The 144,179-nt window shown below is 45.2% G+C and overlaps 2 protein-coding genes across 3 annotated transcripts; one reads left to right on the forward strand and one right to left on the reverse strand.

Moving 5' to 3' along the window:
* The first annotated feature begins 1,526 nt into the window (after positions 1 to 1,526).
* LOC137524999 (polypeptide N-acetylgalactosaminyltransferase 3-like) lies at positions 1,527 to 97,337 on the forward strand. Of its 2 annotated transcripts, none has more exons than XM_068245614.1 (11): positions 1,527 to 1,729; positions 43,557 to 44,141; positions 46,230 to 46,402; positions 58,394 to 58,543; positions 62,970 to 63,204; positions 66,018 to 66,135; positions 67,669 to 67,869; positions 73,672 to 73,803; positions 77,135 to 77,239; positions 84,060 to 84,212; positions 89,198 to 97,337. In XM_068245614.1, exons 2-11 carry the CDS (start codon positions 43,648 to 43,650, stop codon positions 89,318 to 89,320), a joined length of 1,884 nt encoding a protein of 627 aa, XP_068101715.1. In that variant the 5' UTR covers positions 1,527 to 1,729; positions 43,557 to 43,647; the 3' UTR covers positions 89,321 to 97,337. The 2 variants fall into 2 exon arrangements, with proteins under 2 accessions (XP_068101715.1, XP_068101716.1); XM_068245615.1 differs by lacking the exon at positions 1,527 to 1,729 and adding an exon at positions 31,662 to 31,827.
* A 25,947-nt stretch (positions 97,338 to 123,284) lies between these two features.
* LOC137526166 (uncharacterized) lies at positions 123,285 to 125,645 on the reverse strand. Its single transcript, XM_068247385.1, has 5 exons — positions 125,012 to 125,645; positions 124,843 to 124,901; positions 124,632 to 124,717; positions 124,266 to 124,428; positions 123,285 to 123,737 (listed from the first exon to the last, which is right to left on the reverse strand). The coding sequence occupies exons 1-5, from the start codon at positions 125,643 to 125,645 to the stop codon at positions 123,558 to 123,560; spliced, it is 1,122 nt and encodes a 373-aa protein (XP_068103486.1). The 3' UTR covers positions 123,285 to 123,557.
* Between the last annotated feature and the right edge of the window lie 18,534 nt (positions 125,646 to 144,179).

A 144,179-nucleotide genomic window follows, 5' to 3' on the forward strand; every position in this document is an offset into this window, starting at 1 on the left:
AAATTCAAAATAGGCATACACAAGTCATACTTACCTTCCATGTAGTCTACTCCTCAGTGTCTTTCTCCTGCCCTGCGTCCTATTTGTTCACTATGATCAAGGGAATTTTCCGTCCTCCATTTTAAAAATGGCCATTACCCCATAACAGCTTCCTGGTCAGCACACTGTTAAACTGTAACATCGCCCACTTGAGCCATAGGGAAACATGGACATTGCCTGGTACATCCGTTTTCCTCTCAGCTATAACTGACAGCAACTGATATTTTACTGACAGCAACTGATATATTTCAGATCTGACAAAATATTGTCAGAACTGGATGGGATTATTGTCAGAAGAAAATGGTGAGCTTCTGAGAGGAACTGATGGCAAGGTAACTCTGTAATTTTCATTTGAAGTTACCTCATGTGTTTATTTTAAATATTTTTACTCAGTACAGGTTCTCTTTAACCTCTTCCCGTCCGCGTAACGCCAATTTTCGTGAATGCGGCAGCAGCCCCAGGACCGCTCCACGCCAATTGGCGTGCAGTCCTGGGGCGGGGTTTTGCAGGAGATCGCACATGCCGATGCAAGCACATCTCCGCTTGAATGACGCTCCACACTGTCATCAGTCTTGCAGCGGCGATCGCAGCTAGGAGACTGTTAGACAGAGAAACCGCCGTCTATTTACTCTGTACTGTGATGCGATCTACGGCAGCGCTGTACTAGGGACAGCCGACGGCTGTCCCCCTGGGCGGCAATTGAGCGAGGTTGAAGCCTATGACATCTGATCACGCTCTTTGGCTGGCAGGGGGAGGGAGGGTTAAAAAAAGAAAACAAAAAATAGGGAAATGTATTGTTCAAAACAAAAAGTTGTAAAACAGAAAAAAAAACCACATCCTGGGAGCGATCATAGCCCACCAACAGAAAGGGGGGGTGTTAAGCCATAGGGAACCATAGATATCACTTTGCACATCAGTTGTCCTTTCACTTATAACTGACAGCAACTGATATTGAACTGACAAAAACTGATACAGTTCAGCAGTTCAGTTCTGACAAACTGTTCGGAATCCTTGTTAGAAGAAAATGGTGAGCTTCTGAGAGGAAGTGACAGCGAGGTAAGTAAATATTTGCAGGTACATCATGTTTTTTTTTTTTTAAATAATGTTACTCGGGTCAGGTTCACTTTAAGGTGAAAGGAACTTACAGAACAGCTTATGAAGAAATGATTTTGAATCACAAGATTCTTGTTTTTTTTTTTTTTTTTTAATATATTTTCTGTTTTCCTAAGGGGGTGGGTGGCCAGAGATGGGATCCTGTGTTCCTCCAGCAGTACTGTGGCTCCATCAGTCAGAGGTTGTAATCATGTCATGCATTCCTCCTCCATGCAGCCCAGCAGCAGGCTGTGTATCAGCGGGGAGATGAGCAGCACAATGACATGGAGGTCTGATGGAAGCTGGCTCCTCCTCTCTGCCCACCTGCTCCAGTGTGACAGGTAAGGGCGTTGGGCAGGTGAGAGGGAGCCGCGCATGCGCACTGGGGGCTCCGGCTTGGCTACGTTGCAGCCTTATCTCACCTGGGTCCAGCAAAGCGGAAGTGGCATCTTGCAGCTCTTCTAGTGGCCTGTCATTGTCACCGGAGACAGCTTCCATCCGCCACCCGGGTCCTCCTTCTCCATCACCTGCCTCCCCGGCCAGGATCCCGGCACCCGAGACTGCAGGAGGAGCTGCTGCCTCCCCATCACTGATCAGCGTGAGTAACCAAACTTTCCAAACTTAACTCCAACTTCTCAGCGTCATCCAGTCCAGCGCCTCTCACTGCCGACCAGACACTCTCACTGCCATCTAGTCCAGAGCAGCTCCTCTCACTCATCCAGATCACACACACCAGACACTCTCACTGCAATCCAGTCCAGCGCAGCGCCTCTCACTGCCGACCAGACACTCTCACTGCCATCCACATCACACACCAGAGACTCTCACTGCCATCCAGCCCAGAGACTCTCACTGCTATCCAGCCCAGAGACTGTCACTGCCATCCAGCCCAGACACTGTCACTGCCATCCAGCCCAGACACTGTCACTGCCATCCAGCCCAGACACTGTCACTGCCATCCAGCCCAGACACTGTCACTGCCATCCAGCCCAGACACTGTCACTGCCATCCAGCCCAGACACTGTCACTGCCATCCAGCCCAGACACTGTCACTGCCATCCAGCCCAGACACTGTCACTGCCATCCAGCCCAGACACTGTCACTGCCATCTAGCCCAGACACTGTCACTGCCACTGCCACCCAGCCCTGACACTGTCACTGCCACCCAGCCCTGACACTGTCACTGCCACCCAGCCCTGACACTGTCACTGCCACCCAGCCCTGACACTGTCACTGCCACCCAGCCCTGACACTGTCACTGCCACCCAGCCCTGACACTGTCACTGCCACCCAGCCCTGACACTGTCACTGCCACCCAGCCCTGACACTGTCACTGCCACCCAGCCCTGACACTGTCACTGCCACCCAGCCCTGTCACTGTCACTGCCACCCAGCCCTGACACTGTCACTGCCACCCAGCCCTGACACTGTCACTGCCACCCAGCCCTGACACTGTCACTGCCACCCAGCCCTGACACTGTCACTGCCACCCAGCCCTGACACTGTCACTGCCACCCAGCCCTGACACTGTCACTGCCACCCAGCCCTGACACTGTCACTGCCACCCAGCCCAGACACTCTCTCACTGCCACCCAGCCGTGACACTCTCTCACTGCCACCCAGCCGTGACACTCTCTCACTGCCACCCAGCCGTGACACTCTCTCACTGCCACCCAGCCGTGACACTCTCTCACTGCCACCCAGCCGTGACACTCTCTCACTGCCACCCAGCCCTGACACTCTCTCACTGCCACCCAGCCCTGACACTCTCTCACTGCCACCCAGCCCTGACACTCTCTCACTGCCACCCAGCCCTGACACTCTCTCACTGCCACCCAGCCCTGACACTCTCTCACTGCCACCCAGCCCTGACACTGTCACTGCCACCCAGCCCTGACACTGTCACTGCCACCCAGCCCTGACACTGTCACTGCCACCCAGCCCTGACACTGTCACTGCCACCCAGCCCTGACACTGTCACTGCCACCCAGCCCTGACACTGTCACTGCCACCCAGCCCTGACACTGTCACTGCCACCCAGCCCTGACACTGTCACTGCCACCCAGCCCTGACACTCTCTCACTGCCATCCACATCACACACCAGACACTCTAACTGCCATGCAGCTCTGACACTCACACACTTTCTCATTGCTTCTCTTATTGCTATCCAGCCCAAACACTCTCTCACTGCCACCCAGCCGTGACACTCTCTCACTGCCACCCAGCCCTGACACTCTCTCACTGCCACCCAGCCCTGACACTCTCTCACTGCCACCCAGCCCTGACACTCTCTCACTGCCACCCAGCCCTGACACTCTCTCACTGCCACCCAGCCCTGACACTGTCACTGCCACCCAGCCCTGTCACTGCCACCCAGCCCTGACACTGTCACTGCCACCCAGCCCTGACACTGTCACTGCCACCCAGCCCTGACACTGTCACTGCCACCCAGCCCTGACACTGTCACTGCCACCCAGCATTGACACTGTCACTGCCACCCAGCCCTGACACTGTCACTGCCACCCAGCCCTGACACTGTCACTGCCACCCAGCCCTGACACTGTCACTGCCACCCAGCCCTGACACTGTCACTGCCACCCAGCCCAGACACTGTCACTGCCACCCAGCCCAGACACTGTCACTGCCACCCAGCCCAGACACTGTCACTGCCACCCAGCCCAGACACTGTCACTGCCATCCAGCCCAGACACTGTCACTGCCATCCAGCCCAGACACTCTCACTGCCACCCAGCCCAGACACTGTCACTGCCATCCAGCCCTGACACTCTCTCACTGCCACCCAGCCCAGACACTCTCTCACTGCCATCCACATCACACACCAGACACTCTCACTGCCATGCAGCTCTGACACTCACACACTTTCTCGTTGCTACTCTTATTGCTATCCAGCCCAGACACTCTCTCACTGCCATCCATATAATCAGTGTCATCCAAACACTCTCACCGCTATCCAGTTCAGACACACTCACTGTCTTCCAGAAACTCTCACTCCTATCCAGTCCTGACACTATCAGGCCTCATTCACACTACAGAACGCATGCACGAATGTGTTTATGTGCAAGCGTTCCCATCAGACAGAATGCACATTGTGGTGCGTTAAAGCGCAGGCATCAGCAGCCACAACACAATATAACCCATCAGGAAACCGTGTGCGTCGTGCAATAAAATGTTCCCAGAGGTGTTGTGTCGCAATGTATGGGGACGCAAAGATGTACTGTGAATTACATGAAAGTTTATGGACTTTCATGTTGCCATGTGGATTGAACAGTATGTGCAGTGCGTTACAACTGGCAGCACATGGTGTAAATGAGCCCTAATGCCTGGTACACACCATGCAATTTCTCTCCAGATAGAAGATGGTCCCATAGATCATTTTCGACAGCTCCGATCTGATTTCCAAACACTTCTGATTGATTTTCCAATCGAACAGAAAAATGATCATAAATCAGATCGGACCTGTCAAAAATTATCTATTAGACCATCTTCTGGTGAGAAATTGCATGGTGTGTGTGTACCAGGCATTATGCCTAGTACATGGTGCAATTTTCCGTCAGATTGACAGTTTAATCGATTATTTACAGCAGGTCCAATCTGATTTCCGATCGATTTTGTATAGAAGTGATTGAAAAATCAGACTGGACCTGTCAGAAATAATCATTTGGACCATCAATCTGATCGATTCCATGCACTCTCACTGTCATCCGAACACTCTCACTTCTGTCCAGTCCATGCACTCTCACTGTCATCCGAACACTCTCACTTCTGTCCAGTCCATGCACTCTCACTGTCATCCGAACACTCTCACTTCTGTCCAGTCCATGCACTCTCACTGTCATCCGAACACTCTCACTTCTGTCCAGTCCATGCACTCTCACTGTCATCCGAACACTCTCACTTCTGTCCAGTCCATGCACTCTCACTGTCATCCGAACACTCTCACTTCTGTCCAGTCCATGCACTCTCACTGTCATCCGAACACTCTCACTTCTGTCCAGTCCATGCACTCTCACTGTCATCCGAACACTCTCACTTCTGTCCAGTCCATGCACTCTCACTGTCATCCGAACACTCTTACTTCTGTCCAGTCCATGCACTCTCTCTCTCACCATCAATGTATGCTTTTCTTTGCTCTGGCTTGTCCTTGCTGACCTGGGTCAGATCATCACATCAGCAACATTGTAACTTTTGTAACAATGTAACTTTGAGTTGTTCTTTCCTTCCCATTAGTGACATAGTTTCTGCCTGCACTTGTGTAATTTCCTCTTGGTTCCCCTTAGGGTGCCCATACATGGTACAATTTTTCATTTTTTTTCGATTAGATAAATTGGTCCAATTATTCCATTAGATCGAATATAAAGATTTTTCCAGCATATCCAATCTGATTTTTCTCGAAAAAACGGGATAATCGTTCGAATTTCTTGATCGAAAAAAAAATAAAATATTTTAAACTTTCATTCGATTCGATCATTTAGATCGAATGAACGGGATAATCGGACGTTTTTATTGTACCATGTATGGCCACCATTAGTGGTACAATAATTTCCTCAGATGTGACAGTTTGATCAGATTTGCAGTATCGTAAGTAAGGCAATTATCGTCTGTTTACATAAACCGGCCAAATAGGGGACTTTCTCTCTTTAGATATGATTGTAAAAATCAGCCACAAATTTTCTCCACATACTATGTTTCTGCTGTACAATTCGATCGTAAAAATCTGATTGAATGATTGCATCTGAGGAACATATTGTATTATTAATGGCCACCTTATCTCTCTAAATAGTACATGTGATTTTTGCAGTGGTACTACAGATTGGAACAGACCATGTACAGGGCTAATAGTGTGTTAGAAATTATTGGTACCTTTTTTTACATTTGCCAGCTGTGTCTATCCCCAGAATGGGACTGTAATTTTCAGAACTGAACTGTGATGTCCAATCCCAGATTAAAGTTACTCTTCTCATATTTCAGGATTTGTTAAAGTAACTGGCTTACTACTGAGTTTAAATTGATTTTTTTTGAACTGTTGATAGTGTACTGGGTAAAGTGGACCGGAACTCTTGCACAGGACAGAAAGAAAACAAAGAGAAATGCACCCTGTATGTATTTAGAGAGTTTAGCCTGTCTAATTCCCCCTCATATGTTTCTAATCACAAGTTGTAATTTGATCTCTCCCCTATGTCACATGACTGCCATGGCAGATACGCTTATTTGAAATCACATGATGTTAACAATAGGTCTGCTTCCATGAATGCATGCAGTAGAAACAGTGTGTATTGCAGGATTTGTATCAGCTGTAACAAAGATGTTTTTTTCTTTAAAGGTTATTATGCTGTTGCTTATCTTTTAGAGCAGAGTAGAAGTTCTGAGTTCAGGTTCGCTTTAAAGGACAGTTGAAGTGAAACGTGTATGGAGGTTGCCATATTTATTTTCCAGTTGCCTGGCAGCCCTGCTGGTCTATTTGGCTGCAGTAGTGTCTGAATAAAACCAGAAACAAGCATGCAGCTAATTTAGTCAAATCTGACAATGTTAGAAATGCCTGATTGGCTGCATGCTTGTTCAGGGGCTATGGCTAAAAGTATGAGAGGCAGAGGGTCAGCAGGACCGCCAGGCAACTAGTATTGCTTAAAAGGAAATAAATATGTCGGCCTCCATATCCCTCTTACTTAAATTGTCCTTTAAGGGTTTTACCCCTGACACTGGAGACCAAAGTTCAAATCTCCACGCTTCCTGTTCAGTAAGCCAGCTCCGTCGTTTTCACGTGAGAAATGTTCACCTCCCATTTATTAGCCTATAACTTTATCACTACTTATCACAATGAACTGATCTATATCTTGTTTTTTCCGCCACCAATTAGGCTTTCTTTGGGGGGTACATTTTGCTAAGAGCCACTTTACTGTAAATGCATTTTAACAGGAAGAATAAGAAAAAAATGGAAAAATTCATTATTTCTCAGTTTTCAGCCATTCTAATTTTAAAATAATACATGCCTCCATAATTAAAACTCACGTATTGTATTTGCCCATATGTCCCGGTTATTACACCATTAAAATTATGTCCCTATCACAATGTAAGGCGACAATATTTTATTTGGTAATAAAGGTGCATTTTTTCCATTTTGCATCTACCATATCACTATTTACAAGTTTTAAAATAAAAATAAAAAAATAGAAATATTTCATCTTTACATTGATATTTAAAAAGTTTAGACCCTTAGGTAAATATTTACATGTTGTTTTTTTTTATTGTAATGGTTTTTTTTTTTTTTATAGTAAACATTTTATTTGGGTAGTTTTGGGAGGGTGGGAGGTAAACAATAGATTTATAATGTAAATGTGTGTTAATTTGTATTTTTTTTTTTAGTTTCAGTTGTAGTATTACTTGAGTTGAGTTTGTTTACATGTCGTCACTCTAAGCGTAACACACGCTTAGAGCGACGCATGGGGGAGGTGACAGCCAGAAAAAGCACAGCTTCTGAGAGAAGCTGTCGCTGTTCCAGCGGGGGAGAGCAATCAGTGATCGGGCACCATCGGGCAGCACAGTGGCGTAGTGGTTAGCTCTCTCGCCTTGCCGCGCTGGGTCCCTGGTTCGAATCCCAGCCAGGGCACTATCTGCAAAGAGTTTGTATGTTCTCTCCGTGTCTGCGTGGGTTTCCTCCGGGCACTCCGGTTTCCTCCCACATTCCAAAAACATACAGATAAGTTAATTGGCTCCCCCTAAAAAAATTGGCCCTAGACTACAGTACTTACACTACATAATATAGACATATGGCAATGGTAGGGATTAGATTGTGAGCTCCTTTGAGGGACAGTTAGTGACAAGATATATATATACACACACACACACACACACACACACACACACACACACACACACACACACACACACACACACACACACACACACACACACACACACACACACACACACACACACACACACACACACACACTGTACAGCGCTGCGTAATATGTCGGCGCTATATAAATACTAAATAATAGTAATAATAGACCGATTCACTGATTGCCTGGCTAACGAACCGCGGGCCGGGAGCGCGCGTGCACGCGCGCGATCGGCCGCAGGAGCGCGCGGTAGCGCGCATGGTTCCTGGACGTAGTTTCTACGTCCAGGAACCAAAATAGGTTAATATCTATTTCCCCTCATACTATATGGAGGTTATAACATTAGTCAGTGATTAGCCAATCGTAATTGAGGTGAGTTCCAGAAGCTTTAGGATCAGCAGGGCAGCCATGCAACTGGTATTGTTTAAAAGGAAATGAATATGGCAGCCTCCATATCCCCCTCAGGTCAGGTGTCCTTTTATAGGGTATATGTTGAAAGCATTAAATAATGACAGCTGCATTTGGGGAGTGAGGCTAAAGGCTCATACACACAGCAGACCATAGTCTTTGGAAAATGAAAGATCACAGACCAATTTTACCCTCTTCCATGTAGTATGAGAGCCATACCTACACAGTCTATTCTATGGAGCTGAACTCCCCATCAGACAGAAATCTTTGCAAAATGCTGCACACAAAGATGCTGTACACATGCAAACAGATCAGTATCTGCAAAAGATCTTTTCCTGCAAAAGATCCGTTCCTGCAAAATGCATTCATAGTCTATGAGATCTGCAGATCATCATACACACCTTGTTTAACAGACATTTATCTGCAGATCAGATCCACCAGGATGGATTTTCAGATCTGCAGATGATTGTCAGTTAAACAAGGTGCGTATTAGGATCTGCAGATATCATAGACTATGAATGCACTTTGCAGGAACAGATCTTTGGCAGGAACAGATCTTTTGCAGCTACTGATCTTTTGTGTCTGTACAGCATCTTTGTGTGCAGCATCTTGCAAAGATTTTTTTCTGATGTGGAGTTCAGCTCCATAGAAAAGACTGTGTAGAGTATGGCTCTCATGCTACATGAAGGGTGGTAAGATTGGTCTGTGATCTTTCATTTTCCAAAGACTATAGTCTGATGTGTGTATGAGCCTTTACGTTTGGTCCAATCCCAAAAAAGGGCTACTGTAGCACAGATTACTGTAACCCCTGTTAAAGGCTGTGTGACTGAGGTTACAGAACACATAAGGCATCTGAGCTTGCTTTATATGGGGCTGGTTAGCTACAGACCAGTCAGAGTGCCCATGCTTGCCTCTGCCCACTGCCTCAGGTGTCTACAATGGGCATGTGAGAATAAGAACTGGACCACAAAGCTAAGGATGCTCCATTCTCCAAGTGGCGCTCCACACTCTGCTCCCTCCTCCTGACACTTCCTGTTTCACAGTGGAAGTCCCAGCTGTGAAGCAGGAAGTGTCCGGGGGATGAAGTGCTGCAGCAAGAGGAACATCATCCAGGTAAATTAACCCTCCCTGTAGCAGCCTGCTCCTCGTACATGTTTCACATCTCACAAAACTTTGCCTACCCAACATGGAGCAGAGGAACCTTCTGGTGGTGGTCTAGTCTGACAAATCATGTTTTCTATTAGATCAAATTTCCTTATACCTCAATTCAATGGGATGTCCTTGAAAAAACATATCAAATTTTGACTACAGGTATATTTTTAAGTCCTGTTGCCTTGTAGCAATCAGGACAGAAAAATGTAACTGTAGTCAAAATTCTCCTTGCCATAAAAACCTTTACAGTCTGCTATTTCATAAAGTTACTGAAAGTGTGACTAGAGTGGGTTCATAGACTGTGTTTCGCCTCGCTGGGAAGCTTATTAGTTACATGCTGCATGTTTATCATTACTTTGGAAGCTCCCCTACTTATTATTTGAAAACTAAGATCATGTTCACACTGCAGCAAAAAATGCTGGATTTACCGGAATGGAGTTAAATGGGTGGTAAGTGCATCCTATGCTATGTATGGGATACATTTACACTGTCAAACGGAATGTAAGTGCAGGATGCAATCACTGGACCGCAGATGCAAAGGCCCGATCTGCTGCACCCAATGGGTTTGCATGAAAACCAATGGGAACCTGGGCAGATAGGACTGTTGACATTTCCTCTTGGTTGAAAATCAATAGTCTCCTGCTTTGTGTAGTTGATTAGTTATGTAACAAGGTGGCAGTATTCCAAAAAGAGTACTGTTCCTATGGTTGCTAAAAAAAGAGCTCTCCTAATCCCACCCATTCCCCACCTCTTACACACTCCTTACCCGCCTCCATGCTGTCTGTCTCTCACTCCTGAACAAATTCAATAGGAGCGTGCACAGGCATATGCCACAGTGGAATGGGACTATGAGATGAAGAGTAGGCGGAGAGACTCAGGACGGGGTACGTAATGCAGTCATATGTTTATTTACTTAGGTAGTGTTCAGGTCAGTTGTCCTTTTAATAGTACAGATTTTTTTTCTTTACTATTAGGACTGCAGCAAAATACTTTTATGCTACTAAGCAGAAAAGCGTTTGTTATTGGTTTCCGTGACTGCAAATGACGCTATAAGTTACACCCAGCGTTTCGGAAATTGACAGTAAATGCATTGAGATGAACCCAACGCTAAATGGTGTGGACCCGGCTCTTGAATATATTGAGAAGAATAGAGCTGGGTACATAACATAGCAATAATAAACATTGCCAATTTGAACACCAGCAGCAAATGATCTGCCAAACATCGACAAAGTTGCTGTATTAGATGGTTTCACATGGTAAAGCGGACCTGAACTTAGAACTTCCTCTCTGCACTAAAAAAAATGAGCAACAGCATAATAACCTTTAAAGAAAAACATTGCTTTGTTACAGCTCATACAAATCCTGCAATAAATCTGCAGTTTGTCGACTTTCTGCTTTAATGGAAACAGACATAGGGTTAAAGTGGATCTGGAATCTTGCACAGGGCAGAAAGAAAACATAGAGAAATGCACCCTGTATGTATTTAAAGAGTTTATCCTGTCTAATTGATGCACTAGACAATACGTTTCATGGCAACAGCCACTTCCTCAGGTCAATAACAGTGCCTGATAGGAGATCTCTTGGCGCCCGGATACTCTAACAAAATGACTATCAGGCACTGTTATTGATCCAAGGAAGCGGCTGTTGCCGTGAAATGCATTGTCTAGTGCATCATTAAATCTGACTTTTTATCTTGAACCTCTACTGGTTTTTATCCAAAATGGGACTGTTGTGAAAATCTTAATTTAAAACGCATACAAATAAGAAGTACATTTCTCCCAGAGAAAAATGATCTATCAATGACTTCTCTCCTATGTTGCTGTCACTTACAGTAAGTAGTAGAAATCTCACATTACCGACAGGATTTGGGCTAGTCCATCTCTCCATAGGGGATTCTCAGCATGGCCTTTATTCTTTATAAAGACATTCCCTGAAAATGATTAACACAAAGATGCTGACCAGCCTCCCTGCTCACTGCACACTATTTTGGCAGTTGGACGGAGTAACTGCCATTCATTAACTGCTTTTAAAAATAAAGAAAACCCTGAGAACCTTTCTATGAGAAGATGGGCTAGTCTAAAATCTGTCAGTAATGTCAGATTTCTACTACTTACTGTAAGTGACAGCAACATAGGGGAATCATTTATGGCTCATTTTACTCTGGTAGAAATTTACTTATTATTTGTATGTTTTTTTAAATTTTAAGATTTTTGCGACAGTTCCTCTTTAAAGGGACAATTAAGTCAAACAAAAAAAATGAGTTTTACTCACCTGGGGCTTCCAATAGCCCCCTGCAGCTGTCCGGTGCCCTCGCCGTCTCCCTCTGATCCTGCTGGCCCCGCCGGCAGCCATTTCCTGTTTCGGTGACAGGAGCTGACAGGCTGGGGACGCGAGTGATTCTTCGCGTTCCTGGCCACAATAGCGCCATCTATGCTGCTATAACATATATCATATACCATATAGCAGCATAGAGGGTGCTAATGTATCTGGTAACGTGAAAAATCACTCGCTTCCCCAGCCTGTCAGCTCCTGTCACCGAAACAGGAAGTGGCTGCCGGCAGGGCCACGAGGATTGGAGGGAGACGGCGAGGGCACCGGACAGCTGCAGGGGGCTATTGGAAGCCCCAGGTGAATAAAGCTAATTTTTTTGTTTGACTTAAGTGTCCCTTTAAGGTAGCACAACTTCATGCTAATATATTGTTGGATACTACCATATATAGTCATCTACACTGGAATATACCACATCCTTTTTTCCCCCGGGCGCCTCCAAACCCTATCTTAGAGTATTATTAGTACCTCCTATTTTATAGGTGAGATATTAGTCGAGTTATTTCGTCACAAAAAATCACCTTTTTGGAGCAGCGTCCACCTAGAAGCTGAAAGATTTCTCCACATGCGAAAACGAGTGGTTGCCTCTCTTAGCAACCCACTCTTGTGAGTGTAACCTCTACTCATTTTTGTACACCACCTCGATCTACTAACACTATTGCACCAGATTGGGCTCCCGGATCTCTCTGTGTTTTTTTTCCTCTCACAATCCTACAGCCTGTCTAATTTCCCCTTTTCTGTGACTAATCCCAACTGTAATGTGATCACTCATCTGTGACAGCTAGCTGCCTCGGCAGAGCAGCTAATTTGTACCACATGTTAACCCTTTGTCTGCTTACATGAAAGCAGGAAGTAGACAAACTGCAGATTTGTTGCAGGATTTGTATATGCTGTGGAAAAAAAGTTTTTTTTTCTTTAAAGGTTATTATGCTGTTGCTTATCTTTTAGAGCAGAGAGGTTGTTCTAAGTTCAGGTGCGCTTTAAAGGCTGCCCTGCTCGCAGTTTGTGCTTTTTCCAGAAACTGCCCATGAAGCTGTCAGTATTGCGATCACCAGAGAGAGTGTGAAGTATCCTGCACTCCGCTGTGACCGTAATGTGAGTGTTTCCAGCACGACATCGCTGTGCTCAGGAATCACTGTAGCAGCCTGTGAGTTGTGTATGTGAGGGGAAATGGTGTGAGCCAGAGTAACCGTCTGCCTATGATGTAACTGGCCTGTCTCAATATTAGGAAACCATGTCCGTGTTGGTGCCGGTGCCTCCTGTCACTTGTGTTCTTTTCCATTTAGTTCATTTCTGACGCTGCAGCTTAAGTGTATTATTTTTGCAAGGGTGTAACGCCATAGCTGAGTCACTGTGGAATCAGAGGTATCATGTCGATTTATTTTGTAATTGTGCTGACTATAGGTTTATTCAGTAACCAGAATGATAATAATCAGAGCAGCTGTCTATAATTCATGTACAGAAAATCCTTGTTACCACATGAAGCGTTTGCAGGCTGTAACTTCCACATGTTCACAAACACCTCTAATGATTCACTTCAGGACAGAGGGTGCAGCCACGCCATAGGCTTCGCAGTGACTGGATCTGCATGCTTTCCTGAAATGTTGCATTATGGGTATCGGGGTACTTATGTATTAGCCTGTCAGCCGAACAGCTGATTTGATGGCAGCTGCTATTAGTAGAGGAGAGAACGTGATCAGAAGAGCGCAAACCTCTTCTCAGCCCTGACCCCTCCGCTGCCTGACACTGACCCCTCCGCTGCCTGACACTGACCCCTCCGCTGCCTGACACTGACCCCTCCGCTGCCTGACACTGACCCCTCCGCTGCCTGACACTGACCCCTCCGCTGCCTGACACTGACCCCTCCGCTGCCTGACACTGACCCCTCCGCTGCCTGACACTGACCCCTCCGCTGCCTGACACTGACCCCTCCGCTGCCTGACACTGACCCCTCCGCTGCCTGGCACTGACCCCTCCGCTGCCTGACACTGACCCCTCCGCTGCCTGACACTGACCCCTCCGCTGCCTGACACTGACCCCTCCGCTGCCTGACACTGACCCCTCCGCTGCCTGACACTGACCCCTCCGCTGCCTGACACTGACCCCTCCGCTGCCTGACACTGACCCCTCCGCTGCCTGACACTGACCCCTCCGCTGCCTGACACTGACCCCTCCGCTGCCTGACACTGACCCCTCCGCTGCCTGACACTGACCCCTCCGCTGCCTGACACTGACCCCTCCGCTGCCTGACACTGACCCCTCCGCTGCCTGACACTGACCCCTCCGCTGCCTGACACTGACCCCTCCGCTGCCTAACACTACTAACCTTCCATCTCCTCTACCTAACCCTGACCTCTTCTCTGCCTAACACTAACCACCTTATCCGCTGCCTAATCAGCAGTTAGGTAAGCAGGCTAATATATAAGTACTTGATTTTGGACCCCTGGAACCAGTAACCTGTGTGCCTCATGTTCCTCCCCCAGGACAGTACATGCTGCTCCACAAGTCACAAACTAAAGTAGAAAAAAAACAATTATAACTCATTTGTACACATACATATAAGATGTATGTACAGTGTTCCTGTATTTTCTTGAACAATCCCTGAACATCAGCAGCACAATCCAAGTGTCAGAATAGCGGCCTGTACAGGTCCTTGCCAGAGAAGATTTGTGAATAGGGCCAGTTATACATCTATTCTTTTGCATTGCGATCGGGATGCAATGCTTCTGCCGCATCCCACCGCAACTCAAAAATGACAAACTAATGACCCTGCGGCAGAATGTGCCGACAACGTCGTATGCATAGCACCCCCCCCCCCCCCCCCACACACACACACACACTGATTTATTCTCTGCTGGGCAGTAAGTCACTGGGATTCCCGTGGATTCACGCATGCGCACCACAGCGCGCCACTGTCCGTCGTTTACACTACATGTGTTGCCCGTAGACTTGCATAACCCCCATCACTGTGCATTAAACGCAGTGCTTGCAGTAACATGCTGTTGCACTTGCCTCCAATCGTTTGCTTACGGCGCACCGCAAGGGACAGCAATAAGTGTGAAAGTCTCTATATTGCTTTTGTGGCCCCTTGCGGCATAATAGGGTAACACAACACAGGTTTACCTGGCTAGTGTAAAGGGGCTTTAAAGAAAACCTGAACTGAAAATTAAAAGCCAAATAAACATACACAAGTCATACTTACCTCCTGTGTAGTCTACTCCTCAATCTATTTTTCCTCTCCTGCCTCCTGTCGATCAACTGTGATCAATGGAATTCTCCGTCCTCCATTTTGAAAATGGCTATTACCCCGTAACAGCTTCCTGGTCAGCACACTGTTAAACTGTAACATCGCCCACTTGAGCCATAGGACAACATGGACACATCAGTTCTCCTCTCAGCTGTAACTGACAGCAACTGATATATAACTGACAGCAACTGATATATTTCAGTTCTGACAAAATGTTGTCAGAACTGGAAGGAATCACTGTAAGAAGAAAATGGTGAGCTTCTGAGAGGTACTGATGGCAAGGTAACTATGTAATGTTCATTTGAAGTTACCTCATGTGTTTATTTTAAATAATTTTACTCAGTACAGGTTCTCTTTAAGGAATCCCTGAGCACCCCCCATGCAAAATTGGAGTGGTCCAAAGAGATAAGAGATCAGATTATAATACTGTAAACAAAAGCTATGTAGCGAAAAAGTATTTTACAGTGCATTTTAAGGCTCATACACACATGCAACTTTTTCGTCCAACTGTCGTCCAAACTTAGTCTGTTGGACGTGTGAACGTGTCACAAGCGTCTGATAACAGGCTGTTTGCCCAATCCAACAGGTGGATCAACTCCCGTGACAGTTGGGCTGATATCGTGCTGTTGGCAACATGTGTACAAGTTGACTTGTTTTGAATGCAGCTATATTGTGCAGTCCATCATTCACTTGCGTGCAAATGAGTTGGTTGTTCAGTTGATTGGTGTACGGAAAATACAAGTCGTACAATCGTTTGGTCATGCAGTTGTTCATTTTGTCAAGTTGGCCGTGCGGAATAATTGCAAGTGTACGAGACTTTACTCAAACAAACGTACATGTTATCTGCTTTTCATCACCGTGAACAGTGGACCTGAACTCTTGCACTGGATAGGAAAACCTATAGAAATGCACTTTGTTTGTATTTAGAGTTTGGCCTGTCTAATTCTCACTCATCTGTGACTAATCTCAAGTTGTAATTTGATCTTTCAGCTGTCATAGCAGAAAGCTCATTTGTAAATACAGGATGTTAACCATATGGGCTAGTGCACATACAAATCTCTATTGCAATTGCTAGTGCTTAGCTATTTGCGATAGCGATTTTTGTGAATAGATTTTTGGAGCGTTTTTGCTCATTCATTCAAGCTGAATGCTAAAAAAAGCTACATGCAGCAGGGTTGCGATTTTTTTTAAAATAGAAAAATCTCAATGCTGCTGTGGGAACACCCTCATAGAGTTTCAGTAGCCAAGCTCTTTTGAAAGCGCTGGCAATCTGAAAAGCGCTCAGAAGCGCTCTTGATGTGCACCAGCCCTAAGTCTGCTTCCATGAAAGCAGGAAGTATACACTGCAGATTTATTGCAGGATTTATATCAGCTGTAACAAAGAAATGTTTTTCTGTAAAGGTGGCTTTGCTGTTGCTTATCTTTAAAAGCTGAGATGAAGTTCTAAGTTCAGGTCCACTTTAGAGGAGCTGTCAGCCATACTATAACGAAAAAAACCTCACCTATATAAGTAGATAAATTATTTGCTCTACTTACATAACATATGTATTGCACTGTCCACATTTTTACATAGAAAAAAAAGAGAAAATCCTTCTTAGGATTCTAACTGTGTCTATCTTGAAGCCAATCCCAATGTCATTTCCTCCCTTACTCTCCTCTGCCTGATTGTGTATGCATTGCCCACCCTCTTCACACACTCCCACCCAGCTTTGCAATAGAAAGTGAATTGTTTAAGCATGAGAAATATTGGCCAATCAGAGACGAACAAAACAACAACCCAGCATGCCCTGCAACTTCCTTTGTACCAAAAGAGTCAGGTAAACTAGGGAATGCTCATTAATCAACAAGAAAAGTAATAGTGATTTTTTTTTTTTTCAATTTTTTATTTATTTATTTTTTACTTCTGGATTACCTGGTTAGCATCCTTATTACTTGTTTACCAGATAAAAATAAAGAATTGATGTTATGCCCGACAGTTACACTTTAAGAAGGCAATATTGTATTTTGCAGCATATTTAGTAGGGAGCTGAAACCTTCCTGATTGGCCCTCTACACATAATCCTGCTGGTTCTGATGCACTTCCATAACTTAGAGTATTCTGCCTGCATAATTGCTAGAAAACTGGATTTCAGTAATGGGAAGTGTGATCAGGGGCCGTGGGTTTGTGTGTCGTGTACTGTTGTACTGAATAAATAATAGTTGAATCATTTTAGCTGTTGTCCTTAGCAGTAAATGCTGCCATTGTTAGCAGTCAGCTGCAGGACACATCAGCGATAGGCTCACAATGGGACTGCGTTCAAGCTTGAAAATAGCAGCTTTGCTGTAGCTCTTCCCGGCCGCCCTGCGATCCTCGCCTTCCTTTCTGCTTCGCGCTGAAAGAATGACGGCCGGCATGTGATTGTTACGGGTATGTACCTTGCTGCTCCCACTGACTGCCATGAAATTAGGGAATCCTAAAGAAATGCAGGTTTGAATCCTTTAAAGGAAACAGGAGGTGAAAATAAACTAATGAGATAAACAATTATTTCTCTCCTCCTCTTCCTAAAAATGACTTTTTTTTTTTTTTTATGTACCACAAATCTACTTTTTACGTTTTTACAGTTTCATCGTCTCTGCTCAATGACACATGCATTGAAGTATGACAGAGCTAAAATATATAAATTAGTGGGAGCTACTGACTCTTTATATCTCTTTCCTGCTTTCAGAAGCCATTTTTTAAGGTTACTGTTGCACTATAATCTGACCAGTTCCCGACCTGAAAAGAAACAGTCACTTGCATACCTGATTTTTAACTCTTTCAGGCAGAGAAAAGAAAAAGGAAGGCAGCATAGTGATTTGTGTGCTTGGAACTATACATACCCATGTCTATCTCATCATGTCACATGTCACCTCGGGTATCCTTTAAGTTGTAAAGCCAGCGCTGTTACAGAAGAACTTTATATGGTGGCATTGGATTGTTTTCTGAATATGAATAATGTTTAATTTTTAATATTTAGCATCTGTCATTTCCTTTGTAGAACTAACTCATGCAATGAATGCTTATATTTGAATACGTATTTGAGATAGGAGTGGAAAAACAGGGTGAACCCAAGAGGAGCTTTAGGTCCAGAATCAAATACTTACCTAAAAAGAGGGAAGTCTCCATATCCTCCAGAGGCTTCCCACGCCATCCTCCAGACCTCCGTCGCTGCCCAGGACTCTTGAATGTTTATTGCACAGTGGCGGCTGTACTCACCCAGGTGCAGTATGGCCACACTTGCGCTTGAAGAGGAGTGTGGTTGCAAGCTTGAAAATCAAATATCCCACAAGCTTCTGTCTGATCGTGCTTAGCAATGGTGGACTGAAGGATGGCGTGGGAAGCACCTTCAGGATCCAGAGGCTTCCCTCTTCTTAGGAATTTTTTATTTTTTTTATAATTTTTCACCCCGCGTTCAAGTTTAAAGTGTACCTGAGGTCCGCTCAGGGCCATTTTGGGGAGCAGGCGGGGTCGCAGCATGAGAGTGCATAGCCACACATCGGCGGGGAGGTGGGGACAGTCGTCCCCCTCCCACCCCCACCACCTCAGGCTCTCCCCTCACTCAGCGCACTCCCCTCCTGCAATTATCAGCGGCAGTGGGCGGCGGCAAGAACACATACCTCTATCCACCGCGGAGGTCCAATCTCTAAGTGCCTTACGCTACTTCCTGTTTAAACAGGAAGTAGCACCAGATACTTAGAGATCGGAAGCTCCGGTGCGTGGAACGCATGGAGTTATGTGTTCCTGCCACCGCCTGCTGCTACCGATAATTGCAGGTGGGCTGAGGGGTGAGCCTAAGGTGAGGGGGGGGGGGGACTGTCCACCCACTCCTCTGATGTGCGGCCATGCTCTCTCTTCATGCTGCGACCCCTCCTGCCCCCCAAAATGGCCCTGAGCGACCCCCCCCCCCCACGGGAGCAGGGGCCGCAGCCCCTATTGTTACGCCCCTGCATACCCCGGGCTTCTTCCAGCCACCTTCTGCCCCTCACTGTCTTCCCAGGGTGCCTTATTCCTCTGCTAGGCCCGGTAACTTCACCATTCACCGCAGTCCAGTCCTGCACACTGTACTGACTAGCAGAATTACTGGTCCACCTAGCAGAGTATACAGGCAGGCCTGGGAAGATGGTGAGGGACAATGGGATGCCTGACCATACATAAACATGAACTTTAATGACATCTCATAGGCTTTAATAGGAAGTTTCCCCACCCTATAAAGCTACAACTCCTCTGGGAAGGCTTTCCGCAAGGTTTTGGAGCGTGTTTATGGGAATATGTGACCATTCTTCCATAAGAGCATTTGGAGGTCAGGCACTGCTGTTGGACGAGAAGGCCTGTTCTAATTTATCTCAGAAGGGTTCTGTTGGGTTGAGGTCAGGGCTGTGTAAACACCAGTCCATTTCCTCAACACCACACTTGGTCATCCAGGGCTTTATGGACTTTGCTATGTGCTCTGGTGTGCAGTCACGTCTGGACAGGAAGGGGTCATCCCCAAACTGTTTCTATAAAGGTCTGCATCAGAGCTAGGAAATTGTCAGTTTTTACAAGGAAGTCCCCAGTGATTGCTTTGATTTTTCTTGATGAGCTAAATATTTCTAGCTTAAAGGACAACTGTAGCGAGAAGAATGCGGAGGCTAACCACCCTTGCGTTGTATTGATTGCGCCAGGGTGGCGGCGCAGCAGTATTTTTTTTTTTTTTTTAAATCACGTAGGCATCCCTGCGGCATCCCTCCCACCCCTCCGATCGCCGACTTCATCGACGTTGTGACGTTACACGGAGTCCCAATCCACTCCTCAGCGCTGCCTGGCTCTGATTGGCCAGGCTGCGCAAGAGGTCTCGCGGGGGGCTGCTGTTACGCGGCGCATCGGTGGCGAGCGCCAATCGTCCCCAACACGCAGCTAGCAAAGTGCTAGCTGCGTGCTTTAAAAAAAATTACGCAAATCGGCCCACCAGGGCCTGAGCGGTGCCCTGCGGCGGTTATGGATGAGCTGAGCTCGTCCATACCGCCAAGGAGGTTAAACAATACCAGTTGCCTGGCTGTCCCGCTTATCTGTTTGGCTGCAGAATTGTCTGAATAACACCAGAAACCATCATGCAACTAATCTTGTCAGATATGAAAATAATGTCAGAAACACCTGATATTCTGCATGCTTGTTCAGGGTCTATGGCTAAAAGTATTAGAGACACAGGATCAGCAGGACAGCCAGGCAACTAGTATTGTTTAACCACTTCAGGACCACAGTCTTTTCGCCCCTTAAAGAGAACCCGAGGTATGTTTAAAGAATGTTATCTGCATACAGAGGCTGGATCTGCCTATACAGCCCAGCCTCTGTTGCTATCCCAAACCCCACTAAGGTCCCCCTGCACTCTGCAATCCCCCATAAATCACAGCCGTGCTGTGAGGCTGTGTTTACATCTGTAGTGTCAGTCTCAGCTGCTCCCCCGCCTCCTGCATAGCTCCGGTCCCTGCCCCCGTCCCTTCCCTCCAATCAGCAGGGAGGGAAGGGATGCAGGCGGGGACTGGAGTTCTGCAGGAGGCGGGGAGAGCAGCAGACTGACACTATAGAGATAAACACAGCCAGCTCTGACAAGCTGTTTGTCAGCAGCGTGGCTGTGATTTATGAGGGATTGCAGAGTGCAGGGGGACCTTAGGGGGGTTTGGGATAGCAACAGAGGCTGGGCTGTATAGGCAGATCCAGCCTCTGTATGCAGATAATATTCTTCAAACCCACCTCGGGTTCTCTTTAAGGACCAGAGCCTTTTTCTCCATTCAGACCACTGCAGCTTTCACGGTTTATTGCTCGGTCATACAACCTACCACCTAAATGAATTTTACCTCCTTTTCTTGTCACTAATACAGCTTTCTTTTGCTGCTATTTGATTGCTGCTGCGAGTTTTAGTTTTTATTATATTCATCAAAAAAGACATGAATTTTGGCAAAAAAATGACTTTTTTAACTTGCTGTGCTGACATTTTTCAAATAAAGTAAAATTTCCTATACATTTGAGCACGAAAGTTATTCTGCTACATGTCTTTGATAAAAAAAAAACCATTCAGTGTATATTTATTGGATTGGGTAAAAGTTATAGCGTTTACAAACTATGGTGCCAAAAGTGAATTTTCCCATTTTCAAGCATCTCTGACTTTTCTGCGCACCTGTCAGGTTTCATGAGGGGCTAAAATTCCAGGATAGTACAAATACCCCCCAAATGACCCCATTTTGGAAAGAAGACATCCCAAAGTATTCAGTGAGAGGCATGGTGAGTTCATAGAAGATTTTATTTTTTGTCACAAGTTAGCGGAAAATGACACTTTCTGACAAAAAAAAGAAAAAGAAAAAGTTTCCATTTCTTCTAACTTGCGACAAAAAAAAATGAAATCTGCCACGGACTCACTATGCTCCTCTCTGAATACCTTGAAGTGTCTACTTTCCAAAATGTGGTCATTTGTGGGGTGTGTTCACTGTCCTGGCATTTTGGAGGGTGCCTAATTGTAAGCACCCCTGTAAAGCCTAAAGATGCTCATTGGACTTTTGGCCCCTTAGCGCAGTTAGGCTGCAAAAAAGTGCCACACGTGGTATTGCCGTACTCAGGAGAAGTAGTTAAATGTGTTTTGGGGTGTATTTTTACACATACCCATGCTGGGTGGGAGAAATATCTCCGTAAATGACAATTGTTTTATTTTTTTTACACACAATTGTCTATTTATAGAGATATTTCTCCCACTCAGCATGGGTATGTGGAAAAATACACCCCAAAACACATTATACTACTTCTCCTGAGTACGGTGATACCACATGTGTGGCACTTTTTTGCACCCTAACTGCGCTAAGGGGCCCAAAGTTCAATGAGTACCTTTAGGATTTCACAGGTCATTTTGAGAAATTTCGTTTCAAGACTACTCCTCACGCTTTAGGGCCCCTAAAATGCCAGGACAGTATAGGAACCCCACAAATTACCCCATTTTAGAAAGAAGACACCCCAAGGTATTCCGTTAGGAGGATGGTGAGTTCATAGAAGATTTTTTTTTTTTGTCACAAGTTAGCGGAAATTGATTTTAATAGTTTTTTTTTCACAAAGTGTCATTTTCCGCTAACTTGTGACAAAAAATAAAATCTTCTATGAACTCACCATACTCCTAACGGAATACCTTGGGGTGTCTTCTTTCTAAAATGGGGTCATTTGTGGGGTTCCTATACTGCCCTGGCATTTTAGGGGCCCTAAACCGTGAGGAGTAGTCTTGAAACCAAATGTCGCAAAATGACCTGTGAAATCCTAAAGGTACTCATTGGACTTTGGGCCTCTTAGCGCACTTAGGGTGCAAAAACGTGCCACACATGTGGTACCGCCGTACTCAGGAGAAGTAGTATAATGTGTTTTGGGGTGTATTTTTACACATACCCATGCTGGGTGGGAGAAATATCTCTGTAAATGACAATTGTTTGATTTTTTTTTACACACAATTGTCCTTTTACAGAGATATTTCTCCCACCCAGCATGGGTATGTGTAAAAATACACCCCAAAACACAATATACTACTTCTTCTGAGTACGGCGATACCACATGTGACACTTTTTTGCAACCTAGGTGCGCTAAGGGGCCTAACGTCCTATTCACAGGTCATTTTGAGACATTTGGATTCTAGACTACTGCTCACGGTTTAGGGCCCCTAAAATGCCAGGGCAGTATAGGAACCCCACAAGTGACCCCATTTTAGAAAGAAGACACCCCAAGGTATTCTGTTAGGAGTATGGTGAGTTCATAGAAGATTTTTTTTTTTGTCACAAGTTAGCGGAAAATGACACTTTGTGAAAAAAAAAACAATACATATCAATTTCCGCTAACTTGTGACAAAAAATAAAATCTTCTATGAACTCATCATACACCTAACAGAATACCTTGGGGTGTCTTCTTTCTAAAATGGGGTCACTTGTGGGGTTCCTATACTGCCCTGGCATTTTAGGGGCCCTAAACCGTGAGGAGTAGTCTTGAACCCAAATGTCTCAAAATGACCTGTGAAATCCTAAAGGTACTCATTGGACTTTGGGCCCCTTAGCACAGTTAGGCTGCAAAAAAGTGTCACACATGTGGTATCGCCGTACTCAGAAGAAGTAGTATAATGTGTTTTGTGGTGTATTTTTACATATAACCATGCTGGGTGGGAGAAATATCTCTGTAAATGACACATTTTTGATTTTTTTTTACACACAATTGTCCATTTACAGAGAGATTTCTCCCACCCAGCATGGGTATGTGTAAAAATACACCACAAAACACATTATACTACTTCTCCTGAGTATGGCGATACGACATGTGTGACACTTTTTTGCAGCCTAGGTGCGCTAAGGGGCCCAACGTCCTATTCACAGGTCATTTTGAGGCATTTGTTTTCTAGACTACTCCTCACGGTTTAGGGCCCCTAAAATGCCAGGGCAGTATAGGAACCCCACAAGTGACCCCATTTTAGAAAGAAGACACCCCAAGGTATTCCGTTAGCGGTATGGTGAGTTCATAGAAGATTTTATTTTTTGTCACAAGTTAGTGAAAAATGACACTTTGTGAAAAAAACAATAAAAATCCAATTTCCACTAACTTTTGACAAAAAATAAAATCTTCTATGAACTCATCATACACCTAACAGAATACCTTGGGGTGTCTTCTTTCTAAAATGGGGTCACTTGTGGGGTTCCTATACTGCCCTGGCATTTTACGGGCCCAAAACTGTGAGTAGTCTGGAAACCAAATTTCTCAAAATGACTGATCAGGGGTATAAGCATCTGCACATTTTGATGACAGGTGGTCTATGAGGGGGCAAATTTTGTGGAACCGGTCATAAGCAGGGTGGCCTCTTAGATGACAGGATGTTTTGGGCCTGATCTGATGGATAGGAGTGCTAGGGGGGTGACAGGAGGTGATTGATGGGTGTCTCAGGGGGCGGTTAGAGGGGAAAATAGATGCAATCAATGCACTGGGGAGGTGATCGGAAGGGGGTCTGAGGGGGATCTGAGGGTTTGGCCGAGTGATCAGGAGCCCACACGGGGCAAATTAGGGCCTGATCTGATGGGTAGGTGTGCTAGGGGGTGACAGGAGGTGATTGATGGGTGTCTCAAGGTGTGATTAGAGGGGGAAAATAGATGCAAGCAATGCACTAGCGAGGTGATCAGGGCTGGGGTCTGAGGACGTTCTGAGGTGTGGGCGGGTGATTGGGTGCCCGCAAGGGGCAGATTAGGGTCTAATCTGATGGGTAACAGTGACAGGTGGTAATAGGGGGTGATTGATGGGTAATTAGTGGGTGTTTAGAGGAGAGAATAGATGTAAACGATGGATTTGGGAGGTGATCTGATGTCGGATCTGCGGGCGATCTATTGGTGTGGGTGGGTGATCAGATTGCCCGCAAGGGGCAGGTTAGGGGCTGATTGATGGGTGGCAGTGACAGGGGGTGATTGATGGGTGGCAGTGACGGGGTGATTGATAGGTGATTGACAGGTGATCAGTGGGTTATTACAGGGAATAAAAGATGTAAATATTGCACTGGCGAATTGATAAAGGGGGGTCTGAGGGCAATCTGAGCGTGTGGGCGGGTGATTGGGTGCCCGCAAGGGGTAGATTAGGGTCTAATCTGATGGGTAACAGTGACAGGTGGTGATAGGGGGTGATTGATGGGTGATTGATGGGTAATTAGTGGGTGTTTAGAGGAGAGAAGAGATGTAAACACTGCACTTGGGAGGTGATCTGATGTCGGATCTGCGGGCGATCTATTGGTGTGGGTGGGTGATCAGATTGCCCGCAAGGGGCAGGTTAGGGGCTGATTGATGGGTAGCAGTGACAGGGGGTGATTGACGGGTGATTGACGGGTGATTGACGGGTGATTGACAGGTGATCAGGGGGGATAGATGCATACAGTACACGGGGGGAGGGGGTCTGGGGGGGGGGGGGGTCTGGGGAGAATCTGAGGGGTGGGGGGTGATCAGGAGGGGGCAGTGGGCAGGGGGGGGATAAAAAAAAAAAATAGCGTTGACAGATAGTGACAGGGAGTGATTGATGGGTGATTAGGGGGGTGACTGGGTGCAAACAGTGGTCTGGGGGGTGGGCAGGGGGGGGGGGTCTGAGGGGAGCTGTGGGCGATCAGGGGGCAGGGGGGGGGGGAAATCAGTGTGCTTTGGTGCAGACTAGGGTGGCTGCAGCCTGCCCTGGTGGTCCCTCGGACACTGGGACCACCAGGGCAGGAGGCAGCCAGTATAATAGGCTTTGTATACATTACAAAGCCTATTATACTATGTACATGCGGCGATCCGGGTGCTAGTAACCCGCCGGCGCTTCCGAACGGCCGGCGGGTTACTACGAGCGGTGGGCGGAGCCAGTCCCGGGCGGCTGATCGCGTCACGAATGACGCGATCGCCGCATAGCCACTCCCGCAGCCGCCCCCGCCGATGGGCGTATTGCGGTCGTTTGGGCCCAGTCTTTGCCGCCGCCCATCGGCTGGGGGCGGTCCTCAAGTGGTTAAAAGGAAATAAATATGGCAGCCTCCATATCTCTCTCGCTTCAGTTGTCCTTTAAAAATCAACTGTGCAGCCGTTCTTGCTTGTAGCTGCACACCTATCCATACAGGCGTAGCTATGAATCGCCCGCCAAGAGATTTGGGTGCAGGATAAAGCCGATAAACTTGCTAACCCTGCTCCTGCACAAGTCCAGGCGGCCATGGATCGTGGGGGAAAGATGTCATTCGGCTTCCAGCTATTACTGGCGGCCGGATTACAGCGTTTTATTAGTAATTTGTGCACCGTCTTTTGACGGCACCCAAATTACACAGCGGGGTGCCGCTTTAGCTGTAATTCAAATTACGGCCTATGGTGGCGCCAGCTGTGCCCAAATCAGCGCGCGTCCATAAAGACCTCTAACCGATAATGCTGAGTAGGGTCCCTTTTAGACTTTGGTTCGCTTGGCTCCTCCTTCCTTTAATGCAGGGATGCTGGATAATGCCACCTGGGACCTATCGTTCTTTATTCTTTGGGTGTCAATCAGTCACCCCACTCATTCCAATCCAGGGGGGAGAAGTGAGCTGCAGAATTTAGTGAGCACATCTGGTCTAGGACTGTGTATTCTGCCACCACTTGCTCCTTTGTATTATATTCACTTTATCACTTGGACTATTATAATTTGCTGCCACTATTTTTGGTTTTAATTGAGCTTTAAAAGTGTAAGTCTACCTATTATCATTTTGGACTTCACTATAGTCCAGCCACCAATGTTCCTCCTACACTACATGATGGCTTTTCTGCACAGCAGAATCTTCGTCTGCGAGATGCAATCCTGTAAATTAAGGGCGGGGCTTCCAATGCCCCGCCCACAGAATAATTTTAAGACACACATACCGGTAATTGGTCTGACTTGATTTGTCTGCATCGGTTTGTTGGCTGTTGGGGTTAGCACAGAAATAAGATCACAGGAAATGCTCTGATCACAACTGCTTTATAACATTCATCTTCACACTGAAAGACTTCACATACCTGCAACAAGTCTGGGCAAACCTGCACGATTAATATAATCATTCAGTTTTTCATTGAAGAATCTACCATATGCACACTTCAAATACACATTCCACAGATTACACTGCAAAATATGAAAAGCCTTTGATAGATTCCGAGTGTTAAACAACCTGTTTGATCCTTATTCTGAAGTTTTGTCATCATACAAATCTCCAGTCTTGTCAGTACGTGATTTTGACAATAGAGGAAACCCTGAGAATCCCCCATGAGGAGAGGGACTATTCCAAAACCAGAAAGATTTGTCAGATTTTCACTACCTACTATATGTAAGAAACAGAGACATAGGAAAAAAATTATAGTGCATTCTACTCTTATATGTATGGATTTAAAGGAAACCTTGAGTGACATGCGATAGACATGCATAGCACATAAATATGCTGTGATGCTTTTCTTCTTTCTTTGCCTGAAAGAGGTAATATTCAGCTATGCAACTGACAGTTTTTCTTGAAACGGGACCCAGTCGGAGTACTGATAAAGAATTACAGCCATAAAATACTTTGCTCTAGGAAGCCCAGTTTTCTGCCAGGAGAGGATAGATAAAAAAGGTCAATAGTTCATATATTTGAGCACTCATACACACAGAGACATTCAGCTGAAAAACGATAATAAATCCCCCCCCCCCCCCCCCCCCCCGACATAACCTGAAACTGTGGGATATCTAAAAATAATTTTAGGAGTAAGAGGATAGATACAATTGTTTGTATTTCTTAACTTTGTTTTCACTTAAAGGACCACTATTGCAAAAATCTTCAAATTTAAAACATATATATAAACACATACAAATAAGAAGTATGTTTCATCCAGAGTAAAATGAGCCATAAATTACTTTACGTGACAGCAACATAGGAGAAAAGTAAGTCATCAAAATCTGACATTACAGACAGGTTTTGGGCTAGTCCATTTCTCCATAGGGAATTCTCAGCATGGCCTTTATTCTTTATAAAGACACCCCCTGAAAAAGATTTATACAAAGCCTCCCTGCTCGCCGTACACTTTTTATTTTTTTTTTATTTTGGCAGTTGGATGAAGCAACTGCCATTCACTAAGTGCTTTTTAAAATAATGAAATCCCATGAGGATATGGGCTAGTCCAAAACCTGTCGGTTCTGTCAGATTTCTATGACTTAATGTAAGTGACAGCAACATAGCAGAAAAGTAATTTATGGCTCATTTTTTACTCCGGTAGAAATGCACTACTTATCTGTATATGTTTACATATATTTTACATTTTAAGATTTTCGCGATAGTGGTCCTTTAAGTATCACTTTAAAATTGTACCCTCCTTCCAAACCCCCGCCCCCCCCTCCAATTTTTTTTTCCTGGTAGTTGGATTATTTAAAGTACAGTAATTCTACTGTATAAGTTATACATTGCTTTCAGGTGATTCATCGTTCGCATCTCGCTAGCCAGGAAATCGCTCATCTGCCTTATGCCTTAGATGGGAAAAATAAACATTGAGTGAAAAGGGTTTTCACCTGGGAGAAAAAAATACAGGTCAATATTTTTGGTGACATCAGTTTGCTGCAAGGTGACTCCTACAGGAAAAAAATGACACGTTTCTTCGTTCTTAGAATGAACTGAAGACACAAAAAATCATGTTTTCTAACTCCGGTGTTATTGAAAGTCTTTATTGTACATTTAGGTTTGAGAACAGCGGCTCAGTCAATGGAGTGGCTTATACACCACACACAGACGTCTGCTGGGAATTCTCCTGTCCATCGCTATAGCAGCCACTACCTTTAGGGATAATATTGCATAATGTGTTTTTTTTTTTTTTTTTTTTTTTTTGTGTGTGTGTCTACAATATTAGCATTTTACTGAAACATGCATGTTGGAAACGTGACTGTATCCTACCTGAGACACACTGCAGAGCGCTTTGCTAACCATTCACATTAAAAAAAGAACCGCTTCCACTAACTTGAAAATCGCAGCAATTACAATTTTCTACAAGTAAATGGGAGCGTTTTTCTTTTTTGTTTTTTTTTGTTTTGTTTCTGTAATGCACCTTATAATTAAATACACCTTACAATGTTGTATATGTTGAAATTGCTTAGATGTAGAAATCATGATAATTTACCCTACACCATTCAACCCCCCCCCCCCCCCCCCCCCCAAAAGTCAGAAAAATCCACTCTGATCTACCTTTTATATAACAAAACAAAACAACAACAAAAACAAATCTGGGAGATTCTATCAGATCGGACAAGGAAAAAGCTTTTGATTTTTATGTACAACCTGTAGTGTTTTTTTTTTTTTTTTTGTAATATAACAAAGTGCCATAATTTATTGTATTGCCTGTGGCTCTTTCACAGTGGGACGTTAAAGTCACACGTTAGAAAACATTTTAATGCAGAGTAACGCACAGCAATTCAAAGTCTGTGCGACATTCACAGTTCACACGTTGCGTTAAAGTGTAACGTGTAACGTTATTAGAAAGTGCTGCATGCTGTGCGTTTAGCAATGAATCTGCTGCTTTACTTGTGTTGCACATGCTCAGTAATGTGTTTTTTTTTTTTTTTACCGTTTTTTTCATAGTAAATACATTTTGTAACGTGCGACTTTAACGTCGCACTGTGAAAGTGTATATGCGTTGCGTTAGGGCCGCGTTGTGTGACCTTAACATTGCATCAAACGCAACATCCTACTGTGTAAGTAGCCTAAGGCTAGGTTCACCGTGGGAGGTTGCATTGTGTTCCCTGTTCAACAGAAACACAACAAAAAAGTCGTACCGCTCATTACTGCCGCATTATGTTGCATACAGTAGGTACAGTGTAGCATGCAGGTAAAGAGAAGTATGCTTCCCTGTACCTGTTAATGTGTGTTTAGAGGTTACGCCTGCATGCCGTGCGTTACCATAACACAATACATTACACCGCGATGTGAATGTCGCATAGACTTATCATTGCAGTGCAGTAAGCAACGTTAAAGACTTTATAACCCGTGACCATAACGGCCCACTGTGAACCTAGCCTAAAGGTGGCCACACACCATACAATCAAATGATCCAATTTTACGGTGATTTGATAAAAAAAAAATTATCGGTTGCACAGAAAAATTCAAAGCTTTTTTTATTTATTTTATTTTATTATTATTCGTTTAAGAAATCTGAATTTCACGTTTTTATTCAATAATTGGTGATTAGGAGAGTTGGATTTTTCTGATCAATTCATATGAAAATTAAATTGTGTAGTGTAGATTGACAATTACTTAATGTTCAGACACAAGCAAGTTTTCAATAATTTTTTTTCATAATTGGGGAAAAAATTAGCATATGTGTTGAAAATTGGTCAGATTTTTGAAGTGTTACAATCAGAAAAATGATTGCAATTATTGAATTGAACAGATTTAAAGAATTGTATGGTGTGTTGCCACCTATAAAGTAATATTTATTTTTTGTCATAGTGTTGACATGATACAGTAAATATGGAAACCTCCTTTTTCGGACTTTAAAACAAATGCTAAATTTTGTAGCTGATTATCTGCCAATAACAGTCTCTGAGGCTAAGTTCACAGTGGGACGTTAAAGTCGCGCGTTAAAACAGCATTTAACGCAGAATAACTCACTGCAATGAAAAATCAATGCCCTGTTCACAGTGCACACGTTGCGTTGGTGCCTAACGCTGCACGTTAAGTAAAAGTACTGCATGCAGTGCGTTATACACGTTATTAGCTGCGTTGGACTGTTTGCACATGCTCAGTAATAACTTGGAAGCATACTTTTCATTGCCTGTATTTTTTACTGTATCTGCTGTATGCGACGGTAACGCTGCGTTGCCACTTTTTGGACGCGTTGAGTTGTAAGCTTGCGGTGCGACTTTAACGTGGCATCAAAACCCAACGTCCCACTGTGAATCTAGCCTGAACCATTCTTCTGAGATGAGCAGTATGAGTTAGCAGTTCTGACTCTCAACTATTTTCTTGTTTCAGGTGAGTAAGGCCCGGTGCACACCAAAACCCGCTAGCAGATCCGCAAAATGCTAGCAGATTTTTAAATGCTTTCTCTTATTTTTCTTTAGCGTTTCACCTAGCATTTTGCAGTTTTGGGAAGCATTTTTGGTGTAGTAGATTTCATATATTATTGCAGTAAAGCTGTTCCTGAACAGCTTCTGTAACAAAAACGCCTGCAAAACCGCTCTGATCTGCAGTTTTTCAGAACGGTTTGCGTTTTTCCTATACTTGGAGGCAGAAACGCCTCCGCAATCCAAAAAACGCCTCACCCCGGGAGTATGCGTTTCAGCAAAATGCCTCCCGCTCTGGTGTGAACCACCCCATTGAGATACATTGACCAAGCGGATCCGCAGCCGCAAGCGGCTGCAAAAACGCCAAAAAACCCGCTCGGTGTGCACCAGCCCTATCTCAGAGTATACTTACCAGAAATGGCTGCTCACATAGGTGTTGATTTATCAAAACTGGAGCAAAAAGGGAGCATCTGCCCCGAGCAACCAATCAGCTTTCAGCTGTTAAAGGGGCACTATGGCGAAAAATGTTAAAATATGTGCAAACATACAAATAAGTACACTTTTTCCAGAGTAAAATGAGCTATAAATGACTTTTCTCCTATGTTGCTGTCACTTACACTATGTAGTAGAAATCTGACAGAAGCGACAGGTTTTGGACTAGTTCATCTCTTCATACCGGATTCTCAGGGATTTATTTATTTTCAAAAGTACTATGGGCCCATTTCCACTAGTGCCGTGCATGGCTGGGAGACGCGCAGCGGGACTTCCTCGTCTGCAGGAACGCTGACGAATCCCATAATCCGTGCCATGCACGGAAACTAATGGCAATGTTGGCCGAATCGCTAAGGTAAGCGATTTGGCCGGTGACGCCATTGTTTCCTATGGCAGAGTTTCCCCACGCGATTTGCTTGCGGGGAAACTACGGATTCAGCCTGGTTTCCGCATTAGTGGAAACGGGCCCTTAGTGAAAGGCAGTTGCTCTTTCCAACTGCCAAAACACTCTGTGGGGAGCAGGGAAGCTGGCCAGTATCCTTGTTTAAATCCTTTTTCGGGAATATCTTTATAAAGAATAAAAGCCTTGCTGAGAATCCCCTATGAAGAATAAAAGCCTTGCTGAGAATCCCCTATGAAGAGATGGGCTAGTCCAAAACCTGTCACTTCTGTCAGATTTCTACTGCCTACTGTAAGTGACAGTATTATAGGAGAAAAGTAATTTATGGCTCATTTTACTCTGGAAAAAATGCACTTCTTATTTGTATATGTTTGCACATATTTTAAATTAGTTTTTCACTGTAGTGCCCCTTTAAATCCTCTTTAGGGAATATCTTTATAGAGAATAAAAGCCTTGCTGAGAATGCCCCTATGGAGATATGGACTAGTCCAAAACCTGTCACTTCTGTCAGATTTCTACTACAGCAACATAGGAGAAAAGTAATTTATGGCTCATTTTACTCTGAATAAAACGTACTTCTTATTTGTATATGTTTGCACATATTTTACATTATACAATTTTTCGCCATAGCGCCCCTTTAAGCAGGCTTCTGATTGGTGGTTTTAGGCAAATGCTCCAGTTTTGCAGCACTGTTGTCGGTAACTCAGCCTCATAGCCAGTCCTCTCACAGGAGGTGTTTCTGTTGTAGCCAAGCGTTGTGTAGCAACTTTAGGAAATGCACAACCTGTCAGATTTGAGTATTTAGGAGGTGACATGTTTAAACAAGCAGGGTTGATTTTTAGCTCATCCTATGGGTGTGGGGCTCTCACTACTCCTGCCTCACAGAAAAATCCTGAAATGTCACACTGATGTCTCCCAAACCCAACCTGTCTAGGAAAAAAAATGTGCTTGATAATTTTAAATGGATGTAAAGCTGTAGTGAGTGGTAGGTAATAAGTACTTGTCTGCTGTCTTTTGTGACCAGGTTTCCCATGATTGCTGTACATTGGCCTCGGAAGTCTTGCCTGCTGTTTTCATATTTGTGGTCTGTAGAGTTTGGGAATTTTTTTTTAATTTTTTTTTGTTTTTTGAATCTCTCAATGGTGGGAACATAAGCACTGGAAGTTTGTGTTCTGCATTTTTATTTCCTCTGTGTATGTCAGAATGACAGGTGGTTCCTATGCAATATTTATTACTGTGGTGATTTACAACTTAAAGGGGAACTTCAGCCTAAACAAGCATACTGTCATTAAGTTACATTAGTTATGTTAATTAAAATAGATAGGTAATATAATCTCTTACCCACCCTGTTTTAAAAGAAAAGGCAAATGTTTGGGATTTCGTGGGGGCAGCCATCTTTTTCATGGGGGCAGCCATCTTTTTGGTTGAAAGGAGGTGACAGGGAGCATGAGATACAGTTTCAACTGTCCTGTGTCCTGATCACCCCTCCCAGCTGAGCGTGCTAGGCTTCAAATGTCAAAGTCAGATGCTGTGAAGCTGTTATGGGTCGTTCACAGTACGGGCATTTTCTGACCTTTTTTCAAGCGCAGGCGATTTTTTTTTTTTAAATCGCCCACAAAGTGCTTGCGCAATAAATCTCTGAGAAGGTTCATATCAGTGCGGTTCGTGCGCTGTCTGTTCAGCAAAGTGGTGCCTGTACGCTAAACGCTCACAAAAGCGATTGCTTTCACGTTTTTTAGAATAAATACATTGTATTTTTCTCCGGGTCAAAGAGTGCACTTCCTGACTTGCATCAGGGAGTGAATCTCAAAACCGCTCTGGCAAAGCGCTTAGAAAAGCGCTTTTTTAAAAAACACAGTCAGCAGTGGAGCGCCGGGAGACGAAAAAAAAAACGCACATAAAAATGCAAAACCCTTGCGTTTGCTTTTTTCAGGTGTGAATGAGGCCTTAAAGAAACACCAAGCCTTTTCAGTGCTGCTGAGTAGATTTTTAGTCTGGAGGTTTACTTTAGATTAAGATCATTGGTTGCTATTGGCAATAAGCACAAACGCTTCCCAGCCATGAGGCTCGCACCCTGGGTCAGGGTTTTATCTCATTCACAACCCCCCCAATACTTGGCTAATAATTGGTATGGGTGTGAAGATCCTGATGGCCACACTTGTGGCGAGTGGTGTGAGCATTAAAGGGGAACTGAAGTGAGGTATATGGAGGCTGCCATGTTTATTTCCTTTTTTGCGATACCAGTTGCCTGGCAGCCCTGCTGATCCTCTGCCTCTAATACTATTAGCCATAGCCCCTGAACAAGCATGCAGCAGATCAGGTGTTTCAGACTTTAAAGTTGGATCTGACAAGACTAGCTGCATGCTTGTTTCTGGTATTATTCAGATACTACTGCAGAGAAATAGACTAGCAGGGCTGCCAGGCAACTGGTATTGATTAAAAGGAAATAAATATGGCAGCCTCCGTATACCTCTTACTTCAGTTCCCCTTTAAGGGGCCTCATCAATGTTTTGTTGGGGAGCCCCATGATTTGTGGTCCTGCCCCTGGGTGTGGGCAGTGTAACATGTGCACTGGGGCACATTGCTCTGTTGCTACACCACTGCTGCTGGCCTTCAACAGTTTCAAATATGTTTTTACCTTTTTTATGGTTTGATATTTGCATAAGGGATTGGCCAAACATACACATTTTAGGGCTCAGACACATTATAAATGCTTTTCTGAGCACTTTTTGTCCTCCAGAGCTTACTGAGAGCTGTTTAAAAAACACTCCCATTGACTTACATTAAAATCGCGTTAAAATCGTGCCATGGGAGCATTTTTAAAAAGCCCTTAGGGGGCTATTCACACTTGCTAAACGCAAAATGCTAGCGCTTTTGCTAGCATGTTGCTCAGGCGATTTTAATTTATTTGTTCAAATCGAAAAAATCGGCATTCACACTTGGCGTTTAAAACGCGATTGCCGGGAAATCGTCTGTAAATGGTGCAAACTACACGTTTGCATTTGGCGATTTGCGTTAATCGCCGGCGATTAACGTAAATCGCCCAAGTGAGAACGGGCCCATAGGGTATTATTGCACTAGCGCTTTAAAAAGCTCTAGCGCTTGCGTGTTTTGCCGAAATCGCCTGCAAAACACTCTAGTGTGAATGGGCCCTAAGTGTGAATCAGTTGCTTGCCATTGCCATCATTCATTTCATTAAAGGGCAGCTGAGGTCAGTGGGATATGGAGGCTGCCATATTTATTTTCTTTTATACAATGGAAATTGCCTGGTACAGATTCAATTAACTTTTCTTTTACTCTTGAGTTACCTCCTAGGAAATCATCTTTTTTTTATATTCTCTTTAAAATTTTAAGCATTTATCAATTGAAAAAAGTGCGTATAAATACTAGTGAAAAAGTACCATCAAAATTATTTTGAGTATTTTTTTGTTTGCTGGTGCTGTAAAAGGCATTTTATTGACAAGCTTGGAAATATCACCTAGGAGAAAACATTAATTGCATATGGGCCATTAACTGCTACTCTTTCTTGTCGTATATATTTCTGATTGTGATACAGAGGCTCTCCTGGCTGAGACCAGGACCTCTCCACACCTCTGCTGTTTTTAGTAGTCCCAGCTCCCAAAGACTAGGGTTTGGCTGGCTGTCCACTATTAGACCTTGTGAGCAAATCTTATGGTAGCTCAGGACATGAGGGTCTTGAGGAGAGTAGTGGCAATTACCCATAGCTCGCATCTTTTCCCAATGGGAAAAAGGAAGACTGAATATTAAGGCATGAACACTCATTAATTCAGCCATCTATCAGTATTAAAGAGAGTCTGAAGCGAGAATAAATCTCGCTTCAGACCTCATAGTCAGCAGGGGCATGTGTGCTCCTGCTAAAACGCAGCTATCCCGTGGCTAAACGGGGGTCCCTTCACCCCCCCCGAAATCCCCTCCGAGCAGCGCCTCCCCTCTTCCGGATTAAGGCAGGGCTAACCGCCGCAGCCCTGCCTCACGCGCGTCTGTCAGCGCGTATCTCCGCCTCTCCTCCGCCCCTCTCAGTCTTCCTTCGCTGAGAGAGGCGGGGGAGAGGCGGCGATGCACCGCTGATAGACGGCGCTGAGAGGCAGGGCTGCAGCCATTAGCCCTGCCTCAAGAGCAGCAAAATCTGCGACCAAGTTGGTCGTAGATTTTGCAGGGGGGGGGGGGGGGGGGGGTTGGGGGGTCAGGGACCCTCGTTTAGCCGCGGGATAGCAGCATTTTAGCAGGGGCACACATGCCCCTGCTGACTATGAAACAAGAAGCGAGATTTATTCTCGCTTCAGTGTCTCTTTAAGTAGAGTTAATAAGTATAAGTCAGTATTTCATGCCTCGTCAGATGCTACGATGATAATGGAATACTAGGAAAACGCCCTGCTGACACCCTGCATGTCACGATAATCTAATGCTTGTGCCATTTAAATAATACCAATATTTGTACTAGAGATGTTTCTCTTTATAGAAGGGTCAGGACAGGATTTGGTTTAGTAAAGAGACTTGCTCCTCCAATAGGAGACACAGTTGGGATGTATGAATAGGGGTGCACACACATCCAATGCGTGAGAGCCTGCCTACACAATCTATTCATAGTATTTAAAATCTGTTGGCCAGCATACTACATGGAACAGGTAAAATTGGGCAACCATTGGACAATCAAAATTAGATGTGTACACACCCTAAAGCCTGGTACACACTTTCAACTTTGATTGGCCAATCACTGAACAATTTTACCATTGCCATGTAGTATGAGGGACAACAGATTTTGAATACTATGAGCAGATTGTGTAGGTAAACTGTTAGGGCCAGTGCACACCAAAAAGCGCTAGCGTAATCGCAAATGCTCAGCGCTTTTTGAACAGAGTAACCAATCAGCTCGAGGTGACACAAACCACTAGGAATGTGTAGGGGGATAAAAGAGACCAAAAAGCCCTCCTACTAAAAAACAATGCTTGGTGAAATTTGCCTTCTTAAAACAGAAGGAAACTTGCAATAATTCGGCTTTTAAGTGAACATTTGTGGTTACCCACAATGCACCACTACTGATTATGCAAATTATCTCTATGCCCCTGTAAACCAGGCTAGCATCCTGAACTGCTGGTGTATAGCAAGCCTATAGCTTTACATTTTACACAGCCACATCAACCCCACATGTAGACAGCCTGTTTTTGACTTTTGGTCCTCATCAGTGCATGGCAGGGATTGATATGGCTGTATGGTATAGGGCTTGGACCAGTACAACCAGTACAATAAGAGTAACCAAGCATAACACATTAGCGCTTTTTAAAGTGTTTTTTAAAGTGATTCTATGCATGTGCCTAGCGATTTTATTAATTTTTTTTTAACCTCCCTGGCGGTCTATTAAAACCGCCAGGACGCGCCGCAGCACTTAATTTTTGTTTTAAATCATGTAGCTAGCCTAGCGTTAGGTACATGATAGCTGCTGTGCAGCGGCATCCCCCACCCCTTCCGATCGCCTCAGAACGAGATTTCCTGTTTGGCTTCCCCCGTCGCCATGGCGACGAGCAGGATGACATCATGGCGTCGGAGGGAGTCCCAATCCACCCCATAGCGCGGCCTGGCGCTGATTGGCCAGGCTGCGCAAGGGGTCCGGGGGGGTACCTCTAACGTGACAGGTAGCGTCGACGATCGGCTTGTACACGCAGCTAGCAAAGTGCTAGCTGCGTGTAACAAAGCAAAAATTGAGCAAATCGGCCCACCAGGCGTCATAGTGCCCATTTAATATGTTTTGCACTGTACAGTACACTGTTATCTCCTCATGTCACATGTCGCCTCGGGTACACTTGAAAATAAGTTGCTCTGATTAAGTGTGTGGTTCTCATTTTTTACTTAGACTTTTTTTTGGTACTTATTTTTTTTTAGATACCGCAGAAAGGTGTTGGCATTGATACACCTGACTGGAAGATATCTAGTAATCCCACTCACAGACTGACAGTAGGGAGTGAGTTTCCAGGTGTAACAAGTGCCACTGGTGCCCACCTGTGGTGACCCATGTTTATGACCTATATAAACCAGGTTTGCAAACCTTTGGCTTTTGTCAAATTGCCTTCTTTTTTATAGACTTTAGACCAGGCATGGGCAAACTTGGCCCTCCAGCTGTTAAGGAACTACAAGTCCCACAATGCATTGCAGGAGTCTGACAGCCACAGTCATGACTCATAAAGGCAAATGCATTGTGGGACTTGTAGTTCCATAACAGCTGGAGGGCCGAGTTTGCCCATGCCTGCTTTAGACTACTTTAAGACTTTACTTTGGTATATGGATAGGTTGCTTTCCCATTATTGGTGTTGGAATTCAACACTAAAGAGGAAGCATCAGTCATGTGAAATGCATTGAGACTTGCAATTTAGTAAACACCTTACCTTAAAACCTCCCTCAACCTGCTGGGCGGTCTGGACGAGCTCAGCTCGTCCAGTACCGCCGGAGCCTGACGCTCAGGCCCTGCTGGGCCGATTTGGCTCAAATAAAAAGCAGCACACGCAGCCAGCACTTTGCCAGCCGCGTGTGCTACCTGATCGCCGCTGCAGCGCGGCGATCCGCCGCATGCAGCGGCAAAAGAGGGTCCCCCAGCCGCCTGAGCTCAGCGTAGCCGGAACAAAAAGTTCCGTCCAGTGCTAAGGGCTGGATCGGAGGCGGCTGACGTCAGGACGTCGGCTGACGTCCATGACGTCACTCCGCTCGTCGCCATGGCGACGAGGTAAGCGAAACACGGAAGGCCGCTCATTGCGGCCTTCCGTGTTACTTCTGGTCGCCGGAGGCGATCAGAAGAACGCATCCGGAGCGCCCTCTAGTGGGCTTTCATGCAGCCAACTTTCAGTTGGCTGCATGAAATAGTTTTTTTTTTTATTAAAAGAAAACCCTCCCGCAGCCTCCCTGGCGATCTTAATAGAACGCCAGGGAGGTTAACCCAATCATTTTCAAAAACCAAAAAATCATCAATCAATTAAAATCAAGCACTTTATTGTCAATGTGTAACACAATAAAATTACTTTTCATGACAGCCCCACGGTGCATTTAGGGAACATCGTGATACTAACAAACATAGAAATAGAGAAATTATACAAGTATGCCAGGTAGTACAAATATTTAAACAATTTGTACGCAGTGTTAATTATTTCAGGGAGGATTCAGAGTTTATCAAGTTTATGACAGAAGGGAAAAAGCTGTTTTTCAGTCTGTTTGTGTGTATGCGGATTGATCTAAAACGTTTACCTGATGGAAGGAGCTCAAGCAAGGCATTTCCAGGGTGAGTGTTGTCCTTGATAATGTTTTTGGCCTTTCTCATACAGGGAGTCTTATACAAGAGTTCCAGTGATGGTAGTTCCGTGCCGATAATAGCTCCTGCTGTTTTAACAACTCGCTGCAGGGCTGCTCTAGTTGCCTTCGTGCAGCTGCTGTACCAGGCCGTCATACAGTTGGTCAAAACACTTTCTATAGGGCATCTGTAGAAATTAACCAGCAGCTTCTGTGGGAGGTTAGCGCTCCTTCGTTTTCTCAAAAAGCCGACGTTGTCGCTTGCCAGTTACAGCTTAAGCATTTTCAGCCCAGGACATGTTCATTGTGATGGTGACTCCCAAAAACTTAACATGTACCAGAGATAAAAATAATGAAAGATTTGATACTTACCTAGGGCTTCCTCCAGCCCCATAAGCTCGCCTTAGTCCCACGCCGTCCTCCCATGGTCTGCCATTCGGCCGCAATCCGCTCCGGTAACAGCTCAGTCGCGTCCAGTCTTGGCCTTCTGTGCATGCAGAAGCCCCGGTTAAGTTTCAAATCGTTCACCTTCATTATTTTCATCTCTGGGTCACTTGAAAGCTGGAAACTCTCTTAACAGCTTCTGCATGGATCATTATCAGTACGGTAGTTCTAAAGTCCAGAATAACTCCTTTGGTCTTTTTGTATTTAAAAAACAGGTTGTTAGTGTCACACCATGAAGTCAGGTTCCTAACTTCTTCTCAGTATGAATACAAAAGACAGAACATTTTCAAAAACTATATTGTTCTAATTTAAAAAAACAACGAAAAACTTGGCTTAGACATGCAAACTATTTATCAGGAGCTCAAATTATTGCTTTGGGCACCCATTAGCCGATATTTGTATTGTTGCCTATGGCGCCCAAATCGTCCATTAGCTGCAGGCACCCACATTTCCTGCTTCCATCTCAGATAGCCTGGATTCGGCACAACCCGGTGATTTGTACGCAGAGCAGCTGTGCCTGAGAGCGAGGATCTGTGTTATACAACCACACCTGTTTATCCAACATACTCCCTCTGTACATAATGACCTCTAACTGTCGCGCAGCTTATATTTTCCAGTGTACACATTCAAATGCTGCATAATTTTTGTGAATCACTCCATCATTTGTTTTAATGATTGTGGAAAAGTAAACTATAAAGAAATGGCAACCCATGCAGTTTCTCTAACTTTAATTGAAGGTCACCTGAGCTGAGAAGGATATGGAGGCTGCCATATTTATTTTCTTTCAAGCAATACCAGTTGCCTGGCAGTCCTGCTGATCCTCTGCCTCTAATACTTATATCCATAGACACAGGGCTGTGGAGTCGGTACAAAAATGATCCAACTCCTCAGTTTATGAGACCACTGACTCAGACTACAGGTACCCAAAATTTCTCCGACTCCAACTCCTTTAATCTAACTTTTACTAAGGCTACGGATTTGGTTCAAAAATCCTCTGACTCCGACTTCTCAACTTTGACCCCACAGCCTTGCATAGACACTGAGCAAGCATACAGCACTTCAGGTGCTCTGACTGAAGGTTGACTGGATTAGCTGCATGCTTGTTTCAGGTTTGTGAATCAGACACTCGTGATGCATGATCAGCTGGGCTGCAAAGCAACTGGTATTGTTGAAAGGTAAATAAATATGGCAGCCTCCATATACCTCTCAGTTCAGAAGTCCTTCAAAGTGGACCTGAACTCTTGCACAGGACAGAAGGAAAACCTAGAGAAATGCACCCTGTATGTATTTAAATAGTTTAGTCTGTCTAATCTTCCCCCCCCCCCCTCATCTGGGAATAATCACAACTGTCATTTGATCTCTCAGCTGTGTCAGCTGGCTGCCTCGGCACTTCAGCTAATTCGTAAAACCAGGATGTTAACAATATGTCTGCTTCCATGAAAGCAGGAAGTAAACACACTGCAGATTTATTGCAGGATTTGTATCAGCTGTAATAAAGAAATGTGTTTCTTTAAAGTAAACCAGACCTCTAAAAATGGCAAAAATTGATACTTACGCGGGGCTTCTTCCAGCCACATAATCACTTCTGAGTCCCTCAGCGTCCTCCCGCGGTCTGCCGTTCAGTCGTGTCAGTCCGAGTCTACTGAGCATGAAGACCCAGACTGGACAGGGGCATGTTTTAAAGTGTCCCTCTTCCTCATCTTGAAAAGTTGGGAGGTATGATTAATCACTCCCACCTTATTGATTTCTGGTTTTGGGAGGTGGGGTGTAATGCATTACTTGCTAGATCAAGCTGTTATCAACCCAGTAGTTTAAATATAAGTTAAACTCCAAAAATTAGACTATCGAGTAATTCAACATAAAAGGTGAAACTAATATATGAAATAGAAACCCATTTGCAGGCATTTTGGATTAGAGTCTGAGGGCCAGTGCACATCAAAAACCACTAGCGTAAAAGCAAACATTAGTGCTTTTTGAAGTGATTTTTTTTTTTAAGGTGATTCTAGGCATGTGCCTAGCGAGTTTCTAAGCATGCCTAGCGTTTTTTTTAAGCGTTTTTGGTGTAGCGTTTTTTATATTTTGTTACAGTAGGGCTGTAATGTAACAGCTTCTGCAACAAAAACGCTTGGAAAATCGCTCTGATCTAGCGCTTTTCAGAGTATTTTCCACTTTCCTATACTTAACATTGAGGCTGAGCCGTCTCAGAAATCAGCAAAAATGCTGCAGGACCTGCATTTGGGGAAAAAACAAATCGCTCTGGTGTGCTCCAGCCCATTGAAATACATTAGCCAAGAGCTTTTCAACGCACAAGCGTTTTTAAAAACGCTCAGAACTGCTCTTGGGGTGCACCAGCCCTTACACTTTGAGCCTGATGTATTGACCATTTTCACAATATTCTAATCATCTGAGATTTTGATTTTCGGGGTTTCATAAGCTGTAAGCCAAAATCATCAAAATTATAACAAATAACTGCTTGAAATATCTTGCTTTGCATGTAATGAGAGCAGAATGCTGCTGCCAGATTGCTAACAAACCAGCCTCGCCACTGTCACATTACACCGATCCTTTGCTCACTGCACTGGCTACCAGTAGAATGGAGAATACTCTTCAAGATTGGAATGCTGATATTCAAATCACTGCACAAATTGGGCCCTGGATACATGAAGGACTTGCTGAAGCTGCTTCACACCTCTCACAACCTCAGATCAGCAGGTTCCATTAACTTGGTGACTCCCAGAGTGCACATCAAAACCTTTGGAGACAGAGCTTTCTGTCATGCTGTCCCTACTCTTTGAAACTCCCTACCATACCCAGTAAAGACAGCCCCATCCCTGGAGTTACCGTATAGTCCGGCGTATAAGACGACCCCCCAACTCTTGCAGTTAAATTATGGAGTTTGGGATATACTCGCCGTATAAGACTACCCCTCTTCCAACGCACACCAAATTAAAATAAAAATTAAAAAATCATGTACTGGTGCTGTGTATGAACAGATACTGGTGCTGTACTGTATGCGTTACCCAGTATATAACAGTGTATAGTCAATTGACTTGTTGCATTGGTCAACTCTCCTTAAAGAGTAACTGTTAGCCCCCAAAGTGAAATTTAAATCTGTACAGCAATGTTTTATTTAGTATTAAAGTGATCAAAAAAGCCAATGAGTTCTGCAAAAATCAATATAATTTTGCTACTATGTAGCCTTTTGCCCACGCTAACGACGCAAAGCCGCATATCAGATACTGATGACGAGCATGCAGAGCATGCCTATGTTTGCCCTCTCCCCCCCCCCCAGGACCAGGTGCCGATCTATTTGCACCACAAACAGCTGACCGCTCTGACACGGAGACAGAGCGGCAGCACTTCCAGCGGGAGCACCGCAGAGCAGCCGCCGCCGAGTCACATGTGAGAAAATCACATGTGAGAGATGCACGGCGGCGGCTGCTCTGCGGTGCTCCCGCTGGAAGTGCTGCCGCTCTCTCTCCATGTCAGAGCGGTCAGCTGTTTGTGGTGCAAATAGATCGGCACCTGGTCCTGGGGGGGAGAGGGGGGTCGGGCAAACATAGGCATGCTCTGCATGCTCGTCATCAGTATCTGATATGCGGCTTTGCGTCGTTAGCGTGGGCAAAAGGCTACATAGTAGCAAAATTATATTGATTTTTGCAGAACTCATTGGCTTTTTTGATCACTGTAATACTAAATAAAACATTGCTGTACAGATTTAAATTTCACTTTGGGGGCTAACAGTTACTCTTTAAGTAGACTGGTCAGCTCTCCTTGTCTACCTGTTTATCAGAGCGGTATGGAAGAATAGATTGCGCTCCGTCAGCAGGGAGATCTGAGAGGCGGTAACAGGATAGGGTGTATCACCCGGCATCAATGACACCCGGCGTATAAGACGACCCCCAACTTTTCAGAAGATTTTGAAGGGTTAAAAAGTAGTCTTATATGCAGGAATATACAGTATTCAAATCCAGACTGAAAAGCCACCTGTTTAGCCTGGTATTTCTGGACTTCTTCCTCTGTACCACGAGTTACCAACCAACCAATTATTGGTCTCAGCCATGCTTATGCGCTTTGAGTCCTACGGGAGAAAAGCACTTTACAAATGTTATTTGTTGTTGTTGTTGTATTTCACATTAGTTTCACTTTTTAAATTGAATTACTGAAATAAATGAAGTTTTGTACAATATGAACATTTTTAGTTTCACCTGTATATATAGTTCTGAAAGGTTTATACACACCATGTTTAATGTTCCTTTTTATAACTAAATAACTTTGTTTTTCAGGTCCTGAAAGATGACGGTAAAAGTAATGGAACACTTGCTTTCTCCGTAGATGAAGTTTGCGCCTTGTTGAGTGACCAGTGCAAAGACAAACATGACAAACTTTAAAAGGCTGGTCCTAGGCAAGCGCTTCTTGCACTGGAAACTGGGCGCGGCCACGCTGATTTTTATGGGTTTTGTGTTTTTAATACAAAAGGAAGTGGTAGACCGCGAGATGGATGAGCTTTCGGCACAAGGTGGTGGGAGAAAGAAAAAGATGCTGGACATGGTGATTGAAGCGGTAAATAATTTCAAAGACTCCGTGCCAAAAATGCAGATTAATGCACCAGAGAGGCAACTGGAAGACGAAGGACAGAAACGGTGTTTACCAGGATATTACACCGCAGCAGAACTTAAGCCTTACCTTGAGCGGCCACCTCAGGACCCCAATGCACCAGGGGCTGCTGGGAAACCATTTAAAATGGGCAAACTTACCCCTGAGGAGGAGGAAGAAAGGGAACGAGGAGACAAGAAACATTGTTTTAATGTCTTTGCCAGTGACAGAATATCACTGCATCGGGACCTGGGACCAGACACAAGGCCTCCTGAGTATGTTTAGTCTACGTCTCATGTTACGTCATTTGTCTAAGAAGCACCTCAGCCCTAAGGATACAGGTCATAGTGCAAAATATTTTCACACTTAAAGGATACATGAAACAAGAGGAGAGGAAAGGAAAACTTAACTTACCTGGGGCTTCCAGTTTCCAGAAGTCTGTGTCTTGTGTTAAAGTTCTGCTCTGCTTCAGGCTGCCGCTAGCCCCTCCGTAAGATCCTGACCTGTGGCTGGGTCATGGTCTTCTGCGCAAAAAAACACTTGAACTGCGCAAGCTCACTGCCGTGGGAGCATGATCACGAGAGGCGTGCGGCACAAATGAACATGTGCAGAAGACCAAAACCCAACTGTGGTTCGGGACCTTGCGGAGGGTCTAGCGGTGGCCTAACTTTATTGTGGGACACAAAGACTCCTAAAGGCTGGAAGCAGCCCCAGATAAGTAAAGATTTTCCTTCCTCTTTTTGCCTTATGTATCCTTTATACAAGGTCTCTGGAATGTAATTGGCTAGGAATGAGAAGTCCGATTCAGCGGAATTTCAAATGTTTTGCATCCGAGTTCAGTATTATAAATCAGACCTTATGAGGGGGAAAAGCAAAGCATGGAACTGTAGCTGTCCTCAAATAGTCATAAAAAAGAAATGTACAGTATACTCCTATTTTTATAGCAGCTGCCTATAATACAGGTTCAGTGTTGACATTTTGGCACCAGAACATTTGAGTTCAGAGATTGTAGTGCTGCCACAATAACCCTATTATAACAATTAAAACTTATCCTCACCCTACCCCAACACTAATTTTACTTCACACCAACCCTACCTCAATATTATACCTGCCCTCAGACTGACCTACCCTGACACTAATCCTACCATCATATTAATCCTACCACAACATTAATCCTACCTTGCAATTTATCCTACTCCATAATCGTCTCACCCTCATACTGACCTAACCTTGACATTAACCGTACCATCGCTCTGACCCTATTCCAGCACTAATCCCACCCTGCAATTTATCCTACTCCATAATAGTCTCACGGTCTCACCCTCACACTGTACTAACCATGACACTAATCGTACCATCACCTTGACCCTATTCCAGCATCAATCCTTCCCTCACACTCGCCCTACTGACATAATACTATACCTAGTCAATAACCGCAAGTCTAGTGGCTAAACCAGGCATATTTCCCTGTACTGCAGGTTTAGTAATCAGAGTGAGCAGCTCCTGCCCCCAGTGCTTTAACTGTCCCTCAGAGGAGCTCACAATCTAACCCCTCCCATAGTCAGTTACCATCTTTTTGTTCCTATTGTAGTCTAAGGCCAATTTCTGTATGTTTTTTTTTGTAATGTGAGAAGAAACTTTAACACAGGGGGTCATACAAACTCCATGCAGATAGTGTCCTAGCCCCGATTTGAACAATTGGTGACTTTATTTGTGCTGTTTCAGTCTACATAAACATGTAATATTATGATCATTTTAAAGGGAACCTGAAGCGAGAGGTACATGGAGGCTGCCATATTTATTTCCTTTGAAGCAATACCAGTTGCCTGGCCCTCCTGCTGATCCTCTGCCTCTAATACTTTTAGCCATAGACCCTGAACAAGCCTGCAGCTGATCAAGTGTTTCTGACATTATTGTCAGATCTGACAAGATTAGCTGCATGCTTGTTTCTGATATGATTCAGACACTACTGCACTACTACTACTAGATTACTACTAGTTCAGCATGACAGCCAGGCAACTAGTATTTTTTAAAAGGAAATATAGCAGCCTCCATATCCCTCTTGCTTCAGTTGTCCTTTAATTTGTGTAAATAATGGCTTTTAGGCTTGAGGCACACAGCAGAGCGCTTTTTGATCAGTCAGCCCTGCACTTGCAAGAAAAATGCTCTCATTGACTTTCATAAAAATCACAGTAAAATCTTAGCAATTTTTTTGAAAAACCATGGCGATCTTGCTGCGATCTTTATGCCAGTCAATGGGATTTTTTTTTTTTTAAATGCAAATGCAGTGCTGATGGATCAAAAATCGCCCTGCAGTGTGCTTCAGGCCTTGCCCTGATGAGAAACACTTTAATGTTTTTCAGATGTATTGAACAGAAGTTTAAGCGCTGCCCAGCACTGCCTACAACCAGCATCATCATTGTCTTCCACAACGAGGCGTGGTCCACCCTGCTGCGCACCGTATACAGCGTCATGTATACATCACCTGCCATTGTCCTCAAGGAGATCATTATGGTGGATGATGCCAGTACAGATGGTAAGCTGAGGAAACATAGTAATTGTACTTCGCAGATAGACGTGCAGTTGTATCCAGCCCCTGCATTACTGAGACTTGACTTTACAAAAGGAAAGCTGCGATGTGATAACTTTGGAGTGTCATAGAGACACAGCACTTTACTTCCCATAAGGAAACATGTCATGGGAAGGGTATGGGAAACAGAAGTTTGCTTTCTTAAAGGATACCCGAAGTGACATGAGATAGACATGTGTATGTACAGTGCCTAGCACACAAATAACTATGCTGTTCCTTTTTTTTTCTTTCTCTACCTGAAAGCGTTAAATATCATATATGTAAGTGGCTGACTCAGTTCTGACTCAGACAGGAAGTGACTACAGTGTGACCCTCACCAATAAGAAATTCCAGCTATAAAACACTTTCCTAGCAGAAAATGGCTTCTGAATGCAAGAAAGTGATAAAAACAGGAATTTCTTATCAGTGAGGGTCACTCTGTAGTCACTTCCTGTCTGAGTCAGAACTGAGTCAGCCACTTACACAGGGCCGGATTTGCACTGTTTACCGCCCAAGGCCACTGTCACCAGCCACCACACTTCAGGATAGGTAGCCAGATTACCCCTTCCCTCTAGTATAGTTAACCTGCTGACCCCTCCCCCCCTCTAGTATATGTAGCCAAATTACTCCTCCCACCTTTGCCTCCAGTATAGGTAGCCTGATGACTCCCTTAATCCCTCTTTTTCCCACTCCCCCTTTTAAGTATAGGTAGCCAGCTCACCTTGACACCGCAGCAGCCATCAGTTTGACTCATTTCTCAGCTCGTCTCCTGTGCCGAAGCTTCTTCTACCACTCTGTCTCCAATACTGCCTAAGTCCATAGCCGCCACAATGCAAACGTGGACAGAGAGCAAGGTGGCTGCTGGCAGCAGAGTACCATGGTCAGGATTTTCCCTGCATTGCAGCATTTGCAAGCTTGTTTAGCCTGCTGTTTTGTTGCCCTTGCTCCTGTGATGCCCTAGGCCATGGCCTAGGAGGCCTTGGCCTAAATCCGGCCCTGCACTTACATACCTGATATTTAACTCGTTCAGGCAGAGAAAGAAAAAAAGAAACACAGAATAAGTTATTTGTGTGCTAGGCACTGTACATACACATGTCTATCTCATCATGTCACTTCGGGTATCCTTTTAAACAGAAGGTATTTGCGATTTATTCAGGTTGGAGTGAGCATATGATGTCTCCCACGATGCATCACTGCTGAATATGCAAATTGGCCCTGTGATGTCCCTGTAAGCTAGCCACACCCCCAGCACTGCTGGAATGCAATGATCATCCTTTTAATTGTACAGAGCCACGGTAACTCAACATGCATACAGACTGTTTCTAATTGGTTAATCCTCATCAGTGCATGGCATGGATGAATGTGGCTCTATGGGGTAGGGCTTGCAACACCCAAAGTTACAGATTGCCCAGATTGCTGAGTAAACCAGAACTCCTAGGAGGGGGAACCTCTAGGAGGGACTGTAAGGGATCAAAAAGCCTCCTTACTAAAATGCTATGCAAAACAGACGTTTGCCTTCTTTAAATCAGTCTCCTAGAAGTCCTGGTTCACTATGAGCTGGGTAATCTATGATTATGGGAAGGACACCCATAGTTAAACAGCAACAAAAAAACAATATTGCCTGTCTGATCAGTGGCTTAGCAATAAAGAATACTGACGTTCAGCCATACTAGTGTCTGCATAGGGCCCCCTCCAGTTGCTGCTTGTGCCCTTTATTGATGCTGTAGTGGTAATGGCCATCTCTCTATTAACTAGTGTCAGAAAAGGATTAAGATGAAATGGGGACCAAGGCAAGGTACTAGTCTTGCTTCCTCCTATAGTCTTTTTGGTAAGTCGAGGCGGGAGAGTGATCAGAGAAAGTGACATCTGGGCCCCTTGGTGCCCACTAGGCTCAGGCGGTTGTCTAAGCTGCCTAGTGGATGATCCTGCTCTGACTAGTGGTTAGTTAGTAAGCGTACAGGTTTCTTTTGACATTATTGACCTCACCTTTAACAACCTGCAGTGCTGGATTCATTTTGGGTGACTGGTAATGTAGTTGCTGTAGGGAGGTATTTCGTTTTTGGTGAAGAGGAAACTGGACCCCTCAGACTTTAGTTAAATTGTGGTGTGACTGTAAAATCACATTAAATTGCACTGAATGGTAGTCACACAAAAACTCAGCCTACAGTGTGTTCTCCATTCAATAAGAATCATATTGCGACATGATTTTGTATTAAAAATATATATGTGTGTGTGTGTGTGTGTGTGTGTGTGTGTGTGTGTGTGTGTGTGTGTGTGTGTGTGTGTGTGTGTGTGTGTGTGTGTGTGCAGAATTATTAGGCAAATGAGTATTTTGACCACATCATCCTCTTTATGCATGTTGTCTTACTCCAAGCTGTATAGGCTCAAAAGCCTACTACCAATTAAGCATATTACGTGATGTGCATCTCTGTAATGAGAAGGGGTGTGGTCTAATGACATCAACACCCTATATCAGGTGTGCATAATTATTAGACAACTTCCTTTCCTTTGGCAAAATGGGTCAAAAGAAGGACTCGACAGGCTCAGAAAAGTCAAAAATAGTGAGATATCTTGCAGAGGGATGCAGCACTCTTGAAATTGCAAAGCTTCTGAAGCGTGATCATCGAACAATCAAGCGTTTTATTCAAAATAGTCAACAGGGTCGCAAGAAGCATGTGGAAAAATAAAGGCGCAAAATAACTGTCCATGAACTGAGAAAAGTCAAGCGTGCAGCTGCCAAGATGCCTCTTGCCACCAGTTTGGCCATATTTCAGAGCTGCAACATCACTGGAGTGCCCAAAAGCACAAGGTGTGCAATACTCAGAGACATGGACAAGGTAAGAAAGGCTGAAAGACGACCACCACTGAACAAGACACACAAGCTGAAATGTCAAGACTGGGCCAAGAAATATCTCAAGACTGATTTTTCTAAGGTTTTATGGACTGAAGAAATGAGAGTGAGTCTTGATGGGCCAGATGGATGGGCCCGTGGCTGGATTGGTAAAGGGCAGAGAGCTCCAGTCCGACTCAGACGCCAGCAAGGTGGAGGTGGAGTACTGGTTTGGGCTGGTATCATCAAAGATGAGCTTGTGGGGCCTTTTCGGGTTGAGGATGGAGTCGAGCTCAACTTCCAGCCCTACTGCCAGTTTCTGGAAGACACCTTCTTCAAGCAGTGGTACAGGAAGAAGTCTGCATCCTTCAAGAAAAACAGGATTTTCATGCAGGACAATGCTCCATCACACGCGTCCAAGTACTCCACAGCGTGGCTGGCAAGAAAGGGTATAAAAGAAGAAAAACTAATGACATGGCCTCCTTCTTCACAAGATCTGAACCCCATTGAGAACCTGTGGTCCATCATAAAATGTGAGATTTACAAGGAGGGAAAACAGTACACCTCTCTGAACAGTGTCTGGGAGACTGTGGTTGCTGCTGCATGCAATGTTGATGGTGGCTTTGAAGAAGGTAGGTAGGCACTCAGTAAATTACAGATGGGACAGATCACTGAAAGGCAGTGTGCAGAACTTCAGCAGAAGCTACGTGCTCACGACATGAATAGTTCAAGCATTGTGACCATTTCAAGTAGGAAAGAAAACAGAAGATGTCTGGCACTGTAGCTTTAATGTGTGACAGCAGGTGTACAGTTGATTGGCAAGCAAACACACAAGGACAATGTCCGTGAAGATGATAATACTTATCGTGCTCTGCTGAAGGTGGAGAGGCGACTGTGGGCGCCAGTGGGTGCACGGCCTTACAGCCGTTTCACAATGGGGTGAGCCTTGCTTCTTCGGAGGCTTTTCGTGCACGAAAAGCCTCCGAAGAAGCAAGGCTCACCCCATTGTGAAACGGCTGTAAGGCCGTGCACCCACTGGCGCCCACAGTCGCCTCTCCACCTTCAGCAGAGCACAATGTTGATGGTGAACAGATCAAAACACTGACAGAATCCGTGGATGGCAGGCTTTTGAGTGTCCTTGTAAAGAAAGGTGGCTATATTGTTCACTGATTTGTTTTTGTTCTGTTTTTGAATGACAGAAATGTATATTTGTGAATGTTGAGATGTTATATTGGTTTCACTGGTAAAAATAAATAATTGAAATGGGTATATATTTGTTTTTTGTTAAGTTGCCTAATTATTATGCACAGTAATAGTCACCTGCACACACAGATATCCCTCTAAAATAGCTTAAACTAAAAACAAACTAAAAACTACTTTCAAAAATATTCAGCTTTGATATTAATGAGTTTTTTTGGGTTCATTGAGAACATGGTTGTTGTTCAATAATAAAATTATTCCTCAAAAATACAACTTGCCTAATAATTCTGCACTCCCTGTCAGGTGTTCATTGGCAAACTTCAGACGGCCTGCACATGTGCCTTCTTGAGCAGGGGGACCTTCCGAGCCCTGCAGGATTTTAATCCATTGCGGTGTAATGTGTTTCCAATGGTTTTCTTGGTGACTGTGGTCCCTGCTAATTTGAGGTCATTCACTAACTCCTCCCGTGTAGTTCTAGGATGCTTTTTCACCTTTCTCAGAACCATTGACACCCAGGGCCGGATTTAGGGAAAGGCACCCGAGGCTGGTTCCTAGGGCGCCAGAATGTTTGGGGCGGGTGGGGAGCCGCCTCTGCCATTTCCTATCCCCACAGTTTCCACAGACCGTTCACAGTTTCAACCACAGCCGCCCGCTGTGCACACTGCTGCCTGTCCGTGTGTGTTTGCAGCCAGCGGGCGGCTACAGAGAGGAGTCTGGGGAGGAGTGGCAGCGCTGTTACAGTGGCCAGTCAGTCTGCAAGGAGGGACACAGCAGCTGCGCCTGCACGGAGATCTCTCACGCCGCTGGGGCTACACAGATAGCAAGCCAGAAACCCCCCGGGCTCAGTCAGGCAGAGAGATCTCCGTGCACAAATCCGCAGGGCCACAGCAGCTGTTTGTCCTTCTCACCTCCCTTCCGAGTCCCGACACAGCCACACAGGAAATCAGTGGGGAGGAAGTGATCAGCTGCTCGGATGTTGTGTGTGGAGCTCACATGGTGGGAAGAGCCGAGGCAGAGAAGCATGGCTCTGGGTGCAGCTTTCACCATACACAGAGAAGAGAAGAGGCACCTCAGTGCAGGAAGCTGGAGGATCGGATTACTGGCTGGGAATACATCCTGTGACTACTGCAGCAGCTGCCAGCTTGTGAGTTCCTGCTATGCTTGTAGCTTCTGTGACTGCATGCTTGTCCCCCATACCCCTCTAACCTCTGCCCCCAGCACCACTCCATATTATGCTCCCATCATGCCCCCCCTCCCACTCCACAGAGGCACCACTGTTCCCAGCATGCCCCCCAACTCCTTAGAGGCTACACTGTGGTTCAAGCATGCCCACCCCCACTCCATAGAGGCACCACTGCTCCCATCATGCTCCCCCTCCCACTCCACAGAGGCACCACTGTTCCCAGCATGCCCACCCCCACTACATAGAGGCTCCAGTGCTCCTATCATGCTCCCCCATACTCCATAGAGGCACTACTGTGCCCAGAAAGCCCCCCACTCCACAAAGGCACCACTGCTCCCAGCATGTCCCCCCACTCCACAGAGGCACCAGTCCTCCCAGCATGCCCACCCCCACTCCACAGAGGCCCCACTGCGTCTAGCATGTCCCCCCGCTCCACAGAGGCACCAGTCCTCCCAGCATGCCCACCCCCACTCCATAGAGGCACCACTGCTCCCAGCATGCCCCCCTTCCCCACTCCATAGAGACACCAGTGCTCCCAGCATACCCACCCCCACTCCATAGAGGCACCACTGCTCCCAGCATGTCCCCCCACTCCACAGAGGCACCAGTCCTCCCAGCATGCCCACCCCCACTCCACAGAGGCACCACTGCTCCCAGCATGCCCCCCTCCCCACTCCACAGAGGCACCAGTCCTCCCAGCATGCCCACCCCTACTCCATAGAGGCACCATTGCTCCCAGCATGCCCCCCTCTCCACTCCAGAGGCACCAGTGCTCCCAGCATACCCACCCCCACTCCACAGAGGCACCACTGCTCCCAGCATGTCCCCCCACTCCACAGAGGCACCACTGCTCCCAGCATGTCCCCCCACTCCACAGAGGCACCATTGCTCCCAGCATGTCCCCCCCACTCCACAGAGGCACCACTGCTCCCAGTATGTCCCCCCACTCCACAGAGGCACCAGTCCTCCCAGCATGCCCACCCCCACTCCATAGAGGCACCACTACTCCCAGCATGCCCCCACTCCATAGAGGCACCAGTGGTTCCAGCATACCCACCCCCACTCCATAGAGGCACCACTGCTCCCAGCATGCCCCCCTCCCCACATCATACAGGCACCAGTGGTTCCAGCATGCCCCCCACTCCATAGCGGCACCACTGCTACCAGCATGTCCACCCCCCCCCCCCCTTGTAGAGGTACCCTTGCACCCAGCATGCTCCTCCTCTCCAAAGAGGTACCACTCCTCCCATCATGCTTCACCCTTCACTCCATAGAGGCACCACTGTGCTCCCCCCCCCCCCCCCAATAGAGGTACTGCAGTTCCAAGCATGCTCCTCCTCCATGTAGTATTGGCATGTCCCCTAGAGCTGACTGGCGTAACCCCCTGGTCTCAATTCACATTGTAGGAGGTCTGGCAGCCAGCTCCGGGGCCCTGGGGGACAACACGATACTATAAGGAGACGGAGGGGCATGCTAGGAACTGTGGTGCCTCTGGAAGGGGAGGAGCATGCTGGGAGCTGTAGTGCCTATGTGGACGGGGGGCCTATGATGAGAACGGTAATGCCTTTATGGAGGGGTAGGGGCATGCTGGGAGTTGTGGTACTTCTATAGAGGAGGGGGCATGCTGGAAGCTAAAGTGTCTCTATAGAGGGGGGCATGCTGGGGGCTGTTTGCAGTTTGCCCCTATGGAGACACTGACCCTGGCTAGACCATTTATTCTTACCCTACCCTGGCAGATACCCCTTAGTAGTGGGGAGCCTCTGGACATTCTCTAGAGCCATACCTCCCTATACCCCACTATTCTAGTGCTGTATCCCTCTCTGGACGAATAGGTATCTTCAGTACACAAGCGAGACCGTATCTGTACTGGGCATGTGCAAATAAGGTCCGCACATGCCCAGCAAAATGAAATGCATGGAGGAAAACAGCTACGTGCCTTAGTTCTACTGGGCATGCACCAAACTCACTTACGCATACCCAGTGTGGACATACTTGTCCTCAGCCACGCTTGCACAATAAAGAAACCTATTCGATCAGAGAGGGACCCACTGCTAAATGGTGGGATATAAGAGGGGGGTTATTGTGTTTTGCATTTGTGTATTGATATGGTTGGGGGGGGAGGGGCGGCTGGTGGCAATGGGCCTAGGGCGGTAAAAAGTACAAATCCGGCCCTGTTGACACCCCACGAGGTGAGATCTTGCGTGGAGCCCCAGAGCGAGGTCGATTGATGGTCATTTTGTGCTCCTTCTATTTTCGAACAATCGCACCAACAGTTGTCACCTTCTCTCCCAGCTTCTTGCTAATGGTTTTGTAGCCCATTCCAGCCTTGTGCAGGTCTACAATTTTGTCTCTGACATCCTTGGACAGCTCTTTGGTCTTTCCCATGTTGGAGAGTTTGGAGTCTGCTTGATTGATTGATTCTGTGGACAGGTGTCTTTTATACAGGTGACTAGTTAAGACAGGTGTCCTTAATGAGGGTGACTAATTGAGTAGAAGTGTCTAACCACTCTGTGGGAGCCAGAACTCTTAATGGTTGGTAGGGGTTCAAAAACGTATTTCACTCAATGAAATGCAAATCAGTTGCTATCTTTTTATTTAAGGTTATTTTTTCGATTTTCCTTTTGATGTGCTATCTGCCTCTGTTAAAATAAAATAAACCTACCATTGAAATGATACTGTTCTGAGACTTTTCATTTCTTTGTCATTGGACAAACTTACAAAATCAGTGAGGGGTCAAATAATAATTTCCTCCACTGTATCTATATACAGTGGGCTGCAAAAGTATTCGGCCCCCTTGAAGTTTTCCACATTTTGTCACATTACTGCCACAAATATGCATCAATTTTATTGGAATTCCACGTGAAAGACCAGTACAAAGTGGTGTACATGTGAGAAGTGGATCGAAAATCATGCATGATTCCAAACATTTTTTTACAAATAACTGCAAAGTGGGGTGTGCGTAATTATTTGGCCCCCTGAGTCAATACTTTGTAGAACCACCTTTTGCTGCAATTACAGCTGCCAGTCTTTTAGGGTATGTCTCTACCAGCTTTGCACATCTAGAGACTGAAATCCTTGCCCATTCTTCTTTGCAAAACAGCTCCAGCTCAGTCAGATTAGATGGACAGCGTTTGTGAACAGCAGTTTTCAGATCTTGCCACAGATTCTCGATTGCATTTAGATCTGGACTTTGACTGGGCCATTCTAACACATAGATATGTTTTGTTTTAAACCATTCCATTGTTGCTCTGGCTTTATGTTTAGGGTCATTGTCCTGCTGGAAGGTGAACCTCCGCCCCAGTCTCAAGTCTTTTGCAGTCTCCAAGAGGTTTTCTTCCAAGTTTGCCCTGTATTTGGCTCCATCCATCTTCCCATCAACTCTGACCAGCTTCCCTGTCCCTGCTGAAAAGATGCACACCCCCCCCCCCCCCGAGCATGATGCTGCCACCACCATATTTGACAGTGGGGGATGGTGTGTTCAGAGTGATGTGCAGTGTTAGTTTTCTGCCACACATAGCGTTTTGCATTTTGGCCAAAAAGTTCCATTTTGGTCTCATCTGACCAGAGCACCTTCTTCCACATGGTTGCTGTGTCCCCCACATGGCTTGTGGCAAACTGCAAACGGGACTTCTTATGCTTTCTGTTAACAATGCCTTTCTTCTTGCCACTCTTCCATAAAGGCCAACTTTGTACAGTGCATGACTAATAGTTGTCCTATGGACATAGTCTCCCACCTGAGCTGTAGATCTCTCCATGGGCCTCTTGACTGCATTTCTGATCAGCGCTCTCCTTGTTCGGCCTGTGAGTTTAGGTGGACGGCCTTGTCTTAGTAGGTGTACAGTTGTGCCATACTCCTTCCATTTCTGAATGATCGCTTGAACAGTGCTCCGCGGGATGTTCAAGGCTTTGTAAATCTTTTTGTAGCCTAAGCCTGCTTTAAATTTCTCAAGAACTTGATCCCTGACCTGTATTGTGTGTTCTTTGGACTTCATGGTGTTGTTGCTCCCAATATTCTCTTAGACAACCTCTGAGGCCCTCAAAGAGCAGCTGTATTTTTACTGACATTAGATTACACACAGGTGCACTCTATTTAGTCATTAGCACTCATCAGGCAATGTCTATAGGCAACTGACTGCACTCAGATCAAAGAGGGCCGAATAATTATGCACACACTACTTTGCAGTTATTTATGTGTAAAAAATGTTTGGAATCATGTATGATTTTTGTTCCACTTCTCAAGAGTACACCATTTTGTGTTGGTCTTTCATGTGGAATTCCAATAAAATTGATTCATGTTTGTGGCAGTAATATGACAAAATGTGGAAAACTTCAAGGGGGCCGAATACTTTTGCAACCCACTGTATGTATATATGTGTATATATATATATATATATATATATATATATATATATATATATATATATATATATATATATATATATATATATATATATATATATATATATCTCTTCACGATCAGCAAATTGCATGTGCTCGGAAGCCCAGTGCAGTGCAAGACAAGCGTTATGTTTGGATTGGGGAGGTTACGGATAGGTGCCCCACAGCAAGGGAATTCCAGAATACTGAGTGGGGTGAGAAGGGGCTGAGTATGTGAATCATACTTCTAGGGCTTGGAAAGGCCAGATGTATTATATGTTTGGGGAGAGGGTGGTGGGCTAGGACAAAGAGAGGGTATTGTTATTTTACTTAAGTATTTTAGGGGGCGTGTGGCTGTGATTGTCGGTTAGGAGGGATTTGTCAGTCCACTGATGATTACAGAACCAAACTCAATGGTGACCAGGTGTCAGAAGGTACAGCGCTAGCGCGTACAGTGTGGGAGTTTATCAACCTGCATGTTACGAAGCAGTAGAGATGGCCCGAACTATTCAACGGGAGAATAGTTCGCTGCTAAAAATTGGCTGTACGTGGTTCGCGTTTAACGCAAATTTTTTTTTTTTTTTTAAACAAAATTTTGTGTTCGCATTTTTTACATTGATGTCACTGGCTGCCAACTTTAGCAGTTAATAGTAAAGCCCCTTTATGTGCTAGAAATGTCAAATTTTCAGGGTATGTGATGGCACTGGGCAGAAGAGGAAAGAAAAATTTAAAAGGACCCAAAAGTTTTTGAGAAAATAGATTTTAAAATTAGAGGGAAAAAATAGCAAAGTACAGAAAGGTCACTGCGCTACAATGACATATAATGTATTAACATGTATATGAATGTATTTTTTTTTCTGCAGAATGTGGGAATTTTTTTTTTAAATGTGGGGTCCCCCCTCCCGAGCCTTTTTAACCCCTTGTCTCCCATGCAGGCTGGGATAGCCAGAATGCGGAGTCCCGGCCGTGTGGGGGTTCGCACCCTGAGCTATACCAGCCGCATGTGTTTCTAGCACATAAGGGGGCCTTGCTATTAACCGCTAAAGTCGGCAGCCAGGGAAACATTTCCCTCACTCTGCATGCGACTTGCTGTGATGTAGCAATGTTGTTCAATTCACGGGGGAACTGTAACCATCTATAGTAAAAAGCAGTAAATTGTTCAGTGCCTTCTTTTATGTTAAATATTCTGGTTTCACCATTAGAAACCCTTCCTATAGCCATATATTGCTGTGTATTGGTATGTAGCCCCACCCTCCCAACTGGGCGTAGTCTAGATTGTTCATTATTCAGAATCGCCCTCTAGATCTTTTCTACTGTTTTTAGAACTCTCAGATAGGGCTGGTGCACACCAAAACCCGCTAGCAGATCCGCAAAACGCTAGCAGATTTTTAAACGCTTTTTTTTATTTTTATGAGGCGTTTTGCTAGCGTTTTGCGGATTGCTGCTGCGGTTTTCAGTATAGTAGATTTCATATATTGTTACAGTAAAGCTGTTACTGAACAGCTTCTGTAACAAAAACGCCTGCAAAACCGCTCTGAACAGGCGTTTTTCAGAGCGGTTTGCGTTTTTCCTATACTTAACATTGGGGCAGAAACGCATCCGAAATCCAAAAAATGCCTCATCCAGGCATTTTTCGTTTCTGCAAAACGCCTGCCGCTCTGGTGTGCACCACCCCATTGAGATACATTGACCAAGCAGATCCGCAGCCGCAAGCGGATCTGAAAACGCCCAAAAAGCCGCTCGGTGTGCACCAGCCCTAAGGGCTGGTGCACACCGAGCGGCTTTTTCAGCGTTTCTGCAGCCGCTTGCGGCTGCGGATCCGCTTGGTCAATGTATCTCAATGGGGTGGTGCACACCAGAGCGGGAGGCGTTTTGCAGAAACGAAAAATGCTGAGGTGCTGCCTCAATGTTAAGTATAGGAAAAACGCGAACCGCTCTGAAAACGCCTGTTCAGAGCGGTTTTGCCGGCGTTTTTGTTACAGAAGCTGTTCAGTAACAGCTTTACTGTAACAATATATGAAATGTACTATACTGAAATCCGCTGCAGCAATCCGCAAAACGCTAGCAAAACGCCACAGAAAAATAAGAAAAAGCGTTTCAAAATCTGCTAGCGTTTTGCGGATCTGCTAGCGGTTTTTGGTGTGCACCAGCCCTAAGCAAACATTCTGTAGAGATCACCTGCCAAAACTTGAGATGTTGCCACAGGTGGCATATGATTTTAGTGTTTGCCCACTGTAATATATATTACAGTAGGAAAACACTAAATCATTTATAATTGAACATTGAAAAAAATAAGCAATTTTATTTATTATGTTGTTTTGATTACAGTTCCTCTTTAAAGTATATATCTACTGTGTCTCCCTGGCAGACTACTTGAAGGATAAGCTGGACGAGTATGTGAAAGCTCTGCAGATTGTGAAAGTGGTGAGACAGAAGGAAAGGAAAGGGCTTATTTCGGCCAGATTGCTGGGCGCCGCCGTGGCAACGGGAGATACTCTGACCTTTTTGGATGCACATTGTAAGTAAACATTAACAGCTGCATTAAAGGATAACTCTTAGTACAGTTATTCATAGTACCCATTTGCAGTTCTAGTATAAACTCTACTCTCTCTGTGTCCTGTAATGCACATATCGCAGCCGCTAGATTTTTGGAATCATTCCTGCCATGTTTAAAGGAAACACCAGGTGAAAATAAACTGATGAGATCAACTATTGTATCTATCACCCTTCTCCTAAAAATGACTTTTTTAGATATCCCACAGTTTTATTTTGTATTTAAATTTACATTTTAAGTTTTTACTGTTTCAATGTATCTGCTCAATGACACATGCGTTGAGGTATGACAGAGCTAAAACCTATGAACTATTGACACTTTTTTTTATCTCTTTCCTTTGTTCAGAAGCCATTTTTTTTGCCAGGAAAGTGTTTGTTTTATGGCTGTAATTCCTTGTCAGTGAGGGTTATAGTCCGACCCAGACAGAAACTGTCATTTGCATACCTGATTTTTAACTCTTTCAGGCAGAGAAAGAAAAGAAGAAACACAGATCATAGTTATTTGTTTGCTTAGCACTGTACATACACATGTCTACCTCATGTCACCTCGTGTATCCTTTAAAGGATACCCAAAGTGATCTGGTGAGATAGACATGTGTATGTACAGTGCCTAGCACACAAATAACTATGCTGTGTTCCTTTTTTTTTTCTTTCTCTGCCTGAAAGAGTTCAATATCAGGTATGTAAGTGGCTGACTCAGTCCTGACTCAGACAGGAAGTGACTAAAGTGTGACCCTCACTGATAAGAAATTCCCATTTTTATCTTTCTTGCTCTGAGGCCATTTTCTGCTAGGAAAGGGTTTTATAGTTGGAATTTCTTATCAGTGAGGGTCACACTGTAGTCACTTCCTGACTGAGTCAGCCACTTGCATACCTAATATTTACCTCTTTCAGACAGAGAAAGAAAAAAAGGAACACAGCATAGTGATTTGCATGCTTGGCACTGTACATACACATGTCTATCTCATCATGTCACATGTCACTTCGGGTATCCTTTAAAGCAACCCTGACATGTAAAAAAATAATAATTCTGTGTTGATGCAGATTTATGCAAATTTAGTATGCACATTTTGTATGCAAATGTATGCAGCTTGAAAATGGACAAATCAAATGTCACCTTTGCAGGACTTGATTGGTCCATTTTTAAGCTGTATACATTTTCATAGAACGTTTGCATAACTCTGCATCAACTCAAAATCATTTGCATCTCATTGACCTTCCTTAGTCGCTACTGCCACATCCAGCTGAGCTGTTATGCAAGCTGACATTCCTATATTATTTTAATATGTATTTTAGTACATTACAAAAGAGTAATCATTGTATGTGAACTGTAGTGTGTTTAAACAAAGGCATTTGAGTATTAACTGTAACTATTGTCATCTCCTGTACCATTGTACATGATGGTCAAACTCCCTTTGCTCATGAAAGCAATTCATTTGATATTTTAATTGGGGTTAGTGACTACAAATTAAATTACCGTATATACTCGCATATAAGCCGACCCGCATATAAGCCGACCCCCCAACTTTTCCCTGAAAAAACAGGGGAAAATGATTGACCCCCATATAAGCCGGGGGTAGGAAATGCTGGATTGGTGCAGCCCCCCAGTGTGTCCCAATATAGCTAGTATAGTGCCCAGTATAGGTAGGTAGTGTCCAGTATAGCTAGTATAGTGCCCAGTATAGCTAGTAAAGTGCCCAGTATAGCCAGTATAGTGCCCAGTATGGGTAGGTAGTGCCTCAGTTTAGCTAGTATAGTGCCCAGTTTAGCTAGTATAGTGTCCCAGTATGGCTAGTAAAGTGCCCAGTTTAGCCAGTATAGTGCCCAGTTTAGCCAGTATAGTGCCCAGTTTAGCCAGTATAGTGCCCAGTTTAGCTAGTATAGTACCCAAGTATGGCTAGTAAAGTGCCCAGTTTAGCCAGTATAGTGCCCAGCATAGGTGGGTAGTGCTCCCCCCCCGCTCCCCCCGCGGCCGCCGCTGCTGCTATTACCTTGTTAGACAGCGGCCGCTTCCTAATCCGCTTTCCTCTTCTTTCTCAGAGTGTATCACAGCAGCGCGCCCGGCGCTGCTGCTGTGACGATGCAGGGGGCAGGAAAGAGCGCGGCTCCCTATAGCGGCGATCTGTATCGCCGTTACCAAGGGAACCGCTCTTTCCTGCCCCCTGCATCGTCACAGCAGCAGCGCCGGGCGCGCTGCTGTGATACACTCTGAGAAAGAAGAGGAACGCGGATTAGGAAGTGGCCGCTGTCTAACAAGGTAATAGCAGCAGCGGCCGGGGGGGGGGGGGGGGGGAGCGGGGCGCGGACCACCCGACCACCCACCACTAGACCACCAGGGAAGACTCGCATACAAGCCGACCCCCCAACTTTTGACCCCCTTTTTGGGGGTCAAAAATTCGGCTTGTATGCAAGTATATACGGTATACAATAGTACTATACTTTACACATTCACTCCTTGCATAGCTGTTGTGAATCCACTAAGGATGTTGTGCACATTGCATGCAGAGGTGTTCTCTATCAGCTGTTAGGACACGTTCTCACTTGAGCGGAAATCGCGCGATTCCCACTCAAGGCAAACCACTAGCTTTTTTTAAAAAAACCCGCTACAACATGTAACACTATGGCAGTGTTATCACTGCCGCATTTGCAGTTAGCGTTAACCGCAAACGTGTTACATGCAGCGGTTTGCCGGCGATTCGCGATTAGCATTTAGCGATCACGATTAGCATGCATTGCACCGCTAATTGCGACTGCTCCAAAACCGCCACAGTGTCCAGGGATTTTTCCATGTTAATCGCGGAAAAAATCACCCCCGCAAAACGCCAGCAGTAATCGCCGGCGTTTTGCGGTTTTTAGATGTGAACGGACCCTAAGGGCTTGTTCACACTATGCGCATTTCCGTTTTTTTTTCCTAACAGCGCTTGTGCAATGATTTCCTTTGAGAGTGTTCACATGTGCGCAGTTCGATTTTATTAAAATCGCAAACGAGGTACATGTACTATTTTCTGCGCGTTTTGCTCAATGAAAGGTATAGGTAAATCGCAAACGCGTCAAAAAGCGCTTTACATTGCGATTTCCCGAGCGCTTTTAATAATACATTGTATTTATTCTTTTCTGGGACTTTTCTGGGTTTTTGGGACTGACGTCAGGAAAATCAGTGAAAATCATAATCGCTCAGCAAAAGCGCTTAGGAAAGCACAAAGTGCAGGGAAAAGTGCTTTGAAAAGCGCTGTGTAAATCGCTCATTGCTTGCAATAATGCTGGCGATTTTATAATGTGAACAAAGCCTAAGGGCAGAGACGCACTGCAGAGCGCTTTTTGATCCATTATCATTTTGAAAAAAAACATGCCCCCACTGACTTGCATTAAAATTGAGGTAAACTTGCAGCAATTGCGATTTTTAAAAAACAATTGTGATTGCGTCAATTTTGCCAACATTTACCACGATTTGTAATGCAAGTCAATAGGAGAATGTTTTTAAAAAAGAAAATGGATCGAAAATCAGTCTGCTGTGTCTCCGCCCTAATCCTGCTTCAGAGTCAGACCGTGCATGAAGAATGTGTAATACAGGAATCGCCTCATTTTTCTGCCCAGCATCTGCACATCTCTTTTAAGGTGCCCATTAACGGTACAATTTTTCACTAAATGCGATCTTTCGATGCGATTTTTACAATTGAAAATAATCGGAAGGTAATTGTCAATTAACATTTACTGAACGATTCTTTCTTCAAATTCGATTATAAAATCCAACTTTTTAGTTTCAAAAAGTTTTTTTTATTGAGGATTTTCAATAAAAACAAACATGCAATTGGTGAAACCTTTGAGAAAGGGCAGGTTAGCAATTTAAATACATTGAGTGCATTGGTTGCATATAACCATAACCGTAACAGAAAATAACATGGCAGGATCGATTTTATCCTACTTAGCAAAGAATTGTTCCTTTATAGAGTGCTTTCATAAACTGCAAATTTTCTATACTATTCAATCATTAAAATTACATCGAAGGATTTGGTGAAATAATTCTACCGTTAATGTTAGATTGGCTAGGGCCTGATGTTTTTGGCTCCTGTCTGCACCCCCTACACATACTGTCTCAGGGCTAGATCTGGCAGTACTAAAATGCCTTTTATGTTACATACTTTTAATTAACAGGATTTCTATATGTAAATTAGAGGAGTCGTGGTATCATAAACTGAGAAGTCTGAGCCAGAAGATTTTTGTGGCATCTCCACAGCCCTGCTCATAACCTCACATTTTGTGACACGACGCAAATTATAGGTGTAAAACAGTCACAGAGGCTATAAATGGTATAATCAGACTTTGGAGCACCTGGTTGTTCTCGGTGTGAAGGGAGCACAAACTATATTTTACTTTTATCACTTTGCTTCCAGGTGAGTGTTACTACGGCTGGCTGGAGCCGCTACTGTCCAGAATCGCAGAGAATTACACCGCTGTGGTGAGCCCGGACATCGTCACCATCGGCCTCGAAAGCTTTGAGTTTGGCAACCCCTCTCCATATGGAAATAACCGTAACCGGGGGAACTTTGACTGGGGGTTGTCCTTCGGGTGGGAGACGGTTCCCAGCGAAGAAAACAAGAAAAGGAAAGACGAGACCTATCCAATAAAGTAAGAGTGAAAAATAACCATCGCAGCACAGAGTAATAAATCCACGTCAGAAGCCAAAATGTGACCTTATTACAGCCAGGCTACACCCAGAACTGAACAAGGCAAATTATATTTGATGAGGGAATCAGATGTAGAAACAAATTGCTAAATAGAATATAATTTTCTTGAGTTTTATGGGCCAAAAGGGCTTTTATGTGCAGTACAATTTGCGTTCTGTCCTCTCTTAAGCCAACTCCCGAACTCATCAGGGCCCTTTCACACTGGCGCAGTGCACTGCGTCAAATTGACACATTGCTAACGCAGCCTAATGTAACCCTATGGGGAAGTTCATACTCCCCACTTTGCGGTACACTGCGCCAGAAGTGCCAAATCTAACGCAGAACTACATTGCCGTGTGGGATCCGTGGTGATCTGTGTCAGCCCCGAAGTAATGTAAGTCTATGGTGACACTGGGTTTCTTAAATAGTTGATGTTGCGTCGCGCATGAATTGAAGCATATTGCAACAATACTCTTCCACATACCCGAAGCAGGAAGTGAATGCAAGCACGTGTCACTTCCTGCTTGGCTGGCAGCCAAACAGGGAACACCATGTTCCCTGCAGGCCTGTTTTTGGCGAGAACTGACAAGGCAAATTATATTCAGTGAGGGAATCGGCACTACCGCCAGTTTATACTACCGCCAGTTTATAGTGTGAAACCGGCCTCAGGGTTTCATCATTCAAATTGGGCCACAATCTCTAATCACTCAGCATGCAAGCAAGCAGACACTTCATGCAACCAAACATCTTTCCTGTTCCCATGCCACTGCTGCGCATTACTTTTATATGGTGTAAGTGCGAGAGTGTTTTGCTTCTGTTGATGTATGTGTGTGTAAGCTAATTTTATTCAAAGCATACCTTGAGTGACATGTCATATTCTGAGATAAATCTATACACCTATAGTACTATCCCTACTAAGAAAATCTCTTTAGTCTCATTCTGTTTTCCAGTACAGCAAGAGTTAAAGGAAACCTGTAGGGAAAAACTGCCCCTGGTGGTACTTGTCTGTGGAGGGGGAAGCCTCAGGATCCTAATGGGGCTTCCCCCATCCTCCTCTGCAGCTCCGATCCAGCGCTGGCTCCCCTGTAGAAATGGCCACCATAATATTTACACTGCGAGCCTCACGCAGGTGCAGTATCCGCTTACCGCTCTGCCGGAAACAGTAGGGCCCGATTGGATCCACTCTACTGCACACACGAGAGCCACCTGCGCAGTAGAGCGCACCTGATCTGGCTCGGCTATTTACAAGCTCTACGTCTCACAACTGCACATTCCCTTCTCTTTCAGCGGTTCGGCTATGCTCTAATGTGACCCATGGAGGTAGCAACATTTTGCCACCTTATAGATATAGAAGATCATTTTAAAAAGATCCAGTCCAGGATGTTGTGTTTCCTGAACAAATTCTATTGCCTGCCACTGCTGCCAGCATGCATCCTTTCCTACTGGTGCTGACAGACAAATTCCATATCTTCAAGTATTAGTACTGCTGTGTAATCTGTCTGTGGCACCCCTATTAAACAGCAGGGGAGCTGAATTTGTCCCTGCAGGTGGCTAAGCCCCAATATCTCAGATTTCCAGAATGCGATCATCTAATTTTACAGTCAGATCTGTTACAAAAGAAAAAGTATTGATTTATACTGGCAATGACTTTAAAGTGAACCTCCAGACTAAACATCTACCCAGCAACTCTGTGTTTCTTTAACAGTTTCAAAGCATCAGAACTTTGTTTTTCTTACCCAAGCCTTATTTTTAGCTGCACAGAAGCTAAGCTCCGCCGCATCAAAGAAATCTGCCCGGGCATTTTTCCCCTGATGCTTTGCAAAGCATTATGGGATTTCTGATGTTGCACAGCTGGGAGGAAGTGATCAGGACACAGGACAGTTGGAACTGTGTCTCATGCTCCCTGTCACCTCCTTTCAACCAAAAAGATGGCTGCCCCCATGAAATCACAAACATTTGTCTGTTTTTTTTTAAAACAGGGTGGGTAAGAGAATATATTATCTGTTTTAATTAAAGGAATACTATCGATTCACATATTTTTTTCAATTGACACAGGAATTGTTTGGGAAGTGCTGCTAAGTACTGGTGTATACATTTTAGTAGCAACTTCTTTGTTTACTGTTAGCAAAATACTTTCAAGCTTTACTGACGCCAAAACTGACTGACTGAGCCATGAGGAGAGGGGAAATTTCCCTTACACTTGATCAGTTAACTCTGTGTAGCTCTGTGTGTGACAGAGAGAACAGCTGCAGCTTCTGTGTCCTGTGCTTCTGACTGACTTGTCTGAAGAGAGCAGAGGAAATGTAATTCATTCTCACAGCTTTTCATACTGTTTTTGCTTTCAGAGTTTGACATGTTTGATATTTGCTTTCTGTAGTCTGATATGCAACTCTGGCTGTGCATTGAAGCAGACACCCCTTCTGCAGTTGATTTGTCCCAATACAGCTAAATCCTACCCTCAATAAATTACAGCTTTTGCCTCTGATATTTAACATGAAAAGTAGGAAATTGTTTACACAGCTACTTAGACATTATTTGTACATTGTCATTTTAGAACACTTGGGTATCGATAGTATTCCTTTAACATAACTAATGTAACTTAATGGCAGTATGTTTGTTTAGGCTGAAGTTCCTCTTTAACAATATCTAGCGTTCACATAAATGAGATGTGTGTGAGTTCACCTTTAAAGTGTTAATTTCTGGAATGAGCAGGAAATGGTCATGCTAATGCATTCTGTGTTAATAAAGATTTGGTTTATGTTTGTTTCTACAAAGGACGCCCACTTTTGCCGGAGGCTTATTTTCAATTTCCAAGGAATATTTTGAGCACGTGGGAAGCTATGATGAAGAGATGGAAATCTGGGGAGGCGAGAACATAGAAATGTCCTTCAGGGTGAGTAAATTCATGTGGTGACGTGGGATGGGGGGATGTGGTTGCTGGTGGTGACTCTGATAATCACCGCTGTGTGCCCAGCTGTGCTTCCTGCAGTCGCTGTCATTGTATCGCTGAGGTAATATGAAGCTTCTGGTATTCAGTCTGTACGGACTTTACAGATTTATCTGTATTGTGTTTATGGATGGGATTTTGCATAGTTTATGAACAACGACCAGTAGACATAAACAAGTCAGCTATTAATGGTGTTTAGCACCTGTAAACCTGAAAACCAACTTTACACAATGTAAATGGCTTATACAGATGCTAGAATTATTATTGGCTGCAGGTCTTTGTGAAACCTGTGGTATAAGATTACTGGTTCCTGACTGTGCTTATTGAAGGTAAATCAGGTCCTGTTTTGGACCCGATATCCTGCAGTCAGTATGATGGCAGAGCTCCGTGGGCCGGTCAGGAGGCAATCTCATTGGCTCATATTGATCACAGGGTCAGGGAGCCAATTAAATTGGCTCAAGATGATCATTAGGCATTGGCCGAGGGATCAGTTTGGGCTAGGCATCAAGAAAGAGGGCTGGTCTGAGAGTAAGGTTGGGTTAGACCATAGTAAAATATTTGGTGTTACCAATTTTTTTTACTATAAGGATTAAGTAGTGGAATATTTGTTATTTTACCAATATTTCACCAGCGGCTTTCTCCAGCGCCCAAATTACTGCGGCACCCTTTTTAAATGTACACGGGAGATAGATCCTAGATGTAAAAATTGATTTAGCTAGTTAATACTCCCCACTTTCAAACAGGGCACTTACAGGTCCTCTTTAAGTTGTGTTTTTTTTTTTTTTTTTAACTAATTTCTTATTTTGCCTGGCGTTCCTCTTTAACCTTTCAAATAACTGATGTTTTGTAAGACCTTTCAAGAATGTTACTTGTGCTAATGCCTTCCGTCACACATTAGTGCAAGGATATGTGAAGAATGTGTAAGAGCTGTGTGTGGTCAGGCTAGAGACATCTGCAGTGTGCTAATTACAGGACCTGCGTCTGCGGGGCCGAGACATGTCAGTATTTGCTGCTAAGTCATAAGATCCAAAGGTAGACACAAAGCCATTACTGCTGTCACTGTCAGTAATGTTCTCTTTGCTGTCTTGCAGATGGCTGTAGGTAGCTCATAGCAAAAATGGTGCTAAGGGAACATTGTACAGATGTGTGATGGAAAACTGTAATCGGGCTATGGAGTAGGATCAGGTCACTGTGTTACAGGAACAGGTGTTCTGTGGGCTGCCATGTCTCCTCATCCTGCTTAAAGTGGAACCATTGTTTTCTTTAAAAACAATTCAATTATGGTTATATGTAGAAACAGTGTCCCTAAATGAAACCTTTAAATTGAGTATATAGCTTAGAACCTCAGGGTGTGTTTAGTTATGTGTATGCAGCATATGTTTGCCACGCAGCCTTTTTAGTTGCGATTTTACGTGAGTGAAATGGTATAAGCCTTACTGCTTAGGAAGTGATTTGGCATAAACCCCTTTGTCATGACAGGTGTGGCAGTGCGGTGGACAACTGGAGATCTTGCCCTGTTCAGTAGTTGGTCATGTATTCCGTAGCAAGAGCCCTCATACCTTCCCTAAAGGAACGCAGGTGATCATCCGGAACCAGGTCCGTCTGGCCGAGGTGTGGATGGATGACTACAAGGAAATATTTTACCGAAGAAATCATGAGGCAGCAAGCATTGTCCAACAGGTACGTGAGCCTTCCAGAAAAAAAAAAAAACATTCTAATGGATTTTACACAAAAAATTGTGTCCATCCAGCCTTTATTAGATGAGGCAGATGTGACCAGAAGCTCTTCATTGCTAAGGGACTGCCATTCCCTTCAGGTTTGTAGAGACAGAAATCAGGCTTATGGTGCCCATACAAGGAACAATAAAAACGTTTGAATTTCCTGTTTATTCAACCAAAATGATCAAATCAACAAAGTTTAAAAGAATCTTTTTTTCGATCAAGAAAAAATAATTGATCTCGTTTTTTTGTTTTTTTTTTTTTAAATGTGATCGGAGATGTTGTAAAAATCTTCATATTCGATCCAATAGAGTAATCGAACGAAATTATCTAATAGAAAAAAATTGCACCAAGTATGGGCACCATAAGATAAGAATAACTCATTTGGGATTCATAACCACTTCCTGTTTGCACAAAATTCATGCAGGAAGTACTGATGCCTCCATTTCATAAGGAACCACATTCCTGTGATTAACTGTTTCAGATTATAGGCTGAGGTAACTGTTCACAGCAGGCTCAAAATTGTTATGAATTCTCCCTGTTCTGTACATGGTGCTGACATCCTAATTACTAATTAACTGCAGGGGGGGGGGGAGGAGCAGCTGAGGTTAGTAGTGGAAGAAAACTGGGCTAAGCATGTGTTTACTCAGTTTCAGATAAAGGACCACCGTGAGAGGCTGTGAAAACAGAGATGTCGTGACTCTTGTCACCGTGTGGACAGTCACTACCGCAATGAAGGTCTCATGCTGCCTTTTCTTCACTAGTCCAGCAGCAGAGTTTTTATGATAAGATAGGCTTTAAATGTAATGCCCAGTTTACAGGGTATTTTTCCCACTGTTCCCTTTTAACCCCCCTCCCCCCTTTCTCATCTAATAATGAACCCCTCATCATCCCAATAATTTGTCCATATTAGGATTGAGCTGGGGAAAGTCAGATTGGTGGTGATCTGAGGCCAAAATTTGCAGTGTGGCAAATTTTACATGAAAGTCTAGGGGCCAGATCTAATTCACTTCTGATCCTAAGTTTTTGTCCTATGTAAAATGTTCACATCTCATCAATATAATACCTTTTAAGCAGAACGTATCATCAAGATCCCAGACTACTCCCGCGTAAAGTGCCACAATTGCACTCGTCGTGTGGTGTTGTGTCTCCGCAGGTAGGAAAATGGATTGGGGAACGCTTGTTCGTCGGGTCACGTCACTCTGAGTTTCATCACCATACCTGGTACGCATCTCGAGGCCAATATTGGGGCATGATCAAAACTGTCACGGGTGATGCAAAATTGCTGCTAATGTAATGTAACGCAAATGTTAAGTGTGAGATAATGTAAATGTAATTGCTTGTCCTCTGTTTTCTTCTTTCTTTCCTTGAGCTATATGTACTGTGCCAAAACCAATTCCGGGCATGACCTAGTCATGCTTGGCGAAATAAAGAATTCCTGATTACTGAATTCCTGATTTTCTGAAAAACTTTTCAAAAAGATCTTGCACTTTTTAGGAAAACAAAGTCTTAATTATGGCAGGAAAACACATTTAACAGGAGCGGTGTCCCTTTCAAATGTTGTTCTGCAGGGTGCTACCTCCACAACTTTCTTGCATGAAGGCCTGGTGCACACCAAAAACCGCTAGCAGATCTGCAAAATGCTAGCAGATTTTGAAACGCTTTTTCTTCTTTTTCTGTAGCGTTTCAGCTAGCATTTTGCGGTTTTGGGAAGCGTTTTTGGTGTAGTAGATTTCATGTATTGTTACAGTAAAGCTGTTACTGAACAGCTACTGTAACAAAAAACGCCTGGCAAACCACTCTTAACTGCGGTTTTTCAGAGCGGTTTGCGTTTTTCCTTTACTTAACATTGAGGCAGAAACGCATCCGCAATCCAAAATCTGCAGCAGCCCGGGAGTATGCGGTTCTGCAAAACTCCTCCTGCTCTGGTGTGCACCAGCCCATTGAAATACATTACCCTAGCGGATCCGCACCCGCAAGCGGATCGCAAACCGCAGCAGAACCGCTCTGGTGTGCACTAGGCCTTACACAGTTTGCCATTTAGACCACTAGGTGGAGCTCGAATACAGCAACACCTTTTTATGTTCAATATTTAATAGTTTTCTGATATAAAAACCCACACAAAACAAACCTATATCTATTTTAGTATGGAATCTAAAATATGCGGGGGAAAAAAATCAGTTCACCTTGGCAAACATGTAACATCATTTACTTCAAGCTGAACTCTTGCACATCATATATACGTAAAAACATCAAAAGACCGCCATTCTCCTTTAATGATTCTGTGTGTGTGTGGCTGTCTGCCTTATCAGTTAATCAAAAGGAATGGTAAAACAGAGAGAGAGGGGAAGTTTGGAAAACTGTGATTAGATACATCTTTCATCTGTTTCAAAAAACACCTTCGCTGGAATCAAGGCGCATTTCCTGCTTTTGGAAGAAAAAGATTTTAAATCGCAAATTAGCTGCTTATGCCAATTCAGCTGTTACATAACTACAAGTCTCAGCATGCCCTGCTACAATTTACCCAGAAGTGCCTGCTACAACTTTTTAAAGTGACACTGAAGCGAAAAAAAAATAATTATAATATAATGAATTGGTTGTGTAGTACGGATAATTAATAGAGCATTAGTAGCAAATAAAGGGCCGTCAAGCGTACCTTTGCACGCATTCCCGCTGGTGCAGGAAGCTATCACGGACATTAACATGTACATTTTTATGTGTTGCAAATAAATAAAGGAAATATGGCAGCCTCCATATCCGTCTCATTACAGTTGTCCTTTAAAGGGACACTGTAGGGGGGGGGGGGGGTCAGGGGAAAATGAGTTGAAGTTACCCGGGGCTTCTAATGGTCCCTCAGACGTCCTGTGCCCGCGCAGCCACTCCCCAATGCTCCGGACCCGCCTCCGGTTCACTTCTGGAATTTCAGACTTTAAAGTCTGAAAACCACTGCTCCTGCGTTGCCGTGTCCTCACTCCCGCTGATGGCACCAGGAGCGTACTGCGCAGGCCTAGTATGGTCTGTGCCTGCGCCGTGAGCTCCTGGTGACATCAGGGGAAGCGAGGACACAGCAATGCAGGAGCAGTGTTTTTCAGACTTTAAAGTCTGAAATTCCAGAAGTGAACCGGAGGCGGGGCCGGAGCATCGGGGAGTGGCTGCGCGAGCACAAGATGTCTGTGGGGGACCATTAGAAGCCCCGCGTAACTTCAACTCATTTTCCCCTGACCCCACTACAGTGTCCCTTTAAGTTTGAGGCTAGGTTTACAGTGGTCAGTTGCATAACACACAGATTAAAATGCGTTATAATGCATTATGAGTGTGAACTGCAATGAAGACTGGACATAGACTCTAATGCAAAGCTTGCATGCAGCAAGTTAGAATAACGTGATCTGTTACACAGCACTGTACTGTGAACAGCCCTATAGAATTATATGGGCAGTGAGTTTGCATGCAGAATTATTCTGCAACGCAACTGAGCACTGTGAACAGGGCCTTAACAGGTGATGACAGTAAATTGTTTATATACTCTGTCACGGACGGTTGCGGGGCCGCAGGCGCGTCCTGTAACCGCCCGTGAAGAAAAAGCGATCGCACTCGATTCCCTGCATCGATTGCGCTTCAGATCGATAGAATCTGGGTTGAGTGTGTAGGGGCCGCTGCAGTCTTTTCTCAGCAGAGAGAGAGCACCAGCCTAAATGCTGGATGGCTCTTTTGATATGCTAATGAGCCTGAGCCTAATCTGCCCTGGAGAGTCCCTGGCTTCAAGCTGTGCTGATGGCCCATCCATCAGGTATAAGGTGACAAGCACCATGGCAGAAGCAATCTAGTTGGGGGAAAAGCCAGACCCGCTGGCTCCCTCCCAGCAGGGGAGGTGACACCTAGCTGGCCGCCCCAAACTTCAAGGAGCCTTTGCCTGGGAATAACCTGAGTCTCATAGCATATCCATAACTTCCCAGATCTGTCATATTTCTGGGGTTCCTGAGATGGCAGCTTCGCCAAACGTGGGGGAAGTGTAGCATGAGCCCCGGTGCTGGTTCTGAGGAAGTTTCAGAACATTCTGAGGTAAGGACTGCCAGTTAGGCAGTTTGAAAGTGCCCTGATGATACCACAGGGGTCCCACCCCTCATGTCTGGTATCAGGGCGCTGGGTAAATCGAGACAGACCTGAAAATGTTAATAAATCTGCCCTGACCTGTATGGTTCTGTGAGATAGAGCCCATATATGGGTAGATATGATTTCTAGTCCCCAGGACAAGGGGAGGGCTCATCTCATCTTCTAAGGGGGTGTGTGGCTCCCCGCCCTCACTCCCTCCTACTGAATCAGGGGCATAAGAATGGCAGAGGAGCCAAACTCAGTGTCCTCCACCCTGAAAACATCTTGAACTCATCGGTGCCAGCTTGAGGATATGCTGGCATCCACCTGGTCTGAACTCTGAACTTTGATTGAAACCCAGAACTCTGTTTTTCCCACAAAAAGGACATCTTTCCAGGAACTAAGTATTTTTCTCCCTTCTTTTATTTTTTTTATACTGGCTATTACTGTTTTAATAATTGTTGATTTTAATAATTGTCTGTATATATTAATTATTTATATTGCGTGAATAAACGACTTTCTCCAAGTCATTCACTGTCTGCTACCCTGCTTATCAGCACACACAGAACTGATCCCGGGTCTCTGAAGATACGCTACTGTTTGTTTGTTGTTGGCTAGACAGAATATCGTGTGTTTAACCGTTTTAGTCGCAGGACTAGTCAGTTAGTGGGCTCCACGGTCCCATGGTAACCGCGGTGGTGGCAGTTTACTCTGAACCAGCGGGTGAAGTTGTAATCACCCGTGTCTCACAGGCTCCCTTCTGAGTTGGCTGCGGCTAATTCTTAACGGTTCTTGCGCATTCACTGCGACCAGAGTTCGCACGACCTGTGCGCTGGCACCGTTTAGAAGGCTAAGTGCGGTCAGCCACTAGGGCTCCTGTGACATACTCTACAATGGAGAACCATTGTTCCAGGAGGTTAAAGGGGAACTGAAGAGAGAGGTATATGGAGGCTGTCATGTTTATTTCCTTTTAGACAATACCAGTTTCCTGGCAGCCCTGCTGATCCTCTGCCTCTAATACTATTAGCCATAGCCCCTGAACAAGCATGCAGCAGATCAGGTGTTTCAGTGGTTCAGACTTATAAGTCTAATCTGACAAGACTAGCTGCATGCTTGTTTCTGGTTTTAATCAGATACTACTGCAGAGAAATAGACCAGCAGGGCCGCCAGGTAACTGGTATTGATTAAAAGGAAATAAACATGACAGCCTCCATATACCTCTCTCTTCAGTTCCCCTTTAAAATACACACTACTGGAGAAATTTCCAAGTTGAGATTCATGATATTACAAATACCTTTTTTATAAATGATTCTTATTATTTTCACGGATGGTCAACAAGATGCAAATAGATGATGCAGGATTATGCAAATTTTGAATGCAAATTTATGGCACATGAAAATGGGCCAATCAGATATTACCTCAGCAGGATTTGATTTGTTCATTTTCAAGCTGCATAACTCAAAATGGTTTGCATCTTACTGACCATCCCTACTTATTTTATGGTAAAATTTAAGTAATGGATGTGGCCAGCTTGAAAATGGACCAATGAAATGGCTGCATAAATTACCATAAAATATGCATCAGCTCATTATGATTTGCATCTCATTAACCATTCCTGCTTACGGTTGTTACTGTCACCTTCTGTAAAGTGATTTTGTGCTGTCTTCTTTGGCAGAAAGCACACGGAGATGTATCAAAAAGACTCCGGTTACGGCAAACCCTTCAGTGTAAGAATTTCACCTGGTATCTGAAAAATGTATATCCGGAACTGTACGTCCCAGACCTTAACCCGCTCATCTATGGAGATGTAAGTTGTTTTTGTTTTCTAACTGTAAAACTCATCACAAAGGTTATTTTCTGTTTAGCTAGTTTTTTTTTGTTTTTGTTTTTTTTGTAACTCAGTTTTTATTGGAAAGATCACATCATAAAAAAAGGTTACATATACATAGCAAGGGCATTGTCATATTAAGCCATTATCAATAGTGTACAGAACAGTAATAAACAACCTTTATAATAAACACCACATTGGATTCATCTTTCCTATAGTAGCTAGTGGTTTTTGCAGTGGCATTTTATATGACCCTGTAGAATGTGTGATGCGAAGAAAAAATAGCATACAAACGTAAAGTTTAAATGACACAAATAAGGGTTGTGTAGATGCAACACATTTAAGTGAAAAGCACATAGAGTTGAAATAGTGGGCCAGATTTATCAAAGCATTACCAACAGTTTTTTTTCTTCTTAAACAGTTCTAACCAGCAGGGGGAACAGGTGTATACAATAAGAAAATTCTTAAATCCTACTTAGTAGTGGCAGTTTAGCATGAATTTCTAGAACAGCACTGCAGTTAAGAAAAGTAAAAATCCATTCCTAAACTGCCGCAGATTAAGAAGTGCTTGATAGCACTTCTACACAGCTTGTGCAGTGCAGGCTAGGTGTGATTTGTGAAGTGCTCCTCCCTCTGCTGCCAGGTGTCCTGTGTAGCTGTTCTGTGCTTCACCCTTCTCGGCAACAGCAATTTCCCTCACACACTGCACTGTCTGAGAAACCTTCCTAACTCTTCCTATTTAAAAACCGTTTAAGAAAGAAACTGCACTATTTGATGATTTCTTAAAGGAATACTATCGATACCCAAGTGTTCTAAAATGACAGTGTGCAAATAATGTCTAAGTAGCTGTGTAAACATTTTCCTACTTTTCATGTTAAATATCCGAGGCAAAAGCTGTAATTTATTGAGGGTAGGATTTAGCTATATTGGGACAAATCCATTGCAGAAGGGGTGTCTGCTTCAATGCACAGCCAGAGTTGCATATCCTCTGCTCTCTTCAGACACGTCAGTCAGAGCAGAAACACAGTACACAGGAGCTGCAGCTGTTGGGAGCTCTCTCTCTCTCTCTGTCACACACAGAGCTACACACAGAGTTCACTGATCAAGTGTGAGGGGAATTTCCCCTCTCCTCATGGCTCAGTCAGCCGTCAGTTTTGGCGTCAGTAAAGTTTGAAAGTATTTTTCTAACAGTAAACAAAGAAGTTGCTATTAAAATGTATACACCAGTACTTAGCAGCACTTCCCAAACAATTCCTGTGTCAATTGAAAAAAATATGTGAATCGATAGTATTCCTTTAACGAGAACCCGAGGTGGGATTTAATTATGTTACTGGGGCACAGAGGCTGGTTGTGCACACTAAGACCAGCCTCCGTTGCCCCATGGTGTGCCTCCAGGACCCCCCTGCGCGCCGCTATACCCCCCGCAGTGCTGGCGACACGCAGCGCGTCGCCAGCACAATGTTTACCTATGCGCTGTCAGTCAGCGCCGCTCCGCCGCCTCCTCCGCACGGTGCTACCCACCCGCGTCCGTGGGAGGGAAGGGACACGGGCGGGTAGCGCCGATGCGGGGGAGCGGCGCTGACAGACAGCGCATAGGTAAACATTGTGCTGGCGACGCACTGCGTGTGGCCAGCACTGCGGGGGTATAGCGGCGCGCAGGGGGGTCCTGGAGGCACACCATGGGGCAACGTAGGCTGGTCTTAGTGTGCACAACCAGCCTCTGTGCCCTAGTAACATAATTAAATCCCACCTCGGGTTCTCTTTAAGTTGTCTGAGACAGTTCTGCCTGGATTTCTAAAAAAACAAAAAAAAAAACAATATTTTGTCTCAGACACTCTTGATAAATGTCCCCCAGCGAACTTTGTAGCATATAATTAAAGGAAACCTGAAGAAGCTTGTTTCACTTACCTGGGGCTTCTGCCAGCCCCCTGCAGCTGTCCCGTGCCTGCCTGCGCCCTCCTGCAACGATCCTCCGGTCCCCTGCCACGGCTAAGTTTCGGTATGGCCAACTTGCAAGTTGACGGCCACTGCACCTGTGCGAACCTGGACAAGCGCATCTTAATTTGCACTCCCGTGTCCTGTGCAGACGCAGAACCATGCTTTCTCATACTGTCTGTGCAGGATGCTCCTGCAAGGGCTGCGCAGACTCAGTGGCCATCAATTTGCAAGTCGGCGATATCGGAACTTAGCCGCTGCAGGGGACTGGAGGGTCGTTGCAGGATGGTGTGGGCACAGGGCGGGTGCAGGGGGCTGGCAGAAGCCCCGGGTAAGTGAAACTTTTTTTTTTTTTTTTTTAAGTATCTTCAGATTTCATTTAAGAGTCACATTTCTTGTTTTTTTCAACAAAAAAGGAGTTATTTGAGGTAAAAAGATAGAAGATAGTCATTCATACACTGATCAAGGTAGTATTATAAATTACAATGAGCCTTACCTGACTGATAAATGTACACAATGAATCGGCCCCAAAGTCAAACAGTACGCTGGCCGCCAGCCAGAAATAAGACGAGTCCCAATGTCCAGATAAACATATATGAAAGATTTCAGCGCTTGCTTCTCTCCCACATTCCCAAGACAATTTGTTGCTGCGGGTGATAAGATAACACAGAAAAGCTTACCAGCTGTTAACAACCTGCTGCTGCAAAGCTCCAGCGGGTTCTCCGTACTCCTTGTGCTGATTACTGTAACGCCAGCAGCGCACGTGCAGGCGGCCGCTAATCAGCACGAATACGGAGGACTCGACGGAGCTGTGCAGCAGCAGGCGGCTGCAGCATCTCTGGATATCGCAGGATACAGAAGAGGAACGCTCAGAGAAGCAGGACTTGGAGCCAGAGGGAGAGGAGCGCGGCAGCAGGAGCAGGTATAGTATTAAAATGCTAGTAGTGTAGGTGTAGTTTAGTGTAGTGTTAGTACAGTATAGTATAGCTGGGCAGTGTAGCTTAGAGACAGATTTTTGTTTTTTTATTGAAGGGGGGAGGAGGGGTAAAAGGTCCATAAGACGCCCCAGCACCATAGATCCACCTAGGCTTGTTTATTTGTTTTCTGATTTTTGCCCTCTAAACCTAGGTGCATCTTATATGCTGAAGCGTCTTATATGTGGAAAAACACGGTATATACGTTGGTACATAAAAATACAGTACTTGTATGGGTCTTACTGGAAGATGTTTTGAAAGAAAAATGGAAAGCAATTTGTGAGATGTGGAATATGGCTCTGCTTCTGTGTTCATTCCTAGATTAGAAGGTCAGGAACATTATCTCTGATGGCCTGCAGGGGAGACAGCTGAATAACCAGAACCTGCTTTTCTCTTTCCAGATACACAATATTGGCAGGCAGTGGTGTTTGGATGCTGGAGCAGATAATACTAACGGAGACAAACCTCCAATCCTCTACACCTGTCATGGGCTGGGGGGAAACCAGGTAAAAAATAACAATCGCTTCGGGGGAAATATATATACTGTATGCACCATGCCCGGCCCTAGACCATTACGCCGCAGGAAGTGATGTCAGTGGAGCGCACGCTGGAACGAGGAAGAGGTGAGTGATCCCCGCCCGTTGCCTCTTATAGCTGCAGCCAGCCAGCGACGTAACAAGCTGGAGGGGAGCGGAGGACGGGGGACCCAGGCGAGGGAGGGGGGGTCCAAAGCCCCTTCCCACCGCTAGGCCCAATACCCCCTTCCTGCCCGCTATCCTCTCCAGCTCGGGTCGGCCCCCCCACACCCACGGACAGGCGGGTGCCGACCCCCCAGAAGTGCCGCCTGAGGCAAATGTTTCACCCCGCCTCATGGGCGGGCCGGCCCTGGTATGCACGCATGGCCTTAATATCCTCATTACTGTGAGGTTAGTTTCCTTTACTGTCTTGCTAGCCTTTTGAGCTTCTTATTTGAAGTTTTGTTGCTTTGAGTCATACTCCACCCTCACATACGTGTTTTCATTTCATTTATTTTTTGTTGAATTAACGTCTTTTAAAGGAAACCTGAACCAAGAGGTATGTGGAGACCGCCATGTTTATTTCCGTTAACTACATAGACTGCCCCATTGGCGTGAACGCGGCGGCAGGCCCAGGAGCACCTAACGGCAACTGGCATATAAGTCCTGGGGCAGTGTGTTGCTGGGGACAGCAAAACCACCATCTATTTACATTGTACAACCAGGGCCGGGCCGAGGCATAGGCTGGAGAGGCTCCAGCCTCAGGGCGCAGTGTAGGAGGGGGCGCAGAATTCATTCAGCTGTCATTCCTAATTGTGTTTGAAGCAGAAATAAATAAGAAAAGGGGATACATGGCAGTGACTGCAAGCCAGATAACTAGATATTAAGGTGTTGGGGAGGTTGTGGGCCCTGTGGCGCCTCTTAGTCTAATAGCAATCAGTGTGTGACAGCTGGGGTGGCAGGGATGGAGGGGCGCACTTTGGTGTCTCAGCCTTGGGTGCTGGAGGACCTTGTCCCGGCTCTGTGTACAACGCTGCGATCTACAGCTGCGCTGTACTGGGGACAGAGAGTGATCGGCTGTGATAGGCTGATGTCTATGAGAGCCGATCGCTGTGATTAGCTGTCGGGGGGGGGGGGGGGGGGAAGGGGAAAAATGTGGACAAATTTATCAAAAATAAAATGACAAATAAATAAACATTGCAGCAGCGATCAGAGCCCACCAACAGAAAGCTCTGTTGGTGGGCAGAAAAGGGGTGGGGGGATCACTTGTGTGCTGAGTTGTACGGCCCTACAGCAAGCCCTTAAAACTGCAATGGCTTGAATTGTAAAAAATAGCCTTGTTACTAGGGGGGTGTAAGGCTATAGTCCTTAGATGGTTAAACAATACCTGTTGCCTGGCTGTCCTGTTGATCATTCTGGCATTTGCAGTGTGAAACTCACACTTGAAACAAGGATGCAGTTAATCTTGTCAGATTTTTCTTTTTTTATCAGGAACATCAGATCCGCATGCTTGTTCATGGTCTATGGCTAAAAGTGTTAGAGGTGATCTGCAAACTTGGCTCTCCAGCTGTTAAGGAACTACAAGTCCCACAATACATTGCGAGAGTCTGACAGCAACAGTCATGATTCATAAAGGCAAATGCATTGTGTAACTTGTAGTTCCTTGACCAGGGTAGGGCCCGATTTGAGCCGACCTTACTAATTACTGTAACAGAAGCTATGACACCCAATTGGAGTTATAAGGCCACAGCTTTATTACAGTATTGACATTATACATTAGATGAGCTATAAAAACACTGAAATAATCAAGAGAAAACTTATTACAATAAACACATATCTCCATTAAAACAGATGGCGGGGCGCTTGAGCGCTCTGCAGGTCGCTTGACAATGCCCTTACGTGCCGGGCCACCAGCCTTCGGCTTACATTATCCTCATTCGTCACATTAATTGGTTATGCCAGCTCGGTGGGAAATACTTTCTGGATGTCCAAAGATACGGCATTGTCAAGGACCCGCCACAGCATTTGTCCTTGCCCTCTCAAGGACGAATGCCCGCCCAAACGCAGAGTGCTGCCTCGAGAGCCTTTCTCAGGAAGATACTGTTGCCCAGGTCATTTAGGTGCACTCCATCCCTTTCTAGGTGCCCTGCCGGCTTTTCGAGCAGCGTGTGACGGACCGCTAACCCCCCCTGACCCGTACATACATTTTGAAATGGCTCTGTTGATTTTTGCTCGGGATTGGTTTAGGACCTGCTCGGGCATGTGCGGGCGCCACTTTAGTCTAGGGATGATTTCCGACCATACTATGGTCATTTGGGGAAAGAGTGCCCAACAGTAGATGCTGCTGCCTAGTCCCGACGTTGTTACCCCCTATATGGACCATTAGTATGTCTGGGCATCCCCTTGATTTTGCTAACTTAAAAAAAATTTTGGGCCAGCCTCGCGGCTGTCAATCCGCCCTGCCCCAGCCAGTGGACCTCAATGTTGTTCCTTACCTGCCTGAGGTGTCGGTCTCCATCTCACATCGCTGCTCGTCGCTCGGCCCGCACTATGTATGAATGCCCCATTATCCAGACCCTACACTGTCGCCGGCCCGTGAAGGATGATAGGCACTAAAACATGCCATATTAAAAGATTTAAAAAAAAAAAATTATTATTATTATTCCCTGCCCCCTATCGCTACCGTTCTGCCAGGTGCGGGCGAATGCAAGAACTGTACCGATGAGATTCCCATCGGCCAATTTTCTTGATCATTTCCGCGCTAAGGCCCCATCTGGTTGCCTCGGTTGCTGCACCGATGCGAAAAGAGTGTGATCCGTAATCAGCTGCGACGCACCCGATGCTCGTTAGCGTGCGTTTCAGCAGGGCTACAAACTGAAATCTGAACAGCGTAGTTCCGTCCTCGTGCCGCAGGAGTGGACCGGCTTGGTCAGGCTGTCCCTGTATAAATTGTGTGTACAATTGCACCGGGCAAGCCCTGCTCCCAACCATCTCCCTCAGTCTAAGGGTAACTCCTTTTACCCTTTGGTCAGTCTTTGACCTGGGGATGTGTACCCACAAGCTGCCTTGAGACAGCGAGATATCCTCCCGCTGTATACCCCCCCCCCCCTCGCTCCCTCTATTGGTGCTTACCAGCCCCCCCCCCCCCCCCCCCCCTCCGCCCTTAGAGCTCCATGGAAGGCTAAAGCAAAGGCCATTTGAAACAGACGAATTTCATGCTCACTGCGGCAATATACCTCCAGTGCGCCCAGTAGTTCAAGCAGCAGTGCCAGCATGATGGGCCTTCGGCTATCACCCCCCAATTCCTTTTTGCCCCTACGTCTAAAACCCTTGACCACCTGGCGAATCAGGAAAGCCTTGGTTAAATCATCCTCCCCCCCCCCCCCCCTTAACTTAAACTGGAATGCCAGTGCTGCCATGGCCTTGTCCACTGCGGAGGGTGAGGTAGCCGTGGCACATATGTTGTCAAGAAAGTGTAGCATAAGGCTCTTTTTCTCTTCGGGGTTCCTTGGTGGGCACCTGATTTCTAAGTCCGCCCACCTATTCCTTACCCTTGCGTATGCCTTCCAAGTGGTTGGTGAGATGGACTGTCTCACCCAACTCGCCAGTCTGTCAAGACTGTGTCCCATAGGTCTGGTGGTATCTGTGTAGGCCTCTCGTCCGCCTCTGGGGCCAGCTTCTGAAAGCGGTCCAGCTGAAAATTAGACAGTGCATCAGCTATCCCGTTTTCCGTACCGAGGATGTGTACTGCCCTAAAGTTAATGTTATGCTGCAGACACTTTAGTACAAACTGCCTGATGAGACTCACAACTGGGCGTGATGTTGATGTCAGATTGTTTACCGCTGCCACTACCGCCATATTGTCTGTGCGAAATCGGACTGCCCCGTTCGCCAAATCGTGACCCCAGACCAACAGTGCTACTACCAGCGGGAAGAACTCCAGGAATGCCAGGTTCTTACCCAGTGGTGACCGCAGCCATGGGTGTGGCCACTTGCCGCTCACCCAGCAACCTTTGAAAAAGGCCCCAAAACCTGTGGACCTTGCAGCGTCGGTAAAGAGCTGTAGTTCCTCGTTTGTGCGCCCCTCCCGGGGACACAGCGTTCTACCATTGTGCTCTGCTAGGAAGGATTCCCATACTCTTAAGTCATCTTTTGCATCCTGATTTAGCCTGACTAAGTGGTGGGGCCGCTGTACTCCTTTTGTCAGGAAGGCCAGGCGCCTGCAGAAGATCCTGCCCATCGGCATGACTCTGCATGCAAAGTTAAGTTTACCCAATAGCGACTGCACGTCGCGCAGTGTCATTTTCTTGGCTGCAAGGGACTTTCCCACCTCAGTTTTGAGGTCACTCACCTTATCCTCTGGTAGCCTGAATTCCATCACTTCTGAGTCTATCTCTATGCCTAGAAACTTGATCTGCCTTGTTGTGCCCTCTGTCTTTTCGGCTGCTTAGGGTACCCCGAATAGGTTAAATGTCTCTACCAGCGTTCGCATCAGATGCCCGCACTCCCCCGACTTGGCCAGGCCCATGCAAAGGAAGTCGTCTAGATAATGCACTAGGCCCTTGGAGCCGCTTTCCCTCTTAACTACTCATTCTAGGAATGTGCTGAAGGCTTTGAAATATGCGCATGATATCGAGCAGCAGGCATCGCTGCATGGGCAGGCATCGGTCGACAAAATATTGTCCTTTAAACTTACACCCCAGCAGGTGCATGCTATCCTTGTGCACCGGCAGTAAGCGAAAGGCCGATTCTATATCTACCTTGCCCATTAGCGCCCCTTGTCCCATTCTTCTCACCAGGGCCGCGGCCCTGTCGAAAATGCATAGTTTACCGCCGCTAAGTCTGGGTCGATCCCGACATTTACCGAGGTGCCCCGTTGGTGCGATAGATGATGGATGAGGCGATATTTACCTGCCTCTTTTTTGGGGGACTACGGCTAGGGGTGAGATGTGCAGATTGGGTATGGGTGGGTGCTGAAAAGGGCCTGCCATCCTTTCCATGGCTAGTTCCTTTTCAAGTTTCTGTGCCACCACTTCTGGGAATTGGTGAGTGGATTTCAAATTTTTGCATTGGTCGTTTGGGTCGGCCGATTCGCTTGGTATTATAAAACCCTCCTGAAAACCATATGCTAGAAGGTCGGCCTGTTCCCTATTGGGGTACCCATCTAGCCATGGGACCATCGCCCCAACGTTAACTGGCGTGACACCCTTTTCCAGTTCCTTGCTCTGTTTTGCTTCCCTGTGTGTTTTTATTCCTTTTGAAACATTTAGCCCCTGGATGCCCATTGGCCCCGCAGGCCGCGCAATCATGTTTATATCTGCATGTGTTTCCCCGCTTTCAGGTATCATTGTTGTAGTTCCAGCATAAACCTCTGTTTTTTTGCTGGGCCAGCGAGGCATCTTCCCCGCCGGCCGCTGCTTGAAAGGGGGGGTTGTGGCCACCCTTGTGCCCACTACCGTATTCCGGCTTGGCTGGGCTACTCAGCAACATCCATAGCATGATGTCCCTGTGTTCCCAAGTCAAAGATGGTCTGATTGCCATTTTTTGCCGGAACTGTTCATCATAGAGCAGCCAGGCCTTCCCTCCATACTTGTGATATGCTTCCCTGATGCCGTCTAAATAACAGAACATTGCTGCGCACTGTTCTGGGGTCTTCTCATCTACTATGCTGGCAAAGATGTGAAACGCTCTCGACCAATTGGGGAATGTTCTAGGTATCAACCTATACATCCTCCTTTGGTCGTCCTCTTACTTGCGGTGTTCCTTGCCCCTCTCCCACTTTTCTATGTTATAACTATCTAGCGGGAGCGCAGTGAATATGTCTATGTACTGACCTTTCCAAAATTTTTCCTTTGTTTCCTCTGATACATGAAAAACCAATGGACCCGCGAAACAGACGTAGGTGCTGCTCTTCGCCAAGTCGGCCACTCGGGGTGTCCGTTCGGATTTCCCGGTCGTTCCCACCTCTGGGGTTGCGATGACCGGCGATTGATCATTCCCAAGCTGGTGTGCCCAATCCAACCTAAACAATCGCATCGATTTTTTTTTTTTTTTTTTTTATTTATTTATTTATTTATTTATTTTTTTTTTTTTTACCCCTTAAAGGACAACTGTAACAAGAGGCATATGGAGGATGACATACTTATTTAAGTTAAAACCATACCAGTTGCCTGGCAGCCCTGCTTATCTATTAGGCTGCAATAGTGTCTGTATAACACCAGAAACAAGCATGCAGCTAATCTTGTCAGATCTGACAGTAATGGCAGAAACACCTGATCTGCTGCATGCTTGTTCAGGGTCTATAGCTAAAAGTATTAGAGGCAGAGGATCAGCAGCATAGCCAGGAAACTAGTATTGTTTAGAAGGAAATTAACATGGCACACGCCATATCATTACAGTGCTTCTTCAAAGAAATATTTTATTGGCATGGTCATGGTGGATTTTTTTCAAAGGTACTAATGTAACTGGTTTAGATAGGATTGCAAGTTGGATTCTCGAATGCTGCTGATTAAAGAAGATATCATCTTTTGATCCGAATGATTTTATCGAAAATAATTTCGTTTGCTCCCCCCGATGTATTTTCTGTTTTTACCTTATGTGATTTTGTTGTGTGAATATCAAACTGCAACACCCTTCAAAGTGCCTTTTACTTCCTGGTGTCCAACCATAGTGATACTATATAGTATATATATAAATATATATAAATACTAAATAATAATAATAATACTATTATGTTTTGAGTGTTCTTTGTTTTGTGCATTTTTATTAATGGGGTTTCTTGTGTGTTGTGCCTGTGCGTTTGTTCCCACAGTACTTTGAATATACTACAAGTCATGAAATTCGGCACAATATCCAGAAGGAGCTGTGCTTACGAGCCAGTCATGGTCCAGTGTTGCTGAAGAGGTGTAACTACAGAGGTCAAGGCTCCGTGGTGCTGCCGGATGAGATATGGGAGCTTCGACAGGTAGGTTTTTGTCAGTTGAGAGTTTGGAATTTTCTCCAAATTGTCAGGTTCAGTGGAGCACTAGTAATACATTCTATCCAAATGAACATCTTCAGCATAGCTGTAGACATAGAATATTGTACCGTGGTAGCTATCAGTTAAAGCAGCTTATGAGTCCTCAATTATATCACTTATGGCCAACTTCAAAAGTTGTAAAGAGCAAGTTTTTGGCCAATAGGTCTTCTTCGGGCTTCTTTTTTGTGTGCTGAAAAAAAAATGCTATAAAGCACAGCTTCTATACAGTCAAACATCAGGATGAGGAGCACAGACATTTTGCTAACATAAATAAGTGTATTTAAGCTGCATCCAATACAGTAGGACACCAAATGGATTCTTGCATGGACGTTTGGTAATCCCTGAAGTGTTGTAGGGTTATGACTAGGAATGAGTGAGCACAGTTTTGTGAGAAGCTAAACTGTAGCTGCTCATGTTCGAGGAGGGAGCTGCGGTAGAGAATTAGAGGTTAATTTGCCTGTATGACCACCTCTTGCCATGGTGCTACACGCTGCGCTCCATCCTCCTGATACTTCCTCCTTCACAGTAGACCGTTTTAACCCATGGTATAAATTTGATGCCCAACATCACGCTTTCTCTCAGCAATTTGAAGTAATCCATTCGTATAGTAAATCCAGGGGCGGATTTGTAGTTTTTACTGCCCAAGGCCCTCTATCACAAGCTGCCCCTGACCGTAAGCATACCCCCCTTATGTATAGGTAGCCAGATGACTAACTAGCCCCCCCCCCCCAATCTTCAGTATAGGTAGCCCTTCCCCATCCTTTTAATGGAAGATATGCTTCACTGATTTGCATTGATTTGATAACACCATAGCTATGATGCGCAGCAATAGTTCAAAATCAAACTGCATCAAGTGTAGAAGTAGCCTCAATGTGGTGTGTAGGCAACACAGTGGCATTGTAGTTGGCACTCTTACCTTGCAGCGTTGGATCCCCAGTTCGAATCCCAGCCAGGGTAGGATCTGCATAGAGTGAATTGGCTTCCCCCTAAATTGGCCCTAGCCAACAATACATACACCACACGATACATACATAGACTTATGACTGGTAGGGAGAAGATTGTGCGCCCCTCTGAGAGACAGTTAAAGCGGATCCGAGATGAAAACGAACTATAACAAGTAACTTGTCTATATATCTTATCTAGAGTTTAGATTAGTTTTCACAGCAAATCTAGCTGCAAACAGCTTTAATAGAATATGATTATTTCTTCCTGTGATAGAATGACAGCAGCCATGTTGTTTGTAAACATTACACAGAGGCAGGCTTATCTGTATCTTGAGCATTTAGCCTGTGAAAAAAAGCCTAATCCCCCCTCCTCCTCCCTCCTCCCCTCTGCCTCTGAAATCAATGGCTAGTAACACCTCCTCCTCCTCCTGCCCAGACTGAGCTCCCATGAGCCCTTGCTACTGCCAAGGCTCTCTGAAAACCCGTGGGCGTGGGTTATTTAGTTTATAGGGAATTAGAGTATTAAAACAAAAAAAAAAGTATTTGGCTTGAGGAATGCCCTATAAACAATAGGAAAGGAAAACAATTATGCAATGAGTAAACGTTCACCTCGGATCCACTTTAAGTGACTAAACAATCAACTCTGTACAGCGCTGCGGATGATGTTGGCGCTATAAAAATTCTAAATAATTATTATTGGGGGTCTAATATTTTTACATCATAACAACCTGGCATTTTACAGAGGTCTGTACGCTTTTGATATGCACTGTAGATGCTAATAATTTTTATTGCATGTTACTTTATTCAATAACACATTAATACACAAAAATACAATATCCTAGCCATTCACTGGGCATATTCTAAAATGTAATGGATTATTCCTAATACCCTGTGTGTTGTGTTTCTGAACAAAACGTGCCCAAACTGTAGAACTAACCACAGTTTATTTTACCCTGTGAACTAGTGGAGAGCTAGTGAGCAGCTGATAGATGTCAGATCAAAAAATAAATAAATAAACCCAATGAGGTGCAGTAACAGCCAATAAAGTCACAGTTCAATAGGTCATATCTTCAATTATTTTGGCGTAACACTTGGTACTGGGAAGTGTCGCCAGGACTGAAATAACACAGTGGACAGATGTGTGTCACACTCAAATATCAGTAGTAGTAATATGTGTGCAATAGTCTTGCCAAAGAGCAAAGAGGCAATACATTATCATTAGATATTGTCCCCCAAAGTGACCCTTCTGCAGTAGCTGTATCAAATGATAATGATGCAGTTCTAGATAGATATTTGCTGCCAGTGTTTAATTGCGCTGGATTCAGCATAAACAAGATGGAATCACAATAATTTAATCATCAAATACCAAAGGCTTATTGTTTATGGGGGTCAATTGCTTTATTTATCTTTAGAAAAGTATAAAGCTTGTGCAGTCTATAAATAGCAGTATGCTGCTAACAGTTTGGACTGGATATTACATTATTATACAAGATGGCAGTCCCAATAGGTGTGCAGCTGGAGTAATTGCTCCTCAACAGCAAATAAAATATATTGGGATAGAGAGCCAGTGCACACCAGAAAGCGCTAGTGTAATTGATAACCCTCAGTGCTTTTTGAAGTGATTTTTCTAGACATGTGCCTAACTATTTTCTAATCTTGCCCAGCGATTTTTGTAGCGTGTTCGTGTAGCATTTTTTTACTTTTTGTGAGGGCGCGTTACCACTTGAGCAGAAACCGATTCGAATCCGCAGAGTTTCCCAGCAGGGAAACTCTGCCATAGGGTGCAGTGGTAACGCTGGCTGAATCGCTACCGCTAGCGATTCAGCCGTCTTTTCCATCCGAATCGGCGCGGGAGGCTGCGGATCCCATAGCCGTGCATGGCACGGCTGATGGGATTCGTCTGCTTTCCCCACAGACCCAGAAGAGCCGGCACGCGTCTCGCAGACGCACGTCGCTCAAGTGGAATCACGCCCTTACAGTAGAGCTGTAACCTAACAGCTTCTGTAACAAAAACGCTTGGAAAATTGCTCTGCTCTAGCGCTTTGAGGAGCAGTCTTCCACTTTCCTATACTTAACATTGAGGCTGAATCGCCGCAGAAATCAGCAAAAAATGCTGCGTTTGCCTTTGGAAGAAAATCACATGGCTCTGGTGTGCTCCATCCCATTCAAATACATTAGCCAAGCGCTTTTCAAAGCTCTGGCGTTTTTTAAAAGCGCTCAGAAGCGCTCTTGGTGTGCACCAGCCCTGATTCATGACCATTTACTGCGCTAAGCAGCACGGGTTAATCCAGCGAGTGCACACTCTTAAGCTACGCGCTTCTTGTTGTTACGTGCGCTTCTTGATGTTGCGTGCGCTCCTTTATGCTATGCACGCTCCTTTCCATGCTGCTCGATTGTATGTAGAGCGACCGCAATACTTTAATAGCGTGGCCGCTACTACGTTAACATAGTAGCGGCCGTGCTATTAAAGTGTTGTGGTTGCTCTACATACAATCGGGCGGTACGTCAAAGTAGGGCGCATAGCTTAAGAGCGTCCTCTGCGCTGACAGTAGCTTACCACGGTAAATGTTCATGAATCAACTCTGTTGATCCAAACTTACTTCCACTCATCACAGAGTGCCCACCACCCCGATTAATGTCACGCTCACCAGATAGTAAGGGTTTATTCCCACTAGCGGGATAATGCGAGGTGATGATCGCATCCAGCCGTGGGTACTTCCGTTTCACCTCCGGGAAGTCCGGATGCGGCTTCCTATTAGCGCTAAGGGGCATTGGATGCGTGCTGCGAGAATCTGCAGCATGCATCCTATTCTTTTCCCGGGTCGCATTGGATCGCGAATGAAAATTCGCATTCAATGGAAACTACTCCCATGACTTGCATTGGTTTCATTTCGAATGCGGTGCGTTGCGATGATTGCACCGCTATTGGCGGAAATGGGCCCTGAGTGACCCAGATTACAAGGTCTCAAATCGTGTGTCGCTCCACAAGGGCTCTCCTTAACTTGATTGTTTCCTCTTATATCCTTCTAGTCTGCACAGCTTACGATTATATTGCTCCCAGCATGGTATAAAGAAGTTAAAGGGGCACTATGGCGAAAAATTGTAAAATTTAAAATGTGCGAACCTAGACAAATAAGAAGTAAGTTTTTTCCAGAGTAAAATGAGCCATAAATTACTTTTCTCCTATGTTGCTGTCAGAATTCTGGAAATTGAGAAATCTAGAAATCTGACAGAAGTGACAGGTTTTGGACTAGTCCATCCCTTTATAGGGGATTCTCAGCAAGGCTTTTCTTTATAAAGATATTCCCTAAAAAGGATTTAAACAATGATGCAGGCCAGCTTCCCTGCTCGCTACAAAGTTTTTTGGCAATTGGTCAGAGCAACTGCCATTCATGAAGTGCTTTTGAAAATAAATAAATCCCTGAGAATCCCCCATGAACAGATGAGCTAGCCCAAAACCTGTCGCTTCTGTCAGATTTCTGCTACCTACTGTAAGTGACAGCAACATTGGAGAAAAGTAATTTATGGCTCCATTTTACTTTGGAAAAAATGTACGTATTTGTATATTTGCACATATTTTAAATTTTACAATTATTCGCCATAGTGCTCCTTTAAGTGTATAGATTGTTTCAATAGTCCAAATTTAATGATAAAAGTTATCCAGTAAAAGTTTGCGGCGGGTCACGGGCGAATCGAATTCTGCCACAAGGCGACGGGTTAAGTGTGCTGGACCCCAATTTACTTTCACTGCTGTGCATGCAGAAAGGGCAACGCAACTCAAATAAAGCGGCCAAGTGTAAAAGGGGCTTCAAACTCGTACAATGTGCATGCTATATTATTCAAGAGGGTCACCATGACGATAAGACCGCTTGTATTTTACAGCAAGGTTGCCGTCCTCCCTCAGCACAGCTCTGCTTTGCTTTAGGATGGTTTTTCTAGGCTGAACAAAATCAATCTTCTGTTTTTTGTTTCTTTTTCCCCCTGCAGGATGGACAGCTGTACAGCGCTGTTTATAAGAAGTGCCTTACAGCCAATGGCCCGAACCCAAACCTCGTGTCCTGTGACCCTTCTGACCCGTTCCAGCAATGGATGTTCCGACAGAGCACATAAGAGAAGAAGAGGAGGGCTGTTCTTACTTTATCACTGTGACGAGGATACACTGTAACTTTTATGCAACCGCAGCTGACTTAAATTATACTGAAGACTAAAAAAAAAAACCTGTTGTTTCAAGAAAGGAACACTCCGGACCTTGTATCAGCTACAGACGCCAAAGAATGTTTTTAATGCCTTTATTTCCCTCTGTGTGTTTACATATTAGTTATTAGGTCAGAGGCCGTGTGGAAGGTTCTGATGGTTTACATGGACTGTGGAGGAAAAAACAACAAAAAAAGCGTACCTGGTTATGGGTGATGTGATCTGAGGAAAAGCACCATTATGCATTTTATTGCTCTGTACTTGCGTAACTAAAAAAAACAAAAAACTTGTTTTTAATACAAAAAAGGGCTGTTTTTAAGAGAACAAGCCATAACCTACATAAAAGGGGTGGACTTTTATAGGTGTGACTGGAGAATGAGCAGCAGATGTCTTGCGTGTCACAGCTCTGTTGCCCACAATGTCTTTTAATAGATTCTTTATCTTTTTAACCAGCAGTTCCAAATGAATGTGTAAATATGGTTGCAATGGACAAGGCCAGTTCTTGTCATCTTGGAGAATTGACGTGGGACGGGCTTGGCTCCTCCCACTGTTAAGGCCTGCTATTGATATATGTAAGTTGAAACCGTGACACTTTTCAAACCGTCCTAAACCCAAGAGTTGAACCTTGCATCTGCTAATAGAAGGCGGCAACGCTAGTCATTGCCCAACCTTTTTTTCTCTCATCTTCCTTGCCATTTCTGGTGAAAAAAAAAGGTTCAAAATGTTTACCTGGGCCTCTTGGTCATGTGATTTATGTAGCCTTGATAATGTCTACCAAGATGCATGCTGGGATATATAGATATAGGCAGCTCTACCCATTTCCTGCTTCTCCAGCTGTGCAAAAACGAAGAATTGTGATTGAACAGACTAAAACCTGCTACACACCTTCAGGCTTTGTTCACATTTTCAATCGCCATCGGTATCGCAAGCGCTTAGCGATTTATTTCAGTTTTTTTTTAAGCACTTTTCCCTGCACTTTGGGCTTAGAAAAGCGATTTTGTAAGCGCTTTTGCTCAGCGATAATTTTTATTCACTTCCTGACTTGAACTCTTGTACCCGGAAATACATAAATACAATGTATTTATTTATAAAAGCTCCCAGGAAATCGCTATACAAAGTGCTTTTTCAAGCGATTTTAGATTTCTCTATACCTTCCATTGAGCCAAAGCGCTCAGAAAATGGTAAATGTAGCGCGTTTGCGATTTTAGTTAAATCAAAATGCACACATGTGAACAGTCTCAAAGGAAATCATTGCTCAAGAGCTTTTAGGATGATTTCTAAAATCGCCAGCGCTTAAAAAAAAAAAAAAAAAACGCTCATAGTGTGAACAAGTCCCCCTGTTTTGATTTTCCAATCCCTGACCAATTTTACTTTGGCCAATTTTAGCACCTCAGAGAAGTAGGAGGGCTAACAGATTTTAAATACTATACATACTGTAGATTGTATTGGTAAACTCTCACACTACATGGAAGTGGCAAAATTGGCCTATCAAAGTTTGTGTGTGTGTGTATTCCAGGCTTAAATGAGTAATAAAGATAACAATGTTGAAGAATCTTGATTTAGGGAGGGGGTGTATACCAGTTGCTGGTAGAATGGGAGGATACAGGTATTAAACAGGGATTACTCTTTAGGTAGGAGGCTAAATATGCTCTAAAATGCTTTACCACCTAGTTGGCAGGGTCTTAGATAAAAAAAAAACATATATATTAGGTTCCCCTTCATTGGAACTATTTTATGACTGTGTCAGAACAACAGTTGAAGGAACGAGCAGTACTGTGCAAACAATCAATCAAAGATTGTTGAGGGCTTAAATGGGGCTTATTTAATTGCAGGGGTAGTTTATGGCCAAGTTACCACTAATACTATTAGTGGATTGTGCATGATGGCATAAGTGGTATTGCAGTTTCTTTCTTCCTTTAAAGAGTACCTGCGACAATAAGAACAATAAGGACCTGGCCACACGCACGCGTAGTCGCACCCCCATAGTTGGGAGCATTTTGCGCCTGCACTAGTTAAGGCTTGTAATTGCACAGGCACATAAAGCTCCCAGCCACAGGAGAGTGACCAAGGAGGCGTGTGGCCAGGGTTGCACATGCGCAGTAGTCCCAGTCTAGCTCAGTCGGGGACTTTCCTCATTGTACCATCTACAAATGCTGCATTCTTGTTTACTGATAATAGAAGGGTGTCACATGACCACTGTTCCATCTTTCCTCTGGCCGCATACAGCCAGTTCAGCTCAATGGACGTTGCACTCTCCCCCATTGTAAGCAAAAGATTGTTGGAACAGCACCTTCTGCATCTCCATTTAGCAATGTTTGTTTTTTGTTTTGTTTTTAGCACAGGGATGTGTTTAATTCTTGTGGAGTTGGGGGCATTGCTTACGTTTTTTAATTATTTATTTATTTTTTAAGCCTCTGAGATTTACTGAAATGTGCAACTGTCATTTTAGTTCAGTAAAATACCACATATGGAGCCAGCATACTATACGTTGCTTTTCATTCTACAGATGCCAACCCCCCCCCCCCCCCCCGCACGCACGCACGCACGCACACACACACACTTTCCCCAGAAATACCTTATGGAACACGGACATGCCAACCTTTCCCACAGTGCACTGGGTGTCAGCAAGTTGCTCAGGTATTGCATTTTGAGGGAGAAGGAGGGTGGCTTATGTTTCCACTGTTAGGCCTGGAACCCACTAGAAGCGATTTTTTTTGAGCGCTTTGGGATTTGAAAGCTCTTGCTAATGTAATGCTATGGGTGTGATCCCACTTGAGCGATGGGATTTTATAAAAATTCCAGAAAGCATTGCAATAGCAAGAGCTTTTTCAAATCACTAGCAGTTAGAAAAAGCTGCTAGTGGGTTTGAGCCCTCGGTTAGTTGGAATGTCCATACAGACTTTGCCAGGGGCAGTAGGGTTGACTTAATGGGTGCTGGCGATGTAGGTTGTATAGTCATAGGAATATTCTTGCACTGTCAGTATAGTTTTACATAGTTTTTATGACAGGTTTACTTTAATATGTAAGGTGCACTCCAGTGTTTATAACGATCCGGATTTCTAGCATACTTTTGAAATACCCTCGTTTTTTTTATTAGGTACAATTCCTTTAATATATGGAAAACTAGTGATGTACTGTATACTGAAGGAACTACACCAAGATTTAATCATTCATCAGTAACATTCATTTAAAATTTGAATTTTACTTGGAATGTTAAATATCTTTTATTGTTGTTTAACCACTTCACCACTAAGGGGTTTTCTTCTTATGGACCAGAGCAATTTTCACCTTACAGCACTCCTCCCTTTCATTCGCAATAACTTTATCACTACTTATCACAATGAAATGATCTATAGCTTGTATTTTCACCACCAATTAGGCTTTCTTTGGGTGGTACATTTTGCTAAGAATGATTTTATTCTAAATTCATTTGAATGGAAATAAAAATCATTTTTTCTCAGATTTCAGCCATTATCAATTTAAAATAATACATGCTACCGTAATTAAAACCCACGTATTTTATTTGCCCATTTGTCCTGGCTATTACACCGTTTAAATTATGTCCCTATCACACTGTATGACAATAATATTTTACTTGGAAATTAAAGTGTATTTTTTCAGTTTTGCATCCATCACTAATTACAAGCCCTTATTTGCAAAAATAACAGTAATATACCATCATGACAAAAAGCTGAAAAGTCCCTAAGATAACTATGTATTGTTTTTAAATGTCACTTTTTTTTGTTTTGTTTTATTTTAGTAACTATGGGAGGGGAGGTTAGGGGTTAATTAATGGGTTATTTTATGTATTTTTATTTAATGGGATTTATGTAGGTGTCATTTTAATATTTGGTCTCTAGATGTCACCCCTACTTTATTCCTAGTGTGTATTGTTTACTGCATACATGTATTACAGGAAGTAACACGTGTATGCTTTACTTTCACTTTTGTCAATGACCACCGGCATCTCATTGATCACAGGCACGTACATTGGTAAATGGGGTCAGTCTGCAAGGACAATGGCAACACGACGAGGTACGTATATCTATGCCCCTGGAATAGGAACAGTCCTCCCATGTGGCATAGATACACAGTTGCATTCTCAACAAGTGTTCACACTCTTTTCCATGCATAAGCATGATTTAGCCCAAAATCTGCAATACATGTAGATTTATGTGCTTTGGGTCCAACGGAAGTAAAGTGCTTTACAAATGTTTTGTTGTCATAAATGGCCCAAGGGGACCTAAAACATCTTTGTTTGATAGGTCAAAGTAAGCCGTTACTATAGTGCTTGCTACTAGGGATAGTCAATGAGATGCAAATAATTTGAGTTAATGCAGCATTATGCAAACTTTGTATGCAAATGTATTCAGCTTGAACATGAACCAATAAAATCCTGTTGAGGTTTTTATGCAAATATATGCAGCTTCAAAATGGGCCAATCAATTAACCTCCTTAGCGGTAACCCCGAGCTGAGCTCTGGGTAAGCCGCCTCGGAGGATATCTCAGCCCGTGGTGGGGCGATTGAAATTCTGTAAAGTTCTGTACGCACAGCTAGCAGTTTGCTAGCCATGCGTACAGCTTGATCGGCGGCGGCGCACGGCAATCGGCCGCACGCAGCGGCGGAAGAGGGGGCCCCTCCCCGCCAGAGCCCTGCGCAGCCCGGACCAATCACTCCCAGGCAGCGCAAAGGGCTGGATCGGGTGCGCCTGACGTCAGGACGTCGACTGACGTCCATGATGTCATTCCGATCGTCGCCATGGCAACAGGAGAAGCCAAACAGGAGATTGCATTCTATACGCAATCTCCTGTTTGCTGTTGTTGCCGGCGGCGATCGGACTAGAGGGACACATGCGCCCTCTAGTGGTGTTTCATGTAGCTACCACTCGGCTAGCTGCTAGCTACATGAAACAGAAAAAAAAAATAACAAAAAAAAGTGTAATGCAGTCTCCTTGGCGAAAAAATTGAACCGCCAAAGAGGTTAAAACCTGGGTTTAAATTGATTAGTCCATTTTGAAGCTGCATATATTTGCATAAGAAATTGCATACATTTGCATCAACTTAGAAGTACTTGCATATCGTTGATCAACCTAATGTCCATGTGTTACCGTTCAGTACTGATTCTCATGGTCTTAGGAAGGGAGTGACTCCCATCATTTTACCTATTGTGCTAGTTGTAGAATGCCACTGCCAGGTTTGTGATTATTCCGTGAACATCTGACTGGATTTCTCTCTTGATTTTTATAACTAATCCAGCAGGGAGCAGAAATTTGGGCTGAAATCTGTCAGTAGAGCAGGAAGTTAGAGAAGTGGGGATATGAGAGGAGTCAGAATTTTTCCATAGGCCAAATTGGCCCATATCCAATTTGTGCAGCAGGTTTAACAAGAATTGCTGACATTTATGGACCTCTTAAATGTAATGTTTCAATTATAATAACACTAAACTTTCATTTTCATAGCTTCTGAAAGAGTGTAAAAAGACTATTCTGTACTCTGTAACATGCTGCATGTTAAGCTACATAAAACAGCAAAGGTGCCCATACATCGCTCAACTCGGTTGGCCGATCGACCATCCGATTTGATAATGATTATCGAATTAAAATCGGTGCTGCAAAGAGCATGCCCAATTGACAATGCGACCAATTTCTAACCGAAATTGGTTGTATATATCGATCGAACATGCTGCAAAAGTTTGGGCTGCCGTCGTAGATCGGTTGCGCAGCGGAAACAGCGAGTGATATCGGGACGATCGACGAATGTCATAAATCCCCCAGTGCTGTTCCCCCATTGTCCCTGCCCGTGTGTGCATTGATACATTACCAGTCCTGTTTCGCCCACTTCGTAGTGCCCATCCTCCTTTGGATTCCCCTGCTGTTCTGTTAGCCGTATATACACCGCCGGCGCATAGCACGCGGAAGAGCAAGGGATTCTGAAGATGGATGGGCACTGTATGGTGGGGGTACATTTATACAGGAGGGAGGCTGCGGATGCGGGCAATTCCTGAGAGATGTCATGCTGGAATAGATCAGGAATCAGCCTGCGGTGTATGGGTAGCCGACAGATCTCTCTCTGAGGTTTTGTCTCTTTGTCGAATCTGCCCATAATCGCTAGATCAATAGATGTAAGGCTACTTTCACAATGACATGTTGCGTTATGTTGGACAATATAATCGGATGGCAAGTGCGAGTTTACAGTTAGTGAAGCATAGTTTTTATGCACTATATGCATCCCATCACATACGTATCATGACTTTATCCTACATTAGGCTTGATTCACAAAAGAGTGCTAACTGTTAGCATGGCCGTTTCCTCGTGAATTTTCGTGTTTGCGCGCGATCGTGAATTTTTGCGTTTGCGCGCGAAAACAATAACTATTTCAGGCGAAAATTCCGTTTAATTGCGCGTGAAAATTCGCAATCGCGCGCAAACACGAAAATTCAGGCGAAAACGGCCGTGCTAACAGTTAGCACTCTTTTGTGAATCAAGCCCATTGTGTTGCAATCATTTTCTTTACAGGTTATGCAATGCAACGCTCCAGTGTAACTAGGTGGCCACACACCATACAATTAAAAGATCCAATTTTTTGCCAATTCGATAATTACAATCGGTGGTCTGGGAAAAAAAAGAGCTTTTCTTTGTTTTTCGATCAATAAATCCGAATTTCCCGTTTTTTGGGGGGAGATGGGACATGTTGGAAATTTCAGACCAACTTTATCTAGAATTGTATGGTGTGTGGGATAGATTGTCAGAGCTTTCAGTTATTTTATTCATGATTGGGGAAAAATTGAACATAGGTGTGTGGTACATTGGTCAGATTTTTGAATTGTTACAATCAGTCAGAAAAACTGATTTCTATTCTTGAATTGAACAGATATTTAAAAAAATTGTATGGTGTGTGGTCACCTTTAGTGTTGTCCCAAACAGTCATTCCAGATATCTTCATGTGGCAGTTTAGAAGGCATAGTTGTACAATGACACAGCTCGGCTGTCTAAAATGTAATGACTTCTGCTTGCCATACACTGTGCAACCTGATACCTAACCTATGCAATCTTTATCCAAACATACCTCCTCTATAGGGATGGCAATGCGTAAGAGAACTCATGGAGAAGCAGGTGATCAGTTTGATCAGATGACATATTTGTAACGTTCTGATTTGCTGTGATGACTTCCTGGTTTAACGCATGGTCAGGACCAGCAAATCAGAGCCTTACACATCTATCAGCTGATCAAACTGATCACATGCTTCTCCATGAGTTCTCCTCAGCATTGCCATCCCTAATGATGAATAAGGCTCCAAAGCAGACCTGAGAGGAATTTAGAAAAAAAAAAGGTTCCTAAGAAGAGAGAAGCCTCTGGATGGTCCACAAAGGTTTCCCATTTCCCACCATCGCTGGCCGGGCCTCCTTAGTTTTTGGCTGCGCTCCCCTTCTTGTACTAGCACGGCCATGCTGCAGCTGTGCGGTAACGTGCACGGTACTACCATGCGCAAATGGACACGTTTTTGTTTCCACTGACTGAGTGAAATGTTACTCCACTCTTTCTTTAAGGTAGCTGGAATTCTCATTCTATTAGGACTGGTCGGTAAGACATGAGAAACTTGCAAAAATGTTGTATTCTGTACCAGCCAACCAGCTATCATTGTCTAGAACTGCTGACTGCACTGAACTGATAGAGGTGAAATGTGATTGGCTGCGCTGACTCGCTGCTGATTGGAGGTCTTCAGTGCCTTTGTACCGCCTTAGTGTGAATGCATGGTACCCTGATCTGTACGGTACTTTAGGTTATCTAAAATAATTCCCAGTTTTGTAATAATTGTCATACGAATGTATATTTTTACATTTTTTGAAGGATCTTTTGTAATGGTCATATTGGCCAAAAATGGTGTATGATTGTTGTTCTTCTCTTTAAAATAAAATACTATTTGAATTTCTAAGGGGTAGATATTGTTGTTAAGCATATATCAGCACAGAGTCAAACCAAAGCAACTATTTAAAGTCAACCTGATGTGAAAATGAGATAAAAAAAATGTATCCATCCTTCCACTCCTAAAAAATACCCTTTTTTAATATATTGCACTGTTTTATTTTATGTTTGAAAAATTGAAAGGGAACCTGAGACAAGAAATGTCTCGGGTTCCATACTTCCCCGGGCTTCCTTAAGCCCCCTTAAGCTTCATTGTGCATATGTGGCAAGGCCAGGTGCACTCCCGTCCCTGGGAACGTTCTGCACGTGCACAGTAGTGCTGCACAAGTGCAGTAATTGCGTGGACCAGAGCCATCTGGGGATACGGCGAGGGACGAGCGGCCTTGAAGGATGCATCCGAGCAATAAAAAAAAAAAAAATCTACTTACCTAGGGCATCCTCCAGCCCCTGGCACCCTATCTGTCCCCCGCCACAGCTCTAGTATCCCAGGATCCTCTCAATTGCTCCAGGTAAGTAGATTTTTTTTTTTTTTGCTCAGATGTATCCTTTTACCTAGAAAATTGCTAGGCACATGCTTGAAATCGATCAGAAAAATCGATTCACAAACTCTTATCGATTACGCTAGCAATTTTTGGTGTGCACCAGCCCTGACTGATTAATTGTGATTGTTTTCTGTAAACAGATTCATTTTATCAAATGGGAGACACAGAAAATGTAGAGCTCAATGAATTAAATACATTTTCTCACACATACTCTATCAATAACCAAATGTTCTAAAATGAAAATGTACAAATAATGTCTAAGTAGCTGTGTAAACATTTTCTTACTTTTCATGTTAAATATAAGAGGCAAAAGTTGCAATTCGTTGTGTGTAGATTTTAGCTGGATTGGGAAGATTAATTTGCAAAGGTGTGTGCCTGTGCTTCTGTATTACAAGGCCAGTGCTTTTCTTTGCATGTGAGACTAGGGAGTTATATGAAAAGCCTTGGGTGTCAGGTTTAACACGCAATTACAAACAAGATACATTTCTCCTCTGCTCTCCCTGCATACAGCTCACTCAGAGAGACAAAAGCAGCTGCAGTTAATAATAATAATAATAATTCCTTTTTTTGTATAGCGCCTTTTTCCTGTCGGACTCAAAGCGCTTGCGAGGCAGCCACAAGAGCGCACTCAGTAGGCAGTAGCAGTGTTAGGGAGACTTGCCCAATGAACTCCTTACTGAATAGGTGCTGGCTTACTGAGTAGGAAGAGCCAGGATTTGAACCCAGAACTCCTACATCAGAGGCAAAGCCCTTAACCATTACACTTTCCAGCCACCAGTTAAAGGACTTCCAAGGTGAAAATAAACTGATGAGAAAAATTGTCAATCCTCCTTCTCTTAAAAATGACTTTTAAGACCCCACGGTTTTATTTTAAATGTAAATCTACTTAAGTTATTACTGTTTCATTGTCTCTACTCAATGACACATTCATTGAAGTATGCCAGATCTAAAACCTATGAACTATTGACCCTTTTTATCTCTCCTGCTTTCAGAAGCCATTTACTGTGAGGAAAATGTTTTATGGCCATTATACATCATTAGTGAGTGATACACTATAGTCCAACCCAGTCCCGACCCAAACAGAAACTGTCACTTGCATACCTAATTTTTAACTCTTACAGGCAAAGAAAGAAAAAAAAGGAACATAGCATAGTTATTTGTGTGCTTGGCACAGTACATACACATGTCTATCTCATCATGTCACATGTCACCTCTGATGTCCTTTAAAGGATACCCCAACTGAAATGTGACATAATGAGATAGACATGTGTATGTACAGTGCCTAGCACACAGATAACTATGCTGTGTTCCTTTTTTTCTTTCTCTGCCTGAAAGAGTTAAATATCAGGTATGTAAGTGGCTGACTCAGTCCTGACTCAGACAGGAAGTGACTACAGTGTGACCCTCACTGATAAGAAATTCCCCTTTTTTACCTCTTTCTTGCTCTCAGAAGCCATTTTCTGCTAGGAAAGTGTTTTATAGTTGGAATTTCTTATCAGTGAGGGTCACACTGTAGTCACTTCCTGTCTGAGTCAGGACTGAGTCAGCCACTTGCATACCTTATATTTAACTCTTTCAGGCAGAAAAATAAAAAAAGGAACACAGCATAGTTATTTATGTGCTAGGCACTGTACATACCCATGTGTATCTCATTATGTCACATTTCAGTTGGGGTATCCTTTAAGCTAGTGAGACTCATCTAACACACAGGGTTAACAGATGTAGTGTGAGGGAATTCACCCTCCCCTTGTGGTTCACTGGTTTGTCAGATTTGGCATCAGTGAAAGGAATTTGATAACCGTAAACAAAGAGAAAAGCATTCAAATGTATACACAAGTACTTAGCAGCACTTCCCAAATGATTCTCATCTCAATTTTAAAAAACATGTTAATTGATAATGTTCCTTTAAGTTTGGGTATGCTAACAGTCTAAAAACAGAATTAATGTTTGGGTCACCTTTGTAATACTATAGTATCTTTGTAACCATGAATTTCCATCTCACACTTGTTGTGCTAGGGATGTGACAGAAAATTAGAGGAACGCTTCACAAAGTGGAAGGAACTAGACAGATGTTACCAGGTCAGATGTCTCCAGTCTCCACCGGAGATCATTGTTCAGCTCCATTTCAGAGCAGGATCATCCACATGGCAACCTAGGCAAGTGTCTGGGGCCTTGAGGAGGGGGGGTTGCTCATCATCTGCCACTTTCTCTTGCCCATCTCCCCTTTCTGAAGGACCATAAGAGAGGGGGGCCCATCAATGTATTGCTGGGGTACCCATGGTTTGTAGTTACCACCCATGAAATCTGCTATAGTGGGGGCATCCAGGAGGGTCCCGTGTTAACTTTTGCTCGAGACCCCACTTCATCTAGATCCGACTCAGACTCTTATCATTAACCGCTCACAGCCGTGCAGGTCAGTGGCGTACCTAGGGCATTTGACACCCGGTGCTGGGTATTATAAGACACCCCCCCCCCCCTCCCCCCCCCAAAAAAAAGGTAAAGGGGCAAAAAATGGGAGGCGCTATAACATGCGGCGCGCTAAGCGCGCCGCGGCAAAAAAATGGGCGTGGCCATGATCGGATGAGGGCGGAGCTAACTGTAATTTGACGTGAACCCGGGTGAAAATACACGTAATGTGTGCAGATTTGCCCAGAGAATACGTTCAATCATGTCTGCAGATTTGCCCAGAGAATACGTTCAATCATGTCTGCAGATTTGCCCAGAGAATACGTTCAATCATGTCGGCAGATTTGCCCAGAAAATACATGCAATCATGTCGGCAGATTTGCCCAGAGAATACGTTCAATCATGTCGGCAGATTTGCCCAGAGAATACGTTCAATCATGTCGGCAGATTTGCCCAGAGAATACGTTCAATCATGTCGGCAGATTTGCCCAGAGAATACGTTCAATCATGTCGGCAGATTTTCCCAGAGAATACGTTCAATCATGTCTGCAGATTTGCCCAGAAAATACATGCAATCATGTCGGCAGATTTGCCCAGAAAATGCATGCAATCATGTCGGCAGATTTGCCCAGAGAATACGTTCAATCATGTCGGCAGATTTGCCCAGAGAATACGTTCAATCATGTCGGCAGATTTTCCCAGAGAATACGTTCAATCATGTCGGCAGATTTTCCCAGAGAATACGTTCAATCATGTCTGCAGATTTGCCCAGAAAATACATGCAATCATGTCGGCAGATTTGCCCAGAAAATACATGCAATCATGTCGGCAGATTTGCCCAGAGAATACGTTCAATCATGTCGGCAGATTTGCCCAGAAAATACATGCAATCGTGTGGCAGACCTGTCCAGAAAACACTTCAATCGTGTAGCAGACCTGGCCAGAACATAAATGCTACCCCTGGCTGCTAATATAAATTAAAAAGAAAAAAAAAACCATTTACTCACCTGCAGCAGAGCTCCTGTTCCGGCCTCCGTCCAGTGCGCAGCTCCCACGATCCTCTGCAGCCAGCAACTCCCAAAGTCTCCAGAGCAGGGCTTCGGACATTTTACTATAGCCCTGCTCTGCCGCTGCGGTGAACTGATACAGCGTCTATTAGATGCCGAAAGTCAGTTCACGCTGGGGGGTGCTTGGAGAATTTTAAGGGGTGCTTCAGCACCCTAAGCACACACCCCCCCCCCCCCCGCCACTGCCCCCAGTATAGGTAGCTAGCAGTTGCCCCCAGTATAGGTAGCTAGTTGCCCCCAGTGAAGGTAGTATAGTTGCCCCAATATAGCTAGTATAGTTGCCCCCAGGATAGGCAGCATAGCTGCTGCCCCCAATGTAGGTAGTGTTGCTGCCCCCAGTGTAGTTTGTATAGTGGCCCCCGTAGAGCTTCCCTCCAGTATAGCTAGTATAGTGGCCCCCATAGTTGCCCCAGTATAGCTAGTATAGTGGCCCACAGTTTAGATAGTATAGTTGCCTCCATTGTAGCTGGTATGGTGCCCCCCCCCCCAGTATAGGTAATATAGTGGCCCCCATAGATGCCCCCAGTGTAGCTAGTATAGTGCCCTGTGCCCCCCCCCCCCCCGTTTAGCTGCCTCCAGTATAGTGGCCCCCAGCTGCCAGCTAGTATAGTGGCCCCCAGTTTAGGTAGTATAGTTCCCCCCCCCCCCCCCCGTGTAGCTAGAAGGAGGGGTGACAGCAGGGATAGCGGCGGGGAGGGGGAAATATCCCCCCCTCCCTCACCTGGGTCCCCTCCTTCTGCCTCTCTTCTCCCCCAAAAATGCGGGCAGCGGGCCGGTGGCAGTGGGCAGCGAGCAGGCGAGCGCGGAGTATACTCACGTTACTTCCGCGTATCAGCCTGGAACGCTGCGTCGCCGTCACGTGCCTCTACTGCGCCTCCAATGATTGTAAAATATTCATCAAGACTTATTGAATTGGTTAACGACAGGGATGAGCAGAAACTACGTCTGTGCGAATTTACGCATCGTAGTTCGCATCTACGCATTGTAGTTCGTAGGCGAAGTTTCAAAACTATGCTTACGAATTTACGCATAGCGAAGTAACGCTACACGTAGCTTACGCCCACTATGCGTAGTTAACAAGTGTATTGCGTAGTGAATTATGAATGCGTTACTCGCGGCTAATTTTCTGCGTGCGATTGTATGCTTACAAATTTACGCATTGCAAAGGGGATTTCCAGTGTAAGCATTTAAAGAGGAATTAATGCGTAAAATTTTTGCATATGGGCATAAGCATCTGTTTAAAGAGACACTGAAGAGAAAAAATGTTTATGATATTATGATTTGTATGTGTAGCACAGCTAAGAAATAAAACATTAAGATCAGATACATCAGTGTAATTGTTTCCAGTACAGGAAGAGTTAAGAAACTCCAGTTGTTATCTCTATGCAAAAAAGCCATTAATCTCTACGACTTTCAAAGTCGTGGAGAGGGTTGTCTTCTGACTTTTATTATCTCAACTGTAAGTGAACAGTTTTCTTTTTCTCTGCCAGAGGAGAGGTCATTAGTTCACAGACTGCTTTGAAAGAATCATTTTGAATGCAGAGTGTTGTGTAATCTGCTCATATTAGAGAATGATGCAATGTTAGAAAACACACTATAAACCTGAAAATAAAAATATGAGAATATTTTCTTTGCTGCTAATCTTCTAGTAATTATTCATAGTACACAACCAATTCATTATATCATATATTTTTTTTCGCTTCAGTGTCTCTTTAAACTACGCTTCGCACTACGCGTAATTGCGTATTTTAATGCGTAGTCTACGAAATGCATACAAAATGAATATTTGATTTCGAAGCAGGTAGTTTGGCGAAGCGTAATTGCGTAAAACTACGCGTAGTTCCAGCATAGCGAATTTGGCTGACTATGATCATCCCTTATCGACAGTTTGGTAAAATACCGAATTTGTTAAGGTGATTTCAGGATTCATCAAATTTATCTACAGCTGTTAGCGAGCATTCGGCAATAATTCGGTAATCATTCGTTAGTGATGCGTTACAACGGAAGAAAGTACAATTCATTAAAATGAAAGTGGCAGGGGCAAACGCAGGATTTTTAAGGGGGGGATTCCTGAAAGGTCCAGAAGCACTTATGTCCCCGAGTGCTTCCGAATACAGGTGGCTCCATACTGCCCATGCACAAAAGTGCGCTGGCATATTACGGAGCTGCCAATCTTTGGAAGTACTCAAGGACACAAGTGTTTCTGAGGGCTTCTGGTAGCAGCAAATTTGAACAGGGGACAGCGCTGGAACAACTCCCCGAGAGAGGAACGGGAGATAGACTTTGGACAATTCAGTGGAATATGCCACATAGTGTCATATAGCCCAAGCGATACTCATATGATGCAGGGATATATGCATCTGCGGAAGATGGCGGCGCTATATAAATACTAAATAATAATAATTTGCCTCACCAGGATTGCACTTTTATTTAGCTTTCCTGTATGACAAGAAGACACAGCCAGCCAGCACTAGGGGAAGAGGGAAACGAAGGTGAATGAGGGAGGCTGGTGCACACCGAGGGCTTCTGAGCGTTTTTCAAATCAACATTGATTTGAAAAGCGCTTGGCTAATGTTACCCTATGTGGGTTTTCCCACAGCAGCGTTGTGATTTTTTCAAAATCGCAGGTATACCGCATGCAGCATTTTTTTTGAGTGATTCATTCAGAAATCGCTCTGAAAATCGCACTCACTAATTGCTAGCGATTGCTATTGTGATTTTGGCGTGCACTAGCCCAGAGAGAAGAGGAGTGGAGAGAAATTGAGAATTACCTGAGATGGAGCATTATCTGTATTGCAGTCCCACATCACACAGAGGCTACTTGCCTGTAATAGGACTCCTGTCCCTGCCAGTCTCTCACACAAGTCGGAAAGCAGCCCTCCTGGAGTCTAGGGACTGTCAAAAAATGTTCACCTGGTTTAACAAGATGCAGTCATTATGACATAGGGGAGAGACAGATTTTTGCTCACGGACCCTCCAGTCTAGCTCTGCATCATGCTGAGTATATATGCCAGCTTGCCTGCCCTTTAATTGCAGTTTTATCAGTTAGCCTAGTATTTTGCATTGCCTTACAACAACAAACCTGAATACACCAGACACCAGCCCTAAATCACTGAATGAAAGGGGGCCTGGGGGGACATTGCCCCCCAGGTGGAGCGGAGAGACTGAGATAGAGCAGATAGCGTATCTGTATTGCAGTCCCACATCACACAGAGGCTACTTGCATGTACTGTGTCTCCGGGTACATTTGAAATCGGCGCCGGTAGATTTGGGCGCAGGATACAGCGGTATAACGCTGATCCTGCTTCTGCACAAGTCCGGGCCGTTTTAATTACTATTCCCCCTCCAGGCCGCCATGGATAGTGGGGGAATGAAATAATTCGACTTCCAGCGATTGCTGGAGGCTGAATTATTATGTTTTTAAGCAACCTCGGCTCCGTCTTCTGATGGAGCCGACGTTACTCACTGAGCGCTTCAATAGGAATGATTCCTATTGAAGTCTATGGAGGCGCCGGCTGCGCCCAAATCTAGCAGCGCTGAAAAGCACTTCTCCGGTGTCTCCTGTCCCTGCCAGCCAAATCCAAAAAAGCTTTATTGGCAGGACCAAATACATTTAGCATTGCCAAAGCAAAAACAAAACATTAACAACATAGTGGGGGGAGGATTGTGGGAATAGGGGAATGATATAGTTATACCGTCCATAGGGGTGTGGAGGATGTAAGGGATGGTCAGCCTCTCACACAAGCTGCAGGCAGCCCTCCTGGAGTTTAGGGACTGTCAAAAACTTTTCAACCTGTGACATACCTTTATGTAGCTGTCTACGTGCAGTCTTTACAATAGGGAAAGAGCTGAGTTTTTCCCACAGACCCTGCAGGCAAGCCTCTGTATATTTACCAGCTTGTCTGCTTCAGCATTTCAGGGAATTTTTTTTAAAGGTACAGGAGTCTCGGGGGGGGGGGGGGGGGGGGGGGTTCCATACATCCAGAACCCCCGTCTGGATACGCCAGTGAGTGGGCGCGGTTTAGCGTTACATTTAGGATTAGTTATCTCCTTCACTGCTCTTCGTTATTCCTGTCAGATTATTGCTGACAGAGAAGATGGAGCTATTTGAAGTGGTTATGTATCAGCTGAGAGTGATTCAAAGGTGCAGAAGGGCAAGAATAAGGTCTAGAACCAAATCAATTTGCAAGAGAATATATTTATTTTCTATAACAGGACATCTGCATTTCTCTTGAATCATCTTGTAAGAGAACACAGGCAGTGCCAGGGTTAACTAATTTGCTAGCTGCACTACGTTTTTTTTTTTTTGTTTTTTTTTAGAAAAGGCTCCTATCAAGCCGCCGCAGCTGGCGAAATTGTGGGATTGTCCCAAGCCACTTCCAGAATCCTGGTCCAGGTGTTAAGCCCTATTCAGAATGTTGCTACGTGGTGTTCAAAGGACTGCCTTTTTACCCACAATTCCACGGGATTCTAATGGCCTTGTGTTAAATTACCGCTGTAAAATTGAAATATCGACACGTTACCGAATGGTTACCAAATTGTTATCGATATTTTATCGAATTCACGCTAAATGCGCAAAAACCTTGATGAATACAACTAGAAATCGATAAACTTCGAATTCGGTAATTTAACAAACTGGAAAAAGTTATCTCAAAGACAATGATGAATCGAGGCCATGATATGTTAGCTTTTATTTTTAATAAAATGGAGATGAGCTTTAAGCTGGCTTATAATCCTAGTGGACACCCCCTGATTTGTGGAATCCATGTTGTTTCCTGAATAGTGACATTAGTTTGTAGTGTGGGAACACTCTCCTCAGGATATTTGTATCTGCAGCCAGGAGGATGGAAGCTCCTGTGGTAATAATGGTAATTGTCCACTATCCGGCAATGCCTGAAGTCCTGTGTCTTCTCATGAGTGTAGCAGCTGTCTTGTGGCTTTCCTCCACAATCATAGCTGGCCACTTCCTCTGCTTTCAGCGCTCCAGATTACTGGGACTGGTATTACTGGCTGTAATGGTTGTAATTCTGAAATAAAACAAAAGGCGGAATAGGCTGAGGGGCGTGAATCACATGCTGGAGCTATTTAAGTCTTCGGCTTTCTGACAGCCGACCACAAAAAGCCGGTGGTGAACTCTTCTTGTCCTGGCGTACTATAAAAGGAAGCCTGGATGTTTCTCTTGTGGGACTAAATATTTGCATTATCACAGGAAGCTGAAGGCGGTGAACTCGCCACAGTGGCGTAGCTAAGGAGCTGTGGGCCCCGATGCAAGTTTTACACTGGGGCCCCCCAAGCACTCTATACATAACAATTGATACGGTGCACCAAAACCTGCCAATGGCAACTACAGTGTCAGAGGTGCAAGAAAGGGATGGGAAATAGCTTGTTAATGATCACCACTATTCAAAGTATCTATAGAAGTGATTATTATGAGCACAGAACCAATAGAGAGCTAATACTGCAGTTGAGGGAGGGCCCAGATGCGGTCACTGCCTCTGCACCCCCTAATGCTACACGTTGCCCCTGACTCGCCCCCTGTTAGCTTTCCCCGTGCACTGGCTGGGTGCTTGGTACCGTTTGGCACATGTAGACTGCCTGGCTAGTGCAACGCGTACGTACGAACGCACGCCATCTGCATTTGCATGCGTTGCGTGTCTGATTCCCATTCACTGTGTAGTGAATGGGACAGACCATGCGTTTGGGAAAAAATGCATGCAGAATGCATTCGCGGACTGCACTGGTCCACGAGCCCTAAAGGGATCATTAACCCTAGACTTGATCATATCAGTTGACCAGCATATACTGGTGGTGTGGTGTGGTGTGTTGTGTTTTCTAGCATGCTTTGCTGTTAGGCGCTGACCTCTCATGTCAAGAACCTCAGTTTGTCAGCATTTAGTTTAAAGAGAACCCGAGGTGGGTTCTAAGAATGCAATTAGCATACTGAGGCTGGGTCTGCATATACTGCCCAGCCTCTGTTGCTATACTGTTTGCCCCAGTCTCCCCCCTGCGCTGTGCTGTACCCCCATACATCAATTGCTGTGCTGGCGGCATGCAGCGTGTTGCCAGCAGACTGTTTACATCTGAAGTGTCAGTCTCTGCTGCTCCCCCGCCTCCTCCATAGCGCCGCTCCCCGCTTGCGTCCCTTCCCCCCCGCTGATTGGAGGCGGGGAGTGGCGATATCGGAGGCGGGGGAGCGGTAGAGACTGACACTTCAGATGTAAACAGCCGGCTGGCGACACGCTGCATGTCGCCAGCACAGCGATTGATTTATGGGGGCACAGCAGAGCGCAGGGGGGAGACTGGGGCAAACAGTATAGCAACAGAGGCTGGGCAGTATATGTAGACCCAGCCTCAGTATGCTAATTGGATTCTTAGAACCCACCTTCATGTGTTTATTTTTGGAATATAAGATAGGTAAAGCTTAACTTTTAATTTCACCTTGGATTTTATTTTACCTTGGATATCCTTTAAAGGGAACCTTAACTGAGAGGGATATGGATGTTTCCTTTTAAATAATACCAGTTATGTGTCAGTCCTGCTGATCGCTTTGGCTGCAGTAGTGGCTGAATCACACACCTGAAACAAGCGTGCAGCTAATCCAGTCTGACATCAGTCAGAGCACCTGATCTGCATGCTTGTTCAGGGGCTGAGGCTAAAAGTATTAGGGCTCATACACACATCAGACCATAGTCTTTGGAAAATGAAAGATCACAGACCAATTTTACCCCTATCCATGTAGTATGAGAGCCATACCTACACAGTCTATTCTATGGAGCTGAACTCCACATCAGACAGAAATCTTTGCAAGATGCTGCACACAAAGATGCTGTAGACATTCAAAAGATCAGTATCTGCAAAAGATCTGTTCCTGCAAAAGATCCGTTCCTGCAAAATGCATTCATAGTCTATGATATCTGCAGATCATCATACACACCTTGTTTAACAGACATTCATCTGCAGATCAGATCCACCAGGATGGATTTTCAGATCTGCAGATGATTGTCTGATCTGCAGATGAATGTCTGTTAAACAAGGTGTGTATGATGATCTGCAGATCTCATAGACTATGAATGCATTTTGCAGGAACGGATCTTTGGCAGGAACAGATCTTTTGCAGATACTGATCTTTTGTGTCTGTACAGCATCTGTGTTTGCAGCATCTTGCAAAGATTTCTATCTGATGGGGCGTTCAGCTCCATAGAAAAGACTGTGTAGGTATGGCTCTCATACTACATGAAGGGTGGTAAGATTGGTCTGTGATCTTTCATTTTCCAAAGACTATAGTCTGATGTGTGTATGAGACTTTAGAGTCATAGGATCAGCAGCAATTGGTATTATTTTTAAAAGAAAAAAATCCGTATCCTCCTCAGTTTAGGTTAGGCTACTTACACACTAAGACGTTGCGTTAGGTGCTACGTTAAGGTCGCATAACATGCATCTAATGCAACGCATGGTGGTGGTGGCAGAGGACGTTAGCAAAGAGCCGCGTTAAGCGGCTCTTTGATGCGTCCGTGATGCATACTATAGTACGCATGCGCTGGTGGAGACCACGTGAGCGGAACACTCCGCATCACGTGGTCCCGCCAGTGACGTCAGCACAGTGCAGTGAATATTAATTAGCCATGTGGCTAATCACAGCGCCTGTGCAAGCAGGCTAACGCGGCAAAGCCGCATCACGTGGTCCCGCCAGTGACGTCAGCACAGTGCAGTGAATATTAATTAGCCATGTGGCTAATCACTGCGCCTGTGCAAGCAGGCTAACGCGGCAAAGCCGCTCTAACGCTATAGCATGCTGCACTCTAAGATTGACGTGCAGCGTTATAATGTAACGCAACGTGGGCACTGTGAACAGCCCATTGCAGTTTCATTGCTGTGCGTTGGGGAGCGTTACAGGCTGCACTAACGTGCGCCTGTAACGTCTTACTGTGTAAGCAGCCTTAAAGCCATGAAAGAAAACTGAAAGTGATATTTGTCATGAATGATACGGAAGTTGAGACGATTAGCGGTTCTGTATCGTTCCGCAAAGCAAAGCAGAATGTCACTTTCTGTTTAAACGTACAACATGTATTTTCCCTTCAGTCTGAGTTAGAGCCCCTCCACTTCCTTACTAGCTATTCACACGTAGCTCTTGACACATAGGTGCTACGACCAAATGGTGGCCATGGAGTAGCTTCAGCAGATAACAATCAGTCCCCTTTGCTTCCCTCTAAAACTGTGAACAGACAATGGACAAATTTCATGTATTAATAATTCAAGATGTGGTTATTGCAGACAAATGACAAATATATTTTCTGGTTCCTAAAAATCAGCTTAATAACTAATCCAAATTCTAGCCTGCTAGTTGCCAGGGGAACTCAACTACTTATTACTAGCAGACCACACATGCTAATCTAATGGTATTTGCTGTCATTTGATTACACATCAGCCACAGGTTACGAATCTGTCCTCGGATTCGCTGTGCACCACTCTGGACAGAAATGGCGCAGGTTATTGATAAATTGTGTCATTCTGGATTGGGACAAAATCCTGCCTCTCTTGCTCTGCAGGAGTTAAAAATGCCCCTCTTTGACTAAAGGACCGCCTTCAGATTTTATAGAAGTCTGGTCCATCGGCGACCATTTCAGTCTCCAAATTTCCATCAACTAAAGATCCTCACCCACATGTGCTCTCCAGGAGGCCAGAGCACATGGACTTTCATAAAATGCTTTGTCTCAAGGACTTTTTGATACCAATGCCTGCATTTGAACTGGACTTTATCTGAGGATATATCACACGGACTGCATTCAGCTAAGTAGAACTTTTCGCAGTTTTCCCTTTTATTTTATGCTTTGTGTTTATATGTTAATTGGTGTATGTAAATGTGTAATACATTTTTGTTATTAAAATGTAAACAAATAGTTTTATCGTTATTACCTGTTCCTGAACATACACAATCGTACTTACTCCTCCGAAAACGTTACCTTGTTCTAGAGTATCTTGTATTTACAACCCGTATGCTTGAATCAGGCACAGATAGACAGATCTGGCACCGATCCCTGCATACAGCTAAGGGTTAACTTACAGTGTTCGCAGTACGCTAATATATTTACAGTCGGGTGCTGACTCGCATTTGAATTGTACGTGTGTGGTGAATCCTTTGGAGTCAGGACGCTCCTCTCGGCTAGTCGGTTCATAGATTGCGAATCCACATATGGGCAGATGCGCAAAGCGACAGAGAAACTGAGTTTCTGACTCTGAGCGATTGACCCAATCAAGGACCGGCCCTTGCGGTACTTGACAATATTCATTACCATATTAGTGCTGAGTCAGTAGAAACTCTCCGCAATTAATTAGACACACATAATCTCATGCCATCAACCTAAACAGGAATATTTCCAGCAATGCACAGCCGTTGCTTTAAAAGTTTATACAGGTCCAAATTAAAAAGAAAATTGGTGAAAAATAACCCCTGTGTCCCTGTGTCTACGCGATTGTGCCAATGCCCAAGTGCAGACAGTAGGAGGACGGCTATGATGTTTCATAAAGGTGGAGTTACATTTTGATAAACAGACTTTTTTTTTTTTTCAACTGCAATTCAGACATCGGAGTACTGTAGTTGCCAAATAAGCCAGCAGGGGGTGCACATTCAAATGTATTCGACTCGGAGATAAAATGAGACAGTAACTAAAACAGAGTGCCGAGAAACTACACAATAAGATTCATATAAACCAGGAATTAATTTAATTCTGATTTCTGTTTCTGTTGCTACAGCCTTTTAGTGGATTATTGTAATGTTTGGGGGCCTGAGGCATGTTGTGAATAGAGTTGGTCACCTGAGAAATAATTCCATCTTGCATGCATATTTTATGCTGCTTGACACTGGACCAATCAAAATCATTAGGGAGTATAAGGAACCTGCCTGTTAATGTTAATATTTCTGCCGGGACCCAGGCGGAATCCGCCGCTTCCGGGTCTCTGTGCTTGTTCCCAGCTGATGACGCAGCTGCTGGAACGCAGGCCGCACATTATGATAGGCGGAGGGCGCGTTCCCAGTACACCCTCCGCAGATGTAAACAATGACGCTACAGCTGACACCTAGGTAGGTGTACCACTGTGTGATTGAATGTGCGGAGTGTGGCCAGCCACTGGTTGGCTGAAAGTTGTATTTAAAGGGAACCTTACCTGAGAGGGATATGGATATTTCCTTTTAAACAATACCAGTTGCTTGTCAGTCCTGCTGATCTCTTTAGCTGTGATGTGATAAGAGGATAAAGGATACCGGGCACCAGCTGCTTTGCAAGGCTAATTTATTTCATCCCACCAAGACAGACACCAAAATTCAGGCAGTAGGTCTAACAGCCGTTTCGCAAGCTGACAATGCTTGCTTCCTCAGAGACCGGAGGCACAGGGAGCAAGTGTTGAGGACCCCCCAGAAGGCTGCCTGTTGTTACATTTGGTGCCGATCTTCCTTTCATTCCTCTATCATTGATCTCTTTAGCTGCAGTAAAGGTTGCATCACACACCCGAAACAAGCATGCAGCTAATCCAGTCTGACAACCTGATCTGCATGCTTGTTGAGGAGCTGTGGCTAGTATTAGAGACACAGGATCAGCAGGAGAGTCGGGCAACTGGTATTATTTTAAAAGGAAAAATCCATAACCTTCGCAGTTTAGGTTACCTTTAAAACTTGCTGAGTGCTCCCAGTCATCGCCCGTGATAAGCATAGCTGTGGCTAGTTGCTGGGTGCGCACTCACATTGTCTGAATTACTGGAACTTGACCTTGGCTTGTATTTGACCATTCTTGTCTGCTGTTACTAACTCTTGCTTGATACCTGGATACTCTTGCCTGCTGCCTGGATCGACTTCTCCCTGTTACCTGGATACTCTTGTCTGCTGCCCGGACCGACCCTTGCTTGTTTACTGGACACTCTTGTTTATACCTGGACTGATGCTTGTCTGTTGCTTGGATAATCTTGCATGCTGACTAGTGTTGGGCGAACATCTAGATGTTCGGGTTCGGGCCGAACATGGCCGCGATGTTCGGGTGTTCGAGCCGAACTCCGAACATAATGGAAGTCAATGGGGACCCGAACTTTCGTGCTTTGTAAAGCCTTCTTACATGCTACATACCCCAAATTTACAGGGTATGTGCACCTTGGGAGTGGGTACAAGAGGAAAAAAAATTAGCAAAAAGAGCTTATAGTTTTTGAGAAAATCGATTTTAAAGTTTCAAAGGGAAAACTGTCTTTTAAATGCGGGAAATGTCTGTTTTCTTTGCACAGGTAACATGCTTTTTGTCGGCATGCAGTCTTAAATATAATACAGATAAGAGGTTCCAGGAAAAGGGACCGGTAACGCTAACCCAGCAGCAGCACACGTGATGGAACAGGAGGAGGGCGGCGCAGGAGGAGAAGGCCACGCTTTGAGACACAACAACCCAGGCCTTGCATGAGGACAAGAAGCGTGCGGATAGCAATTTGCATTTTGTTGCCATGCAGTCATAAATGTAATACAGATGAGAGGTTCAATAAACAATAAACAGTAATTGGTGTTGTCCAGAATGCGCACAATGCGTGGGTCGCGTTCAATGCAGTCCTAGGCCGAAGAGGTCATAGCCTAGGGTCACAAAAACCTGTTTATTTGGGCAATTTCAATGGTGGCGAGTCTGACGTACATAAATCGCAGCAATGGCCGTTAGCAACGTCTGAATCTCACGAAATGTCTCATGCAGGTAGAAGACATATTGTTAGACTTGGGCTCCAAAGATGGGTTCCCTACATCTCTGCAAACCAGAGTTACAGGGCTCCAAATTTGGTAAAATCCCCCATAGGCTTTCATTGGGCCTACTATTTACAGTTCCAAAATCTCACATCTTTTCAAAGGGCAATTGCTCAGCAGTGGCAAATTTTCTAGCATTGTAGGGACCCTTAGGGGGAACATGACTGGTGAATTTCGGGCCCCTAGGCCAAAGAGGTCATAGCCTAGGGTCACAAAAACCTGTTTATTTGGGCAATTTCAATGGTAGTTATGCTGACGTACATAAATCTCAGCCATGGCCGTTAGCAACGTCTGAATTTCACGAAATGTCTCATGCAGGTAGAAGACATATTGTTAGACTTGGATTCCAAAGATGGGGTCCCTACATCTCTGCAAACCAGAGTTACAGGGGTCCAAAATTGGTAAAATCCCCCATAGGCTTTCATTGCCTACCTATTTCACTTTCCAAAATCTCACATCTTTTCAAAGGGCAATTGCTCAGCAGTGGCAAATTTTCTAGCATTGTAGGGACCCTTAGGGGGAACATGACTGGTGAGTTTCGGGCCCCTAGGCCAAAGAGGTCATAGCCTAGGGTCACAAAAACCTGTTTATTTGGGCAATTTCAATGGTAGTTATGCTGACTTACATAAATCTCAGCCATGGCCGTTAGCAACGTCTGAATTTCACGAAATGTCTCATGCAGGTAGAAGACATATTGTTAGACTTGGATTCCAAAGATGGGGTCCCTACATCTCTGCAAACCAGAGTTACAGGGGTCCAAAATTGGTAAAATCCCCCATAGGCTTTCATTGGGCCTACTATTTACAGTTCCAAAATCTCACATCTTTTCAAAGAGCAATTGCTCAGCTGTGCCGAACAGTGGCGAACACTGTTCGCCCAACACTAGCTGCAAGGGCATCGCCAAGAGAGGAGGTCGTGGGCGTGGCAGCCGCGCCACCACCACCATCCGCAGTTCTGCGTCTGCACCAGTGGCTATTCCGCCATTAGCCACTGGCCGTGGACACCTTGGCCGCCCAACAGCTGGGAGTCACGCTGAAGAGACCCAGCAGCAGCAGCAGCAGCAGCGTGTGGCCCAGATGTTCCTCCCACCACCAGGTCGTAGCCGTCCTATTGAGGAGAAGGACGCAGACGCTGTGGTGGAACTGATGGTGGATGAGCAGGCCACCATTATCTCTGGAACCGAGTCCTTCACCCCCGCCACCACTCCTGTTCGCAAGAGCAGCAGCAGCCACTCAGCACTGCCTTCGGGAGAGGAGGAGGAGTGCAGTTCTCCAGCCCCAGCGGGCGACACCAGCACCCTGTCACTCAGCACCTTCTTACGGACCCCAAGCACAAAGAAGGTATGGAGTGCTGTTGCGGAAGAATTGGCAGAGGAAGGAATGCTCATGGGCTCAGGGGAGTTTGGGGGATCCCAGCAGGACATGTTTGCGGAGGGGGAGGATGATGATGACAGGGAGCAGGACAAAGACTGGTTGCCAGGTCCAGGGAGTGGGGATGTCATCAGCTCTGAGGAGGAGGAGGATGCGTCTGCGGGCCTTGCTAGAATGATCAGCATAGCAGGTATGGGCAGGATCACAGGTGGGCGTGGTATGCAGGCCACACAGCGTGCTGATCAGGAGACGAGTTCTGCCAGTGCCACCACCAGCCACACCAAGAACCCCCACCCCCCCTTCCCCCAACCACCACAGGGAGACCAGCGGCAGCAGCACCTTCCAGCCAAAGGGGCAACTTCACCTCCCCAATATGGAATTTTTTCACCCTTCCATATTTGGAGTGCAAGTATGCCATCTGCAACCAGTGCCGCAAGCAGCTCAGCAGAGGGAAGGAGCCCTCTGCGTTTGGCACCACCTCTCTGGTCAACCACCTTGCAGGGAAACACTTTCACGAGCATGACGAGTTTGTGAAGTTGAAGGAAGCTGGCAGTGGCAGTGGCAGACCCGCCACCATTGCGAAGCCGTCGGCAGCAGGAGTGCGTCAGCAACGCATTGCTCCTCCTCCCTCTGCAACTCCTGCCGCCGACACTGAGGCCTGTTCTGGCAGCCAGTCCTCAGTGGCCTCCTCTGCTTCCCGTGCCAGCAAAAGGCCTCGCCAGACCCTGCTCAGCGACACCTTCCAGGGGGTGGTCAGGGTTCTGCCTCCCAGCAGCCGTCGCGTGCGGCAGCTGAACGGCTTGCTGGCACGGGCCATGTGCTCCCAACTCCTGCCTTATTCCCTTGTGCAGGAGGGGAGCGACATGCGTGCGCTCCTGATGTGTGCAGCCCCCGATTGGCCAATCCCCAGCCAACATTATTTTGCACGCACGGCCATCCCTGCACTTCACCGCTCTGTGATGGTCAATGTCGGGAGAGGGCTGGAGCGCGCGGTGGGTCAACGGGTCCACGTCACCATGGACTCGTGGAGCAGCCGGTTTGGGACAGGCCGCTATCTGTCCTTCACCGCGCATTGGGTCAGCTTGGTGGAAGGGGGTGAGGAGGGGGGAGCAGCATCGGCCGGCACTGTCAGAGCAGCAGCAGCAGCACCAACAACGCAGTGGGTGGTGCCACCATGCAGGGTCAGTGGAACAGCAGCAGGTTCCTCTGATCCGCTTCCATCCTCCGGCACACCAGCCCAAACCCCCCACCTCAGCAGCAGCGTGAAGCCCCGCCACTGCCAAGTGCTGCTGGAATTGGTCAGCCTGGGGAAGACCAAACTGACGGCGAACCACGTCCTGGCCAAACTCCGAGAGCAGGAGAGGAATTGGCTGACCCCCAGAGGCCTCAGAGTCGGAGAGGTGGTGTCCGACAATGGGGTAAACCTGGTTGCTGCAATCAGCAGGGGAGACCTGACCCATCTTCCCTGCCTGGCGCACGTCCTAAACCTGGTAGTCCAAAAGTTCCTGCGGACCTACCAGGGGATGGACCGACTCCTTGAGGCGGCAAGGAAGGTTGTGCGTCACTTCCGGCACTCGCCTGCAGCCGTGGCGAGCCTGGAAGAGGTGCAGAAGGAGCTGCACCTGCCACAGCACCGGCTCATGCTCGATGTTCCAACTCGCTGGAACTCCACCCTGGCGATGTTGGAGCACCTGGTTGAACAGAGGCAGGCTCTCAGCCAGTACGTTGCACGAGCAACAGTTGCCTCCCTCACTGCAACTGGGCGTGCCGCCACCAACCTCCCGTCCATCATCTCCATGGAGGACTGGGGGCACATGCAGCAGGTGTGCTCAGTCCTGGCACCCTTCCTGCAGGCCACCAACATGGTGAGCAGGGACCATTCAATGGTGTGCGAGTGGGTGCCCATGGTGTGTGTGCTGGACAGGGCCCTGTATGCACTGCTGGAAGAGGGAGTGGCAGCCTTGGACCAGCAGGAGCTGCAGGCAGCTTCACAGGCCACCTCTGAGGAGGAGGGCTCGGAGTTGGTGGAGGTCCCTGACCTTGCTGCTGATGAGGGGGAGCAGCAGAGCGCAGCTGGACTGGTGCGGGGGTGGAGAGAGGATGAGGTGGAGGGGGCAGAGGAAGAGGAGGACAGCCCTCTCGGCTCTGGGGATGCCGATGATGTGCCAACAGACGTGGCCAGACTCTTCCCAATGGCAGCGCACATGCTGAGGTGCCTGCGCAAGGACCCAAGGGTGATCCAGATGAAGCAGAGGGAGGACATCTGGATCTGCATGATGCTGGACCCACGTCTGAAGGGGAAGCTCAGCCAGTTTCTGCCTGCAGGAGGAGACTGTGCGCAACAAATGAGGGATTTGCAGTTGTCCCTTGTTGAGCATTTGCAGAAAGCCTTCCCTGAGCCATCCACGCCCACTGTCCAGCCAGCACAGAGGCAGCAGCAGGTGCCTGCATCCACCAGCAGCAAGCGCACGTGCACCACAGACCTGCTGTCTCTGACCCAAGAGCTCTACATGAGTGTAGAGCTGCCAAGGACTAGAGAGGAGGTGCCTGCAGCAGCATCCTTCTCCAGTCACAGGCAGCGCTTGACCCGCATGGTGGCTGACTACATGGGGTCCTTCAGCGGGCTTGACAGCGTGTCCCCTGTTGATCCCATGGAGTATTGGGTCAAGCACCTGCCGATCTGGAGCGAGCTTTCGCAGTACGCCCTGGAAGTGCTCTCCTGCCCCCCTTCCAGTGTACTGTCAGAGCGTTGCTTCAGTGCAGCTGGTGGAGTCGTCACTGAGAAGCGATCTCGTCTGTCTCACAAGTCTGTGGACAAACTGACGTTTTTTCAAAATGAACCAGGCTTGGGTGGAAGGCGAATTCATGGCCCCTGTTGTCGGCGAGAGGGGGACATGAAGTAACGACTGGCACACACACATACACCTGCTGCTGCTGCTGTTGTATTTCATCCTGCTGTCTGTGTCTCCACTGCCAGGGAACAAATTACAAGGTGCTGCTGCCAATGCACCACCAGCTATTACACTCAAAAATAGCTGCATTCAATTTGAAAAAAAAAAATTGTAATTAATTTAGAGGTGTCCGGGTTGAAAACTGTGCTGTCCCAATTGTGTATTGGACACAATGTGGGCTTCACGACCGCTGTCTGGAACATCATGCTGTGTATTTACGACTCTGGAACCACCGCTAGGACCCAGGGCCTACTATGTCTCGCTGCCTGCCCTCCTGCCTGCTGCCAAATGCCAGTCTGCCACACACACTCATCCTCCTCACGCTGCCTGCTGCTGTATTGCCTCCTGCTGTCTGTGTGTTTCCACTGCCAGGGAACACATTACAAGGTGCTGCTGCCCATGCGCCACCAGCTATTACGCTAAACAATAGCTGCAATCATTTAAAAAAAAAAATGGAATTGATTTAGAGGTGTCCGGGTTGAAAACTGTGCTGTCCTAATTGTGTATTGGACACAATGTGGGCTTCACGACCGCTGTCTGGAACCTCATGCTGTGTATTTACGGCCCTGGAACCACCGCTAGGAACCAGGGCCTATTATGTCTCGCTGCCTGCCCTCCTGCTGCCTGCTGCCAGTCTGCCACACTCATCCTCCTCACGCTGCCTGCTGTTGTATCTCTTCCTGCTGTCTGTGTCTCCACTGCCAGGGAACACATTACAAGGTGCTGCTGCCCATGCGCCACCAGCTATTACGCTCAAAAATAGCTGCCTCACTGCCTGCATTATTTTGAAAAAAAAAATTGTAATTATTTTAGAGGTGTCTGGGTTGAAAACTGTGCTGTCCCAATTGTGTATTGGACACAATGTGGGCTTCACGACCGCTGTCTGGAACCTCATGATGTTCATTTACGGCCCTGGAACCACCGCTAGGACCCAGGGCCTACTATGTCTCGCTGCCTGCCCTCCTGCCTGCTGCCAAATGCCAGTCTGCCACACACTTATCCTCCTCATGCTGCCTGCTGTTATATTTCCTCCTGCTGTCTGTGTCTCCTCTCCACTGCCAGGGAACACAACACATTACAAGGTGCTGCTGCCCATGCGCCACCAGCTATTACGCTCAACAATAGCTGCAATCATTTAAAAAAAAAATGGAATTGATTTAGAGGTGTCCGGGTTGAAAACTGTGCTGTCCTAATTGTGTATTGGACACAATGTGGGCTTCACGACCGCTGTCTGGAACCTCATGCTGTGTATTTACGGCCCTGGAACCACCGCTAGGAACCAGGGCCTATTATGTCTCGCTGCCTGCCCTCCTGCTGCCTGCTGCCAGTCTGCCACACTCATCCTCCTCACGCTGCCTGCTGTTGTATCTCTTCCTGCTGTCTGTGTCTCCACTGCCAGGGAACACATTACAAGGTGCTGCTGCCCATGCACCACCAGCTATTACGTTTAAAAATAGCTGCCTCACTGCCTGCATTATTTTGAAAAAAAAAATGTAATTATTTTAGAGGTGTCCGGGTTGAAAACTGTGCTGTCCCAATTGTGAATTGGACACAATGTGGGCTTCACGACCGCTGTCTGGAACCTCATGCTGTGTATTTACGGCCCTGGAACCACCGCTAGGAACCAGGGCCTACTATGTCTCGCTGCCTGCCCTCCTGCCTGCTGCCAAATGCCAGTCTGCCACACACTTATCCTCCTCACGCTGCCTGCTGTTATATTTCCTCCTGCTGTCTGTGTCTCCTCTCCACTGCCAGGGAACACAACACATTACAAGGTGCAACTTTTTCACCCTCGCCCTGGGAGCATTTTAGCCTAGAAACTGCCATGGTTTCTATAATCAGATGTTACCCCTGCTGGGGATGGGATGTTTATTTGACATGAGGTAATTTTTTTGCTCCACGGGAGGTGGGCAGACCCTGAACTTTTTTCTCGGCTAATCAGATTTGGAAATGAATGACACCTGATTAACTAAGTATCAATCATAATTCTTCTGAATGTGATTTATCCTGTGCAAAAATCCAGTTCAAATCAAAGGACTTCACACTTATAGTACAGCAAGAAAACTACCGTGTTGAATTTCCCTTCACATCTGTAGTGGTCAAATAACATCTATGAAGGGAAAAAAAATATTACAGGCTCTTTTCCATACATTGGGCTTGATTCACAAAAGAGTGCTAACTGATAGCACGGTCGTTTTCGCGCGAATTTTCGCATTGCGCGCGATTGCGAATTTTCGCGCTAAACGATAATGTTTTCGCGCACAAACGTGAATTTTCACGCGAAAACGATATAGATTTCGCGGTAAAATTCACGTTTGCGCGCAAAAACATTATAGTTTCGCGTGAAAATTCACGATCGCGCGCAATGCAAAAATTCGCGCGAAAACGGCCGTGCTAACAGTTAGCACTCTTTTGTGAATCAAGCCCATTGTATTGTTCTTATTCTAATGATCAGCAGAAGTGGTTGCCACTTTTATTTATAACTTATTGCCTGTCCCCGATCGCCACTTTTGCACATAATTACTCAATAAGTAATAGTCACCTCATTTGGAAAGCAAAGATCAGCTGGTCTTGGAGAGAGCTCTTTGGTAATTGTAGCCATGAAGTTGAGTCCTCAATTAGTTTTACAGCCCGCTAGTGATGCACCTTCAATTGAGTGAAGAACTGTTCCAAGGGTGCATCGTCTGTGGGCTGCAGAGCTTATAAAGGCCCTGACTTCATGGCTAGGAGGTGGCCACAGTTGGTTCCTTGTGGCCTTATGCAATTCCCAGGATCAGTTCCAGTAAATGGAACTGTGAATTGTCACTGTAGGGTAAAGATGGTTAGTGATCCAAACATTAAGAGTCTTTTGGTTAATCCAACTGGTGAAAAGTAACACCTTTTGAGCAGTAGGATTGTAAGCCCACCCACCACGTCACGGTAGACTCTTTTGGGGTGGGTCCCTACACTACACTATGCTAGACTACACTGAAAGGTGCTAGTCACCCTGATAGTGCTACACTGTGTTATAATATGCTTTTAAGCAATACCACCCCTATCCTCTCCTAACACTACCCCCCCCCCCCCCCCAACACTAGCCTATCCCTCTCCTAACACTAACTTCCCCCTTCTCTAGACCTAACGCAGCCGTCTCCTCTCCTACCTCTAACCTCCCTTTCTCTACTCCTGACAATAGCCTTCCCCTCTCCTAACACTAACCTCCCCTTCACTACACCTAACACTAACCTTCTCCTAACACTAACCTCCCTCTCTCCACTCCTAACACTAGCCTTCCCCTTTCCTAACAATAATCTACCTAACACTAACCTCCCCCCTATACATCTAACACTAGCCTTCTCCTCTCCTAACACTAACCTCCCCCCTCTCTAGACCTAATACTAGCCATCTCCTCTCCTAACACTAACCTCCCCCTCTCTACACCTAACACTAACCTACCCCCATTTCTACTCCAAAAACGAACCTCCCCCTCTTCTCTCCTAACACTAACCTCCCCCCATCCACTCTTAATACTAGCCTTCTTCTCTCCTAACACTAACCTTCCCCTTCTCCAGTCCTAGCACTAGCCTTCCCCACTTTTAATACTAACCCCTCCCCCCACTCCTAACCCTAACCTTCCCCTCTCCTGGCACTTACCTCCCCTCTCCACTCCTAACAATAACCTCCCCCTCGCCACTCCTAACACTAGCCTTCCCCTCTCCTAACACTAACCTACCCTCTCTACACCTAACAAAAGTCTTCTCCTCTCCTGACACTAATCTCCCTCCTCTCCACTCTTAACACTTGCCTTTCCCTACCTAACGCTAACCTACCCCCCTTCTGCTCCTAAAACTAACTTCCACCCTCTCCTCTCCTTAAACTAACAACCCCCTCTCTACTTCTAATACTAGCCTTCCTTTTTCCTAACACTTATCTCCCCCATCCACTCTTAACACTAGCCTTCTCCTCTCCTAACACTAACCCCCCCCCCCACCCTCTCCACACCTAACACTAGCCATCCCTTCTCCTAACACTAACCTACCCCCATTTCTACTCCTAAAGCTAACCTCCACCCTCTCCTCTCCTAACACTAACCTCCCCCCTCTACTTCTAACACTAGCCTTTCCATCTCCTAACACTAACCTCCCCCCATCCACTCCTAAAATTAGCCTTCTTCCCTCTCTTAACACTAACCTTCCCCTTCTCCAGTCCTAGCACTAGCCTTTCCCTCTCTTAACACTAACCCCCCTCTGAACTCCTAACACTAGCCTTCCCCTCTCCTAACACTAACTTCCCCCCTCTTCACTCCTAACACCAGCCTGCCAACTCCTAACACTTACCTCCCCCTTCTCTACTGCTAACACTAGCCTCCCCCCTTTCCACTCCTAACACTCACCTCCCCCCTATCCTCTCCTTACACTAGCCTTCTTCTCTCCCACCTTCCCCTTTTCCAGTCCTAGCACTAGCCTTCCCCTCTCTTAACACTAACCCCCCTCCACTCCTAACACTAGCCTGCCTCTCTCTCCTTACATTAACCCCCCCTCTTCACTCCTAACACTAACCTCCCCCTTCTCTACTGCTAACACTAGCCTCAACCCTTTCCACTCATAACACTAACCTCCCACCTCTCCTCTCCTTACACTAGCCTTCCCCTCTCCTAATACTAACCTGCCCCCTCTGCACTCCCAACACTTACCTCCATCTTCTCCACTCCTAACACTAACCGCCCCCTCTCCACTCCTAACCCTAGCCTTCATCTCTCTTAACACTAACCCCCTAACACTCCTAAAACTAGCCTCCCCCTCTCCTAACTTTAACCTTCCATTTCTACACCTAACACTAGCCTTCTCCTTTCTTAACACTACCCCCCCCCCCTCTATTCTTAACACTAGCCTTTCAGTTTCTTCTCCTAACACTAACCCCCCCCCCCATCCTCCAATCCTAATGCTAGATTTACCTCTCCTTTCCTAACACTAACCCCCCCCCCCCCCCTCCAATCCTAATGCTAGATTTACCTCTCCTTTCCTAACACTAGCCCCCCCCCCCCCCCCCCTTCCCAGTTTCCCATTGCCGCTACAATGTTTGCAGAAGATGGTAGGAGCTGCAAGCAATGATGGTGGAGGATGGCTGGGACTGTAAAAGATGTTTCAAGATGGTAGGAGCTGTGCAAGCAAAGATGGTTCAAAATGGCAGGAGCTGCAAGCAATGATGGTGGAGGATGGCTGGGACTGTAAAAGATGTTTCAAGATGGTAGGAGCTGCAAGCAAAGATGGTTCAAAATGGCGCGAGTTGCAAGCAAAATTGGTACAAGATGGCAGGAGTTGCAAGCAAAGGTGGTTCAAGATGGCAGGAGCTGCAAGCAGTGATGGTGGAAGATGGCTGGGACAGCAAGAACAGATGGTTTAAGATGGTAGGAGCTGCAAGCAAAGGTGGTTCAAGATGGCAGAAGCTGTAAGCAATGATGTTTGAAGGTGGCTGGGGCTGTAATCGATGACAGTGGACAAAGGAGACGCTCACTGCAGGAGATGACAGACACTGCAGAACATGAATTAAAGAAGACGTTTACTGCAAGAGATGACAGGCACTGCAGGAAATGATTTGAAAGAGTCGCTTGCTGCAGTAGTGGAGTCACTGCAGAAAAAAAATTAGAGAAGTTCACTGCAAGAGATGAAAGGCACTGCAGGAAATGATTTGAAAGAGTCGCTCGCTGCAGTAGAGGAGCCACTGCAGGAATAGATTGGATCTGCAGGTGATGGCTGCAGAAGTCGCTCACTGCAGATGATGACATGCACTGCAGGAAAAGATAGGAGCTGCAGGTGATAGCTGCAGAAGTCGCTCACTGCAGTTGATGACAGGTACTGCAGGAAATGAGTAAGAATGTAGGAGAAGCCAGGAGCAGGAGGAGATGGAGACGCTGACAGACACTGTGGCAGAAAGATGGTAAGTGCAGATGACAGCAGCAACTTCAGCAGATGGATGAATTTTCAGGAGCTGCATGAGAAGGAAGGAAACGTATGAGGTGGTTGATGGTGGATTCCATGTCAGAGCCTGCATGAATGACTTCACTGCAGGTGATGGAAGTCACTGGAGAGGATGGAAAGAGTTGCAGAACATGGATGGAGATGAAAGAAGCTGCAACTGCCCTGGCAGGAGGTAACTATCACTGCATGATGCAACACCAGGAGCGGGGCCTGGACCTAGAACAGTGGTCACAGACATATCCGCTCCCTGGTTCCATAGCAGTGCGTTCCTCTGTGGTCAGCCTGAAACCCCGAGTGGCCAGGCCATGATGGTCCATTCGCTTTCTTCTCCATCCCCGATGACTCAGTCTCTTCATGACCTAAGGAAATTAAACAAACATACATGTTAGCTGTTTATAAAATAAGAAGTCGGGTAATTCGGGGTCTTCAGGGTGGCTTTGAGGGACAATGCAGCACAGGTAACTATAACTCGTTTAAAGTAAGGCTTCCCCCTCCCCCCGCTTGCCTAACTTTAACCCCCCCACCTAACCTTAAAACCCTCCTCATGGACACCTATGGGTTACCCAAATTCTGTTCCAAGAGATTCAGGCTAAAAGAAACCTGAATAGAGCTTCCCTAGTGTTTAGTGGTTTCCCCCCTCTCTCCTCATTCTGTGTCCTGTCCCCAGCTGACATTATGCAGAGTACAGTGGACGCCATGATAATGTCACCTGCTCCGACATAGTCCAGCAATGTGTGTCCCCCTGTCACTGCTTAGCTTTCCCTCTAGTGCCCGGCATCTCCTGCATTGCATGATTACACATATGCAGGAAGAGATGCCAAGCCTTAGAGGTAGAGCTGAGTAGTGACAGATTAGTGTTTAGGATTTCGATTTTTTTTTTTACTTACATGGCGGCACTCCTCACGACTGACCCAGGCCCGGAATCCCATCCGTCTGAAGAGGGTCTTCGTGGCCTCCTTGAAGTCGTCTTTGCTGCTGAAGTACCAGGTGGCGAACAGGAAGATGGAGTGAAAGAAAAGGATGTCTTCCTCCATCTGGTTGGCCAGGAACCTGCAAAAATGATGGAATAATAAAAACGTGCTATAAAAATATAACTATTTGTATTGCTAACTATATACTGTATATCTATATGCTACCAGACCCGTGGTAGAAGAGAGAAGGAGGGTGTCATGGAGCCCCCCCCCCGATATAAGTTACCCCTCTACTGTCAGCTATGTGAAAATATACATGAGAAGAGGACATCATATACTTACAGAGCAGCGTAGAAGTTCTGGATGTTGTACTCGGCGATGGAGAGACCAGCTCTGCTGAAGTAGATGAGCACCATGGCCAGCAGGTACTGTAATGGGAAACACAAATACAGAGACGATTAGCTTTTACTGATAGACAATCTTTGCTATGGCAATTAGCATTTGTAAAAGAAACACAAAACAAGACTTCTATGTTACATTCACTAATACTTACCTTGTCTGAAACTCTTTTGCATCCATCATCTTCCAGGAAGAGATCGATGGTGCGGTCATCTGTGTGAGACAAAACAGTAACATGTGAGAATCATGGTATGTTATAGAAATGGCTTTGCTGTAATGAAGATAATGGTTTTTCTAATGGTTAAACAGGTTAAATATCTCACCAAGGAGCTCGTAGAAGGCTCTCCTCATCTCTCTGGTGATGGTCACTGGCTTCGGAGGATCTGATGGACCGGCTCTGGCTGGTTGGCCGGGGTCTGTCACACTCTCCCACTTCACACTCCTGTATGGCACATCCTCGTTTCCAGGAGTGATGAGTGGAGAGGGAATGCGAGCTTTTCTGGCTCTGATTCGGATGGGATTGTCAGGTGTTCTGAATGGGTCTGGAGGCTCCTGTGTTCTGAGTGAGCTGGCAGACTCAGATGACACAATGGGACTCGGAGGCTCCTGTGTTCTGAGTGAGCTGGCAGACTCAGATGACACAATGGGACTCGGAGACTCATGTGTTCTGAGTGAGCTGGCAGACTCAGATGACACAATTGGACTCGGAGACTCATGTGTTCTGAGTGAGTTGGGAGACTCAGATGACACAATTGGACTCGGAGTCTCAGGTGTTCTGAGTGAGCTGGCAGACTCAGACTCAGACATGACTTTGCCCGGTGGTGTAGGTGTCTCTGCAGGCCTATCTAAGAGCTGTGCAGGGTTGGATGGGACAGCTGCACCTGGTGCAGACAGATCACTGGTGGGTGATGGAGATGTTTCATCAACCCCATCCAAGGCCACTGCAACCTGTGCCATGGAGAGAGTGTGGATGGTGAAACTCTCATTTGGCACAGAATCATCAGGTGCATAATAGATAGGCACTGCAGGGACTGCAAAGTCAGAGTTTGGGGAGGATTCAGACCCACCAGACATGACGCTCCCATCCTGGGAATCAGATGGAGAGAAGCTGATGGTGTTTGCTCTGTAGGAGAAGATGGAAAATAAATAGTGTAAGTCATAGCATTCCTGTGATAATGTCCAGTAACATACATAGCACAGCTCTGGGCAATGCGTGTGTATATCGCATATGAACACACACATTACCTGGGAAACCGCATTGCACCCGGAGCTAGTGGAGCTGAAGCTAAGTCTTATAATCTAATAAAGTGTACTTACAGTGCTGCCCATAATTATTCATACCCCTGGCAAATTTTGACTTAGTTACTTTAAATCAACCAGCAACTAATTTGTTGACATACAGCAGGTGTCTCCCAAAAGGTAATAAGACGATGTACAAGAGGCATTACTGTCCACAATGATTCATACCCTTCTCAATAATCAATAGAAAAGCCTTTATTGGGGTATGAATAATTATGGGCAGCACTGTACACGTCGGTGTTCACATGCCATATATTAGAACTAACTATACTACAATATTTTGATATTATTGGCTTTATACTATTACCTAGTGGCCACAATTTGCTACACTTATTATTACATTTATTGCATTAGACTTTGGCTGGGTTCACACTGTGCCGGATGCACAATGGTACATTTACAGCGAATATTGAGCGGGTGCACTGTGCCCCGTTGCAGTGTCACATTCAGGGCCGGCGCTACCATAGAGGCAAATGAGGCAATTGCCCCAGGGCCCCAGAGCCTGTAGGGGCCCCCAGTGGCTGCAAGAGGAAAACATTTTTTTCAAGAAGACCTTATAGTTTTTGAGAAAATCGATTTTAAAGTTCCAAAGGAAAAAAAAATACACATTTAAAAACCCGCCGATTTTAACGGTTAATAGCAAATTCACCTTAAATGCTAGAAACCACAAATTTGCAGGATATGTTAAGGAGATCATTGGGAATAAGCGGAAAAAACATTTTTTCAAAAAGACCTTATAGTTTTTAAGAAAATCGATTTTAAAGTTTCGAAGGAAAAAAGTATACTTTTAAATGCGGTAAATGTCACTTTTAGTAGCAAACCTAATGGTAGTGTAATTTTACATGTATCAAAAGAAAGAGCAATGAATTTCCTGACGGTGTTTCCAGGGGGGGGGGGGGGGGGGGATTTTTTTTTATTTTTTTTTTTAGAAATGTGGGGTTCCCCCTCCTGAAATTTTTTAACCCCTTGCCCCCCATGCAGGCTGGGATAGCCTGAATGTGGAGCTTCCGACTGATTGGGGCATTACACCATGACTATACCAGCTGCAAAAAGGTCCCTTAATGCCGATTTTTGTTCCGGGGTATTTGTTGGGGGGCCCCCAGGTTTATTTTGCCCTGGGGCCCCATTGTTGCTAAAACCGGCCCTGGTCACATTACGCACCATTGTGCATGTGATCTCCCGCTGTCGCTGCCATTTAGTCCCCCTCCATGGCTGCCACTGCCCCTCAGGGCCACTGCAGGAGAGAAGCATTATGAGGATTCCCATTCAATTGCAATAGACCAATGGGAATCCTCTCTCACCATAGAGGATCCTCATTGATCCATCACTTAGTGAACTAACGAGAATCTCCCCTTATCTGCTACAAAAGTCCTAGCTGAGATGTGATTTGCTAAAACCTCTCCAGAGATATCCTCTCCAGTACGGATACCATAAGGGGTGCAGGCAACAAATACTGTCTGCCACAAAAGTCCTAGCTGAGTCACAGTTTGTATAAACATTAAACATCATTTTAAATGAATTATGCCCTAAAATATGTTTTTATTTAAAAAAACAAACAAACGTGCATTTTCAGATCATACATCCCCAGAGACTGACAGCTGCCTGCTCACACCCCATCAGCGTCATACACTCCCCATCGCTCAGGACATAGGTGCTGCCATAGCACCCACAGTATCTGGTATTGGGGTCAGCCCAATGCTTACTCTGCTTACACTTACCCACACCATAAAAGCTTTCCCCATGGTGACATAAAGACCTCTATTCCACTAGCAGCAGCTTTTTGATCCAATTTTGGATCGCATGCGATTTGCGTATAGCAAAGGCATGGCCAGTAACTACTTGAGCCCCAGAGGTTTATACCCCCGTAGTGACTAGGCCACTTTTTATAATTTGGCACTTCACAACTTTAACAGTTTACTGCACGGCCATACAACTTAGCACCCAAATTAATTTTACCTCCTTTTCTTCTCACATATAGAGCTTTCTTTTGATGGAATTTATTGATGCTGCTATTTTTAGTTTTTATTATATTAATCAAAATAGACCAAAATTTAGTAAAAATAAAATAAAAAATTCTGCTCTATGGAGAGGGGAGGGGTGATGACAAGGGAGCAGGAGGCGCAGAACAATAGTGATTATTTATTGATGCTTGTTTATCCAGTATAGCAGATTGCTGAACCATGTTTTTGCACACTCTTGATTTTTGCTTGCAGCTTTCCATCTGCTTTTCTCTCTCCTCCTTCTCTCTCCACCTTGTCTCCTTTACCCCAGTCTCTGCTTCCTCAGCCTTCTATTCCTCTGTTGCCCCCACTCCAGTCTCCAGAGATTTTGTCTCTCATGATAATGACATTTGCACACAGATCAGAATAAATGTGAAAATACATGGAAATGCAAAAACACATACTTAAAGGGAAGGTTCAAGCAAAATAAAAAAAATGAGTTTCACTTACCTGGGGCTTCTCCCAGCCCCCTGCAGCCATCCTGTGCCCTCGCAGTCACTCACTGCTGCTCCAGTCCCCCACTGGCAGCTTGCCGCCCTCGGTGGTCGGCGGGACGCATTGCGTACATTTTTACGCATTCCCGCTAGTGCAGGAACATTAACACATACATTTTTACACGTTACTGGTTTAATGCTAAATTAATTGAAGTCAATAGATATGAGAAAACACCTTCATATAACATACAATTTGCCAACGGCCGTCATTTTTTTTGAAAATATTTGCAGCAGGTAAAAATATAAATTTTGATGCAAAAATGACTTTTGATACAGCAATTCATTTGAGCTCATCCCTAAACATAAAGCTGTGTAAGGAGATGAGAGTTCTGTCTACACCGGTGTCTCCTCCCCTACAGCCGACCCTACTTGAGTATAAAGCAGTTTAGGTGCCCATTGATGATATCATTTTAGCGAACGGTCAACCTTCCAATTCCATAACTGCGATTGGAACAAATCGATAAGAAGGAATTGATAGGGCTCATACATGGAATACAAAATATAACCAATCTGATCATTTCAAATAGAATCGATCCACAAAATAGATCAATTAAATGATTTATTAATTGAAAATTGTTTGGCGATTAGCACCATCAACACTCTCCAAACCCTGTCTATTGGAAGATCGATTGCTAAAATTGTATCGTTTATGGGCATCTGCAGTCATATTAGATTCGTTTGGTTGATTGCTATTTAATTCCACAGCAAGGTCCCCCCTCCTCTTCTCTTTATATTATATGATACCACATATATGAGGCCACAGCAGAGGGGACCTGGTGTAAAACCTCAATACATGTGCCTTGACTGATGCTATGGTGTAGTGAAAAGATATGTATGTTATGTGCACTGCTATGTATGTGATGTGCACTGCCATGTATGTGATGTGCACTGCCATGTATGTGATGTCCACTGCCATGTATGTGATGTCCACTGCCATGTATGTGATGTGCACTGCCATGTATGTGATGTGCACTGCCATGTATGTGATGTGCACTGCCATGTATGTGATGTGCACTGCCATGTATGTGATGTGCACTGCCATGTATGTGATGTCCACTGCCATGTATGTGATGTCCACTGCCATGTATGTGATGTCCACTGCCATGTATGTGATGTGCACTGCCATGTATGTGATGTGCACTGCCATGTATGTGATGTGCACTGCCATGTATGTGATGTGCACTGCCATGTATGTGATGTGCACTGCCATGTATGCTATGGGCATTGCTATGTATGCGATGTGCACTGCTATGTATGCGATGTGCACTGCTATGTATGCAATGTGCACTGCTATGTATGCGATGTGCACTGCCATGTATGTGATGTGCACTGCCATGTATGTGATGTGCACTGTTATGTATGTGATGTGCACTGTTATGTATGTGATGTGCACTGCCATGTATGTGATGTGCACTGCCATGTATGTGATGTGCACTGCCATGTATGTGATGTGCACTGCCATGTATGTGATGTGCACTGCCATGTATGTGATGTGCACTGATATGTATGGTATGTGCATTGCTATGTATGTGATGTGCACTGCTATGTATGTGATGTGCACTGCTATGTATGGTATGTGCACTGCTATGTATGTGATGGGCACTGCTATGTATGTGATGGGCACTGCTATGTATGTGATGTGCACTGCTATGTATGTGATGTGCACTGCTATGTATGTGATGTGCACTGCTATGTATGTGATGTGCACTGCTATGTATGTGATGTGCACTGCTATGTATGTGATGTGCACTGATATGTATGGTATGTGCACTGCTATGTATGGTATGTGCACTGCTATGTATGGTATGGGCACTGCTATGTATGTGATGGGCACTGCTATGTATGTGATGGGCACTGCTATGTATGCTATGGGCACTGCTATGTATGGGATGTGCACTGCTATGTATGTGATGTGCACTGCTATGTATGTGATGTGCACTGCTATGTATGTGATGTGCACTGCTATGTATGTGATGGGCACTGCTATGTATGTGATGGGCACTGCTATGTATGGTATGGGCACTGCTATGTATGTGATGGGCACTGCTATGTATGTGATGGGCACTGCTATGTATGTGATGGGCACTGCTATGTATGTGATGTGCACTGCTATGTATGTGATGTGCACTGCTATGTATGTGATGTGCACTGCTATGTATGTGATGTGCACTGCTATGTATGTGATGTGCACTGATATGTATGGTATGTGCACTGATATGTATGGTATGTGCACTGCTATGTATGGTATGGGCACTGCTATGTATGCTATGGGCACTGCTATGTATGCTATGGGCACTGCTATGTATGGGATGTGCACTGCTATGTATGTGATGTGCACTGCTATGTATGTGATGTGCACTGCTATGTATGTGATGTGCACTGCTATGTATGTGATGTGCACTGCTATGTATGTGATGTGCACTGCTATGTATGTGATGTGCACTGCTATGTATGTGATGTGCACTGATATGTATGGTATGTGCACTGATATGTATGGTATGTGCACTGCTATGTATGGTATGGGCACTGCTATGTATGCTATGGGCACTGCTATGTATGGGATGTGCACTGCTATGTATGTGATGTGCACTGCTATGTATGTGATGTGCACTGCTATGTATGTGATGTGCACTGCTATGTATGTGATGTGCACTGCTATGTATGTGATGTGCACTGCTATGTATGTGATGTGCACTGCTATGTATGTGGATACTGGCTGATGTGCTGTTATATTTGTTGTGTCACCGCTGGGCATTTCATGGCTGTTGCCAAAGTTTAGTACATACATTTCTATATTTCCTTTAGGCCTTGTTCACATTGCATTCCGTCCACATGGCCATTCGCGTTGGCCGTTTTTTGACACAATTTTTCTTCGATTTCTATGTGTTGGACGTTTTTGTTAAGCGCTTTTGCTTTTGCAGAACGACTGCGTTTTTTCACTTCCTGATGTCAGTGTGTTTTTCCTATACCTTCCATTGAGGCAAAATCGCAAAATGGTACAGGCACCACATTTCTGAGCGGATCGGAAATGAACCGCTCAGATGTGAACTGTCTCATCGGGAATCATTGCACAAGCGCTTTCAGGGGGATTTTGAAAATCGCTAAAAAATGGCAAAAACGCCTCTAGTGTGAACCAGCCCTTAAAGAGACTATAAAGTCTAAAATTAACATTGCATGTATCACATTGTCATAAAAACATGTAATGATTTTTTCCTGTGTTTTTGATGTAACCAGAAATGCATTTAGTTGAAATGGGGCCCTAGCAGTGGCGTAGCAATAGGGGATGAAGAGCTTTGCAACTGCACTTGGGCCCCTGGACCAGAGGGGCCCACTATGGGCCCTCCCTGAGGCCCAAAGATCCATAGCTATGCCACTGGGCCCTAGGCAAGATAGCTGTTTATACACACCGCAGATGGTCACCTGGCTTTTTTAGTAAGATTTGATGGGGGTAGCATCCACCAGGCCCCAAGACTCTCTCCATGCCCTAGGCAACTGCCTACATTTTGGATGATCTAGCTCTGATGCTAGGCCTAAGCCCTACCTAGGCTACTTCAACTGTCACCAAGGAGAAAGCTAGGCCAAAGGCCTACCTAGGCTATTCCAGCTGTCACCAAGGAGAAAGCTAGGCCTAAGGCTTACCCACTCTACATGTCACCAAAAGATGAATCTCCCACAATAAGGCAATAAAAGGCCCCCATGCAGGCCATACTTAGTAGCAGGGCTCTCCTCACTGGCTTACCATTCCCCCCACAGCTCTCTGATGCCCTCTGGTGGCTCCACTTACCTCTCTGTGTCTTGACTGGCGCTCATCTTGGGCGAAAATGAACAAAAATGGATAAAAATGTCACTAGTTGATAGTATGTCGCTGAAAATGCTGCTCTGGAACAAAAAAAATCGACTGGAAGTCACAAATATTCACTGAAAACCAAAGAAGCAGGAGAAAATCTGTTAAGATGTTTCCTGATCGAGGGCTTGCATGTGAATGAGACCAACTGCCTTTCTCAACTGCTTTATCAACTGCCAGTCTCATGGCCAGTCTCACGGCCAGTCTCACGGCCAGTCTCTCTCAAGGCCAGTCTCACGGCCAATCTCATGGCTAGTCTCACGGCTAGTCTCTCTCAAGGCCAGTCTCACAGCCAGTCTCACGGCCAGTCTCATGGCCAGTCTTACGGCTGCATGTGCCAGGCAACTGTCACTCCCCTGCAGATCAGCTGACCAACTAGCTGCAGTAATGTAGCAATTTCCTATTCCTATTCATTTAGCCATAACTTTATAACTGCTTATCACATTTAGATGATCTATATCTTATTTTTTTCACTGCAAATTAGGCTTTTTATGGGTGATACTTGTTTGCAGTAATTACTTTATTTTCTATGCATTTTTAAAGAAAAAACAAGGAAAAAATGAAAAAATTCACCATTTCTCACATTCTATTCCCTATAGCTTTAAAATAAACAATTCTACAGTAGACAAAAAACACATATTTTATTTGCCCATTTGTCCTGGCTATCACAACATTTAAATTATCTTCCTAGTATTTTGTATGGCGACAATATGTTATTTGGAGATATTATGCAAAGTAGAAAAGAAATGGTAGCGCAACTTACCAAGCTGTACCCGACTGACACAGACGGTAGGAACACACTAGGCAGAAATGCAAGTATTACGTAAAACACTAGCATTAAGGTGCATAATGTAAGTCAATAGCCGCATGAAAAAAATGCCTTTGTTTGCGTTTTACAATGTGCCTTTTTTAAAACGCACAACTTGCTGCGTATTTTTCTAAAACACATTTAAAACGCACATAATGTACGTCAATGGTGACACAGAGGCATAGCTTTTTATTGCGTTTTTATTGCCTTTTTTTATGCGTTTTTGTATAAAAACCAATCTTGATGATGTATTTTCGCTTCCTGCTAACTTCCTAGTGGTGAGCCAGAGAGGACGAATATGTGTTTTTATACTAGCCACATTCCAAAACATTTGCATAAAACGCATACCAGAAACGCATACAAAATAAACACAGAACATTTATATCACGCTTTTCTCCTGGTGGACGTAACGCGCCAGAGCTGCAGCCACTAGGACGTGCTCTCTAGGCTGTAGTAGTGTTAGGGAGACTTGCCCAAGGTCTCCTACAGGCTTACTGAACAGCCAGAGCCAAGATTTGAACCTTGGTCACCTGTGTCAGAGACAGAGCCCTTAACCATTACACCATCCAGCCACCACTTAACCATTACACCATCCAGCCACCACTCAACCATTACACCATCCAGCCACCACTTAACCATTACACCATCCAGCCACCACTCAACCATTACACCATCCAGCCACCACTTAACCATTACACCATCCAGCCACCACTCAACCATTACACCATCCAGCCACCACTCAACCATTACACTATCCAGTATACAAAACGCACAAAACCACACTTGCAATTCATATGTGCACAACGCAGTAAAAAGCAAACAAAATGCATGTGCGAAATGCATGTATGAAACACAAACACACTGAAAACGCACTTCATTATGACAAAAAAATCACAAACGCATATGCAGCAAAACGCAACCTTTCACGCACTGCCTAGTGTATTCACAGCCTGAGTGCATAGGGCATAGCGCTAGGCTCTGCAATGTTTAATGGGAGCGAGCGCTTAGTGTCCCCCTTAGAGAATCTTTATATGTAATGTCCCCTTATAGTGGTCCCTTTACTGTGTGCCCCCATGCTGTGCCCCTCTTGTACCTGCTACTGTGCTGTGGTCTGCTGTAGTGGTCCCTGTGTAGTGTCCTCATTATAGAGGTCCTTGCACTGTATCCCCTATATCCAGGGCTGGTGGTAGACTTTTTGATGCCTGAAGCAAACTTGTGAGAATGCCCACCCGTTTTGGAATGATGGCGCAGCACCTGAAAATGTTCACCCTCAGTATAGGTAGGTCGCCAGGCAGGCACGTGCACAGGGGGGGTGCTCTGGGTGCCCAGGCACCCCCCTTTTTAAAAATCTTCAAAAAAAGGCCCCTCTCGCCGCGGAAAATAAGCCCCACCCCCGACCACGATAAGCCCCGCCCACCCGCGGGAAGCTCCGCCCCACCTGGGACACTTTCAAGTGAAGAGGCCCAGAGAGGAATCCTTGTGTGGCATACTGACCTCTCCCTCCACCTAGGACCCATACTGACTTCTACCTCCCCCAGCACCCATAGTGACCTCTCCCTCCACCTAGTACCCAGTGACCACTCCCTCCCCTAGCACTCACAGTGACCTCTCCCTCCACCTAGGACCCATACTGACCTCTTCCTACCCAGTACCCACAGTGACATCTCCCTTCACCTAGTACCCACAGTGACCTCTGTCTTACCCAGCACCCACAGTGACCTTTCCCTCTATCTAGCACCCACAGTGACCTCTCCCTCCACCTAGCACCCACAGTGACCTCTCCCTCCCCCAGCACCCACAGTGACCTCTCCCTCCCTAGCTTTAGCAGTGATCCTGCCTACCCCAGCACCCACAGTGATTTTTCCCTCCCCCAGTGGCTACCCTCCTGTCCCCTGCAGCACCCACAGGGACCTCAAATCCCAAAAGCTGCACCTACAGTGACCTTTCCCATTGCCAGCACCACAGTGGCCTCTCCCAACATCCAGCATTCACTTCCTCCTCCAGTATCCACACTGACTTCTCCCACCCACAATGACCTCTACCTCCCGAGACCCACAGTGATCTCCCCCAAGGGACCCACACGACCTCCCTTTCCTCTAGCACCCATACTGACCTCTACCTTCCACAGCACCCACAGTTACTTCTTCCCCCAGCACCCACAGTGACCTACCCTTCCCCCATCAACCACACTTACCCCTACCTCCCCTGGCAGCAACTATGCCATTCATAGCAGTACCCACAGTGATCTCCCACCCCCTGCACCCACAGCAATCCCACCAATATTCAGCACCCACATTACACATCCGGCCTCAATATGGCACTTAGTACTTGCATCAAACACCCAATACCTGCACCCCTTCACCCTATAGCTGGCACCCAGTACTCACACCTACATGGCACAGTACTTGCACCCAGCCCCAACATGGTACTCACTACTCACATCTGCACACCGCCTTCACATGGCACCCACTGTCTGCACTCACATAATTAGTACTAGCACCCAAAGTACCTGCACTCAGAACCCACATAACACACAATGCCCACCCAAAGCTAGCACACAGTGCAGGCATGGCACCAAGTATTTGCACCTATGTGATACCCAGTACCTGCACCCAACACCCACATGTTTCATCTGCAGTAGTTACAGTTGCACTAAACCTCCACTTGGTGCCCAGCACCCACACCAAGCACTCACATATGACATCCAGTACTTGCACCCAGAACTCACAAGGGACTGAGTACCTGCAATCAACACCTACATGATGGTTGATACACACCCATACAGCCAGAATCCACATGACACCCTGTGCTAGCACACAGAACCCACATTGCACCCAGCATCTGTCTTTAGCACCCACATGACAACAAATACCCCACTAGCCAGCACCCATCACCCATATGTCACCATGTACAAAAAAAGGAATTATTACTCACTCCCAGTACCCACTTGGCACTCAGTATTTGCACCTAAGACCCACATACCCCATAATCAACACCCACATGGCACAGTACTCACACATCACCAAGTTCCAAAGTCATTATATGCACCTAGTACCCGTCCATGGCCAGCACCCAAATAGCGCCCAGTACCCATCCTTGGTCCGAACTCATATGAGACTCAGTACTCTCCCATGGCACACATTCAGACCACACATGGCACTCCCTACTCACTCATGTCCAACACTCACATGGCCCCCTGTACCAATTAGCCCTCACATGGCACCCACTATTGTTTATCACCATCTGCTACTCATTCAGCACCCAATACTGCATAACACCCACTGCAAATAAACACCCAAACATTGGACCTTGGTACCCAAAGCAGTTTGACACAGACTTTACTTTGGCATCTCGGCACCCACTGCAACTTAGCACAAAGTGAACCTTTGCGTCTTACCATCTACTGCATCTGGGCACCCACTGCACCTTGGCACTTACTGCAGTTTTGCATCTATTAATGCTTAGCAACCACTGCATATTGGTAACCACTTATTTGCCTGAAAAGAGGCTTGGGTGCTGATCAAGAGGGACAGAGGTCCCAGTAATGAAAGGTGAGTCTGTGCCTCCACTGTGCCCACTCTAACCCACTAACGGTGGGCACCTATCACTGCTGATTTGAGGGTGGTAGCACCAAAAGAGTTGGTTGGAAGGAGACACAAAGTCTGCCTGATACAGCTATAAAGGTGTGTGTGTGTGTGTGTGTGTGTGTGTGTGTGTGGGGGGGGGGGTGTTAAGACTGCCTTATGTTTTCTGGAGAGGGGGTATTACATACACCATTTAGCACGATTTATCGATTTCAAATTTGAGCACCACACCCTTGAGGATCCTCTGCATGGCCCTGCCCTTTCCTGCAGCACCCACACTGACCTCTACTTTTCCCATCAGCCACCCCTTCCCCTCATAGCTGGCACCTAGTACTCACACTCACATGACACCAAGTATCTGCACCCAGGCTTACACCTGCACATAGCTTCCACATGGCCCCCACTATCTGCACCAAGCACCCACTTAACCTGTACCCCCACCCAAAGTACATGCATTCAAAACCCATGTGATGCCCAAAGCCCACCCATAGCCAGCACCCAGTACAGGCATGGCGCCAAGTATTCGCACCCATGTCACACCCAGTACCTGCACCCAGCATTCACATGACATCAAGTACATGCACCCAGATCTTACATGGCACTAAGTATTTGCAATCAACAACCTGCATGACACTCGATACCCAACCATAGCCAGAACCCACATGACACTCAGTACTTCCACCCAGAACCTACATGGCACCCATCATCTGCATTCAGCAGCATGACAATCAATACCCCCCTAGCCAGAAACAAGGAGGGGGGGCATGCGGGGGGGAAGGCATTGCCAGGCCCCTTTTTTAAATTTGAGCACCCCCCACTTAAGGACCCTCTGAACGGCCCTGTCGCCAGGTATAGGTGTCCCCTGTATAGGGTAGCCTAGTATAGTTGCCCCAGTATAGGTAGCTAGTATAGTTGCCCCCAGTATAGGTAGTATAGTTGCCCCAGTGTAGGTAGGTAGCTAGTATAGTTGCCCCAGTATAGGTAGTATAGTTGCCCCAGTATAGGCAGGTAGCTAGTATAGTTGTTCCATTATAGGTAGTATGGTGGCCCCTGTATAGGTAGCTAGTATAGTTGCCCCAGTAGAGGTAGTATACTTGCCCCAGTATAGGTAGCATAGTTGCCTCAGTATAGGTAGTTAGTACAGTTGCCCCCAGTATAGGTAGTATAGTTGCCCCAGTATAGATAGCTAGTATAGTTGCCCCAGTATAGGTAGTATATTTGCCCTTGTATAGGTTGCTTAGTTGTCCCAGAATAGATAGGTAGTATAGTTGTCCCCAGTATATTTAGTATAGTTGCCCCAGTATAGACAGCCCTGTATAGGTAGCTTAGTTGCCCCAGTATAGTTAGTATAGTTGCCCCTGTATAGGTAGCTTAGTTGCCCCAGTATAGATAAGTAGTGTAATTGCCCCATATAGATAGCTAGTATAGTTGCCCCCAGTAAAGGTAGTATAGTTGCCCCTGTATAGGTAGCTTAGTTGCCCCAGTATAGATAGCTAGTATAGTTCCCCCTAAACCAGCGGCAACCGACTCCTGCATGCATCAGGACAGCCCCAGCACTTCCTGCATAACTGATGGGCCAGTTAAAAAAGACAGCACCAGCCAACAGGAAGGACCCTGAAGACAACAAGCTGTCTGAAGAGTTTCAGGAATAGGTGCATTGGGCCATATCCTATTAACTTTTCTCCTGAGTTTTCCCCAAGTAAATATTTTCAAACATTATCAATAAAATACTTTTAAGACTCCCACCAAGCAAGAAATTACTCAAAATGAGTTTAATATTACCCCTTTACCTACATTTTAGTAATCTTTCAGTGGCGGAGTACCAAAAATTTTCTTTTTGGACAAGGTGAAAAATTATCTCCTTGGAGAAAACTCAGTTGGAAAAGTAATAGGATATAGCCCATTGCTTAATTTAAAACATACTGCGGACCCTAAACTAAAAGACTAAACTGTTTACTGTAAAATGCTTAATTTTGCAAGCATACCAATCATTCACTCAAAAAAAAAAAAAAAAAAGCAGATGTGAGAAATGGAAGTATGGTAGGTAAAATTCAAGATTAATCTTGAGAAGATTTTCTACTAATTCTGTCACCATTATTATAGCATGTACCACTTTCCTAGTGACTGTGTTGGCCAACTCCCTCTAATGTGAGCAATATCATTTGGAGGTACCCCTTGATGCATACATATTTCTTACAAGAACTCCATCATTGTGTAGAATTGCTTTTCCAGTGTGTCTTGAATGATTCATATAACAACAGATACGTATCCAGGTTTATTTATATATTGCTTATCATTTTTTCATCTTAAATCTTGCTAAAATAGATTGACTGTGATGGTGTGATGAATAGCGGAAAAGCTGCCGCATGTTCTGACAGTAAGGCGGCTGATTCCGCGTCTGATGCGGCAGTTTGTCCGCGTCAACATGTGTTTGGGTTATCTGGAACTAATGGTGCACATGGGAAGAATGGCGTGGGGGCCGCCGCATGTTCTGACGGTAAGGCGGCGGATTCCGCGTCCAGTGCGGGGTTTCCCCGCAGCAACATGTGTCTGGGCTGTTTGGAACTTGTAGTGCACACAGATGGAGAGCTACGCGCGCGTGCGCTGCAAGACAAGCTCTTTATACCAATAGGAGGAAGATCAGCTGATCTGGGAGGTCAGCTGATTCCTGCTCAGTCAGTGATTGGTTGATGGGAGCTGGGCGGCGCTGTGGGGTGCTTTACTATATATATCTCCTGCTGTTCAGTTGCTGGTTGTCTGGCGTTGCGAATGCTTACGTGTTAGCACTCAGACCTTAGTCAGATCCTTCAGTGTGGTGGAACCAGGAAGACCTGGGAATCCACACTTAGCTAGTTACTGTATATCATCTGTGTTATTCTCTAGTATAGTTCCAGGGTGTTGAGATCACGGCCCTCACACCCCAGACTAGAAATACTGTATATCATCTGTGTTATTCTCTAGCATAGTTCCAGGGTGTTGAGATCACGGCCCTCACACCCCAGACTAGGAATACTGTATATCATCTGTGTTATTCTCTAGTATAGTTCCAGGGTGTTGAGATCACGGACCTCACACCTCAGACTAGGCCTTGTTCAGTTATCTGTTATGACCTATAGCGTTCCTGACTATTCTTCTGATCTCTGATTTGGTATCTTGCATATCTGTTTCTCTGTTGCCGACCCGGCCTGCCTGACCTTCTGGCTGTCACCCCCCCGCAGGGTGTCCAGCCTTTCCGCAGGGGTCCCCGGCTCTACAGAGGGGACACTGTTTCTTATCAGTCAGGGACTCCCTCTCCAGGTGTCCTTGACTGCAGTAGAGTCTTCTCTACTTATTGGACCACCTGCTACCCCGGTGGTCCAAAGGTTACTGTTGCACCACAACACTTACACTCTCAGGTGTCTAGAGGTTAGTAATATCTGATTATTGGTGATTCTGCAGATCCCCAATAATCAGGTATATCTGTATTCTTGGGGATACTGCAGATCGCCAAGAATCAGATTCTCTCTCTGGTTGCTGACACCTATCGTTACAGATGGATTGACTATGACTTGTTCAAGTACCCAATCAGCCATTAGCTCTTTATTGGTGTAATGATCACCACTGTATGTGCTTTGAATTGTGGTAAAGGATTACCACACCACTGAAAATTGCTTTTATATTGCATGTGTTGTATTTCTGTTGTATTTCCTTCAGCTTATGGACTCCTGCCCTGTAATTATTTTGTACAACGGTATGGAAGATGGTGGCACTATGTAAATCAATAATAATATGTATTATGTAACAAAAACATATGCCTGATTCAGACCAATAAAAATGAACTGCTTTCGGTGGCAAAAATGTGCAAACCTCACTTGGGTCATATCAAATAATAGTGAGGGGAGCTAAAAGTCTAGTAAAATAGTAGGCATACAATTGTAGATGTGCACAGAAGAAAATGTGCATGCTTTATCCACGTATATGTAAATAGTATTGCAATTTCACAACCTCTATTTAACTCATCTTTTAGCAATGCTCGCTATGATCTGATATGACTCAGGTGAGGAAAGCAAACTGCTGCACCCTAAGGACATAAAACCTTTAAAAAGAACTCAGTGCAGGCTTGCCGGGTCACACAGTCTCTCCACGCTCTCTGATCTTAAAGTGACACTGAAGCGAAAAAAAACCTTATGATATAATGAATTGTATGTGTAGTACGGATAATTAATAGAACATTAGTAGCAAAGGAAATAGTCTCATATTTTTATTTTCAGTTATATAGCTTTTTATTGTTTTTTATAACATTGCATCATTCTCTAATATTTGCAGTTTACACACTACGCTCAGCATTACAAACAATTTCACAGAGCCGGCTAATGACCTTATTAACTTTTCTCTGTAGTAAATCCTTAAACAAACTCAGAGCTCAGAGAAGATCTTTTGCATAGATAACAACTGAACTTTCTTTATGCTGGGAATACACCATGTTTTTTGTTGGCAGATAGATGGCTTGATAGATAATTTCCGACAGGTCCCATCTGATTTTTCTGATCGATTTTCTCATAGAAGTGAATGGTAATCAATGGGGAAAATGATCGGAAAATCGATGGGATAAATGTTTGGAAAATCAATTGGACAGTAAATCTGCGGAGAAAACTCATTGTGCATTCCCAGCATAACTCTTCCTGTACTGGAAACAATATGAGAATTATATCTCTGCTGCTAATGTTTTATTTCTTAGCAGTACTACACATACAATTCATTACAGTTGTGTTCAAAATTATTCAACTGAAATTGAGTGTTTTGGCCAGTTTGACATTGATTTTGATCATTTCAGTCATCTTGTTTACAATTAAATCAAAGAGGCACTTGTAAGTCAGACAAATATGATTTATAATTGATTTATAATGAAATAACCACAAATGTCTTTTCGGTGCTCAAATCATTATCAGTTTTATTCAACCCCCAAGTGACATTCATTTTTAGTACTTAGTACAACATCTTTTTCCAGTTATAACAGCTTTTAAACATGAAGCATGGCTTGACACAAGTGTCTTGTAGCGATCTACGGGTATCTTAGCCCCAGTGTTGCCAACCTTTCACGTTATTTTTTTTACTGACAAATACCTAAAAATTTACTGACAAAAGATTTTTTTTACTGACAAAATCCCCTTCGCTGAAAAAATGGGCGTGGTCACGCAACAGAATGTGGGCTTGGTCATGGATGGGGCCAAATATACATGATTTTTTTTTTTAACCAATAAAAAAGTTTATTGATGCATACAGTATATGTATAGGCTAACACTGCACAGCGGGATATAGATGCATAGGATGAAAGGTTTACAACCATGGGGACATTTTAAAGGCAGATACATTCAGTAGAAAATTGTTGAGTAAAGGTACATTCGAAGAGTCAAGTAGCTACTGACAGCTTAAAGACTATACAGGTGGGGTTTAGTACCTTAAATGCAGCGTAGTAACATGAAGTGCATGCAATGACAGGGGTTGTTAAGGATCCAATTAGTTGAAGGGGCACCATTCTGTGACATTATCCATGGAGGGAGCTGTTATAAAACCGCAATTTAGGATAGAGTGTCACACAGTGGCGTGCCCTTTGAAATAGACATACAGTAGTTGCTAATGGGGCTATTTCCTATTTACCCACTGATCCCATATGAGGTGGAACTGAGGTACACGGCCTCTGTGAGTGTACACCAGTTTTTTGTAGGCCAGACCATCATCTAAGCGTTTGATCCAGCTTGAAATGGGTGGCACAATAGGGGACAGCCATCTCAGCGCTATCTCCTGTCGCGCCGCAAACAGGGTCTCACGGATACAAAACTTGGTGCAGGGCGGCAGACTTTCGTCCTGAATAACACCCAGAATACAAAGAATTGGGTCTAGTGTTACTGGAGAACCCATTTTATCATGTAAAAATTTAATTATTTGTCTCCAAAAAGAGGATATTTGAGGGCAACTCCAGATTAAGTGATAAAAGGAGGGGGAGTCAAGTCTACATTTCGGGCATAGTCTACTAGCAGTTGCATTGTATTTGACCACTCGAGATGGTATGAGGTATGCCTGGTGCAGGATATATAGTTGGGTGGCACGATCTTTAATGCACATGGAAGCTCTTTTAACCGCTTCCAAAGCATCTTCCCAGTCATCCTCCTCCAGTAACAGTCCCTCAGCAAGCCATTTTTCTTTGGATCCAAGTGTACGGTCACAGGAACCATTTTCTATCAGTTCTTTAAAGATATCACCTATTTGGTGTTTAGCTGGGCCTTTCTCTGTAAGTGATAGTATATTGTGGGGCTCAATACAGACTGGTATGTTTCCAAACTGTGCATGAAAGGCATGTTTTAACTGTAGATATCTAAACTGGTGAGGTGCAATTCTTGGGTAGCTACTCGTCAAGCTAGCGGAGGGAGTAAGAGCACGCCCGGTTATTATGTGGCCTAGGAATATAATTCCAGCTCTTTCCCAAAAAATGGGGTCGGGCATGGAGTTAAATTCAGGGAGATGCGGGTTGCGCCATAGTGGAGTGTGGTAGTCGTGCTTGGTAGAGGAGTATAGACTGCCCACTCGCTTCCAGACGGTGAGGGCCTGCGCAAGGATTGTGTTGCTTAACCTACTGGGTGGGATACGTTCACGCAAAAGGTCCAGAGCTACACTTTCATTTGATAGGTTTTTATCATAGCCTATGGCTTCAGGGTTATACAGATTATCTGTAGAAAACCAGGAGGCAATTTGTTGAATTTGTGCGCCCAGGTAGTAGTGCTGGAAGGAAGGAAGGGCTAGCCCACCAAGACCATTTGGATTTATCAAAAGAGAATATTTGACTCTGGGCCTCTTATGGTTCCATATAAAAGATAAAATGGCGCCCCTTAGTTTAAAAAAAAAAAAAGATTGGGGTATGTAGACCGGGGAGTGATGTAGGACATATAGCAGTTTAGGTAGTAGTACCATTTTGATTAAGTTGATTCTACCCACTACAGATAGATACAATTTGGACCAGGCCCTGCACTTTGTTTGAACCAGAGGAACAAGGGGCAAGATTTCTGCTTCCATGTACAGTTTTGGATTAGGATGTATTAGGACACCTAGGAAATATACATGATTTTAGTATTGCTGTAAAAGGTCTGCCAGGGAAGTTTGAGCTCTGCCATAGTGTTTTCCCCCCTTCCCCCAAAATACATGTAATCTTACAGCATTTCACCAAAAATCCACGTAATCTGGCAGAGGTTCTTCCAAAATACAGATAATATGGCAGTGGTTCCCAAAAAAATAGATGTAATCTGGCAGCAGCGATTCCCCCAACATACACATAATCTGGCAGCAGTTCCCCAAAATACATTTAATCTGACAGCAGTGGTTCCCCAAAAATAGGTAGCCCCAGGTCTATAGGTGTCCCCAGAATAGGTGGCCAGGGGTATAGATGTCCCCAGAACAGGTAGCCAGGGGGAGAGATGTCCCCAGAACAGGT

The sequence above is a fragment of the Hyperolius riggenbachi genome, chromosome 7 (genome assembly GCF_040937935.1).
Source record: "Hyperolius riggenbachi isolate aHypRig1 chromosome 7, aHypRig1.pri, whole genome shotgun sequence".
NCBI classification, from domain to species: Eukaryota; Metazoa; Chordata; class Amphibia; order Anura; family Hyperoliidae; genus Hyperolius; species Hyperolius riggenbachi.

Coding starts and splice junctions, on each gene's coding strand:
- LOC137526166 (XM_068247385.1), bottom strand. CDS start 125,645: ATGGCACAGGTTGCAGTGGCCTTGGATGGGGTTGATGAAACATCTCCA. Junction 124,902..125,011: donor AGCCTTCTACGAGCTCCTTG/GTGAGATATTTA, acceptor TGTCTCACACAG/ATGACCGCACCATCGATCTC. Junction 124,718..124,842: donor GCAAAAGAGTTTCAGACAAG/GTAAGTATTAGT, acceptor TTCCCATTACAG/TACCTGCTGGCCATGGTGCT.
- LOC137524999 (XM_068245614.1), top strand. CDS start 43,648: ATGACAAACTTTAAAAGGCTGGTCCTAGGCAAGCGCTTCTTGCACTGG. Junction 63,205..66,017: donor GACGAGACCTATCCAATAAA/GTAAGAGTGAAA, acceptor GTTTCTACAAAG/GACGCCCACTTTTGCCGGAG. Junction 73,804..77,134: donor ACCCGCTCATCTATGGAGAT/GTAAGTTGTTTT, acceptor TTCTCTTTCCAG/ATACACAATATTGGCAGGCA.